This window comes from Mesoplodon mirus, assembly GCF_964341445.2.
Source record: "Mesoplodon mirus genome assembly, chromosome: 18".
Lineage (NCBI taxonomy): Eukaryota > Metazoa > Chordata > Mammalia > Artiodactyla > Ziphiidae > Mesoplodon > Mesoplodon mirus.
Genome location: NC_138994.1, coordinates 38,273,435 through 38,400,148, shown reverse-complemented (window position 1 = coordinate 38,400,148; position 126,714 = coordinate 38,273,435). Strand labels below are relative to the sequence as shown.

Below are 126,714 nucleotides of genomic sequence, written 5' to 3'. Positions count from 1 at the left end.
AGGCGGGGGCGGAGGCGAGGGCGGGGGCGGGGACGGCGGGCTGGCTCTGCAAACAGTTCCTGCAACCTCGCGGTCCCGCGCCCACGCGGAGACAATTAGTTTGACACCCACTATGCGCCGGCCCCGCGTGGCGGTCAGCAAGGCTACATACTGTTCCAAGTACTTGATATGCATGAGCTCAGTGAAGGCTCACAGCCTCCCCATCCCCATCTTATGAGGGCGGACACTGAAGCGCAGAGAAGTTAAGGAGAGAGACGTAGGGTTTTTTTTGGGGGGGGGGGTGACTTAGAGATGTAAGCCCGGAAGAGCTGTCAGTTCTATTGCAGACGATTAGTAAGGGCTGACGCGGTGCCAGGTACTGAGCCAGGCATTCCTGTCCCCACTACGTGCTTGAGGAAAATAAGGCTCCGATGTGTGCGTGTGCGGGGTCTACTAGGCGGGCCAACTGTCACTCCAATCGTCCACTGTCCAGTCTCCTGGCCAGAAGACCACTTGGAGAAGACTGTAAAGGGGGCGCAGGCAGAAGGCTCAGCAGCCAAGAGAGGGGGCTCCTTGGGGAAATTAGGGGCGGCTTCAGGGAGGAGGGGAAATTCAAGCAGAAGGTGAGAGGTCGAGAGGGACTGGGGTGGAGGTAGCAGAGGAAGGAGCAGGACGGATGAGGCTGAGGGATTCCCGAGGGCCGGGGCACCCCACGCCTCGGGTTCCAAGCTCGGGCGCGCGTAAAGGTCATCCTGCTGGCAGCCAGGAGTCTACCATGGGAGTTTCCAAACGGGGGGTGAGCCAACTCAGCCCTCACAGAGGAGGTGACACTGAAGCATGTGTTAGTGGCAGCGACAGCAGCTGTTGCTAAGGGAATGGAAGGTTTTAGGAGAAGCAGCAACTGCTTCCAGGGCTGTGTACTTTTCCATTGAGCATCCGGTGAACAGCCCGGGGAGGTGAATTTCAAGTCAGTGTAAGGAAATACTTTCCTCCCAAGAGAGCTGAAGAAAGGTGGATCAAAATCCTGTGGTCACCTAAGCGGGAAGGCCAGCTCCTGACCTTGGTTGAGTGCCTTCACCTACCTGCTGCCTCAGTTACCTCATCTACAAAATTGGCATGATTGTGTGCTTATTGTCAGCATTACATGATATAATGCCTATCAAATATTTAGCATAATATGCCAAAATGTTAATTGGTGAATCCAAGCAAAAGGTGATTATTGTCCTATCCTTGCAACTTTTCTGTTGGTTTAAATTTTTGCAAAATAAAAAAGTGTGTGTGTGGTGGGGAAGACAGACAATTGCACAGAATACTCAGAAACTGACACCAATGGTGGCCTCTGGGGAGGGAGCTGGGTGGTGACAGATGACCTACTTTTAATTTTCACTGTGAGCCCTTTTGTTTCTTTGGATTTGATATTGTGTGCATGTATAACTTGTTTTAAAATAACTTTTTAAAGTCCTACCCATGCCTCAAGGCCAACTCAAAGGCCCCTTCCCTTAAGAAAATCCTTGGGGGACTTCCCTGAAGGTCCACTGGTTAAGACTCTGTGCTTCCACTGCAGGGGCCATGGGTTCAATCCCTAGTCGGGGAACTAAGATCCCGCATGCCACATGGGGTGGCCAAATAAATAAATAATAAAAATAAAAAAGAAAATGCTTGGCAGGTTCCGCTCAAGTCAGCAGACACATCCAGTGCCTGCCTTGAACGGCAAGGGTCTGCAGCTGGGGGCATAAAGAGGCATTTGATTCGGGCCTGCCTGGGAGGAGCTCACACTTGAGCAAGTGGAGACAAATAAGAACAGAGGGCAGACGGACAAATTCAATCCGGGGTGTTGTGAGGGTCCAGACAAGGGCACCCAGCTCTGTCTGTGGCTTCAGGGAGGGCTCCCTGGTGGAGGCAGTGCCAGGCTGAGACCTGAGCTGAATAAGAACCAGCCAGGAGAAGGCAGAGGGAAGGCACTCCAGACAGAAGTAGCACAGAGAGGTGAGAGTGAGGGAGAATAGTAAACAGATGGTGCTCGCACAGGTTTAGCCCTCGCTGAACGAATACCTATTACGGTAGATTAAAGCTCAACCTCTTCAGGGAGATGGGCGGTGTTGGTGTTTATCATTATTATTGTTTTGTCTCCATCTTACAGAAAACACACATGAGGCTCAGGGCGTTTAAAGAACTTGCCTGTGGTCCCAACATGCACTCTCCAAGTGAGGATTCAAGCCCACACAGACTGACCCCAGAGCTACCTGGGCAGTAGGGAACCATTAAGTGAAATCTTTAGATTGAACACTTAAGAAGGGTTATTGGCCTGGAGAATGAAGCAGAGGTGGAGACTGGAAACATGGCTGACTGGGAAACTACTCCGACAGGCCACGGAGCAGCGAAGGTAGAGGCTTGAATTAGGACAGAGTCAGTGGGAGACTTCGGGAAATATTCAGGAGGGCCGGGTGTTCTTAACCCTTCCAAGCGCTGCTCTCCAGACATGACCAGACTGTGGCACTGTCCGAGCAGGGCTGGGTCGTGGTTCCGGCTGCATTTCCACGCCTGCTTCACCACCTGGCACGTGGTAGGCACTCACAAAGTGTGAACCCACGAAAACTGACCGTTCTGTCTCATATTGTTGTCTCTCCCCGACCAGAGTATAAAACCCACGCGAACAGGGCGTCTTACAGCCTTGGTTTCAGTTTCCGGGATCCTAGAACAGCACTTGGGACAAGGTCAAATACTGCATGTGAACACAGAAACACTCATCGGGCTGTACACTTATCATCTGTTCACTGCAGACATCTCTGTGGATAATGTAAAGCTCAAACAGGCAATAAGCAAACAGGCAAGCAAGCAAAGCACTCTCACCTGGGCCCCAAATGCAGGCAAGTCCTGCTCTGCGCACCTGACAGCATCCTGTAAGGAGCGGGACTTGTGCATGCACACGTGTGCATATCCACTCTTAGACCCAGCTATGGAACCCCCACGTGGACACACTCACAGAGGTAACTGCTCTAATCTCGGTCACCGTGGATCAGTCTACTCGGCCCTTGAACCGCGTGTGAGTGGAATGTACACTCTGTGTTTGGCTTTCTCACTCAACTGTGGGTCTGTGCACCCCGTGCCGTCACGTGTGTCAGTGCCTCATGCTTTCTCACTGCTGCCTCAGGGTCCACTGCCTGGGCGGCCCCGCGAATGTCCCCAGTCTGGGCCGTGGTAAGGCTTGGAGGGGCACCCTTTGGCCTGACTCTGGCCCACATAAGCACTTACTTCTGTTGGGACCACCCAAGAGGGCACAGCTGGGTATTTGGTGAGCGTGTGTTTCACAGAACAGGAAACGCCTGGACAGTCCTCCAGTCTGGGGGCTGGCCCTCCTCTCCCCCTTTGCTTCTTAACTAGGTAATAAGATTCACCTGGGGGATGTGTTGCTTCCCCAGCTCACGGGGCCTTCCCTGGAAATGCCGTACCAGGGCCTGTCGGCGCTCTGGAAGCCATGGGTTGCCAGGCCTGCCTGATCTTTAGGCGAGTTTTGGAAACAGTGACGGAGCTGTGGTTCTCCAGTCTTGAGCGATTTAAAAAATACCTACTCTGGGCCCCCATTCCCAGATATTCGATTTAATCGGCATGTGGAAAAACTCCTCGAGGGGGTTACTGTAGGGGCAGGGGCCCGGCCCACTGGTTCAGGGAGAGTGGGAGGGACAGGCCACGAGGTCGCCAGCCCAGGAGGGCCCAGGAGGTCACATGGCTGCACGAAAACCACCCACCGACCCAGCGTGACCGGCCACTGCTTTATTGCCTCTCTCGGTTGCGCGGGCTGACTGGGCCCCAGCAAGGTTCTGATGGCCTGGCCTGGGGGTCTAGTGTGAGCACAGTGAGACGGTGCCCAGGCTCTCCCCACAGCTCAGGGATCCCCAAAGTGCTCCAGGAGGGGGAGGCAGAAGCCAGCAGGCGTCTCAAAAGTCCCTCGCTTTCTGTGAGTCAGCACGGCTGCCCCAGCCCTGGGCACTGCCCCAGGGCCTGAGTCCCCGTGAGTTTCCGTGAGCTTCACCAGGGCCCCCTTGAGACTGGCTGCCACAAACAGTGTCTACTCATAGGTTACTGTGTGAGGACAAAATATATTAATACACGTGATGTGTCTAGTTTGATATCTGAAACAGTAACTGCTCCGAAACTTTCAGCTTTTATTCTGCCTAGAACCTCTATGTCGGGGTTGGTGAGCTTGTATTTTAGGCTTTGCAGGCTACATGGTCTCTGTCACAAGTAACCCCCTCTGTTGTCCCGTGGAGGCTTCATAGACAATACATAAGTATGTGGGTGAGGCTGTGTTCCAATAAAACTTTATTTACAATAACAAGCGGGGGGCCAGGTCGGCCCTCTTCCTTGGGTCCCCTCTTTTCCTGTCAGTCGGGCCTCACTGTCCTGGCCAGTCTCTCAGGAAGGTGGGTCTTCCTGGTCCTGGTCTAGCCCCTGTCAGCCATCACGTCGGCTCTTGGGGTTCCATGGTCATGGAGCGCTGTCAGTGTGCTCTATGCTGGGTACGAGGTTCCATCACATATAATCTCACTAAACCCAACTACCACCATTCGAAGGCAGTTCTGGCAGTGCCAAGTGGTGCCTGATGGGGGTCCTTATTAACCTTCCATCCTCCAGCAGTCCCCCAAAGCCACCCCAAATAGTTCAAATGCAGCTTACTAGCCCCTCCCTGATTGCCACCTGGGGTATTACTCCCAGCTTACAGGTGAGGAAACTGAGGCCCAGGAAGGTCGAGGACATCATTCAAGGTCGTACAACCAGTAAATGGTGAGGCCTAATTCAGACGTGGGCAGCATATCCATAACCACTGCTCTACCCGACCCCGGCCAAGGGCGCTGTGGGCAGGTGGGCCCCCGCCCTTCCCCGGGGCTCAGGTGCAGCTGCCCTGGAAGGAGATCAGAGGATCATGGAGGCCCCTTCCAGCTCTGACTCCTGCAGACACCGAATGACAATAGTCCTCAGAAATGCACTCGGAGAGAATGACAGGCACTGGACATACAAAGTCCAGCAGGAGGGAAATTTCACCATTCTATTAAAATTTTAAGCATGCACACCCTTTGACCTAGTGATCCCTCTTGAAAGATAGGTGTGGAGCTGCTCACGTGCACAAAGGTATGTTACACACAAGGGTGCTCAGGGTGTCACTGTTCTCAAGAGCAGAACCATGGAGACATGCCAGCTGGCCACCACCGGAGGATCCGATAAATAAATGATGGTTCTTTGATACAGGAGAGCACCACGAAGCTAGTAAAGAATGAGAGGGTTGAAGTGGCCAGCCGTCTGCAACGCAAGGTGAAGTTTAAAAGCTGGTAGGAAAATGGTGTGTGTCTTGGTAGCTCCCTCCCGTCTTAAGTAGATACAGAGACAATATACATAGTATTTGCACAGAGAAGTTCTAGAGGCGCAGACACCAAACTGTTGAAATTAACCCTGGGAGGAACAAGAACGTGGGCTCTCAGCTAAGCTATTGATTTATATCATGTGTGTAAATTTTTTAAAACAAACTTTTGGTTTTTATAGAGTCATGTGATGAAGGCTGGTGTCCCCACCCCCAGCTTCGACAGTCCAGCTCAGGAAGAGCCTCGTTTCAGGCACCCTCGTCCCCTCCCCTCCCATATTATATAAGAGCAGACCCCAAACTCATACCATTCTTCCGTAAGTACTTCAACGTGTGCAAAGATCATACACAGGCATACCTTGGAGATATTGTGGGTTTGGTTCCAGACCACTGCAATAAAATGAATATTGCAATAAAGTGAGTTGCGCACACACACAAAAAAATACTTCAATGTGTGTCTCTAAAAGATAAGGACTATTATTTTTTAAGAATTTTTTAACATTTATTTATTTATTTGGTTGCGCTGGGTCTTAGTTGCAGCACGCAGGCTCCTTAGTTGAGGCATGCGAACTCCCAGCAGCATGCATGTGGGATCTAATTCCCCGACCAGGGATCAAACCTGGGCCCCCTGCGTTGGGAGCACGGAGCCTTAACCACTGTGCCACCAGGCAAGTCCCAAGGACTATTTTTTTAGAGCAGCCACAAACCATGATCACACCTAAAAAATAATAATTCTTTAATATCTTATGTTCGGTAATTTCCAGTTATCTCATAAAAACGTGAGTTATTTTCATAATAATAATAATAATAATAAAGGTTGAAAAAGAAAAGAAAGCCAATCCAGAGGACAGACAGACTGGTACAACTCTCCTGCAGGTTTGTTTAGTGACACTTATCAAAAGCCTTAAAAATATGCTTATCTTTGACCCTGCAATCCCAACCCATGAATTTGTTCTAGGAAAACAAGATGAAAGAGAGAGGCGGACACTGTTGCTGGGTGTGCCGCGCCTGCCACAGAGAGGCTGCTTGGAAAATATTTGTTGAATGTGAGGTTGAGCTCCAGCGTTGTTCTTTGCTACTTTGTTTGTAAAAGGAAAAACCGAAAGCAACAGAAGTGTAAGACATTAGGGTCCCAGCTCAATAAACGACGGCCGATCCGTAAAATGGAATGTTGTCCCTGTCATTTGAAACCAGGTTGTGGTAACGCACAATACTCCCCCTTCCCTCGAGTGTGGCTTGACTTCACGATTGGCATCCAGAGCATGGAGCAGGAAAGCAGACAACAGTAGTTTACAGTGGAGAAGCCCAGCAGATGCTCTGCCCCTGGACACCAGCAGTGATAAATCATGTGGACGTCAGGTACCCGGATGGGATGCAGTGAGAAGGGTCTCCCCCAAAAACCGTGACCGCAGTCTCATCGTGAGAAAAACAACAGACAAACCCAGTGGACCCACATTCTACAAGATGCCTGAGCGGTGCCCTTCAAAATTGTCAAGGTCACAAAACAGGAGGAAAGGAAACAGCTTGGCCTGAATGCCATATGGGGTCCTGGACAGGGTCTTAGAACAGGAAAAGGACAGTCATGGAAGAACTTGCAAAATCCTAATAAAGCCCCTAGTTTAGTTAACAATAATTTACTAATGTTGGGACTTCCCTGGTGGTCCAGTGGTTAAGAATCTACCTTCCACTGCCAGGGACATGGGTTCGATCCCTGGTTGGGGGCCTAAGATCCCACATGCTGCAGGGCAACTAAGCCCGTGCACTCTAGAGCCAGCATGCCACAACTAGAGAGCCCACGTGCCACAACGAAGAGCCCATGTGCCGCAACTAAGACCCAACACAGCCAAATAAATAAGTAAATAAATATTTTTTAAAAAAATAATAATAACTCACTAGTTTCGGCAAATGTGCCATGGTTAAGTAAGACATTCACATTCAGGGAAGCTGGGTAAAGCGTGGAGAGGAGCCCTTTGTGCTCTCTTTGCTGCAAATCTAAATTGTTCCAAAATGTACTAGTATTTTAAAGAGCCAGAAGGTAGATATTTCCTTTTTTTTTTTTTTTTTTTAATGGCCCCACCCCTCGGCTTCCAGGATAGTTTCCCAACCAGGGATCAAACCCAGGCCCGGGCAGTGAAAGCTCGGAGTCCTAACCATTGGATGGCCAGGGAATTCCTGAAGGTAGATATTTTTTAGCATAAGAATGTACACATGATCTATTAAAGGGGAAATCTGTGTCTGGTCTCATACAATTTTTGCTGAATGAGCCCATTTTTGTAAAAAAATCACTGACAAGGTGTGTGCATATACATGAATGGATGTTCACACACACACACGCAGGAGAATAAGGTCTGGGTGCACAGACTCCAAATGCTGCAGCCCTGGGGCAAGGTGGGGAGGTGGGCTGGTGCCCACTGTCCTTCTGAAATGGGCAGCAGCCTCGCAGCTCCAGCCAGTTGTCCTACAGGACCTGGAACCAGTCCTGACGGATCTTCTCATTCTCCGAAAGAAATGGAAATCCAGGCTGCTACCCAAATTTCTAGGACCCACTCGGCCGTGGGGAGAAGGTCCCCAGGGTCACACAGCAAGGAGAAGAGGGCTTGGGTGCCAAGAGGCAGGCAACCCAGGTCAGCGGGGCCGCCCCGCCTTGGCCCCCTCTGCTCCTGGGCCTGGAGGGCTGCCAGCTCCCCGGGGTGGGGGCTGGGGGGGCTGCCACTTTCCCGGCCTCGGCCCTGCACGCGGCCAAGCTGGGACGGAAGTCTGCTCGGGGCCCATGTGGCCGGTGCTGCCCCTCTGTTGGGCAGGTCACTGTGCATGTGCGTGCACGCATGCGTGTGAGTGGTGGATCCGGCATCCCCTCGGGTGTCCGTGTCTGTGCACGTCTGGGTGGGCCATCTTTCAGAGTGTACACAGGCATGGCCATGCTATGTACCTACACGAGTATTGGTGCGTTCATCTGTGGGTCCACAACCGTGAGTGTGAGTGTGCGTCGTGCAGATGCGCACATCTGTGTCTCTGTTGTATGCGTGTGAGATGATCCTCTGTGTTTATGTGTCTGTGGGCAGGTGCCCTGGCTGGCTGGCCCGAATGCCTACATATCTGTGTTTCTGTGGGACTGCCTGTGTGTTTATACCATGTGTGCACACGTGCGCATGTGTGTGTGTGTCTGTCTCTGTTCAGTTGTGTTTGCTTGTATGTCTATTGTATGTATGGGCATCTCGGGTGTGTCTGTGCCTCTATGTGAGTGTATGTTAGTGTCTGTAACTGTGTGCATGTCCACTGAGTGTACATATGTGTGCATGTACGTGGGAGTGTTGGATACTGGAGGTCAGGGGTCAGGGTTTGGGGGTTATGGGTCACAATCAGCACCAGCTTCTCAATTCCCTGGTTCCTGCAAGTCCCCGTAAGAAGCACGTAGGTCCAAGCACCCCCTCCAGCTGCCGAGCCCCAGGCACAGGGTGAGAAGGCCAAGGGTGGGCCAGCTGCAGAGTCCAGGCTTGGAGGCCCCAGAGTCCACTCCTTTGCGTCCCCTCCACACATTGCAGCCACCAACCTGCCTTGGTGTGGCTCCTGGGGGCCCCTTGCCTTTGGCCTTCGAAGAGTCTTTGATCCAAGACACAGCCCCCACAGCCCACCAAGGTACTGCCTGAAGGCCATTTGTTTACAGGTGAGCTGGGGGGCTGGGGGAGGGGTGGGGGATTGAGGCAATGGGTGAATCGGGGGGCAGCTGGGGTCAGTAACAGACGCAGGAAGCCTCAGAGCCTTAGGCCAGAGGGACCCTTGGAGACCCTCTGGTCCAGTCCCCTGTTTTACAGATTAGGACACTGAGCCCAGAGAGGGCAAGATACGGACCTGAGGTCACACAGCAAGTCCCCAGCAGAACTGGCATTCCCTTCAGAGAGCTGGGTAGCACCAGGGTTCACAGCCCACAGGAGTCATTCATTCATTCAACAAACATGTACTGAGCACCTACTGGAGCCAGGCCCTGGGGATACAGGCATGGACCAGACAGACACAACCCTTGCCCTCATGGAGTTTGTACTCTAGTCACAGAGACAGACCATAAGCACAGCAAAGGTTCACTTGATCCCCAAGCTCCCTTCTCTCCTCTCGGTTACTGGGCACTCACTGGAACACCCTCACTAGCACCGTCCACCTGTTTCCCTTCCCCCACAGGCTGACTGAAGGCCCTCCAGTCCCTGTACGGAGCACTCAGACCGGTTCCCCAGCCTCCCCTCGCTGCCCTGGGTCCAGCTGCTCTTCCAGAGTTTGGCTCCTCTCACTGTGTCCGAGGCTGATAAAACAGGCCCATCTAGTTGTCTTGGGTTCATGGGAAGATGCTTTAGGTCACTGAGTGTTTCACCCACTTCCCCACCACGATGGTAACCTTGGAGCTGGTGAGGAGGCGGCCGCAGGAGCCAGTTTGCTCCGGGTCCAGGGGGCCTAGAGGAGAGGCTGAGGCTTCACGTCGAGAGGAGGGGTTTTGGTTCCATCTTAGGAAGAATGTCCTCTCTAAAAACAGCAGCCGGCATAGCCGTACATCACCAGTGGAGGGGCCCCCAAGGCCCTAAGGACGGTACAGGGAAGCCCTGTCCTCAGCGGTGGGCAGAGGCCTGCTGTCTGCACCCCAGACGCCTGACACTTCCTCCCCCAGGACCTTTGCCCCACCCCTGTCTCTGCCTGGAACGTGCTCCCGGGGACCTTCTCACCCTCATGGGTCGGCACCTCACTCTGAAATCTCACGCCTCCCATACCGGACGGTCTGCTCTGCGTGGACAGAGCCCTTGTGCGTCTTGCTTCCTTCTGTACAACACCCCCTCCCCAGGTTTCCTTCTAAAACTGCCTGGGCCGTGGGAGAGGCTCCGGAGGTTCCTGGAGTGACCGGATGGTCCAGGGGAGCAGGGCCCGCTGCCACCATGCCCCATGGCCTGGAGGGAGGGGTCCTGGCTCCGAGGGAGCGGGAGGGGTGGGAGGTCACCGGCCCAGGTGCCTAGGGTGTGCAGCGGGCCTGGCCTGGAGGGGCCCGGCTGGTCCCAGAGCCAGCAGCCGGCGAGGCTGCGGGCACACCTCCCATGTGACAGCTCTCCCCTCAGCCTCAGGCCTCCGCTTCCTGCCCTGCCCAACCTCGGGGCTGACCTCAGGTGTGGCCTCTCCAGGGGACTGGCCTGCGGTTCAGGATGGGGACCCTGAAGCTCAGAGTCACGCAGCCAAGGAAAGAGGCACAGCTGAGAGTCGTACCTACGGTGGCCTCAGCTGGGCCGCCTGGCAGCCCGAGCCCTGGGCATGCGTGTGGCTCCCTGGGTCACGGGGCTGCAGACCTGCCCCCTGCATGCGCTTGGCTGCGCCCCAGGCTTCCATCAGCGGGGTGGACTATGGATGGGGCAGCCTCTCCGGAGAATGGGACTCATTGTGAGCCACCTCCCAGGATTCCTTCCTGACCCCACCCGGAGGTGAAGGTGGAGGCCGTCGGACCATCCAGGCCGAGAGGGCAGCCAGGGAGATGCTGGGGAAAGGCCCCCCCAACCAAGACGGTCTGAGCAGCTCCAGGAATGAGGACCAGCACTATCTGATCTTTCCACCACACACTGAGACTTTATAATGAGAGTAAAAAACAATCCGTGGGGCTTCCCTGGTGGCCCAGTGGTTAAGAATCCGCCTGCCAATGCAGGGGACGGGGGTTCGGGCCCTGGTCCGGGAAGATCTCACATGCCGTGGAGCAACTAAGCCCGTGCGCCACAACTACTGAGCCCACGTGCCACAACTACTGAGCCCGTGTGCCACAACTACTGAAGCCCGTGTGCCTAGAGCCCGTGCTCTGCAACGAGAGGCCACTGCAATGAGAAGCCCGCGCACCGCAATGAAGAGTAGCCCCCACTCACTGCAACCAGAGAAAGCCCGCGCACAGCAACGAAGACCCAACACAGCCAAAAATAAAATACTAAATAAGATAAATAAATTTATTTAAAAAAATAAAAGACAACCCGTGTTATAAAATCATGTGTGTAACACTTCCCCAACGCAGGCATGTTCTAGCCCTTCCAACACCCCTGAGGAGGACATGCTGTCATCACGCCCCTTCTGCAGACAGGGAAGTGGAGGCCTGGGACACCTGCCCCCTTTCGCAGAGCTAGTGCACAGGGAGCCGGGACTCACAGCCAGCACAGCCTCCAGCAGACAGCTCTCGGCATCACGATGACCCCAGATCCTGCCCGGACGGAGTGCATGGTGGGCCCAGAGAACATGGGGCTTGAGTCCCAGCACTGTCCTGCTCTTGCTGTGACCTCAGGCAAGTGACGTCCCTACAGGTCTCACTTCCTCACCTGCAAAGGGAGGGGTCAGGATAAATGCTGATGAACCAACAGCAAGGACAGAGCTCAAAGAAGACGCTGGGTCCCCATCTGGGTGCCACGTGCATGTGAGCTACACGCCAGATCTATGCGCTTTACGGTGTGGAAGTTACGAGTTTTTAAAATGAGTAACTCTGACACTCTGGTTTCTTTTCAGAACGCATAAAATGAGTAACTCTGAAGAAAGGAGCACAGGCTCTGGAGGCTGGCTTGAATCTTGCTGCTCCTTTGAGCAGAGGCCTTGGGGAGGCACCACCCCTGCCAGGCTGGGCCGCCACCTCTGGGGGGAGGGGTGAGCCCACTCCTGGACAATAGGGTCCCGCAGGGCTGGCCGGGAGTAAAGCACTGAGCAGAGGGCCTGGCCTAGAGAACGGTCCAGTGACTGGTTGTCATCGATGAGGGAAGATTTATACCATGAGCCATGAGACGCTTATTCCACAGGTGTTCACTCGGCAATCCGCGGGCGGACACTGGGTTCGGCTGGGCTGGGCTGGGCTGGGCTGGGCTGGCCGGCTGGATGAAGCAGATGCTGCCAACTTGGCCTCTTGCCAGCGGCCAAAAGGCCGGCTCCTTCTTCTGTCAGGATGTGACTTCCCCAAGTTGCACAGTGCGTGAGGGCCTCGACCAGGACCCTGGGCCGGCTCCTCCAGGTGTCCCAGCCCTCAATCCTCCTGGACTCTGTGTCAATAACCACGTGCCAGGAAGGATGATAATGTCTCCTTACTTGGAGATGGGGTCTTTACAGGGATCATGAGGTTAAAACGAGGTCATTAAGGTGGCGCCTTAATCCAACATAACAGGTGCCCTTTCAAAAAGGGGAAATTTGGACACAGAGACAGACACGCGTCAGAGAAGACGGCCGTCTGCAGTCCTGGGGGCGAGACTGGGGAGGCTCCTCCCATCACGGCCACAGCAGGACCAGCCCTGCGACACCTGGATGGGCTCTGGCCTCCAGACGGGGGACAGGAGGTTGCAGTGTTGAAGCCACGCAGCGTGTGGGGCTTTGTTACAGCGGCCCCAGCAAACTAACACGTCTTCACTGAGGTATGTCACACGTCACAGAGTTCACTCATCTAATTCTGTTCACAGATTTGTGCACCTCTCACCCTGATCGAAATTTACAGCATTTTCTTCACCCCAAAAGGAAACCCTGGACCCATTAAGCAGTCATTCCTCATCCTCTCCACACACCCCCACACCCAGACACTACTCATCTGCTTTCTGTCTCTATGGATTTGCCTATTCCAGACACTTCGCACATGTGGAATCATGTGCTGTGTGGCCTTCTGTGACTGGCTTCTTTCACTTAGTATAATGTGTTCAACGTTCATCCACATTGTAGCATGTGTCAGTGCTTCCTTTCTTTTTAAGGCTGAAGGATTTTCCGTTACATGGATGGAATACATCTTACTTATCAACTCATCTCTGATGTGTAGTCTAATTTTGTTTTGGAAAGAAGACCATTTGTTAAGTCCAAGGGGTGAGAACATGGATATTTGTTATGGATGTCTGAAAGGTTTCATAATTTTTTAGGGCTAATCAATATATTTTTAAAATATAGGGCTTCCCCCGTCACATAAAGACACATACTGTATGATCCCACTCACATGCAGTTCCTAGAGGAGCCCAACCCAGAGAGACGGAAAGCAGAATGGTGGGTGCCAGGGGCTGAGGAGGAGTGGTGATGGGGGAGTTGTTTAATGGGTGCAGAGTTCCAGTTTCAGAGGATGAAAAAGTTCTGGAGGTGGATGGGGCTGACGGTTGCACGATGATGTGGACGTGTTTATTAAGGCCACTGAACTGTACACTTAAAAATGGCTAAGATGGGGCTTCCCTGGTGGTGCAGTGGTTGAAAGTTCGCCTGCCAATGCAGGGGACACGGGTTCGTGCCCCAGTCCGGGAGGATCCCACATGCCGCGGAGCGACTGGGCCCATGAGCCATGGCCGCTAAGCCTGCGTGTCCGGAGCCTGTGCTCCGCAACGGGAGAGGCCACAGCAGTAAGAGGCACACGTACCGCAAAAAAAAAAAAAAAAAAAAAAAAAAAAAAGGCTAAGATGGTAAATTTTATATTGTGTATATTTCAGCACAATAAAAAAAATGGGAAAAGATATATATATATAGGACTTCCCTGGTGGTGCAGTGGATAAGAACCTGCCTGCCAATTCAGGGGACACAGGGTCAACTCCTGGTCTGTGAAGATCCCACATGCCTCGGAGCAACCAAGCCCGTGCACCACAACTACTGAGCCTGCGCTCTAGAGCCCACGAGCCACAACTACTGCAGCCCGCGTGCCTAGAGCCTGTGCTCCGCAACAAGAGAAGCCACCACAATGAGAAACCCGCGCACTGCAACCAAGAGTAGCCCCCGCTCACTACAACTAGAGAAAGCCCACGAGCAGCAACGAAGACCCAATGCAGCCAAAAATAAATAAACAAAATTTAAAAAATTTTTAATTTTTTTGAAAATTAAAAAAATAAAAACTATTAAAAAAAATATATATGTATACTGGGGACTTCCCTGGTGGCTCACTGGGTAATACTCCACACTCCCAATGCAGGGGACCCGGGTTCGATCCCTGGTCAGGGAACTAGATCCCACATGCATGCCGCAACTAAGAGTTCGCCTGCCAAAACTAAGGAGCCCGCCTGCCACAACTAAGACGCAGTGCAACCAATTAAATAAATAAATAAATTACACACACACACACACACACACACACACACACACACGCACACACAAAGAGGCAGAGAATGAGTCTCCGGGCATTGAAGGGAGATAATGGTTGCTGACACACTAAAGAACAGATGGGTCTAACACTAAGGAAAAAGAAAAAGGATTCCTGAACGTCTCTCCCAAGTTCCTGCTTTCCTCCTGACCCCAGTGTCACAGCGACAGGGATGCTACTTAACAGCCCCGCCGTGAGCCCCGCCTGCCAGGTCTTTGGCTGCCTTCCCAGCAGGCCCAGACCAGGGACAGCTCTCAGAGGAGGTGTGGGTATTTTCTGAGTGTGGTGGGCTTGGGCCGTGTGGGAAGGGGCCCACCAGGCTCCCATGGCCCTGCCTGGGTCCCCAGCCACTGCAGCCTCCCCCTCTGCCACTGGAGGCCATTCCAGCCAGACCCTGGTTACCTGCCTCAACCACCGATGGGGAGTTCACCCTCTTCCAAGGGGGTCATCCCCCTGCCAAACACCACTGGGCGCGCCCCATGGAAAAGGGCTCGGGGGTCAAACGGGTTTGGGGACCACGTGCAACTTATGGCATCACCAGCGTTTACTGAGCACCAAGCGTGTGCCCGGGCCTGGCTCCGGCTTCGGCCCCCTCCTCCCAGCAGCTCTGAGAGGAGGACCACAATGAGCCCCTTGGAAAGACGGTGCTCAGTGGGGCAAAGATGGCTGAGGTCCCACAGGGGGCGGGGGCACTCAGGGCTTCCGTTTACCCCACACCCATATACCTCATGGCACCAGAAGCCGATGGAAGGCCCTGGGACAGCCCCCTAACTCATCTGGGGTCCCCACTCCCCTAACCCATGGGAGCACCCTTCAGGGCCCTCCTTGGACAAGGCAACCCTGGGCCTGGACCAACTCCATCTGTCAGGCTTGCTTGTTTGCAACAGCTTTTTCTGGGTGTTCGCAGCCAGGCGTCGGAGCAAAGCGGCCGGTTTCCTTGAGCCCGTTTGGATTCCATCCTGCTTGCATTTCACAGTAGGGAAACCTACATTTTTCACCCAAGGTGATGCCTTACCTGGCAAGAACTGTGCCTCGAGGGTGGAATTTTAGGTACGGAGGCTGAACTGCATCCCTAGGCCTAGGGGAGAGGCCGGGCTGGAGGTGGTGGGGAGGGAGTGGTCCTGCACCGCGCCCCCCACCCACTAGATAGGATGAGCCCAGAAACGATGCCAGCGGGTCCCATCCTCCAGGGAGAAGGTACAATACCGCTGCTCAGGAGCAAGCTTCAGAGGGACCCAGCTTGGGGGGGGGGGTGCCCAGGGCAGCCATGCCTCCCCTCCTACACCACTTGGCATTCTTTCCTGGAAACCTTGCAAAATAAGACTGTGGCCGCCCTCTGTGGCCGGCGTGTCGCGGCATCGCTGAAATGCCAGGAGGGTGGTGCCCTGGCGGCCCGGGGCCCAGGCCGCTGCCCCCCACCTCCGGGGCCCCGACAGCGCAGCTGAGCGGCCAGGCCCCTCCTCCCACCCACAGCCTCATCAGCCTGGCCTTTCTCAGGATCGAGGGACAAAGGGCGTGGGCGGTCCCGGGACTCCAAGGGATTCTGGGAATGCATCCCAGCCTCCCAGACCCCTCATCCACCCCTCACTGCAGGGGAAACTGAGGCCTGGAGGGGACAGGAGCCTCCTTAGTGAAAGAGACCCTTGCTCTCGGCCTTCTCCCTGGGGTAGGATGCACCAGCCCATGACAGGGGTCCCAGCCCCACGGAAGCCCAGCTGCCGGGGCAGGGGCCAGTGCAGATGGGGCCTCGGTGGGAGGCACCCTGTGGGGCTGACGGGCGAGGGGCCAGGAGCCACTGGCCAGGCTTCAGCCCCAGCTTCAGCCCCTGCTTGCTGGAAGGATCTCTAAGGATCCTCTCATTCCAGTTGGGAGCCTGGAGGCCAGAGGGGTCAGGAAGCCCCATACAAGACAGTAGCAGGAGGAGGTGAGGTCAGAGCCAAGGTCATGTCACCTGGCCTTGCGAGTGGGGTCGGGCCTTGACCAGCAGTGGAGGGTGCCTCCGAGTGCACTCCTCCATCTGCTGGTCGGCTCCGTGGCCCGGTCGGTCCCCTGTCCTCACGTGTTCTTGCTTCCTGGCCAGCACGGAGAGTGCACTGAACAAACCAAGCCATGAGAACACGGAACACAGTGGGGCAGGGCTGCAGGCCAGGGCTCGTGTGGGTAAACCCCTCCCTCCTTCGTCCCCGCCTTGGGGACACAGATGCCCTGGCCACACGAGGCCCGCATCAAGACGTTGGGGGGAGGCAGAGAACAGCCTGGCATCAGGGGGCTGCAGGGGGCTGCTGGGGGAACCGGGGAAATTCCCTCCCATCTCCAAGCCTCAGTCTCCTCGAGTGTGAAGTGGGCAGAGGGCAGCTGTGGGAGGCCTGTCATGCCCACACCCCTCCCAGGGCCTGCGTCTCAAGAATGGTCACAGCCTGGCTTCCCATCCCCTTCCGCTCACAGCACACCCAGAAGCACTCCTGGTGGGCCCCCAGGCTCCACCCCCCCACACTCCCCGCTTCCCCTCCTGCCTCACTTCTCTCCCCTCCGGTCTCCCTTTGGGGTCTCAAAATGCCTGCTCTTTCCTGCCTCAGGGCCTTGGCACTTGCCTCCACCGGGCCCAAACTAGTCTTTGCAGGCCGCCCTCTTTGAGCCACCTTCCCATCTGCCCCCACACCTGCCCCTCTGTCCTCGGCCCTCGGAGCTGCCCACTCATTCCCTGCCCAGCACTGGAGGCTTTGAGAACGGGACACACGATCCAGGCTGGGCTCCCCTAGGAGGCCAGAAACCCCATGACACCCTGCTACCCATCACTGTGTCCTCATCCCCAGCCTGGTGTCCAGCGAACTGGATGTGCTCAGTGACGACCAGCAAACTCTAGAGTCCATTTTGGGTTTGTAGAAGAACTAGATCGTCCCAGGGTATGGCCCCCAGGCAGATCTGGAGGGGGCTCTGTCCAGGGAGGGGCCCAGCAGTGGAAATGCCTCTGTGGGCCTTGTCTAACGCCACTGCCCCTGAGTGTGAGGACCGAGGTCCCAGGGGCCTTGCACCCAGCCAGACAGGTTCCAGCCGGTTTGGCAGGATTGATGCAGACAGAACTCAGCCCTGCAGAACGGCCGCCCCACTCCTGTGGCCAGCTCACCTGGGGAAAGGCCTCAGTCCCCCAGGGCCCCCCCCCAACCCCGCCGCCTTCTCTGCAGGAGCCCCAGCCCAACACCACCCACCAGGTACCTCCTACCAGGGCTGGGGGCCAGCAATGAGCAAGAAGGGGCTGATTCTGTGGAATTTACAGGTCAGGAGTATCGGATTACACCTCGTGGCTTGGGCGGGTAGGGGGAGCACGAGGGCTCTTGCCCGAGCTCCTTCGGCTCTGGGGTCCCCTAGCCTGAGACAGGTTCTGAGGGCAGGTGGCTTGGGTGGAGGGGATCCAGAAAACTGTAGGTGAGTGGAAGGGAAGGAGCCCCGGTGGGCTGCGCTGGTGGGCAGGCCACCGCCGAGAGCACCTGGGCTCCCCTGCCTGCAGGAGCCCCCAGTCACCAGCCCACCGGCCATCAGGATACTGACCCGCCAACTCCCACCAGGCCTTGGCTGCTGGCCGCCCCACACTGGGGCTGATGGGTGAGTTCTGCACTTCTCCAGGGGAGGGCTGTCACAGAGAAAGTGCTCAGGGGAGGCCTGGGTGGGCTACGCAGTGGCAATCCTTAGGGCCTTCCGAGGCCACGTAAGGTGGGGTGGTTCCCGCGAAGAGTCACGCCTCCTCCCAGCCAGCATCAAGCTCTCCCAAGAAGCCTTTAAGGGGTGGCCAGTCCTTCCCCGCGAAAGCCAACCTCTGGCCACTGCACCTCCTCCATCCACAGAGGCAGCCAGCCCCAGGCTCCCTGAGGCCCATGGGCTCTGACCTTGAGATTCTGGGGTACAGTCATCTAGGGGCACCCGCCATCCACATTCCCAGAGCCGGAAGCACAAACAATCTCCGAGCCCAGGCCCTGCCACCACCTCCTAAGTAAAGAGAGCAGCAGCCCCGGCCAGGACGAGGGGACGGGGCACAGGAAGCTGCAGACGCTTGGCAGGGTCTCCAGGCACCTGGGACCTGGGAATCAGGGGGCAGCAGAGGAAGCAGGGAGTCCAGGAGGGAGAACACCCCCTCAGACCCTTCCTGGGACCTCTACCTTGTGGGGGGGAGAAGGCAGACACATCACAGTTCATTAAATCACTGAACTCCACTCTGGTGAATTAAGCCAAAACAAAACAAGCAGGGGATGTACTTGGCTCACAGAAGCAAAAGAGTAAGTGGCAAGAACCTGTCTGGCCAGAGATTTAGGAAACAACTCACGGGCAGCCTCAGGGAAGAACGTTCCCCCTCTGCTGCCATCCTTGCGTCCTTCTGTTCGAGACTCACCTTTCCATAATAGTAAAGAGTTTCCACAAGCCAATAAGACAAACAAAAATTGCAACAGAAAAGTGAGCACAAATATGACCAGACAGCCCACAGAACAGGAAATACAACTGAGTCTTAAACTTTTGAAAAGATGTTTCGTCTTATTCAAACTAGAAGTGCAAATTGAAAGTACAGTCCAACCCCATTTCTCACCTATGGGTTGGCAGTGAAGACACCGTGCTGGTGCTGGTATGAGGCACAGGCCCTCACACATTGCTGCTGGGAGTGCACTTTTTTTTTTTTTTTTTTTCTTCTTTTTGCGGTATGCGGGCCTCTCACTGCTGTGGCCTCCCCCGTTGCGGAGCACAGGCTCCGGACGCGCAGGCCCAGCGGCCATGGCTCACGGGCCCAGCCGCTCCGCGGCATATGGGATCCTCCCAGACCGGGGCACGAACCCGTATCCCCTGCATCGGCAGGCGGACTCTCAACCACTGCGCCACCAGGGAGGCCCTTGGGAGTGCACTTTTGTTTTTGGCCGTGCCAGGTGGCATGTGGGATCTTAGTTCCCCAACCAGGGATCAAACACGTGCCCCCTGCAGTGGAAGTGCCAAATCCTAACCACTGGACAGCCAGGGAAGTCCCATTTTTTTCATGCACGTGCCTTTTGACCTAAAAACTCCCTGCTAGGAACTTATCCTGCAGGGACATTTGCACGTGTACAAATGACACTAGTACAAGGATTTTTATTGCAGGCAAGGACGCTCAGCTTCCTAGCTCAGGCTCACTCCCCTGCGGGGTCGCTGCTGCGATGTCCCCGAGACAAAGCTAATCACCAGAAAACACCAGACAGACCTGAAGACAGACTTTATACAAAGCAACTGTCTATAGTCATGGAAAACGAAGAAAGGCTGAGGACCGTTTCCAGGATTAAAGGAAGTGAAATAGATGTGACCCTGGTTTGGGTGGGAGATGGGGGTGGGGGGAAGGGCTTTAAAGGCCGGTATTGGGCCGGTGACAGAGTTTGAATATGGACTGTATACCAGGCCTATTTGTTGCTAACTTTGTGAATTCCATCACTGCGCTGTGGGGAAGAGAACGCCCCTGATCTCAGGACCCTAGGGGATCGCCCTGAAGTCATCAGGGTGAAGGACATGCGGTCTGCAGTTTACCAGCGAGTGGCTCACAAAAACACCTCGGTAAACGTGTACACGTGATACATCACCGCGTGTAATCATCACATATGACGCATATAACATAAAGCACAACGTGCAGCATCGTGTAACTCCACATCATCACAAAGTGTGAGTGAGAAAACAAACGTGATCAAACGATGACCATGGTGATCCAAGGTGAAGGGTGTCACAGAAGTTCTTTTTATTCTTTTTTTTTTCCTTTGGCTGCAATGGGTCTTCATTGCTGTGCACTGGCTTTCTCCAGTTGAGGCAAACAGGGGCTACTCTTCACTGCGGTGTGAGGGCTTCTCACTGCCGTAGCTTCTCTTGTTGCGGAGCACGGGCTCTAGGCGCACGGGCCTCAGTAGTTGTGGCACACAGGCTCAGTATTTGTGGTTTGCAGGCTCTAGAGCGCAGGCTCAGTAGTTGTGGCGCATGGGCTTAGTTGCTCCGTGGCATGTGGGATCTTCCCAGACCAGGGTTCGAACCTGTGTCCCCTGCATTGGCAGGTGGATTCTTAACCACTGCGCCACCAGGGAAGCCCCGGAAGTTCTTTGTTTTAACTCTTAATAATTTTCTGTAGGTTTGGAATTATTTCAGGACAGAAACTTTTAAAATAATTCATGTAGGGACTTCCCTGGTGGTCCAGTGGTTAAGACTCCGCGCTGCCACTGCAGGGGCCTGGGTTCCAGTCCTGGCTGGGGAACTAAGGTCGCACATGCCATGCAAAATAATAATAATAATAATAATAATAATAATAATAATAATACATGTACACAACAGAGATCTCAGCCGTTCACAAGGCAGGGAAGCGGGTCTCCTGGCCCTGGTACCTGGTCCCTTAGTCCTCAGGGAGGCGGCCCGTTGACCGGCTCAATGCCTGGCTCGCAAGCAATCACGTACCCTCTTTCCCTAAACATACACAGCTGTGTATCCTGGCCTTTTCGTGTAACATTATATGATGAGCATTTTCCTGTGTAACGAAAATTCCCTCCAAAACATCACTTTGAATGGCTCCCCAGCAGCCTGCCCACGATTTCCTTTTGTTGGAATTTGTGTATTTTTCACCTGCGTAAGCAGTGCTTTATCCGTCATCTCTGCCGCGCGCGCCTCTGAGCAGGCTCTTCGGGGAGATTCTAAGGCGGGAGGACTGGGGGGACACTGCTGGCGTTTAAAGGCATTTGGCGGGTCCTGCCTGGTGGCAGGCGTCTCGGCATTCCAGAAAGGTTATACCATCGCCACACCCACCACGCCCGCCACGCCCGCCATGCAGGGCACCTGCCCCAGGCTCCCTGGCCAGTCCGGCATGTCCCAACTGGGCCTCGCTGTTTCCCTTGAATACAGGGGTACCCATCTGGGGTTCTTTCCTTCTGTGCATCGTCTGTGTCCTTGGTCCGTTTTCCGCCATTTGTCACCGTCTGTCAGTCATGAGGAGTGATGTGAGGGCAGGCCCGGGAAGAGCAGGACAGCACAGGGAGGCCAGGGCACTGCTTCCCTCGGGGTCCAGCTCTGGCTCTGCTGCCCACGCGGCACCCCAGGCCTCCTCCTCCATGAGCACCCGGGGAGCCACCGCGAAGAAGGCTTGGGACCAGGCCCCCCGATCGAGCGCCCCGTGGCGAGACCGTTACTGGTGCAGGAGGGGAATCAGCCCTTTGTCCCGTGTGTTGGCAGTCGTTCCCTCCCCAGTGCGAAGGCTTTCGGAGAGGCTGAGCAGGCGGCCCCCCAGGAAGGGGTGAAGAACCCGGGAGTCTAGTGTTCATGAAGCCACGTCACGGAAGGAATGTCTACCACCGGGAACGTTCTCAGAGCCATAAAGAGAGGCCTGGTTGGCCCCGAACCAAAACCCAAATTAGTCCCAAGGAAGGTTTCGCAACTTCCTCTGAGAGCAGCCTCCCAGCAGGCAGTCAGGGGTCCTGCCTGAGGGCTCCCCCAGCCCCTCCCTGCCCACCCGCATGGCTCCCCCTCTTCTGGGGGATGCGGCAGGGGCTTTACCCCCAAAGAGAGCCCCCACCCAGGATCTGGCAGGTGGGACTCACCTGGGAGCCAGGTGAGGCCCCAGGAGGGAGACCGGGGCCTCTGGGCTCAGCCCGTGCCCTTCCCGTGACTCAGGAGGGGAGGCCTAGTGCCCTCGTTCCCGAGGAGTCCCCTGGTCCGCCTGAAGGTTTGTGGCGGCCACACTGGCCCTGACTGCCCGGCCTCTGGAGAGCTAGCGGCTGGAGCTGCATCTCGGCCCCGGGCCACCGACCCTCCCGGGTGGCCCTCCTGATGGCAGCTGCACCGTCATGGGGAAAAGTGTTTCTGAGGGGTCCTCATGCCAAGCCCTCCAGCCCTGGAGACGGGGCCGAAAGAATACCATCAGCCTCGGACCCCAGCCCAAGAAAGCCACACGCCTCGGGCCTCCTGGGCCACGGCACCCAGGGCTCTGGCCCGGCTCGGCCCCAGAGGACAGGACTGACCGAGGACAGGACTGACCACCTCCCGGCTGGTCTGGGAGGGCCCCGGCCCTGTTAGGACTCAGGCTCCAAGTAAGTTAAAAACGAGTTAAAAGGTCATGTGTAGAATTAACCTATTATATAGTGATTCCACTTACAGGTATAAATATACCCAAAAGAAATGAGAGCAGGGACTCTAAGAGCTATTTGTACACCCATGTTCACAGCAGCGTCTGTCAGTCGAAGATAGAAACCACCCAAGTGTCACTGACAAATGAATGGACGACCAAATATGGTCCATCCACACAGTGGAATATTACTCAGCCTTAAAAAGGAAGGAAACTGACACCTGATACAACATGGATGAACCTTGAGAACGTTAGTGAAATAAGCAAGACATGGAAGGACAAACACAGTATGATTCCAGTCATAGGAGGTCCCTAGAGTCCCAGTCCAGAGACAGGAAGTAGAAGGGTGGGTTAGGGGCTGGGGGAGGGGTGGGAGTGAGGGCTTATCGGGGGCAGAGTTTCAGCTTGGGAAGATGGAAAGTTCTGGAGATGATGGTGGTGATGGCTGCACGACAACGAATATACTTAATGCCACTGAACTAAACACAACGGTTCAAGTGGCAAATTTTACATTATGTATATTTTACCAATAGAAGACGGCATCGTGTGCCCCAAAGGAGTTCCACCCTTGTCCTCCCTCCCCCCAACTAAGCTTCCGTGCTAAGGGCTGGGGCTTGGGGGCTGGTGAGATCTTTTCCAGCCACTGTCTGTTGGACAGAGTCCTGTTGTGGACAAAAAGAATGGGATCCCTGGGACTTCCCTCGTGGCGCAGTGGTTGAGAATCTGCCTGCAAATGCAGGGGATGCGGGTTCGAGCCCTGGTCCGGGATGATCCCACATGCCGTGGAGCAACTGGGCCTGTGCGCCACAACTACTGAGCCTGTGCTCTAGAGCCCACGAGCCACAACTACTGAAGCCTGCATGCCTGGAGCCTGAGCTCTGCAACGGGAGAGGCCACCGCAGGGAGAAGCCCATGCACCACAACGGAGAGTGGCCCCTGCTCACCGCAAGTAGAGAAAGCCCACGTGCAGCAACGAAGACCCAATGCAGCCATAAATAAATAAATAAATAAATAAATAAATATTTTAAAAAAGAATGGGATCCCTATATTTAGGATATAGGGTCTGTCACCTGTAACACCAGTGGCTTAAACAGACAGCAGCCACCTCTCCTGCACCTGGTCTGGAGGGAGGCTGTGCAGGGCTGGCATAGAGACTCTGCTCGGCAGTCACTGGGCCCTGGCTCCCCTCCGGCCACCCCTAGGGCGTTTGTCTTGCCATGAGGCTCGAGATGGTTCACCACCACATCCCTGTCCGTAGCAGCAGGGAGCAAAGGAGGGAGGAGGGGTGCCTTCTTCCTTCCAGACACTGGCACCGGCCTCTATACCAGAAGGAGAATGCAGCTGGTATGCTGTCTGACCCCTGCATCCTGGGAGGATGTCAGCTGCACGCCATCTCGCCGTGGCAGCCAGGGGTGGGGGGTGTGTGTGTGCTGCTCAATGCCCCTTCCAGAGACGCTGCCACAAGAAGTGCCGTCAGCCGACAGCCTCCAGCTGCACCGCTGGCCTGGCCGAGGCCCCTGCTGGCCCTCCCACAGACTCCTCTGTGGGCTGGAGCCTCCCCCTGCTTGCTCAGGCCCCCTTCCCACTTACTGCAGGGGGATCCCCCAATGTTCCTTGCATTTCTAGCTTGTCTTGTTGCCGGCTTCCGGGAGGACACAAAGTGACATCTTTGCTCAAGGCTGCATCCCCAGCCCGTAGAAGAGAGCCTAGCATATAGCAGGCACTCGGCAAAACAGAAGCAAGGGTCAGGGGTCATAGAAGAAGTAAAAGCAGGCACTCCGCAAAATCTCCCAAGTGAACCAAGAAGATACAGTGGATGCTGCAGAAATGTGCGCTGACCTGAGCACACTACCAAGCATCTGGGAACCAGGCATCCGCCGGCGCACCTGAGGGCTCCCCACCACATCGGCTGGGGCCCTTTGCCAATGAAAACAGGAGGGGAAGGTGAGGACCAGACTGGCTATGGCTGCAGGGGCCTCCTTCCTGCCACCTGCAGGGCAGGGTCTTCCGGAGCCCACAGAGGGCATGGAGGGGAACAGCTGCTCCTGGCCACACAGGCCACCCTGGCACGGGCCCCAGGAGTGCCGGGCATGGTCCCGGGAGCCAGGAGCAATGAGGAGGCTGCCAGGTCCCGGCCTGGGAGCCAACCTGGCAGGATGTGGTTCATTGACAGTGACCTTTTTCCTACAGCTGCTCCATCCGTGGAGATATTTGCAAGGCCGACCGTGCTCCCTACGCCCCCTGCCGCTGGCCAGCAGGGGAGGAGAGGACCACAGAGCCCGCTGCAGGAGCTCACACGGCGTGCTTCTCTGGACTCCTGTCTGCAAGCTTGTGACAAGCCTGGTCTGTAGGTGAAGTGCTCCATCACGGGCAGCGGGACAGACACGGGGGAGTTCGGGCTGAGAAGGCAGGAAGGAGGCACCAGGAGGGCAGACCTGGGGCAAAGCCACAGGTGATTCTAGATCATTCCTGAATCATCTGGATGACCCGATGACTCCCTTCTGGAGAAACAATGACCTTGCATGCTGATCCCTGGCCCGGGCTGGGTAGTGCTGGTAAGCAGGTGTGTTGAGCGTTGCTGTCAGGTCAGGGAGGGGCGACCAGGCTGGGCTCTGAAGCTCCAGAGAAGAGGAAAGTGAGAGGTGGACCCCAAGGTGGGTCACAGAAGTGGACGGGAGGGTGGGGGGTCCTGGACGGGGTGCTTGGAGTTTGCTCTTGTGGATGGCCACCTGGCTTTCCATGAAGGGCCAGAGACAATGGGATGCAGGGGAGTCAACCTAGAGAGAACGGCAGGGCAGACTGAAGAGGAAAGCCAAGAATGTAGCCTAAGAGTGGGGGCTCCTAATACAGAAACCAGAAACGACAGAGGGAAAGAATGACAAATCTGATCACATGAGCGTGAAACGCTTCCAAAGGCCAAACACAGGACAAAACAAACATACAAACCCCCGTTAACAGGGCTGGAAGTGAGATGATCAACTGAGAAATTGTCAGTAACCAGTCAAACCAGGACAGAGGGTCAACATCCACTATGTAAAAAGGCTGTACAAATCAGCAAGAGAAGGGCAAACAAATAGCAATTCGGAAAAGGACACCAAGAGGTGACGTGCACAAGTGCCACCAGCTGTCACACACACACAAGAGCACACGTGACCCGGGAGCAAAGAAGCAGGAAACAAAAGGACAAGACGCCACGGGCCCACCAGGTTGGCACAGACTGAAAAGCCAACTCAGACATCACCAAGGATGTGGGGAGAGAGCCCTGAGGTGAAAGCGTCACGGTGCAGAGCTCCCAGTGGGCACTGGCACGCCCACCAAGTTACAGGATCCGCACGCGTGCTCCCCTTTGTCCAAGATGCCCCCTGTGAGAAGCAGCCCGGGAGGAGTATCTGCCCTGCTGTGCAAAGGTCCACACACGCGGCCTTTGGTCAAGTTGGTAACAATTCAGATTTCTATCAAAAGGAGAATAAATGATAGTATGTTCACAATATGGGAAACCGCATAGCAGCTACTAACTGTGGGGTGGATCTATGTGGATGCCTCCTTTCCCCCCTTTCTCCCCTCCCCCCTTTCCCCCTTCCCCTCCCCCCCTTCCTTCTCTCTCTTACTCTCTGGTTAAGCCAGTTTGAGTTGATTTTCTTCACTTGCAACCAAAAGAACCCTGATTAACACTCTGATTGCAATGGTAATAATTACCTTAGGCAATTATCGTAAAGAGACCTAAGGTGTATAGCAGAGCCGTGCACAGGATGCGTAGTACACAGGGTTTCCTGCCACTGCCCCAGCCCCATGACCCAGAGACAAGCTGGGCCTCTCAGGTGGGGGGGCTGGGAAGGACCGCCGGTGCTGTTTGTGGTGGGGGGGGTCTAGGCTACCTGCCCAGACACATACCATCCACCCCTGCCACCTTGCACTGGCCACGGCACCCCAAGTGCCACAGCGACAGCCACTCTCCTGAGCAAAGCCCCTTTTCAAAGCTGACCCACGTTGGGACTTCGCTGGCGGTCCAGTGGTGAAGACTCTGAGCTTCCACTGCAGGTGGTGCGGGTTCGATCCCTGGTCAGGGAACTAAGATCTGCATGCCACGTGGTGCAGCAGGAAAAAAAAAAAAAAAAAAAGCTGACCTACACGCTAGAGAGCACCCAGCCCTTTCCACCGAAAGTTCCACACGGGGCATAATGCCACTTATCAAGACCCCACCACGTGCTGAGCCTGCTTTGTGTTACACCTGCCAAACTAGGTCACCTCCCTCCTCTGGGTCCATCACCACCAATTCTCTGTAAGTTCAACCCACACGCAGGCATTTGCACAAATCGTAATTATACAGCTCACTGAATCTGAAAAGTGACCACACTTGTGGGACTACAGCCCAGAGTCCCCTTTGCCCCACTACTGCCTTTCCCAAGGGTAATGGCCGTCCTGATTTCCCACCCACAGATCGGTTTTGCCTGGTTTTGAACTTCATGTTCGGAATGAAATCACACAGCCGACGGTCATCCATATCCAGTGTCTTCTCTTGGACGTCACGCCTGCAAGAGGTATGTTTCCATTCAGTGACGTCGTGCCCACTGGGTGAAGACACACAATTGATCCATTTTACTGCTCGTGGACATTTGGCTGTTTCCAGGGTTTTTCCCACTATTATGAACAGTGCTGCTCTGGCACTTTGATTCTCTGTCACTGTCATTCATTAGATGGAGACGGTAAAGCCCTGGATTGTGTCCACTTGCGTTTCCCCCTTTTCTGTGCAGAACCAGGAAGTCCCCACTCTGGCCCTAGGCTAGAAGGTGGAATTCTCCATTGTCTTAAGCAGGCCTGGGCTGCAGGGTTGGTATAGTTTTCTCAGTGATATAAACGGTCACCTGCTCCTTCTAGTCAAGTCTCTGTGAGCAGGACCAGGTGGCCCTTGTGAAGGAGAGACTGGGAAGAGAGAACCCTGTTTCACTTCGGATCAAAACTGTAGACATGGGCTTCCCTGGTGGCGCAGTGGTTGAGAGTCCGCCTGCCGATGCAGGGGACACAGGTTCGTGCCCCAGTCCGGGAAGATCCCACATGCCGCGGAGCGGCTGGGCCTGTGAGCCATGGCCACTGAGCCTGCGCGTCCGGAGCCTGTGCTCCGCAACGGGAGAGGCCACAGCAGTGAGAGGCCCGCGTACCGCAAAAAAAACCCCAAAACTGTAGATGTGTGGTAACATCTATACTAGTTATAAACTGTATTTAGCTGCAAGTAGCAGAGACCTGGGAAATAGTAGCTTAGATAAAATAGAGGTTTATTCTCACAGGTCAAAGAAGTCAGGGACTCCCAGGACAGGTATGATAATTCTAGAGCATCATCGGGAACCCCCAATCCTCTTTCTGTTCTGCCATATTTAGAGTTTGGCTCCATCCTCAAGGTCACAAAATGGCCTCTGGAGTGCCAGCCATCATGTTCCAGGCAGGCAGAAAAAGGAAGAAAATAATAGGAGCACACACGAGTTCTTTAGGAGCTTTATTGGAAGTCCTGCCCAGCAACTTCTGCTTGTATGTCATTAGCCAACCTGTTTGCTAGGGAAGTGGGAAAGGTAGTCTTAGCTGCTCACCTGGTCACCTTGAGAGAAGGGGAGATTAGATATTGGGCAGGCAATGAGCAGGCTCTTGCTCAACATCCAAGCCCAGTTTCCTTCTGCCTTATTTGGGATATTGAGAGACAAGGGACTTTCCAATGCCAGCCATTGCTAGAAGCAAGTGAGTTTGATCCCTAAAACAAAGTGCTTTAAACGGGCTTTGCCGATGTTGCTGGTTCTCCTCCTTCATTAGAGCCACGCGGTGCCCCCTCGGGAAGGGGCATGGCCTCTCCTCAAGAACGGTAGGTAAACATCAGAGCCTATTAACCACAGGTGCTTTCCGAGATAAGCAATAAGGAAGGTTCTATTACAGGGTCACGTCAGGTGGGCTCAAGCTCTGTGGGGGGGAGATTTATGCCCTCGTCTTCGGCTGATTCTGGAAGGAGCCCATCGACAAGTATTGGTGTGAGTGGTTTATTCAGGAGAAGCCCCACCCCTGCTGGATGCTGCAGGTGGCTCAGCGCATAAATTCCATCTCGGGGAAGTAGGTGGGACCTGGGCTTTCAACTCCAGCCCTTGTCAGTCACTAGCTGAGGGCCCCGGGACAGAGGTGGATGAGGGGTCACCCACAGTTCAGCGGCTCCGCCCCAGGAGCCCAGGCCAGGGTGCAGGAGTGAGCCCTGCAGGTGAGCACACACGGTAGCTCGGGCGGTGCGTGGGTCTGACGAAAGGGACCTGGCGGGTGTGGGCGAGCATTAACAGCATCCACGGCACCCCTGAGAGGTCCGGTGGGGAAACTGAGGCCCAAGGAAGGAACGTGGACTGTTCAAGTGTCAGAGCTGGGAGGCTGCCCCTGACCTGAATGTCACTGAAGACCCAGGCTACTGCCAGAGCGTACACCCTTCACTTGCTTATACCTGATGTGTGCAAAGCCCGAGCTGGCCCTCCAGATGGGGGTGCCTGCCCCAGGTGCTCCTCCCAGGATGAGCCTCAGACTCACCTGGTCACTGTCCCCCACGATGTCGCCAGGAAGCAGGCAATCTAAGAAGTAACCATAGCGTCTGTGTGTGTAAACTCGGGGCCTCCCGAAGAGAGGGCTTGAGGAAAGGCGGGTGACAAGGACTGCCGAGGGGCTCCAGGAGGAGACAGGCTGGAGAGGTCTGCGGGCGGACCCCGGCGGTAACCAGGCCAGAACCAGCTCCTCCTTGGAATGAAGGAGGTGACTCATCACTGACGCAGCCTGTGGTCAAGAAGGTGTCGCTGGCGGAGGGCTCGAAGGGCTGTGGGTCCCATCAGAGCGGAGATGGGGGCTGCAGGCAGCCGGCTTGCGCACAGGCATGCAGAGCTGGAGCCCCCACAAATCCCAGCTTTACTGGATTTTACCACTGATCGTCTGTGTGACCTTAGGCAAGGTAATGAACCTCTCTGGGCCTCCATTTCCTTAGAATGGAGGGCTGGGGAGGATTCAGTGAGTTATGAAATAGTACTTGGCACACAGCAGACTCCCACAGGGATGACGACAGTGGTGGTGATGGTTCAAGTAGGACAGGACTGTCTGGAGTGGAGGCCCTTCCTTCCTGGCTGTGGGAAAGGCTCACTGTCACCTCCATCGAAACATCCTCCACCTGGGTCCTATCCTGCCTCACGAAGGGGTTGGACCCAGATTCCTGGGCTCCAGAATCCACGCTCTTTTTTTTTTTTTTTTAATTTATTTATTTTTGGCTGTGTTGGGTCTTCATCTCTGTGTGAGGGCTTTCTCTAGCAGCGGCAAGCAGGGGCCACTCTTCATTGTGGTGCGCGGGCCTTTTACTGTTGCAGCCTCTTCTTGTTGCAGGGCACAGGCTCCAGACGCGCAGACTCAGTAGTTGTGGCTCACGGGCCTAGTTGCTCCGCAGCATGTGGGATCCTCCCGGACCAGGGCTCGAACCCGTGTCTCCTGCATTGGCAGGCAGATTCTCAACCACTGCGCCACCAGGGAAGCCCCAGAATCCACGTTCTTAACACAGCTCTCCTGCCAGGAGCACACGTCTCGGACAGCCCTCCCTACAGGGCCCTCACGCAGCAGCTAGTGCCGTTATTTGCTCTGTTGTTGTCTGGGTGGATGCTGCCTCCTGAGGCTCTGTAGAGTCAAGGCAGTGTGGCGAACACCATTCCTTCAGGAGCATCAACACTGCTGGGCCACCAAGGTCCTCCAAGAACCACCCCCCATTCTCTGCCTGTCATAGTATCTCTCACCAATGGTCTTTTAGTCTCTACTTGCATACCTCTGGGGACACGGGGCTCACCACCTCTCAAGGTCACTTCTCTAGTCATTTGAAAGCTTGTCTCTGTCCTGAGCCAACATCTGCCTCTCCACTGGCTGGCTAACTAACAGAAACCTTCTCAGCTCATCCGGGCGCCTGCAGGATGAATCAGCTGCAAATCCGGGTATGCTCTCCCAGCTCGGGTGTGGGACGCACGTTGCAAACACAGGCCACACCTGATGCCAGAGCGTGTGCTCGTCCTACGATGGGGGCACCCACACTTCCGGGGGCCCTTCAGAGACAGGTGCCTCCCATATGTACCTGCCCACAGATGTTCAGAGCAGCACAATTCACAGCAGCCAAAAGGTGGAAGCAAGCAAATGTCTGTCCACAGATGAACCAAGGGTGGTCCACACATGCAACGGAATAATATTATTCAGCCTGGAAAGAAAGGAGATTCAGACACGGGCTCCAACACAGATGAAGCTGAAGACATTTTGCTGAGTGAAACAAGCCAGGCACAAAAGGACAAGCACTGCATGATTCCACTTATTAAGTAAGACACCTAGAGTCCCAGTCCACAGAGGCAGGAAGTGGAAGGGTGGTTGGTTCTCAGGGGCTGGGGGAGGGGTGGGGAGTGAGGGTTTAATGGGGACAGAGTTTCAGTTTGGGAAGATGAATAATTTCCGGAGTTGATGGCGGTGATGGCTGTACAACAATGTGAACATGAATGCCACCGAACTGTGCACTTTAAAATGGTAAATGTTACGTTAACGTATATTTTACCACAATAAAAATACTAAAACAACAAACCCCCAAAGTAAAAACCAAGACCCCCTGCAGAGGTTCCTCTGTTGTCGCCCGGGTCTGTGGGCAGAGCCGCGCACGTGCACAAGCTCCGTGGAGCGCAGCTCAGGCCAGTGTCGCCAGGGAGACTGAGGCTGGGTGGGGGGGCGCTGGGGTGTGCTGGGGGGTGGAGCTGGGCCTGGCTCCGCCCGACTTTAGACTCCGCGCGCTCCTTCCCGAGCCCCGGTGTCCTTTGGCGGCCGGCCCGGAGGTAGGACGGCGGACTGGTTCCCCCCGCAGGGGCGACCACCCCTCCTCACGCAGGTGGATGAGGTGGGGGGGGCCCTGACACGGGCCTCAGCATCAGGGTGGCCCGGACGGAGCCGGCACCGCGCACCCCAGCCCCGCGGACGCCACTCTCAGGCCACATCGGCCACACCCGGGCTGCGCGGCCGCCGAACGGGCGGGGCGCCACCTGCTGGCGGAGGCGGGGGGCGCGCGGGTGCGTTCGGGGCCGGGCTTCCTGCGGGTGCGGCGGGGTGTGTGCGGTTCCGCAACCCAACCCGGGGGTGACAGCTACAAAACTTTATCCCTCCCAGGGCCGAGCCCAGAGCCCCCCTTCCCCGAAAGCCGGGGCCAGGGAGTTCCCGGGCTCCCCAGCTCCCGGGAGTGGCGGCCCCCTGCCCCACCTCTGCTCAGTCCTCGCAGGACGACGCCTCCCCGTGCATCTGCGTCCACGCTCCCCTCTTCCCGTGAGGACACAAGTCATCGGATCCAGTACGCCTCATTCTTAACTCGATCACATCTACAAAGACCCCATTTCCAAATGAGATCACATCACAGGCCAGGGGTACGTGAATTGGGGTGCATTCTATTGAACTCAGCAGAGGCCCCTGATGCAGCCTTCCCTGACCACCACCGGGACCAGCCCCTGTCCTCCGCGCCCGGCAGAGCACGTGCGCCGCTGGGTGGGGTCTGCACCGCACTGCACTGAACCTGCTGGCTGGGAAGCATGTTCTCAACTACACTCGCCTCTACAACGATATCCCAGCACAAGTCTGGGGAATCAGGGCCCCTGCCCCGTCCTGCCCATCCTTATGCAGCAGGAATGGGCCATCCCCACTTTGGTATTAAAACTGCAGCAGGGGGACTTCCCTGGTGGCGCAGTGGTTAAGAATCTGCCTGCCAATGCAGGGGACATGGGTTCGAGCCCTGGTCCGGGAAGATCCCACATGCCCCAGAGCAACTAAGCCTGTGTGCCACAACTACTGAGCCTGCGCTCTAGAGCCCGCGAGCCACAACTACTGAGCCCAAGTGCCACAACTACTGAAGCCCACGCACCACAACTACTGAAGCCCGTGCACCCAGAGCCCGTGCTCCACAACAAGAGCAGCCACCACAGTGAGAAGCCCACACACCACTATGAAGACCCAACACAGCCAAAAATAAATAAATTAATTAATTAAAAAAAAAACAAAACTGCAGCAAGATTTTTTTTTCTTCTTATTAATACACCATCATGGATGCCTAGACCTGGAATACTCAAAATGGAATTCAGGATTTACAGGATGAACCCACAGAAAGAACTATCAGATCTCTGTGGTGTGGCACGTTTCATAAAGTAAATCTCAAGGCCAGCCTCTATCCAAGTCGCTTAGTGTAAGGCTACAGTTTAAATGGTCAAAATCAGCACAGAGGGGACACTGTTGTACTTGGTGTTTAATTCTTAAACAGGTGTGGGTCCCTGGCAGCCAGTTATGCCAAAAACCACATTCAAGATGGTTTTTGCTTCAAGTGCTTATAAAGGATAGGGGTGTTTGGGGCAGAGGGACAGATTTCTGCCCAAAGCAATTAATGTATAATGACCAACCAGCAAACGGAGGTGGACCACGTAAGCAGCAAAATGGAAATTGGTATATGGAAATGTGCTCCTGAGATTAAAATGTTTTCAAATGTGAATCAAATGCAGAAAGTGCCAAAAAGAAAAGTTACATCAGCACATTGTGCCACATTTGGGAAATTGTTGACCAACCAACCCAGCCAACAGGGAGGCCGTGGGCAAGCCCTCTGCCTCTTGTCATAAGAAAAAAAGTGTTTATTCAAAGCAGACGACAATTGTGGTCCCAGGGAACAACAGTCGTTAATATAATTCGCCTGGGTCTGTTGCTGGCCCTCCATCTTCATAAAAACCTCCCTAAAGTGGCGGTAAAACCCAGGTTCCCTGGCAAACACAGCACCCTCAGACCTCCACTGCTGGGTGTTCAGGAACTTTCCGACTTCAGGCTTTAAAAATGACACTCAAGGGCTTCCCTGGTGCCGCAGTGGTTGAGAGTCTGCCTGCTGATGCAGGGGACACGGGTTCGTGCCCCGGTCCGGGAAGATCCCACATGCCGCGGAGCGGCTAGGCCCGTGAGCCATGGCCGCTGAGCCTGCGTGTCCGGAGCCTGTGCTCCACAACGGGAGAGGCCACAACAGTGAGAGGCCCGCATACTGCAAAAAAATAAAAATTATAAAATTAAAATGACACTCAAGTGTAGGTTTAAAACTTTGCCTGTATTTTGGATTACTTCAGGATGGATCGCTGGAAGTGGAATTCCTAAGTCAAAGGGAAGAATAATGTTTAAGTTTCTTGATCAGATATTTCAAACTGGTGGCCCCAGAGCCAATTTGGCTCTCAGCTGAGTTTGACTTGGCCCATGCAATTTTTTTACGCATGTCAACGTTTCAAAGAAAGAAGATTTCCCATTGGAATTCAGATTTCCAGCTTATCTTGTAAAATCAGAGTTACCCAATCCATCAATGTAATATACCACATTAATAGAATGAAGGAAAAAAGCCACGCGATCATCTCAACTGACACAGAAAATGCATTTCACAAAAGCCAACACCCCTTATGATAAAACACTCACCAAATTGGGAATAGAGGAAAATTCCTAAGTGTGATAAAGGATATTTTCGAAGAGCCCAGAGCTGACATCATACTCAATGGTGAAAGACTGAAAGCTTTCCCCCTAAGACAGAAACAAGAAAAGTATGCCGGCTTTTACCACTGCTATTCAACATAGCGGTGGAATCCTTGCCAGAGCAATTAGGCAAAAAAAAAAAAAAAAAAAAGAAAAAAGAAAAGAAAAGAAACAAACAAAAGATATCCAAACTGGAAAGGAAGAAGTAAAACTATCTCTGTTCATAGATAACATGACCTTACATATAGAGAATTCAAAAGTTCCACTGAGTAACTATTAGTCCTAGTAAACAAATTTAGCAAAGTTGCCAGGTACAGGATCAACACACAAAAATCAGTTGTATTTCTATACACTATGAACAGTCCAAAAAGCAGTGAACAATCCAAAAAGGAAATTAAGAAAATAATTCCACTTACAATGGCATCAAGAAGAATAACGTACTTTGGAATAACTTTTACCAAGTAGGTGAAAGACTTGTACACTGAAACCTACAAAACATTGCTGAAAGAAATTAAAGAAGACCTAAATACATGGAAAGACATCTTGTGTTTATAGACTGGAAGATTTAATATTGTTAAGATGCAATACTGCCCAGAGCAATAAACAGATTCAATGCAATCTCCATCAAAATCCCAATGGCCTTTTTTTTAGAAATGGAAAAGCTGATCCTAAAATTTGTATGGAATTGCAAGGGACCCTTAACAGCCAAAACAATCCAGAGTGGGAAAAAATATTTGCAAAGGTCTAATATCAGAATACAAAAAGAACTCCTACAACTCAACAACAAAAAGGCAAATAACCCAATTTAAAAATGGGCAAAGGACCCAAATGGCTATTTCTCCAAAAATATACAAATGGCCAGCAAGCACATGAAAACGTGTAATGTCATTAAGGAAATGCAAACCAAAACCATAGTGAGGGACTTCCCTGGTGGTCCAGTGGTTAAGAATCCGCCTTCCAATGCAGGGGACGGGGGTTCAATCCCTGGTCGGGGAACTAAGATCCCACATGCCGCGGGGCAACTAAGCCTGCGCGCTGCAGCCACTGAGCCCGTGCGCCTCAACTAGAGAGCACACGTGCCGCAAACTACAGAGCCCACGCACTCTGAAACCCACACGCCACAACTAGAAAGAAGCCTGCTCTCAACGAAGATCCCGCGTGCCGCAGCTAAGACCCAACGCAGCCAAAACTAATAAATAAATAAAATAAATATTAAAAAAACACAGTGAAATACCACCTTACATCCACTAGGATGGCTATAGTTTTGGGTTTTTTTAAGGAAAACAGTAAGTGTTGGCAAGAATGTGGAGAAATCAGAACTCTTCCATCACTAGGAATGTAAAATGGTGCAGCCACTGTGGAAAAGAGTCTGACAATTCTCCAAAAAGTGAAACACAGAATTACCATATGATCCCCATTTCCACTCCTAGGTAAACACCCAAAAGGTCTGAAAACCAACACTCGTACACAAGCGTTCATCGCAGCATTGTTCACAGTGGCCCAAAGGTGGAAACATCCTCAGTGCCCATGGACTGATGAATGGGTGCACAAACATGGTCCATCCACACACTGGAATATTACTCAGCCATAAAAAGGAATGAAGTGCTGATTCCTGCTTCAACGTGAATGAACCTTAAAAACATTATGCTAAGGAAAGAAGCCAGATTCAATAACCATGTGTTGTAGGTTCCATTTATATGAAATATCCAGAAGAGCTAACAGAGATTCATGGTTGCTGGGGGCTTAGGGAAGAGGGGACAGGGAGGACAGCCTGAGGGTACAGGGTCCCCTCCTGAGCTGACGGAATGTTCTGGAACTAGACTGAGGGGACAGTAGCACAACACAGGGAGTGTGCTAAACGCCACTGAATCGCACACTTGAAAATGGTTAAAATGGTGGATTTTACCTTAACACAAAATTTTAAAAGATCAGAGCTGCCCTTGTATCAATGGCTAGTTCTGTTACATTATCAACCTGGCCTCTGGGCCCCCTGCAGTTTGAGACCCCGCCCTTCCTTCCATCACCACCGAGGACAGGAGAGAGAGACATCCTCATCCAACTGGGGAGCCCCCAACCCTTTGGGGGGGCCGCAGGGGAGCCGAGGATGTGAGAAGAGCTGGGAGGAGGCATGGGCGGCCCTGGGCACCGTCTGTCCGTAGGGACTCACAGTGGTTGGAGATCGTCTGTCTGTGCTGGTCTGGGAAAGGCCACTGGCCACATGGTGTTCAACACCTCATGGGACTGAGACACCGAATTTTTCACTTCACTTAATTAAAAAAATGTTTTTTGGATCCTAAAGTCAAGTGCAATTATTGAGAGATGCACACTTTTTCAAAATTTATTTATTTATTTATTTATTTGGCTGCACCAGGTCTTAGTTGCAGCATGTGGGATCCAGTTCCCTGACCAGGGATCGAACCTGGGCCGCCTGCGTTGGGAGTGTGGAGGCTCAACCACTGGACCGCCAGGGAAGTCCCACTTAATTTGAATTTAAATGTAAATCTCACAAGACTCTAGCAGCCGGTCTGGAGAGCGCCAGTTCCGCAGCTTCCGTTTGCTGCTCCACCTGGTGGCTCCCCTTCCCCAGCCTCGACCCAGCCCCAGCGGGAGCCAGACGGGCCGGTGCCCCGCCCAGCCCTGCGGTCCGAGATCCTCGGGGTCAGCACACCACCGCGCCCCGCCCTGATTGGGCAGCCAGCAGATCTTCCCATCCTACTAAATCATCACTCTGTTTGCCCCCGAGTCTTGCTCTCTGCGGCCGGCTAGGCATCTGGTCTCCCACACATCTGCTGCTCTCGTGGCCGGAGCCCGGGAAGCCGGTCAGAACGAAACCCGCAGCCTCCACAGATGTGCTCCTCTGACACGGGCACCCGCCCGTCTTTCCTGTCAGGAGCCAAGAATACTCAGGCTGCTAATTTGAAAGCAAACAGTGAAGTTCTCTCTCTCTCGCCTCTTTGGGCACTTATTCCGTAATTTCAGTTTTCAGAAACAAAACCCTCCCGTATGCAAAGTTCGTAGATGGCTGTGGCCTCCAGGATGTTCCTCGTAAAACAAATGCGTCTTGCCTGTGGTTTTACAGTTTCATAATCATCCCACATAGCAGAGGCACAGTTCCGACGGAAGGCTGGCACAGAGCCGCCGGTGAAGGGGCACGAATGCGGAGTGTTTAGACCAGCAGCGAGTATAGACCAGGGTGTCTCAACATCAGCACGACTCACATTTGGGCTGGATCATTCTTTCCTGTGAGGCTATCCTGTGCACTGTCGGATGTCCGCTAGCGTCCCTGGCCTCCACCCCCCACACCACCCTTGAGACAAGCAAAAATGTCTCCAGACGTTGTCACACGTCCCCTGGAGGGGGGCAGAATCACGTGGGTTGTAGACAAAACCTGGGGAAAGAGGAGCGGACCGAGTAAGACTCCGCAGTCACCCCTCTTGGGGAGGAAAGTGCAAAGCCTCTGGACCCCAGTGAGCAAGCTGAACCCCTAGACAGTGTTGCGTGTGGGTTCCTGGCCTTAAGCAGGAGAGACTCACGCCGACATTTGTCATGCATTGTTCTGCCTGTCCAGTGCTGGCAGTGTGGGGATGAACAAGCAGATAAGCTTATTATTTCATTCAACAAGTATTTATTGCCTACTATGTGCCAGGCACTGTTCTAAGCACTGGTTGTATTAGTCAAAGTTCTCCAGAGAAACAGAAACAATAGAATTTTTATATATTTATATATACACACATGTATCCTACTCATATGGAAATGCAAAGAAGCTAGAATATTCAAAACAACTCTGAAAAAAGAGCAAAGTTGGAGAACTGACACCAGCTTGCTTAAAGCTACGGTAATCAAGAGAGTGTGGTATTGGCGTAGAGCAGACAACTAGGTCAGTGGAACAGAACAGAGAGTCTAGAAATAGACCCACAGATCTGGACAAGTGAATTTCAACAAAGGTGCAAAGGAAATTCAGTGAAGAAAGGCTAGCCTTTCAACAAATGGAGCTGGAACAACTGAAGTCTGTATGCAAAAACAAAACAAAACAAAACAAAAAACTTGGATCCATATATAAAAATTAATAGGGGGAGGGATAGATTGGGAGTTTGGGATTGACATGTACACACTGCTATATTTAAAACAGACAACCAACAAGGACCTACTGTAAATAAATAAATAAATATTAATACAAAATATTGTTAATACACCATTACACAAAAATCAACATAATACACAAAAATCAACACAAAAGGGGTCATGGACCTAAATGTAAAGCCTAAAAGTATAAACTTCTAGAAAAATATATGAGAAAATCTTGTTTAGGCAAAGATTTCTTAGATACGACACCAAAAGCACGAACAATAAAAGAAAAAAAATGGTAAATCGATTTCATTCAAATAAAACACTTCTGCTCTTCGGTAGATGCTGTTCAAGAGAATGAAAAGACAAGCCACGGACAGGAGAAAATACTTGTAAATCAAATCTCTGATGAAAGACTTTTATGCAGAATACGTAAAGAACACTCATATCCAATAATAAGAAAATAAGCAACCCAATTTTTTTTTTTTTTTTTTTTTTTTTTTTGCGGTACGCGGGTCTCTCACTGTTGTGGCGTCTCCCGTTGCGGAGCACAGGCTCCGGACGCGCAGGCTCAGCGGCCATGGCTCATGGGCCCAGCCGCTCCGCGGCATGTGGAATACTTCCCAGACCGGGGCACGAACCCGCGTCCCCTGCATCGGCAGGCGGACTCTCAGCCACTGCGCCACCAGGGAAGCCCAACCCAATTTTTTAAAGTGGGCAAAAGCTTTGAACAGACACTTGATCAAAGAAGATAAACAACGGCCAGTAAGCACATGAGAACACGCTCAACATCATTCATCGTTAGGGAAACGTGACTTAGATCCGTATGGAGACACGTCTGCCCACCTATTAGAATGGCTGCCACGCCGAGTGCCGGTGAGGACACGTGGAAGAGCAGGACTCAAAACACAGACTGTGTGACCGTTTTGGTAAATAATATGGCAGATTCTGGAAATTTTAAACATGCGCCTACAGTGTGTGATCCAGCGATTCCACTCCTAGACATGCACCTGAGGGAAATGAAAGAACATGTCCGTGCAAATGCGAACGCCACGCAAATACGCAGCTCTCCTGGTAACCTCCCAAACCTGGAAATAGCTGAGGTGCCTCCAACTTGCCAGGCCGCTCCCTCTGCCTGGGATGTGCCTCCAAAGAGAACCATGCACCTCCCTTTCCTGCCCCTCAGACCTTCATCCAAACATCACATTGTCGTGAGGTCTCCCAGACAAACATGCTGACCCCAAAGACCTGCAGGGCCGGCCCCCTGAGCCTGCGAGCGTTCCCGGAGACGACAAAAGGACTTCGCAGACGCGATTACACTGAGGATCTCGAGATGGGGAGGTGGGCCCGGGTTACCCAGGTGGGCCCGAAATGTGATCTCAAGTGTCCTGTGAGAGGCAGGCAGAAGCATCAGGTTCTGTGGCCGAAGCAGGATGCCCGGCTGCTGGCTGGGAGACGCCCAACGGGCCGGGAGCCGAGGGCTGCGAGGAGTGCAGCTCAGGAGGCTGAAAAGGCAGGGAAGGGTCTCTGCCCGGGGGCTCCAGGAGGAGCCAGCCCTGCCCACGCCTTCTCCTGGGCCCAGGGGTGCAGAGCCGGGGCTTCTGGACTTCTGAACGGTGAGGGGATAAGTGCGCGTTGTCTGAGTTGCCAAGACAGTGGACCTCCCCACGGCAGCCACAGGGACAGACGCTCTTCCCATCTTGCTGCAGTCCCCAGGGCCCCGCTCCTGCCCTTCTCAGCACCCGACATGCTTCCCATGTTCCTTGTTCGTCTCGTTTACCGTGTCTCTCTCTAAGGGGGCCATGAACTTGGATGGGGGCGGGACACTTGCTCTGCTTTACCCACACTCTCTGCCCTGCACCCCGTATATAGTTGGGCTCAGCAAATTCTGTGCTGGAATTCAACAGTTGAACAACAGCCCAGAACACTTTTAATATTCATTGTACTGCAAGACATAATTTACCAAATTCCCAGATGGGCCTTGTTTACAACTGGTTGTGTCTGCTCCGTGTTTTTCTGACCCACTCCCTCTGACCAGGCCCACCGGTGCCATTTCGCCTCCCAGAGGTAACCATGCTTGTAGTTTGGTTTGTGCGCTTCTGGCCCATTTTTTACATTTTACACCTGTGTATGGATTACACCAGGTGCTACTTGGGGGTCTGTGTTTAAAGTTCACACAAATGGAGCAACTTTTCTTCAGACCGCAGGTGACACACAAGGGTCTCCTTCTTTTTCCTGCTGTGCAATGGAACATTGTCAGGACATGCAGCATCTTTTTTTTTTTTTTTGCGGTACGCGGCCCCCTCACTCTTGTGGCCTCTCCCATTGCGGAGCACAGGCTCCGGAAGCACAGGCTCAGCGGCCATGGCTCACGGGCCCAGCCGCCCCGCGGCATGTGGGATCCTCCCGGACCGGGGCACGAACCTGCGTCCCCTGCATCGGCAGGCGGACTCTCAACCACTGCGCCACCAGGGAAGCCCCAGACATGCAGCATCTTATTCATCCTGCAGCCTACTGCTGCACCGGGCAGAGTCTGGGCAAGAGAAGGATGGAGCACCCAAAACAAGGAGGAGCCGAATGAAGGTGGGCGGGGCCAGTGAGAGCCACACACTCACACCCTCCCCGTCGTCTCTGCTCCGATTGGCTCTGCAGGACCGTCGTTGTCCTTGTGTCCGGGGGCCATGTGTAGAAGCTCCTCCAAAGTCCCCACGAGGGGCCTGGCTGGCCAGGTGACTCTGCACTACCCCAGCTAGTTTAACCTAAGAAAGGCAGGGTGACTATTTTGACCTACAAGTGAAGGTACCTCACAAAGGAATTTACCCTGAGTCACCTGCTCCTGGAGGGTCACCAGGAGCACCCCCATGGGGCTTTTTTCCACAGTTTTGTCAGCACGACCCCCTTGAACTCCGGCGAGCCACAGAATGATGCAGGGCAGAGTCCTGGGTCCAGTCTCAGCCCCATCCCTTGTGAGTGTGACTGTACTTCTGTCTCTTCACCCGTCCGCTTGGGGGCATCACAGGTGGAGTCACACCCCCCCCCCCAGAGAACCGGCAGGGAGGGGCCAGGCCTGTGCCTGGCAGATACTTAGAAACAGCTCTTTTCTGTAGAAAGAACGAAAGTGCCCGCCTTTCTCTCACTTCCTTTTTGGGGCCTGGGCGGGTTGGCCTGTGAGTGGCCAGCTGCTATTTTTGGGTCTCGGCTGCTCCATGTGAAACCCCGGTCCCCCCAGAGAGGAAGGGGGGCACCAGGTGACCTTGCCCTTGGTCTGGGGTGCAGCCGGCCCAGGTGCAGCGGTTACCGCCTCAGAGTGAAACCCACACTGGTCAGGCTGGTTCTGCGGGCAGGTTTCCTAGCAGATAAGCACGGTGCGCGGTATTTACAGATGCTCAGGACGCAGAGGGGCTGCCGTCCGCTCCCCTGGTTTTGACAGAAGGGAAACGGGGGCCCAGCACATCAAGCGCCTGCTCTGAGGTCACACACGGAGCTTGGGACACCAACAGGACCAGAGTCCAGAGTCTGGACCCCTCCAAGGGGTGGCAGGCTTGCCTGTTTGGAGCAGGAACGGGCTGAGCTTTGAGGACCCTGCGCATCTTCTCCTCCGCCCACCCCATTGTTCCCAGGGTCCTGGGCCTTCTGGTGGGTGGGCAGGGCTGAGCCTCGGGGGGAGGCAGAGCCATGAGAGTGTGTACTGTCTGGGTCCCTAAGTCCGCGTCAGGGCAGATGAGGAGAGCCACCTCCATCCCTCTCACGCCCATTCATGGTGGCCTTTAGCAGTCTTTCCTTCTGCGCCATCTGGGTTGCTCTGTGGCGATCCCCGTGACCCGACTTCACTGCACTGAAAGTGGCTGTGTGGTGGCCCCGCACTGCCGCGCTTGTTGAGCTTGTGCCACAAGCCAGACGTGGTCAGGGCTGTCCTCACGGACAGGGTGAGCTGCCAACAAAGCTTTGCAGGAGCCGATAGGTCCCCCTAGCAGATATCTGGGCACAGAGCTCTCCAGGCCAAGGGACTGCACAGCAAGGCCCTGATGTGCTTGAGGTCCAGGGAGGGAGCCCGTGTGCGGGGTCGTGTGGCTCCTAGAGAGAAGGGCCCGGGTGCAGGGACCTGGCCTCAGGCTCCACTCAGAGGGCTCTGGGCAGAGGACGACGAAGCAGTGTCCTGGGCTACAGGTCGCACTGGTCCCGGGTGGGGATCACATGGACGAGGGTGCAGGCAGGAGAGAGGCCACCTGGCCCAGCCAGGTGAGGGGGGAAGTGGCTCGAAGCAGGCGGGGCAGAGGAAGGTGGGAGGTGGTGGTCTCAGAATCACCGTGAAGCGGACCCCTGAACCTTCCAACAGGTGGGGGTGGGCCGTGGAGGGAAGCGGGGCGTCCGAGCCGCTCGGGGCCGGGTGCCTGTACCGCCCTTCCCGCCGGCCTCCCAGAGTCCCGCCAGGCTGCGAGCGAACGAGGCCGCCCACAGCCCTGGCGCTCTGCTCGGCGAGGGCTTGGACGTGGTTCTGAGGGTGACGACACCAGAGTCACCGCTCACGGGGACCTGGGGCAAGTCTCCCATCTCCACATCCGTCTTCCTCGTGAGACAGGCATTGATAGGTCTCTCCTCTCCTCCCCAGATCCCTCCCGAGGAGACAGGGGGCTACACAGCAGGGGCTGAAACACGAGGCAAGCAGGGCTGGGCCCGGGGGGCTGAGGGGCTGCCCGGGGGCCATGGTGGCCGAGAGGGGGTTCCCTCCCGACGGCAGAGGCAGAGCCGAGGCGCAAGGAAGACGGAGCATCAGGCGGGCGGAGGGAGGGAAGAGTGTTTCAAGCAGAAGGAACAGCACGTGTGGGGGCCCTGAGCCAGCACAGGGGGTGGCAGCTGAGGAACAAAAAGGAGTTTATAGGCAGAGAAGAGCTGGCTGGTGGGCCAGTGGTGACACAGGTGTGCTTGTGACACAGGTGTGGGCGTGGTAGTGACACAGTTGTGGCGTGGTGGTGACACGGGTGGTGGTTTTCACACACGTGTGGGCGTGGTGGTGACACACGTGTGGCGTGGTGGTGACACGTGTGGGCGTGGTGGTGACACGTGTGGCTGTGGTGGTGACACAGGTGTGGCGTGGTGGTGACACAGGTGTGGGCGTGGTGGTGACACAGGTGTGGCCATCTCTGCTCCTCATCCCCAGCGTGGTTCCCAGCAGGGTCTCCCCAGCCCCCATCAACTCGGGCAGTGAGTGGTGTGGAGCGGCAGCTGGGAGGGGCCCTGGGCTGGGGTGGCAGGGACTCGGGGGGCAGGGCCCTGTGCCCTTCTGCTTTGGGCCCAGCGGCACTCCACGTCACGTGTGGGGATGGTGGTGTGGAGGCTGGCCCATGAAGCCCCTTCCCCCAGAGTGGAGTCAGAGCCATCCTGACCCCACAAGTGTTGTTTCTGCAAGAAGGATCCAGGGCTTACCCTGCTGGGACGGGTGAGACCCGCCCCTCGCACCGCCACCCAAGCCCACCAGGCCATGGAGGGCTTCCTGTGGGCTCTGAGGAGGGGGCGTGGGTCACTCCTGGGGAAGAGGTTGAGGCCTTCATCTCACCCCATCCTCGCCGCCCCACTCTACAGATGAAGAAACTGAGGCTAAGGGAAGGGAGGCGTGGGCCCAAAGCCGGGTCTGGCCAGTGTGTCTGACACCGTCCTCGCTGGGTGACGGGGCCAACGGCTTCGGCCTCCCCTGAGCTCGCGATTTCACTCCTGGGTAAACCTTCCGGTAGAAGCATGATCAAGGCAGCTGTTTGTAACGGCCCCAAACTGAACTTCCCAAGTGTCCATCAGCCTGAGGATGCAGCCCATCCGGGAACACAGTGGGTGACCTACCGACACACGCGACGCAGGTGGAGTGAGGGGCCCAGAGCACCGGCACAGACGCCCTGTGAGCGCCTCTGTGCGAAGTCCACGGTCAGGCAAAGCGAGTCTGGGGAGAGGTGACATGGCCGGAGGGGCTGGAAACCATCAGCCTGGGTGCCGGGGAGCAGGACACCGGGGACCGGCGCGCCCTGCACTCCAGTCACCCCCAGCACCAGAAGACGCCTGCACCCCGGCCGCCCCATCCTGCCGTCCACGGGGTCGCATAGGTCACGGGAAAGGGATCCCGGCTCCCCGGCACCTCACAGCACATGCCCGGGATGGCCGCGGGGGGCCCTGGGTGGTGACCGGGACCTCAGGGCAGACACGCAGCTGCTTGGGGCGGAGGGGGCGCTCAGACAAGGGATATCCATCGCTGGAGGTGTCTGGAACTTTCTGGAAAACCCGCCGCAGAGTGAAGAACCAGCCTGACGTGACCCTCCCCCCATCCCCCCCACCTCTGGATGAAGACTTGGGCCAAGTACAGCTCTTCTGGTCGCGAAAAGTCCTCTGGATACTTTAGCTAAGAAGAAATCTCCACTCAGTCCTTGACAGGCTCCAGGTCACGGCAGGGTGGGCCCTGTGCAGAATGTCTCTCTACATCATCTCCAGCAACCCCCAGCTCGGCCCCAGAGGCAGGTGCCACCAGTGACTCCACTTCATGGAGGAGAAAACCGAGGCTCTGAGGGGGAGTCCCGGTAGCGGGGGAACGGGGGATCGAGAACCCAAGCCCCCAGTCACTAACAAGGGCTCTCATCGTGTGCTCTGGGGACCCTGGTGGGACCCCAGGCCTTTCCGGGGGACCTGCCATCCAGCCTTGCCAGCCACAGATCCCAGTGAAGCCCAGTTTCTTCAATAGGTTCTTTCAATACACAGTTGATTTCTCATAACGGACCATGGAGCCGTCAAGACGAAGCCCTGGCCTTCTGGGGAGGAAGCATGTGACCAGCTCAGAGGGAAACACACCAGGTCCCTGGTGGGGGGGCAGGTCTGGCTGGGAGGCGGGGACAGGCCCTCTGAGAAGGTGCTGTCTGAGTGTTCCCGGCAGGAAGCGCACGGGTGGGAGGGTCTGGAAGGACAACAGGGAGGCCGGGGGGCCAGCCGGGTGGGGCCTCGTCCAGTCCCGTCCCCAGCTCTGCGCTCCTCCCTGCACAGGACGTCCGCCCACCCGGGGACCGCGATGCGTCCTCGCTGAGTCACCCGCCACCTCCCGCGGGGCCCGGCGCCATCTTCTCACGAAGGACTCGCTTCGTTGAGCCTCCCCCTCTCCCTCCACCCCGCAGAGCCCAGAGGGCCAAAAGCTTGAGAGTGTGTTTGCTTTTAACTTCCAACCTTCTCATCCATTCATTTATTCACTCGAGCAAAGTGTGTGCCGAGTGCTGAGTGCACAGCGGGGCTCTGAGGACAAGCAGCCCAGAGCCTCCCTTCCCACCTATAACCTGGGCCGGCTACACCTGAGCCCGCCTCGGACTCCGCTCTCCTAGAGCCCTGATGCTGGGGTGGGGGGGCCTGGAAGCATCTCCCCCAACATCAGTGTTCGTGACAGAGGGCTGGGGGGGAGGCGGGAGGGAGGGAGACGGGGAGAGGGGTTCCTCTTGATCTCAAACCTAAGATACAACCAGCTGTTGAGTCTGGAGCCTCACAGCTCCACTCCGCACCTACCCAGGCTACAAACAATCCAAACACTGCAAGAAATTAAGAGATCACCAACCCACCTCTCCCTCCTAAGCTGCCCTGCAGAGAAGCACTGGCTTGCCTTCTCTGTCTTCTGATCCACAAATCTGGGCCAGAGGGCTGGGAACTATTTGCAAGGTTGGACATTTTAGTTAACCAACAAGTTCTTTGCTCACAGCCAAGGGGAGGAGCAGCAAAACCTGAGCCTGACTCTTCTTTCAGTGAGAAGCCATTGTTTATTTATCCTCTCTGGGAACTTCCCCACGGGTGGGAGGGGCCACGGCGTGGAGGGAAGTGTTTGGGACTGGAGACACTGCGCTTACCAGCTCTGTGACCCCAGGCAGGTCAGTGCACCTCGCGGACCCTCCGTGTCCCCTTCAGCAAAGTAAGAATAATATTAAATGCATTCCCGAGGGAATTAAATGAGGTCTGATTAAGTAAAGTGCCTGGTGCATGGTGAGCCAGCCATGGGCAGCAAGTGTTTCTATTAATAGAAATATGGGAGCCTTAGGAGCTGAGAATAATCACACCCCCTCCACGACGCCCACCTGACAGTCGCTAATGCAGTATCTCCACTGGCCTCGGGGGCCCAGGTGCACTCCCCGGGCCTCTTCCTTCCCCCTGAGTGACCGCAGGCCTTCTCCCAATGGCCAATAAGCACGTGTGCACAACCTTGCCAGCAATCAGGAAATTAAAGCAGCAAGATACACTTCTCACCTGTGAGGTTGCCAAAAAATCTAAATGAAACAGCCTGACCCTGTCCTGTGCAGATAAAGTCAAGAAGGAACGAGGAAGGTCACCCCTTGCCACTGGGAGTGAGTAGGAGTGTGGCCAGTTTGGCGACAGCCACCGAAGGCGGGGCATGCGGACCCTGCAGGTCAGAGGTCCTGCTGGACAACATCCGCCCAGGAGAGACGCTTGTGTGTTTGCACAAAGAGGCTGCACATGTGCCCAGGATGGCGTTGCTCACACCACCAAGGAATCGGAACCTAGATGTTCCTCATTTGAGGAGGGATGGGAGTGGGTGTGGGGTTCCAGACAATGGTGAAAAAGAACACACCAGAACACACCAGGACCACAGCAGCACCACACCAGGAATGCACTAGCCGTGTGTGCGCTAACGCGAGTTGGTCACAATGCCGGGTGAAAACAGGAAGACGTATGATGATACACACCAGAGTACTATTTATACAAAAAATTTAAAAATAACATGCAAAATAGTGCTATGTACTATATGTTCATAGATAAACACATTCTTTTGAAGGTATAAAAATGAGCCTGGAGGACAGAGCTGTGTTCATGATGGTGGTTCCTTCTGGCGAGGGGACGGGTAGGGTTAGGGCAGGAGATTTCAGAGCTTTCACTGTCATCTTTTCCTTTTTAAAAGAAAAACTTGAAGGTGAATATGCCAACCTCATAACATGCGATTCTGGGTGGTGAAAATACAGGTTTTGTTATATTATTCATGGTTATTTTCTGTATTTTTTTTTCAAAAAGGGAAACAAAAAGGAAGTTCTCCTTCCTAGAGAACACAGGCTGGGGAACGTGGGAGGAGTGGCAGGTTTGGAAAGCCACCACCCTCAGTGAAAGCTGAAGCCATCTACCGAGGTGGCTGGGAACCAGGACACACAAGATGCCAAAGCATCAGCCACCAGTGACTAGTTGGGGGGACACCGGGGCCTATACGTGGGGACACCTGGTGTCACCACCGTAACAGGTGGTCCTGTCAGTGTCACTGCGGGGTGAGGGGAGGTGAGCTGACACCAGGCTCCACTTGATGAGATGCAACAGGAAGGACACCCATCACCTGGGGCTCTTCTCCCCAAAGTGTGTGATCCAGGGGAGCCGTCAGAGCCACCATTCAGCTTTCAGGACTCACAGAGGACGAGCACGGTGTTAAACCACACAGGGAGGAAGCAAGCAGAGAAGGGGCTGTAGGACACTCCACACGACAGGCCACGTCCATGTCAAACCAAGAGAAGACAGGAAAAGCACAGAGAAGAAAAGGAAAAAGAGCAAAAGGGAGGGGACGATTCTAGAAGAAAGATGGCTAGAGACAAACCAATGCCACGTGTGACCCTCGCTGGATCCTGAATCAAAGGAAGCAGCCACGGGCTTCCCTGGTGGCACAGTGGTTAAGAATCCGCCTGCCAATGCAGGGAACACGGGTTCGAACCCTGGTCCGGGAAGATCTCACATGCCGCGGAGCAATTAAGCCAGTGTGCCACAACTACCGAGCCTGCACTCTAGAGCCTGTGAGCCACAACTACTGAGCCCACATGCTGCAACTACTGAAGCCTGCGCACCTAGAGCCTGTGCTCCGCAACAAGAGAAGCCACCGCAATGAGAAGCACTCGCACCGCAACAAAGTGTAGCCCCTGCTCACTGCAACTAGAGAAAGCCCGCGCACAGCAACGAAGACCCAACACAGCCAAAAATAAATAAAATTTAAAATAAATTTAATAAGAAAAAAGGAAGCAGCCACAAAAGCTTCTTAGGACAACTGGGAAACTTAAATACAGACTTGATATTAGATGATGCCTTTGAATTATCACTGATTTTCTTAGGTGTGAAAATGACAGTCTATGTGAGAGACGGTCCATCTTCTTTGAAGATGCTCCAAAGCATCTAGAAGGGGTGTTCTAAGGTCTGCAGAAGGTATAGGCAGAGAGAGGGTGTGGATGACAGACACCAATGTGAACACTGGTCAACCCGCTAGAAGTCCTGGGGGTATTCATTTCACCTTACTTTTTTGTTTGTTTTCTTGGTACGCGGGCCTCTCACTGTTGTGGCCTCTCCCGTCGCAGAGCACAGGCTCTGGACGCGCAGGCCCAGTGGCCATGGCTCACGGGCCCAGCTGCTCCGTGGCATGTGGGATCTTCCCGGACCGGGGCACGAACCCGTGTACCCTGCATCGGCAGGCGGACTCTCAACCACTGCGCCACCAGGGAAGCCCCTCACCTTACTTTTAACTTTTCTCTGAGGTCTGAAGTTTTCATAATAAAAAGTTTTGAGGGGAAAAATTTTTTTAATGGGAAATAGGTCTTCCCACAAAAGGTTGGGAATTCACTGTGAAGAAACCGCTGTTTCCTTCTCTGAAGTGGGTTTTGCTAAAGTACCGGTCTCTAGCTAATTTCTGAGAAATTAGTACAAATCAAAGCAATGTAGGAAATTCAGCACATCTGAGTCGTATATGTAAATTGCCATCATGAAAATCAGGGCTTTCGCTGCATTTCTAAGAAATGTCCTTTTTTGGATACTCTTGCTTTTGTCTTGCCTGTGGAACTCTCTCAGAGAAGACTCAGCCACATGGCCTCATGGGGGCAGCGGACACCAGGCCCCAGGGAGGCCCACACAAGGTCTGGGGGCAGGGAGCTCCGGGCCCAAACCTCACAGGCGCATGCCGACAGTGGAGTGATCCCACCAGAACGTTCATTTGGCCAAGTAATTCCACTTAAGTAATTCAAGCCATTGCATGAGACATGGAGAAGGTAAATCATGTACGAAATGAAGGCAGGGAATGTTTAGAATAGCGTCTGCAATGCTGTTTTGTTTTTCCTGGTGACCACTGAAGAGCTCATTTAAAAAGATAAGGACTTGATTGATAGGATATATTAAGTGGAAAAAAGGAGACTGTTAACAGTGTGTTTAATCTGTAAGAAAAAAATGGGGGGGTGATAAGGCAAAACCCATCCTGTGGTGGCACGTACACACGTGTGCCCAGATCAGCTCATGGGTCTGCAGCCAAGCCTCCCGCTGGGAGGGAGGGGTCCTCTGTGCTGGATTTCCTCGCACAGCTTTTGAACTTCTCTTCACTGCGTGCTCATTCTACCTTTTTAAGGACACATGTAACGGAGCCGGCTCCCAACCTGGAGGTAACAAAGTCTTTGCTCCAGGTTCCCAAACCCTTCTGTCCCCTTGACTGTGGAGCTTAAAATTAGATCCCGAGCCTCCCCCGAGATGGCTGAGAAAGGGCTGGTTTCAGAATGAGGCTCAGAAACCTCGGCACCTGTTCTGAGGGAGGCCAGCACAGGGGGTCACACGGGACAATTCCTGCAGCACGGCGGGGGGAGAGGTCCCACGGGCTGCGGTTCTGTTTGAGCTTCACGTTCATCATTTGGGCAGGGGAAAACGAGGCCCCCAGAGACCCCCAAAGTTCCTCCAGCTTGTTCTGTCTGGTGTAATAAAATCTAACTTCGAGCAAAGAGGCCAGAAAAAAGAAGTGGACGATCTTGTTTGTATGTTCCCTGTTCAGGAACAGACAAAATGCATCTGTGGTGACAGACGTCAGAATACTGGTTATGCTGGGTGGGGTGGGGTGTGCTGCTTCTAGGGGCTGCAAATGCTCTAGGCCTTGACCTGGGGACTGCTGCCCGGGTTTGCACACACGTAAGCGTCACTGGCCTGCCCGCTGAGAATACTGCCTCTTACTGCGTGTACATTACACCTCTAATTAAAGAAAACAGAAAGTCAATACAATCCATCATTTGTAAACAGCGTTTAAGCAAAAGCATTAACAAGCTGTGATTAGCAGTGAGACGCTGGGGACCCCATCATTCCATTCTCGCCGCCCAAAGCCAGGCTGGATTTTGTTTTTCACTTCCTGGGTAACTGTGCCAGTGTTAAGACTCCAAAGGGCGGTCTCACCAGGCGAGACCGCGCGTGACTGTGGAAACTGAGGCCCAGTCGGCTCACCCCCTGGGAGCCAGCTGCTCTGTGAGGCGGTCAGAGCCCCAGCCCCAGGGCTGTGCAAGCAGAAGGTGCGGAGCACGCGGCGAGGTCATCCCACAGGGACGCTGGGCTTGCCCCACTCCAACAGGCAACAGCATCTGTGGTTGCCCCCGCTCACAAATCCCCCCACAGCCCAGCCGTGGGCTTGTTACTTTTCACTGACACAAGGAATATGTACCTCCGTGTAAAAATTAAAACGTTACAAACAGGGCTGAAGCCCCTCGGTCCCCATCCCCAACCTGGTCCCCTCCTGCCCTACCCAGCAGGACCACTGTCATCGTGCCCATCCTTTCCATAGCTCTGCCACGCCTGTGCGCACACAATCGTAGGCAAGGAGGCCTGTTCGTCTTTGTCTCGCGGAAAGGCCCCTTACTGCAAGAATCATGCCACAGACTACTTTTTTTCACTCAACCATTGGTCTTGACGATCTCTCCACGTCACTGCGTACAGACCTGTCTCGCTCTTTTTGACGGCTGCGTAGTATTCCTGGTTATGGCCCTTGAGCTTCACGTGCTCGGCCATCGCTGCCGGGTGGGCACTGGCTCTGTTTCCACTGCTCCACGTCAACGGTGCTCTGCCGGGCATCCTTGTGCGCCTGTGGCCCCTGGAGAAGAGCTTCCGGGTCATGGATCAGGCGTAGGTTCTCCATCTTACGGGACCCTGGCAGGTCCCCTTCCACACAGAGGCACCAACACGCTCCCTCCCGTGGGCCCAAGCTCAGGCTTCCCCAGATCTCCTCCTCTCGGTATTATCATGCTTTAAGACTTTGCCGACTGGGTAGATGAAAATTAGCTTTTCTGATTATTGATGAGACTGGGTGCTTTTTAGGTCATCCAGTCATTCGTATTTCCTCTGCCATGCGACCCACCACTCACACCAGCCCTGCCCTAAGTCTTCCTGGGCCGCCTTGTCTCTCCCTCCACCCTGATTCCTCCTCAAACTCCATGGGCTTCCTGTGACTTCTGCACCTGCCGCCCTCCAGCCCTGTCCCCGCGGAGGTTGGGAAGGCGGGAATAAAGTGACCACTGACAAGGGCAGCGGTGCTCACCTGGACACCAAGCCCTGAGAACTCACTGTGCCAGGAAAGTGCTCTGAGGCCTGAACTGGGCACACATCCCGTTCTCATCACCACCTGCACCTTTATACCCACTTCACAGAAGAGGAAACAGGGGCACCAAGAAGTTAAGTAAATTGCCACCAAGGCTTCCTGCTGGTACGTGGCTGAGCCGAGACTCAAGCCCAGTCTGTCTGACTCTAGTTCAGCCTCTCAAGTGCTCTGATGGGGGTAAGGCCAGGGCTCAGGAAGCACAGAGAACGGGCACCTCACCTGGCCTCGGGCAGTCAGGAATGGCTTCCCAGAGAAACTGACACCTCAGTGGAGCCTGAAGAAGGGAGAAGAGGAACTGATGGGGCAATGAAATAGGAAAGGGCTGTTGAGGAAGAGGGAAGGGCCCTGAGCAATGCCTGGCGGCTAGGCCACCCTGGCTGCAGCCTGACGTGTGTGATGGGGCAGGAGACCAGGCCCGGTGGGCAGTGCACCCTGGGGGCTCAGCAGACAGCGTGGGGGGTTGGCTCCTGGAGCATCAGGCTGGGCCCACACCCCTCAGCTCCTGAGACAGAGGGCGCAAGCGCGGAGGGAGGGGAGCCGCTGATTTACATCCTACAGGTGGGGGGGAAACCCAGGAAGTGCAGCCCGGGCACTAATCAAATCTAGGCTAATAATAAACGTCCTGAGTAATGAGTGGCCTGGGCCGGAGCAGGCGAGGTGGCCGGAGCCGGGTGGGCCAGGAGGAGCCATGTGAGTAGCCGGGGAGGTGGGGGTGGGCGCAAGGGGCTCCGCCTGGGGCTCTGTGTGGCATCGGGGACACAGGGCAAGCTCGGGCTGCCCCGGGGCCTCCCGTGCCCGTGCACGTGGAGAGCCCTGGGTCTGGGGCCCTGGGGGTCTGGCCTTGCTTTCCTATGAGCAGCCGCAAGGTTGGAGGGTCGGCCTCACAGGCAGGAAGTCCCTCTCCCTCCCTCCCACCCCAAGCTGGCCCCAGGACCCACAGCCAGATGGGCCAGGACGTTTTTTAAACATCAAGAGTCTTTAACAGGCCCTCCTGCAGACGTCGACCAGTGTCCACACTTCCAGGATTACCCATGCCCCGCTGGATCACTTTAGAGACAAGTCCAAACAGTGTGTTACTGATCTGTAAATACCTCTGTATTTCTCCCTTAAAAACAAAAACTCCTTAAAAAACACCCCCCCCAAAACTCTCATGCCATGACGACTTCTGCAAAGAATGATTCCTTAGTGTCACCAAAGCGCCCATGTTCAGACATCCCCAACTGTCTTGTCATTGTCTTTTCCAGATGATTTGTTCACATCAGGATCCAAACACCATCGTTTTGGTTATATGATTTAATCTAGAACATTCCCACTCTGTCTGTTTTCCCTTGCTGTTTTTTTTAAATTTTTTTATCAAAGAAACCAGATCATTTATCCTATAGAATTTTTATCAGGGCAGTTTTGAAGGTTTGTTCAAAGGCCCAAATCTGGAAGCGTGGGTGCTAAAGCAGGTGGAAGGGTCCAGGCCCCTCACTGTGCAGATAGGACCCACGGCCGGGTTGGAGGGGCCACGGCTGCTCTGTCCACCACACGCCGGGCAGGGGGTACATCTCCTCTGTGAATCCTTTGGATGGGAATCCTTTGTGTCAAGCAGCCACATCCCCAGATGTGTTCCCAGCTAAGGGCTCGGATGTATAAGATTTCTGAGCGAGTTGGACCAGGAAGGGACAAGAGGTTGCCTTGACACAGGATGGAACCGCCCAGGCCCAGGCCCACGAGTCGGGAACCTGTCAGAACTGGGACCGGGCGCTGACAGAGGCCGCCAGGAACAGCAGAGTCGGGCCTGCCTCCCCTTGTCCACCGACTCGCTGTGTGACCTTGGAGGAGCCCCTTCACCTCTCTGGGCTCCATTTCCTCGGTCGTAAAATGAAGGAGAGCCTCTCCCCCACCAGAAGTCCCTGAGAAAAACACGGAAAGGCTTTGAACCTGCCTGAGCTCCTCCTGAAGAGCCACAAGCAAAGGCGCTGAGAAGGGCTGCAGTTAAAAACAACAACAAAACTTTGGCTTTCTTTAGCCCAAGGTTTTTCAAACTAATTTGACCACAGAGGCCTTTCTTGGTCCAGCACCTACAAAGCCAGGCATGTGAGGGAGATGGGCAGACAGCTGGGGTGCAGGAGAGCCCGGGCCATGAGCCCAGTCCACAAACCCAGGCCTGCGAGAGCTCTCCCCTTCTTCCCGTGGTCAACACGGCTTCTGTTCTGCTGGCCAGTGTCAATTTGGGGCTTTTCCTGCCCTTCTTTGGGGCTGGATGATGGTTCTGGAACTTTATGTAGGTTCCGGTGGTGTTGGAGGAGGGGTGGGCAGGGACAGTGCAGACATCTGGTCAGCTGGGTGTCTGCCATCTGGCCAAGTGGGCTCTTGTGTCCCTGTCAGATCCAGTGGCTTGGTGCCCTCTGACCAGGAATGGGTCTTTGAAGCTTCCTAGGCTGCCCTCGTCCGATCCAACCTGCTGTCCACTGGCCATCGCTTCCCTGTGGGTGGGGTGGTGGCAGCTTCCACCCTCCTCTCCCCAAATGAGAGAAGGCTCAGGGGTCTCTTCAGTTTTGTGTGGTCCTCTGCTTATTTTCTTTTAATTGAAGTATAGTTGATTCACAATGTTGTGTTAGTTTCTGGTGTAAAGTGATTCAGTTATACACCTATATATTCTTTTCATATTCTTTTCCATTACGGTTTATCACAGGATATTGGATATAGATCCCTGTGCTCTACAGTAGGAGCTTGTTGTTTATTTTATATATAGTAGTGTGTATCTGCCAATCCCAAACTCCTAATTTAGGTCCTCTTGCTTTTATTTATTTATATTTTTTGGCTGTGCCGTGTGGCTTGTGAGATCTTAGTTTCATCACCAGGGATCGACTCGGGGCCCCGGCAGTGAAAGCACCAAGCCCTAACCACTGGACCGCCAGGGAATTCCCAAGCCTCTTGCTTTATAAGTTTGCTTTGTGAACAGATGGTAGTCACAGGCTGGAAGCCCACAAAGTATAAAAAGGTACATAACACAGCCTTCCTTTCCTCCTGGTCCTCTGTCTCCCCAGCTTTCCTGGCCCCTCTAGAATAAACAGCTCTGTTCAGATGCTTTACATGCCACAAAGTTCACCTGTTTAAGAGCTCTGTGCAACCATCACACTAATCTAATTTTAGAACATATCATCATCCCCAAAAAACCCCTGTCACTCCTCATACCTCCCCACCCCCAGCCCTAGGCTGGCACTGACCTACTTTCTGTCTCTATAGATTTGCCTACTTTGGACATTTTATAAAAATGGCATGTGCTGTCTGGTGACTGGCTTCTTCCATTAGCATGTTTTTGAGGTTCATCCATGTGGTAGGGTGTCAGTACTTCATACCTTTTTGTGGCCAAATAACATTCCGTTGTACGGATGGACCACATTTTACTAATCCATTCATCAGTTGATGGACATTTGGGTTGTTTCTACTTTTTGGCTATTATGAACAATGCTGCTGTGAATATTCAGGTACAAGTATTTGGGTGGACATGTTTTAATTTCTCTTAGGAGTGGAATTGCTGGGCCATATGGTAATTCTGTGTTTAATGTTCTGAGGAGCTGCCAGACTGTTTTCCAAAGCGGCTGCACTGTTTTTTGTTTGTTTGTTTTTTTGCGGTACGTGGGCCTCTCACCACTGTGGCCTCTCCCGTTGCGGAGCACAGGCTCCGGACGCACAGTCTCAGCGGCCATGGCTCATGGGCCCAGCCGCTCCGCAGCATGTGGGATCTTCCCGGACCGGGGCACGAACCCGTGTCCCCTGCATCAGCAGGAGGACTCTCAACCGCTGCGCCACCAGGGCAGCACCCTAACCCATTTTTAAACTGGGTTATTTGTCTTTTCATTATTCAGTTGTAAAGGTTCTTTATATATTCTGGATACAAATCCCTTATCAGATATATGATTTGGAAATATTTCCTCCAAGTCTGTGGAATATCATTTTATTCTCTTGATGGTGTTCTGTGAAACACAGAAGTTTAAAATTTTTATGAAGTCCAATCTCTCAAGCTTCTTTTTAATCATTTGTGCATTCCATCTCACTGCCTAACCCCAAATCATGAAGATTTACTCCTGTTTTCTTCTAAAAGTTGTCTAGTTACATTTAGGTCTATGACACACTGTGAGTTACTTTCTGTGTATGGTGTGAGTTAGGGGTCCACAGTTCATTCTTTTGAAGGTGGCTTACCCAGTGGTCTCAGCACCATTTGTTGAAAAGACTATCCTTTTTCCCGTTGGATCTTCTTGGTATCTTTGTTGAAAATCAATTGACCATAAATGTTAGGCTTTAGTTTTTGACTCTAAATTCTACTCTACTGACCCACGTCTGTCCTTATGCCAGTACTACACTGTCTTATTTACTGTTGGTTTGTAGTAAGTTTTGAAATTGGGAAGTGTGAGTCCTACAACCTTGTTCTCTTTCAAGAGTGTTTCAGCTCTTCTGGGTCTCTTGCATTTCCATATGATTTTAGGATCAGCTTTTCAAATTTTGCAGAAAAGCCAGCTGAGAATTTGATTGGGATTGCACTGAATCTGTAGAATTATTTGGGGAGCACTGCTAGCTTAACAATATTAAGTCTTTCCATCCATGAATATGGAATATCTTTCCATTTATTTAGGTCTTCTTTCAGGAATGTCTGGTAGTTTTCAATGTGCAAGTTTTGTACTTCTTTTGTTCAATTTATTCGGCAGTATTTTATTTAAAACACCGTTTTTGGTTTCTTATGTTTCCTTACAGTGTTTCTTTATGTATATACTAATACTTATAAATCTAGATTAGAACTTTCTCCCTTTTTGCAGAAAGAAAGAAAGGAAGGGAGACCATGAACCATGCTGTTATGGACCTTGTTTTTATTTTTTTATTATTTTAAAACAATTATTTATTTATTTGGTTGCGCCGGGTCTTAGTTGTGGCAGGCGGGCTCCTTAGTTGTGGCACGCAAACTCTTAGTTGTGGCATGCATGTTGGCTCTAGTTCCCTGACCAGGGATTGAACCTGGGCCCCCTGCATTGGGAGCACAGAGTCTTAACCACTGTGACACCAGGGAAGCTCCTTGTGTTTGTTTTTCCACTTAATATATCTTGGAGTTCTTTCTAAAGCAACATACAGAGAGCTTCCTCACCCCTTTTCTACAGCTGCATAATAGTCCAGTGTATATAATTTACTCAGTCAATCCCCTACTGATGGACATTTGTGCTACTTCCAATCTTCTGCTATTACAAACATTGCTGCAATGAATTTATCATTTTGCACTCTGAAATAAATCCCAGAGTTTAATCACTGTATCAGCAGGTAAAAACATCAGTCATTTTGACTAATGTTGCCAAATCTTCCCCCTTGAGGGTTATCCCTATTCCTCTCCTTCCAGAGTGAATGAGTGCCACTCTCCTTGTGACCTTGCCAACAGGAGGTGTTATTAAACTTCTGGATTTTTAGCAATCTATTAGGGGGAAGATGGTCTCAGTGTAGTTCAAATTTGCTTGTCTCTTAGGAATGAGACCAGACAAATTTATGCTGTTCGTCCCTGTCTGTGAACTGTCTGTTCATTACCTTTGCCCAATTTTGTCGGGTGGCTGGCCTTTTCCTTTCTGCTTAGTCTTTTTTTATATCTGTGTTTCTCCTTTTGTATTATTTTTTTATTTATGGCTGTGTTGGGTCTTTGTTGCTGCATGTGGGCTTTCACTAGTTGTGGCGAGCAGGGGCTACTCTTCATTGCAGGTGCGCAGGCTTCTCATTGCGGTGGCTCCTCTTGTTGCGGAGCACAGGCTCTAGGCTCATGGGCTTCAGTAGTTGTGGCACTTGGGCTCAGTAGTTGTGGCTCACGGGCTCTAGAGCACAGGCTCAGCAGTTGTGGCGCATGGGCTTAGTTGCTCCGCGGCATGTGGGATCTTCCCGGACCAGGGCTCGAACCCGTGTCCCCTGCACTGGCAGGCGGATTCTTAACCACTGCGCCACCAGGGAAGCCCATCTGCTTACTCTTTAGATACAAGTTGCAAATGTTTTGTTCCCGTTTTTCATTTGTCTTTGGACTTTCCTCCTTAAGCTGCTTTTTACCATGCAGAAGTTGTTTGTTTTGTGTAGTCTATTTTATCAATTTTTTATTTTATAGAGTTTGGATTTGGGGTCACAGAAAGGCCTTTCATACTCCAAGGTTACAAAGAAGTTATTGAATGGTTTCTTCTCTAGAAGTTTTAAAATTTTTATTCTTTTTCACACTTAAATCTTCGGGCTGTTTTTTCAATCTAGGGGAAATTATTTTCTGTGCTGTTTTCTGGCCCAATCATTTTGTGCCAAGAATCCTTTCCTCTAAGTTCTGAAAGCAAAAGCCAAGGTTTCTGCTCTTCCCACCCCACACTCCAACCTCAGGACAGCTCTGCCCTGAGTCCTACTTGAAGGGAGGAGATGCAGGCAGGGGAGGGGGCAGAACAAAACTCAGACATTACGCAATGTCAACACAGCGCAAGAACGAGGGTTGCTTTCTACTCCATATGTCTTCACTGAGGACAGCTCTGTATAAAGTATTTGGTTATTTGTGAGCACTGGCCGAGGACCTACTGTGTGTCTGGTATTACAGAAGCACTGGGCTCAGAGATGAATGAGACAGTGTAAGGAGGTAGATGGCTACACCCTCAGATGTCAAATTACAAAGTAAGAAACATCACCAGGTAGAAGGTGCTCAGGCCACATGGCCATCCAGGAAGGCACACCTGAGACATCTCAGAGGAGAGGTCAGGTGACACGGCAGCATACAGGGACAAGTGTCTTTGGGAAGTTATAGTGCTTCAGCCAGAGGCTGAGGTTCTGGGGGCAGTTCCCAGGCCTGGAGTGCGGATTTGCTGATTATGAAATGATTATAATTAATCCATTATATTTTAAACCACTTTATCCAAATAACTACCACTTGGCAACCGCACCTCAGGCCAGTTCCACGCGTGTCCTGTGCACGTCCTCGAGGAAACTTCCTCTGCAAAGGAGCACCCACAGTCCCCGTTTACAGAAAAGAAAACCCGAGGCTGTGCTGCCAGCCTTTCCCAAGCTGGCTGGCTGGTGACTCAGAGCTGTGCTGTCCTCCACAGGCACGGCTACGCTCACACACATTCTGTCACTGAACCATGGGAAATCGGTTTTCAGAATGAGTCAACAGGAGGCAGAAATTACAATGGGAAGAAACGGTCATCCCCACCTTTCTCTCTTCCTCTTTCTTCCTGATTCATAAAAGAGAGACTGTAAACGATCACTGTAATTCTCTCACCTGTCACCCAGAATGTGGAAACTGCTGAAACTCTTTTGGACCCCCTAGCCCACCACATGCTCAAGGAGAGACCACCCTCTTTGCTGCCAGCTAATCCATTTGCCCCAAATGCAAAACACTCTGCAGTTTTTCTCCCTCCTTCCTCCCTGTCTTATAAGTTCTGTCATTGCCCTGTTCACTGACAGTGGTCTAGGGGTGTCCCCTCTCACAAGTGAGTGACTACTGTAGACACAAAGTCAGAGGTCAGAGTTATTCTCTGATTGTTGTTCACTTCAACATGACGATGTAAATTTTGTTCACAGCTGAGCCATGTGACCTCCCTGGAGTTGAAACTCCTTGGTTTTCTCTGCATGTCTCAGTAACTCACCCCCAGCTCTGGGGCAGATCCAGCCTGTCAACTGGTCAAGCAGACTCGCTTATATACAGTTCCCTGGTTCCACTGGAGATGTTCCTCCTGCTTTTCTCCTATTTTAGTTGAGACAGGGCTCCCCCTTGGCCTCCAGGCCATGTCCCAGGGACTCCCTTCACCATCATTCTGAGAACTTCTATCTTTCCCTCTTGACTGAGATGGACCCTGCTTTCCCCCCTCCTCCATCAGTTGAAAATCAACTGACCATAGGTGGAGAGCTTATTTCTGGGTTCCTTTCTATTCCACTGCTCTGAGTATCTGTCTTTATTCCATTATCACACTGTTTACTTTAGCTTTGTAGTAAGTTTTGAAATCAGGAAGTGAGTTCTCCAACTTTGTTGTTCTTTTTCAAGATTGTTTTTTGACTAATCAGGGTCAAATGAATTTTTTTTTTTTTTCCGGTATGCGGGCCTCTCACTGTTGTGGCCTCTCCCGTTGCGGAGCACAGGCTCCGGACGCACAGGCCCAGCTGCCATGGCTCACGGGCCCAGCCGCTCCGCGGCATATGGGATCCTCCCAGACCGGGGCACGAACCCGTATCCCCTGCATCGGCAGGCGGACTCTCAACCACTGCGCCACCAGGGAGGCCCCAAATGAATTTTTAAGACGGGTTTTTCTTTTTTTGTGTAAAAAAGTCACTGGGATTTTGTTAGGGATTGTATTGAAACTGTAGATCACTTTCAGTAGTACTGACATCTTAACATTGTCTTTCAATCCATGAACATGGGATGTCTTTTATTTAGATCTTCTCTAATTTCAGCAATGTTTTGTAGTTTTCAGGGTATACTTCTTTCACCACCTTGGTTAAGTTCATTCCTAAGTATTTTATTCATTTTTATGTCTCTGAATATGGATTTGTTTTCTTAATTTCCTTTTAGGATTGTTCATTGCAAGTATATGAAAAATGCAACTGATTTTTTGTGTTGCTTTTGTATCTGCAACTTTGCTGAATTTTTAACAGTGTTTAGTGTGTGAAATTTTTAGAGATTTTACATATAAGATCATATCACCTATGAACAGATAATTTTACTTTCTCCTCTTCAATTTGAATACATTTATTTCTTTTTCTTGCCTAATTGCTCTTCCAGTACTATGCTGAATTGAAGTAGTAAGAGTGGGCATTCTTGTTTTGTTACTAGTCATAGGAGAGAGGTTTTCAGTCTTTCACCACTGAGTGTGATGTCAACTGTGGGTTTTTCATAAATGGCTGTTATCATGTAGAGGAGGTTGTCTTCTATTCCTACTTCACTGAATGTTTTTATCATGAAAAGGTGCTGAATTTTCTTTTCTTTTTTTTTTTTTTTTTTTACTTTTATTTGCATTTATTTTTTGCAGCATTTATTCCCGGGCCATAAGTTTTTGTTTCTTCAATTTCTTCTGGGATATCTTTTTCTTCTGGGCAACCTCCTCTTCTGGTTTAGGAACAATCTGTTCTTTTTCAGTAAGGATCATCTCAATGTGGCACGGAGAGCTCATGTATGGGTTGATCCGACCATGAGCTCTATAAGTCCTGCGTCGCATCTTGGGGGCTTTGTTCACCTGGATATGCTCAATGACCAGAGAATCTACATCCAAGCCCTTAAGTTCAGCATTACTCTCTGCATTTTTGAGCATGTGCAGTAAAAATTCAGCACTCTTTTTGGGCCACCGACCCTGCGTCCAGCCCCACTGTTTGGCCTGGGCACACCTACCAACTCCACCATTGTAACGACGGAATGGCACACACTGCTTCTTTAAAGTGACATCCTTCAGATACTTGGTGGCTTTTCGGATATGCATACCCTTAATGGCCTGGGCTGTTTCACGAGTGTTCTTAAAGTAAACACGAAGATTTGAACCTCTCGACTTGCATGATTTTGTGGGATTTTCTGGGTCAAGTGAATAGCGAACCATTTTTAGAGGTCACCTCAGGCCGCTGACCGGAAAAAAAAGCCTGAATTTTCTTAAATGCTTTTTCTGCCTCAAAATGATCATGTAGTTTTTTCCTTCATTCTTGTAGTGTATTACATCTATTGATTTTCATGTGTTGAACTATTATTGCATTCTGGAAATGAATCCCACTTGGTTTTAATGTATAATCCTTTTAATATGCTGTTGGATTTGATTGGCTAGTATTTTGTTGAGAATTTTTGCATCTATATTCACAGGGCATATTGGTCTGAAATTTTCTTTTCTTATGACATCTTTATTAGGCTTCAGCATCAGTGTTATGCTGACCTCACAGATTTAGGAAGTGCTCCCTTTTCAATGTTTTTGAAAGAGTCTGAGAAGGATTAGTTTTAATTCTTCTTTAAATGTTTGGTAGAATTCACCAGTGAAGCCATCTGGTCCTGAGTTGTTTTTTTTTTTTAAATGATCACATTTTTTCTTTTAAAAAAACTTTATTTTTGGCAGCGTTGGGTCTTCATTGCTGTGCACGGGCTTTCTCTAGTTGTGGAGAGTGGGGGCTACTCTTCATTGTGGTGTGCAGGCTTCTCATCACTGTGGCTTCTCATTGCGGAATGTGGGCTCTAGGCACACAAGCTTCAGTAGTTGTGGCACACAGGCTCAGTAGTTGTGGCTCACGGGCTCTAGAGCACAGGCTCAGTAGTTGTGGCGCATAGGCTTAGTTGCTCCACAGCATGTGGGATCTTCCCAGACCAGGGCTCAAACCCGTGTCCCCTGCATTGGCAGGTGGATTCGTAACCACTGTGCCTCCAGGGAAGCCCCAGTCCTGGGCTTTTTGTTGGGAGGTTTCTTATTACTGATTCAGTCTCCTTACCTGTTATAGGTCTATTCAGATATTCTTTCTTCATGTATCAGTTTTTGTAGATTGTATGTTTCCAGGAATTGTCCATTTATTTAGATTACCTGATTTGTTGGTGCACAATTGTTCACAGTACTCTCTTATAATCTATAAAATATGTACCAATGCCCCACTTTCATTTCTGATTTTAGTAATTTGAGTTTTGTCTCTTTTTCTTAATCAATCCAGCTAAGGGTCTGTTGGTTTTGTAAATCTATTCAAAAACCCAACTTTTGGCTTTGTTGATTTTCTCTACTATAGTTTTTCTTTTTAATTTATTATTATTATTTTAATCAATTCTTTCTATCTTTATTTATTTGGCTGCATCAGGTCTTAGTTGCAGCACGCAGGATCTTGGCCACGGCACGTGGGCTCTTTGTTGCGGTATGTGGGCTCCAGAGTGTGCGGGCTCAGTAGTTGTGGCATGCAGGCTTAGTTGTCCCACGGCATGTGGGATCATAGTTCCCCAACCAGGGATTGAACCTGTGCCCCCTGCATTGGAAGCCAGGCTCTTAACCACTGGACCACCAGGGAAGTCCCTATTACAGCTTTTCTATTCTCCTTTTTATCTCTGCTCTAATCTTTCTTTATGCTTGCTTTGGGTTTAGTTTGCTTTTTGTTTTCTAGTTCCTCATGGTATAGATAGGTTAAGATCTGAGAAATTCTTCTTTTTTAGTGTACCCATTTGTATCTATAAATTTCCCTCTTAGCATTACATTCAATCTATCCCATAACTTTTGGTACATTGTGTTTTCATATTCATTTATCTCAAGATATTTTCTAATATCTCTTGTGATTTCTTCTTTGACCCATTGGTTGTTTAAGAGTGTTTTGGGGGGAATTCCCTGGTGGTCCAGCAGTTAGGACTCTTTGCTCCCAATGCAAGGGGCCCGGGTTCAATCCCTGGTCTGGGAACTAGATCCTGCATGCTGCAACGAAGATCCAGCATGCTGCAACGAAGATCCGGCACAGCCAAATAAATTAAAAAAAAAAAGTGTGTTGTTGAAGTTCCACATATTTGTGAACTTTCCAATTTTCCTTCCGTTATTGGCTTTTAGTTTCATTCCACTTTGATCATAAAAGATTCTTTGAATTACTTTAATCTTTTAGAACCTATTAAGACTTGTTTTGTGACCTGATATATAGTCTGTCCAGGAGTATGTTCCAGTGACACTTTAGAAGAATGTGTAGTCTGCGTCGCTGAGTAGTGTTGTGTATATGTCTGTTATATGGTGGCTTTACAGAGTTGCTCAAGTCATCTTGTCCTCATTGATCTTTTGTCCAGTTCTCCTACCCACTACTGAAAGTGGGGAATCGAAATATCCAAATATTATCATAGAACTGTCTATTTCTCCCTTCAATTCCATCAACTTTTGTTTCATATGTTTGCACCCTGTTGTAACACACGTGTTTATAATTGTTAAATCTTCTTGCTGTATCAAACTTTTAATCAATATATCTTGTCTTTGTCACTTGTAACCTTTTTTTTTTTTTTTTTTTTTTTTTTTGCGGTACGTGGGCCTCTCACTGCTGTGGCCTCTCCCGTTGCAGAGCACAGGCTCTGGACGCGCAGGCTCAGCGGCCATGGCTCACGGGCCCAGCCGCTCCGCGGCATGTGGGATCTTCCTGGACTGGGGCACAAACCCACATCCCCTGCATCGACAGGCGGACTCTCAACCACTGCGCCACCAGGGAAGCCCTCTTGTAACCTCTTTTGATTAAACTACTTTGTCTTATAATAATATAGCCACCTCAGTTCTTTTTTGGTTATTATTTGCTTGGACGATATTTGCCCATTGTTTTACTTTCAAGCTCTTTTGTCCTTTTATCTAAAGTAAGTCTCTTATAAACAGGATATAGATGAATACCGTTTTTTTAATCCAATCTCTCAGTCTCTGCCTTTTGTAATAGCAGAGTTTACTCCATTTACATTAATATGATTACTGATAAAGGAGTTACTTCTGCCATTTATCTATGTGTTTTCTGTATGTCTTATGTTTTCTGTTCCTCAGTTCCTCCACTAGTGACTTTTCTTTTGTATTTAGTTGATTACTTGTAGTGTGCCATTTTTATTCCCTTTTTCTTTCAGTTTCTGTATGTTTTTAGTTATTTTTTTAAGTGATTACCCTGAGGATTACAATGTCTTAAACCTCTAACAACTTAGTTTCAATAATAATTAGTTTCAGTAGTGTACAAACACTGTTCTATATCTCTGTCCCTTCCTATTGATATTGATATTGTCATAGATTACCTTTACCAGTGCTCTTTATTTTTTCTTATGACTTCAAGTTACTGTCTAGTGCACTTTCATTTCAGCATGAAGGATGGCTCCCTTTAGCATTTCTTGTAGGACAGGTCTACTGGAAACAAACTCTCTCAGCTTTTTCTTATCTGGAAATGTCTTAACTTCTCCTTCATTCCTGATAGTTTTGCCAGATATGCAATTCTTGGTTGATAGTTCTTTTTTTCCTTTTTGCACTTTAAATGTAACAGCTCACTTCTAGCCTCCATGATTTCTAAGGAGAAACCAGCTACTAATTTTATTGAGGATCCCTTGTATATGACAATTGTTTCTTTGTTGCTGCTTTCACAATTCTCTCATCTTTGCATTTCCACAATTTTATTACAATGTGTCTCAATGTGGGCATCTTTGAGTTTATCCTGCTTATTCACTGACTCTCAAACATGTATATTCATGTCTTTCCTAAGATTTGGGAAGTCTCCAGCCATTATTTCTTCAAATATTTTCTCTCTCTCTTCTCTTTGAAATTCCTATGTGCATACGGTGTTACATCTGATGGGCTCCCACGAGTCCCTCAGGTTCTGTTTATTTTTTCTCATTCTTTTTAATTTCTGTTTCCTATTCTAAATAATTTCAATAGTCTTATCTCCAGGTTCACTGATCCTTTCCTCCTGGCTGCTCAGATCTGCTATTGAACCCCTCTAGGGAGTCTTTTCATTTCAGTTAATGGACTTCTCAATTCCAGAATTTCAGTTTGTTTCCATTTTTTAATAGATTATTTAGAGTGGTTTGAGGTTCACAGAAAAATGGAATGGAAATTACAGAGAATTCCCATATACCCCCTGTCCCCAAACATGCACAGCCTCCCTCACTATCCATAACCTGCACTAAAGTGGCACATCCACTACAATTGAGTAACTACATTAATACATCATTATTGTCCAAACTCCATAGTTTACACTGGGGTTCACTCTCAGTGTTGTACTTTCCATGGGATTTGACAAATGTATAATGACTTGCATCCACCATGACAGTATCATACATAACAGTTTCTCTGCTCTGTAGAATCCCGTGCTCCACCTTTCTCTCTCCTTCCCCCTCAACCCCTGACAACCACTGATCTTTCTTCTGTTTCCAGAATGTCACAGAGCTGGGATCATACACCGTGGAGCCTTTTTATCATGGCTGTTCTCAGTCACATGCATTTAAGATCCCTCCTTGTCTTTCCATGGTTTGAGAGCTCATTTCTTTTTAGTGCTGAATAAATTCCATTGTCTGGATGCCACAGTTTATCAGTTCACCTACTAAAGGGCATCTGGATTGCTTCCAAGTTTTGGTTCCTTTTTTACAACCTCTCTTTATTCATATCCTCATTTTGTTCTTACATCATTTTCCTGATCTCCTTTAGTTCTTTGTCTGTGGTTTCCTGTAGCTCATGGAACATATTTAAGACAGTTGATTTAACATCTTCGACTAATATTTCCAATGTCTAGGCTTCCTCAGGGATGTTTTCTGTCAAAGTCTTTTTTTCTGTGAATGTGCCATATTTTCCTGTTTCTCTGTATGTTTTGTAAGTTTTTTGAGAACTGAACATTTTGAGCATTACATTGTGGTAAGTCTGGAAATTTAACTCTCTCACTCCTCAGGGATTGCTGAATTTTTTGTTGCTGAGAGCTGGAGTCTGTGACTCTTCCAAACTGTTTTTGCAAAGTATGTATTCCTTGTGTGTAGTCACCAAAGTTTCTGTTCCTTCATCTCTGCAGTCAGCCAGTGACCTGACAAAGATTTTCCTAAATGTGTGACTCCCCAAATGGGGGGCAGTAGATCTCTTTCAATCCCCTGGGAGCCACTTCAGCCAGGGAGGCTGAAACAATGCCCACCACCCTCTGTGCTGGCTCCTCAGTGATCAAAAGTGGCAACCAGCGATTAGAACCCACAATCCCAACATTCAGAGGACAAGGTCCTTATTGCCCATCCAGGTCCCAGCAAGTTGCCCCAGGGACATGAACAGCCACCACCCCACGACAGGCTGAAAGGCACCAAAACTCCCCCAAATCTACCTGTCTCTTTGCCCAACTGTCCCATAGACAACCCCAGAGCTCCAATATCGTTACTTCAGCCAAGGCTGCCAGCTTGATGGCCACTAGGGGAGAAGCAGGTCGCTGGGGCTTCCTCCTGGCCATCTTCCCTGGCATCGCTCTCACGCCCCCACTTTGATTTGAAACATCCACAGAGTTCCTAACTCACAGAGCCCTCCCTGTAGGTGACCTGCTTGTTCTCAAGGAGGCTTTAGAATCTCCTCCAAGTCTCCATTGCTCCTGAATTTCAGGATGGTGGGTCTTGGTTTGAGATAATTTATTGTGCAGGACACCTGATTGGCTCTTTGAATCTGGAGGCTGTCTTTCAAATCTGTTTTCTCTAGAACTCCCATCAGTCAACCTCCGGACGTCCTGATATAATTCCATATTTTTCACATCTTTTCCAATTTTCTGGGATATTTCTTCAATTACATCTTATAACCCTTCAACAGATGTTTTTATTCTGGCTATTATATTTTAAAATTCCTAGTCATTCTTATGTTCTATGCATACAGTTCTTCAAAAGTAGCACATCACCGGGCTTCCCTGGTGGCGCAGTTGTTGAGAGTCCACCTGCTGATGCAGGGGATGTGGGTTCATGCCCCGGTCTGGGAAGATCCCACATGCCGCACAATGGCTAGGCCCGTGAGCCATGGCCGCTGAGCCTGTGCATCCGGAGCCTGTGCTCCACAACAGGAGAGGCCACAACAGTGAGAGGCCCGCGTACCGCAAAAAAAAAAAAAAAAAAAAAAAGGTAGCACATCACTGAGAATTCCCTGGCAGTCCAGTGACTGGGACTCCACACTTTCACTGCTGAGGGCCTGGGTTTGACCCCTGGTTGGGGAACTGAGGGCCCGGGTTTGACCCCTGGTTGGGGAACTAAGATCCCACAAGCCAGAAAAAAAAAACAGATTAGCACACCATTCCTTCTCGTGGATATAGAAGTTCTCTTCTCTTTCTAAGGATGTCTTGTTGTCATCTTGTAGTTTTCTTCTGTTCCCTGCATTGTCTCTATTGGCTCTGGATGGATTTCTTCTGCTTGCATCGTCCAAGGTCTCTTTCATGCAGAGGTGGTGCTCCAATATCAGGTGACCCTTGGCTGCGGTTCACAATTCACATTGAGGCAGTAATGGCTGATTGGAAATTGTGGGTAAATGGACGGGGTTTTCACATAGAAGCTTTGCTCTAGTGGTCAGGCAGCGGCATGGTCATTTTCTTGAAAGAATCTCCCAGTGAGTGCCTCCACAGCTTTTCCTTTGGGTCAGTTTTTCCAGAGCAGAATCTGCTGGTTTCCTGCCAGTTGGAGGATGGGGAAGGACACATCTTTTACAAACCTGGCCACAGCACTCCTGAGGTATGGCTGGGGGGATAGTGGACCTCACTGCCACCCCTCCTCAGTTGTGTCTGAGGAGACCCCAGCCTCCTGCTTGGGTGGGTGAGGGGCTGTCACCTGCCTGGGGTCAAGCCCTCTTTATGTAAGTCTCCATCCAACCCTATTTCACTGCTCTGCCCTCCTATCCCCCACGGTCAGAGGTCCTAGTGCCCCAGTTCCAGGAGGTTCCTAGCATTTGGCAACTCAATTCTGCTTCCTCCCCGTGAGCTTCAACCGAGAGAGATCTTCAGCTGAAGCCTGTCACCCCAGGCCCTCTGCCTTCCGTCTTCCAAAACGTTGCTGACACCTGTCCCCTGCTGCAGTCATTTCTTCCATTCCATCTTTGAGGACAACTATCTTTTCCTGCCCTTTCAGTTTGGTTTCAAGAGGGAAGGAGGATAAACCCAGGTGGTTAAGCTGCCGGGTCGAGTGGGAGCCACTGGTCTTTCCTCAGTGGACTTCCATTAAAGAATAAACAAGTGCCTCAAAAAATGTTTAAAAGAAGTTGTTGGGGAGGAAAATGCCATGAAATGAGGCAGAAAATTACAGAAGACTCAGCAACACACAACCATCTGGAATGAGTCCTAGATGCCTTGCAGAGCCAAAGAATCCAGACAATGAAAGTTCAAGAACAGGCAGTACCAGCAGCCTATGGCCCTGTGGCGTTCAAACTCAGAACAGAAGTTACCTCTGGGAGCGGATGTTGGGTGGGAAGGGCCCATGGGAGTCATCAGCGTGCAAGAAATGTTCACCACCTTGACGTGGTGGTCATGACACAGGTGTGTACACGTGGAAAGATTTGTCAAGCTGTACTCTTGAGATTTGTCATTGTGTGTGTCTCACAACTCAGCAAAAGAGCAAGGGAAGGAAACGGACATTTATTGAGTGCTTGCTGTTTGCTAGGCACTGGCTAGGTCTGCTTTTCTTTCTACTTCATTCATTTAATGAGCACCTACTATGTGCTCCCAGTTAATGGGGAGACAGTATCAAATAATTGCATCACAAAAGTCAAGTGACAACAGTGATAAGAGCGTATCAGAGTGCAGAAGAAGGGGCAAGTCCCAATCCAGGGTGGGAGGGTGTCAGAAAGGCTTCCCTGAAGAAACGAAGTTGCAACAGACATCTGAGGGGTCAGGAGGAAATGACCAGTCGTGAAGCATGAAGAGCATGGGGTGCAAAGGGACCAGCACGTGCAAAGACCCCGTGGCAGGAGGCGTGTGCACGTTCATGAGGGCAGAGAACAGGGCCGAGCAGGGCTGCACTGATGCCAGAGGGGCCTCAGAACTGCCGTGCCCCAGACGGGAAACTGAGGCTCAGGGTGTCAGCCCCAGGTTGCCCAGCAAGTACAACTGGGGCAGAAACCAACTCTGTCTGTTCCCCCTAGGGAACGTGAGCGGGAGAGGCCTCCTGGGCTCCGGCCTCCAGTGGTGCCAGCTGCCCTCACATTCCCTGCCTCTCAGCCCCACAGGGCCTGCGGCTGGGGGTGGCCATGGAGCCCTGCCCCGAAGAGCAGTACTGGGACCCACTGCTGAACACCTGTGTCTCCTGCAAAACCATCTGCAGCAATCAGAGTCCACGCACCTGTGCAGCCTTCTGCAGTGAGTTTTGGGGCCCGAGCCCGGGCTGGATGCCCCTCCTGCCCCCGGAGGTCCCCTTGGCCTGCACTTGGGGCCTGAGGAGGGGTGGAGGGAGACGGGAGATGGACAATGTGGCACCTTCTACCTTTCGACCCTCCTACCCTCCTTGCAGCTTCCCAAGCATGCTCTGTTCCTTCCTGCCTCAGGGCCTTTGCACAGGGATGCATTTCCCCACCTTCTCCCCTGGGCTCCCTCCTACCCGGCCTTCAGGTCTCAGCCCCAAATCAAGAAGTCCTCTCTGACTGCTGGATGGAAAGAGGGCCCCTCCTTCATCATTCTCTGCTCTTTCTTCTGAAACTTTTTATTACAGAAATTATGAGAGAGAGAGAGGACAGCATGATAAACCTGTCTACCCATCAGCAGCTTTAGAAATTCCACCTTTTCAGTCCCCAATTTTTTTACTTGTGTATTTTAAAGCCAATCCAAGAACTCGTATTATTTTACCTGTAAATACTGGATCACAAATCCCTAACACATAAGGGCCTTTAAAATATAACCTCAATATTTTATCACTCCCAGCAATAATTCCTTAATATCATCTGCACTCAGGCCGTATCCAGTTTTCTCTAATTGTCTGGAAAAGTGTCTTTTGCTTGCTTTTTCGTAACTTGTTCTTTCCCTGATGGAACTTATCACAGCTTGTACCACACGTTCTTTCCTGTGTGTTCATGTGTCTCAACCACCTGAGAGCTCAATTCCTTTCTTAAGCCTAGCACAGTGCCTGCCACATAGTAAGTGCTTGATAAATACTGGCTGAGTGGGACTCAGAGAGGCTGAGTGACTTGCCTAAGATCACACAGCACAATAATGGAAGAGTTAGGATTTGAACAACAACTCTCTGAGTCTGCAACACCATGGCTCTGAGCCACTATCCATTAATGAGGTGGACATTCACTGTGTTGACCCACAAACCCCTGGAAAGAGGAGTCTGACAGACCCTTCAAGGAGGTTATTATCTAGTGGGAGAAATGACTCCACTTCATGGTAAAAAGGTGAACTACCGTAAAACGTCACAGCTGGGAGAGACCACGTCCGGCTGATGGGTTGGGGAGCAAGGAAGTTTTCTGGCAAGAAGCCACACATGAGATGGATCGTTAAGAGTCCACAGATGCAGAAGTCAGATGAGGGGGAACGGCACCCCTGGAGGAGAGACCAGCGTGGACAAAGGCATGGAGGCGGGAAAATACAACAGGGAATATCGAGGCCCAGAGGGGAGGTTGTGAGGTCAGGCAGTGAGGGCTGGTGGTCTGTGGAGCTGTCACCTGCACAGCCACATGGGGGTTCCCAAGGAGGAGAGGAGGTCACGGCAAACCCGGGAACACTGCTGCCATCAGGCTAACTCCACCTTGTGAGTGTCGGGGTCAGGAGGGTCCAGGGCCACAGCAGGGTAAGGGCAAGGGGTGGTCATTGGTCCTGACAGGATCACCCGAGTCTTCCCTGAGGTCCCAAATGCATGCCTTCCTGGTTTTGTCTTCTACTCTGAAAAGGATGTAAGTGTTGGCGTGTTTGCAACACAAAGAGGCACAAGTGAATATTCTATTTAAACCTTGAGCGTTATTCATTATGTGTCAGGCACTGTGCTGGGGACTTCAAATCCTCGTGGCTTCAAGGTCTGGGCTCTTGGCCTCTGTCTTGTGCTGCCTCCAAAATGCGCCCTGAAAACCTGCACGCGAGTCACATTTTCATATGAATGAATCTTAGAGACAAGGGAAACCTACGCTGTGAAAGTATAGGTTTCTGTATGGCACTCAAAACTGCTCTCTCCAGCAAGTGTGAATGGGCTTCAGTTTGCTTGGCTTCTTCCCCTTGGCACTGATGCCCGGTTAAGCTCCTGAAATTCTCATTTATTATTAAGACAGAAAAAACACTATTAATTTGAGCTTTCTCACCTTCCTTCCAGTCCCCTTCCCCAACTTGCTAAGGCAGATTCTGGCTTTGTTCTCCATTCCTTATATTTATATGAAATATGTTTCTCCCTTATGAGGTTTGAAAAACCCAAGTAAAGAAGTTATGTGACAATGTAATAACTTAGATAACTAGAAAACCCTTATACAGTTAGTACTAAGAAATGTTCTTTTAAATAATATATAGGTCAAAGAAGAAACAATAGTGAAAAATAAGAACATTCTAAACTAGGTATAGAAAAAATACTACATGTCAAAATGTGTGTGATGCAGCTAAAACAGTACTTAGAGAACAACGTATAGTCTTAAATTTGCATACTGGAAGAGGGCTTGGATCACCCTGGAACTGCTTTTGGGGAACTGGACTAGGATTTTTTTTAACTTTGATACCCTTTGAGGCCAGACCCCCAGTTCCTGCCTGCGTCTGTCACCCAGCAGCATCACGCATCTCTGTCTCCCAGAGTCACTCAGCTGCCGCAAAGAGCAAGGCAGGTACTATGACCAGCTCCTGGGGGACTGTATCAGCTGTGCCTCCATCTGTGGACGTCACCCCAAGCAATGCACACACTTCTGTGAGAACAAGTTCAGGAGTCAAGTGAACCTCCCACCAGAGGTCAGGAGACAGCGGACCGGAGAGGCCTTGACCCGGACAGACAACCTAAGGAGGTACCAGGGATCAGAGCACAGAGGCTCGGATATGGGTCCAGGTAAGCCCCCTAAGGTTGGCCTGCGCGGTGTCCAAGGGTCAGAGTGGGTGGAAGGCAGGCACCAGGCCTCAATAAGGAGAGGCTGCAAAGCAGGAAGTCCAGTGCAGGCAAATGGCCAGAAACCAGGGGGGTGGGGGGATCATCACAGGATAGAAAAAAAAAATTAGGCAAAGTTTACAGAAGTCTGTGGGCAAGAAGGAAGCAAAAGAAGAAAAAAGACCTGACAGTTGGGAGTCTCATAATGGTGGCTGAATGAATTCTGAGAACACAGGGCAGCGAGTGGACAGCACAGCTAACCTGTGAGCAAGACCCCCACTCCATTTAGAGGCAATGGAGACTTCCCAAGAATGAGAAGGAAAAGTACTACCAAAAAAGCTCATGGTGGAGATGGGCCTCCTTAGATATGTGAGAGGGGTCCCTTGAACTGGGCACCTACTAAGCGCCGAGCACTGGAAATGACCTAATTAATCCTCCCAGAAAACACCTCTTGGCTCAGCAACTCTCCTCTGTGGTGTCAGAAAGGACGGGGCTTGGGTGGGGATGTGGACCCAAACACTTGATATTTATGGTGCTCTTGGTCTGCCAGGCGCTGGCTGGTTTTCCTCCTTTTCTGTGACTTTCCTCATGACATCACTTCCATGAGAACAGGCTTCATGTGTCCTGATAACAAAGTGCCCAGCCTGGTTCTTCTCAGTTAGACTGTTGTCTCTTACTCTGTTCTACTCTCCTGTCAGTAAGCTGCTGCCGTGTAACAAACAGCCCCCAGATTCCATGGAGTGTTATTCCTCATGGCGTAGGGCTTGGCTGGAGTCAGCTGGAGGGGCTCTGCTCCTGAGTCTCTCCTCCTCCCCTGGGACCAGCGGGTGGGCAGGAGCATCAGAGGTGACACACGGGCCTCTGAACCTCTTGGCCAAGAGCTGGCACCCATCATCTGCTGCATCCTATCCCTCCAGATGCAAAGCCAGCCCGATTCAAGGCGGGGGAGACAGACCCCACTCTCAGCTGGAGGAGAGGCGAAGGATTTGTAGCTGTGGGGGGTTTGTGGCCGGTTTTTATCCAGCACAGCCTCTTGTGAGAGGAAATGCAGATTCACACACAGAGGGCGTGGATATGGGGGGAGGGGGTGACGAACGGAACCACAGAGGGGGCTGCTCTCCAAGGTCTGGTGACCCCCACGCCTGCCCTGCAGTGACGTATTTGACTCTTCCAGCCAAACCCAAAACCCCGTCCACCTCCGATGCCACAGATTCCCCTTTACAGACAGAGAAATTGAGTCTCAAAACCTAGAGAGTCAGTGCACAGCTGAGCGGGGACTCGGGCCCGGCCTGAGGGTTCCAAAGTCTGTCCACTCTGCAAGAACCAAACCCCAGAACAGTGTTCTGTGGCACGTCGCCCACTTAGGGGGACCTCTTGCCAGTGTGACACCGTTAGACCTTCCTGTCTGTGACCACCAGCCAAGCCCACTCCCCAGAGGGCCTGGGGTGGACCCTCCAGGTACGAATCCCCCAGGAAGTGTGGACAGACATTCCAGGAGCTAGTGGGGTCAGTGTGACCACGTCTGACATGACCGCTGTCCCAGTCATTCCATGGTGCGGCCTCCTGAGCCTTGGGGGCTGGGTGACGCCTCGCCATACCTGCCCCTGCCCCGTGTCCCTCTGGAGGTCTGGGGCTTACGTGTGTCCCACTGTGTCCTGATAGCTGGGCGTGCAGGTGGGGCGAGAGCTGGGTTTGGTGGGGACTGTGAACAGGAAGTGCCGGGCCCACACCCTGGGTGTTAAGGGCAGGGCGTGCAGGACACTGCCCGTGGCAGCAGGGCTGACCTGTCCCCCCCTCTCACTCCCCGCCCTGCCAGCCCCCACCTTGGCCCCTCCACGTCTCTCGGAATGGCCGTTCCTTCATTTGACGGTAACTGTGGAGGGCTCAGCTGTGCCTGGGGGGCGGGTGCAAGAGACAGGCAGACCCTGTCGCTGACCCCACAGAAGTCACAGTCTGATGGGAGAGACAAGACAAATGATTGAGTAACCTCAGTGCGTGGCGACAACATCCCCCAGCCAGGGTGCGATGAGGCGAGGAAGGTCTCCCCGAGGAGAGGCTTTCAAGGTAGACTGGGGACCAGACCCCTGGTTCCAACTACCACCGTGTGACCTTGAGCAAGTCACTTAACCTCTCTGAGGTTAAGTGTTTCCGTAAGACTGAGATCATCTGCCTTCACAGGGTTGCTGCGCTGCGTGTCAGGATCAGCACGTAGTAACTGCTCATTTAAAAGGAAAGCATACATCTAAGAGACGAGGTGGAGAAAGGTGTTCCAGGCAGAGGGCACAGCATGTGCAGGTGCTGGGAGGGGCTGGGAGCGGAAACACACGGATTCTCTGTGGACAGGGTACAGCCACTGCTAGTACCACTGGGGCTGCGACTGCTACAAACAGTGGGAGCAAAGACTAAGTTTTAGTGAAAATTAAGGTCTGCTTTTCTTATCCGAGCCCACGGAGCCCCCAGGCCCTATTCAAGAGCCTCCTGGGTCCCGGGTTCAGAGCTCTGGGTGGTGTGAGCACGGGTGACCTGGGACGTCTCCAGACTCTCTATCTCCCTGTCCCCACCGGGGACAGTCAGCCCGGCACCCCCCTCACAGGGCTCTTGCGGGGCCTCAGCGACCCTGGGCCTTGATGCTCCAAATCCTTAACTTGATTACATCTGCATAGGCTTTTTCCCCAAATCAGGTCATGAGGTCCCACGTGCAGGTTACCAGGCCCCTTGTGGGAGGGTGATGCCCACCTTGGGAGCACATCCTGCATGGCGGCCTGGGGGTTGGTCTTGTCTCTGGCTTTTTATCTCAGGGTGTGGAGCGTTTTCTCCCCACACACGCACCCCCCCCATCCGCCCCCGACGGCTGCAAGAGATGTTACCGTGGTGGCTGCCCCAGGCCCCCCTTCATCCCCAGGGCTGAGGCTAGGGAAAGGGGGCAGAAAGCCTCGGGAGCCCACCTCACCCCTCCCCTGACCTGCCTGCTTGCTGGGCTGGGGCCATGGGGATGCTGGCGGAACGTTCCACTGGGTCAAGCTGCTACCAACAGCGCAGAAGCTGGAGCATCCATCCCATTTCACCAGGAGGTAGGCAGGCCTGACCGTGAGCAGGGGTGGCCGCAGGGCCCAGGCTCAAAACCTGCCCTGTCATGGCTACATCAAGGCCCCTCAAGACAGGGCACAGCACTGCCGCCTGGCCAGCTCGAGCTCCAGCCCAGCAGCAGCAGTCGGGGAAATCCTGTTTCTAGGTGAGACTGACTCTGAAAACAGTACAAGCACGGAACAAATCTAATGGAAAACCCGCTTGGAAATAAACCATCCGCGGTGCCCCCTGGTGGTGGTGCTCAGAACTGCGCCGCAGGCCTGGCTCTCAGGCGAGGACAGAGCTTACATCCTTCCAACTGAAGCCCCTCCACCCACCGGAGTCAGCAGACAGGGAGGCACTGGGCGAGGCCGCTCCGCTCCGGGGCTAGGTCACTGAGGGCCGACAGAGGGCAGCGACTGAGCTTGCAGACCTGAACAGCTGGCGACTGAACAGAGGAAGCACAGCAGTGGCTGGGGACCCCGTCCCCCCACCTGGACAGCCTCTGACTCGGCTTTAACAAGCGAGGCAGCCAGCATGCTCCTTGCCGTTCCCATTTGGAAAGGACGACACACAGGGAATGGGACGGAAGAAAGAAGGTATTAAAAAAGCGAGGTTTGGGGAAAGTCTCTCCCCAGGAGCAACACCTGCTGCAGCCTGGGTTTGTCGGTTCCCACATGGTCTCGTCTAAGCATATTTCACACCAGGCAGAATCCCGGGCGCCCACCTCTCTCTCCCTGTTCACTTCCTGCTCCTGAGGCTCAGCCCATCTCAGGACCCACCACGGAGCTGGTCTCCGGCTCTCACTGTAAACAAAGCCCCGCAAATGCCTGCATCCACGTGCCTAGAAGTGAAGGTGAGTCCACAAGCCTGGAAAGGGCGTGTCCGTGTTGGCAGGTGGTTGTACGTGGCCCTCAGAGGAGACCACCCCACCCAGATGTGCCTGTGTCGCCAGCCTGGGACAGAGGCGGAAGGTGACATCTTTCGTAGTTTTAACTGCACCTCTCCTCTGGATCCAGGGCCTTTGCGAAGCATGTTCTAGGAGCGGGTCACCAGGCAGGAACTGGTTCCATTTCCCTCAGGAAGCCCCAAATCACCCTCCTCACATGGTGGCTCAGGGCGCCCGGGAGAGCAGAGCAGAGGCTGCCAGGCCTCGTCATGGCACAGGCCAGGCCCTGCGTCCCCTGTACTGCATACTGCTGGGTGCAGGGGTGCCCAGCCCAGCCCGACTTGAAGGGCGGGAATCGAGGACCATCTCCGAATGCCAGCAGCCAGCCTCGAGGTAGTTTGAGTGTTAGAATTCAGCTGAAAACACCTGAAATATGCAGATGTTTGGTCTCAAATCCACCCAGCAGTTCACTGTGTACTTAGCAGCGTCTGGTAGCTGGGAATTCCACCTCCCATGTGAAGGCTGCCAGCCTCTCCCCCGCTAATCCGGGCAGGCCGACGGCTTTATTTTATCCCAGGGACGCACAGGAGCCGGTGGGCAGAAGGGGGCCCGGGAGCTGGGACACATGGACGTCGCTGGCCGGTGGGGGGTGGGCAACAGCCCACCCAGAGCTCTGTGAACGTCAGGGTGGTGCCAGCCAGCTGTCACTTCATAAAATTCTGCCTCTAAGGAGCGTGCATAATGAAGAGGAAGTGTCCACCTCGCCATCTGTGCGCGGCTGGCCTGGAACCCCGGCATGGAGCCCATCAGACCTGCCCCCAGGTGCAGCTCTGCAATTGTGACCAGATCTGAGGCTCAGTTTTGTCATTTGAAAAACAGAGCATAAGATGGTGTGGCCAGGGCTTCCCTGGTGGCGCAGTGGTTGAGAATCTGCCTGCCAATGCAGAGGCATGGGTTCAAGCCCTGGTCTGGGAGGATCCCACATGCCGCGGGGCGGCTGGCCCCGTGAGCCACAATTACTGAGCCTGTGCGCCTGGAGCCTGTGCTCCACAAGAGAGGCCACGATAGTGAGAGGCCCGCGCACCGCCATGAGGAGTGGCCCCCACTTGCCACAACTAGAGAAAGCCCTCTCACAGAAACGAAGAGCCGGCACAGCAATCAATCAATCAATCAATAAAAAGATCGTGTGGCCACAGCGGGAACAGCCTGCAGGATCCTCAAACAGCTCAGCAAGGAGGCGCCACCTCACCCAGCAACTACACTCGTAGGACGCGTCCATGAAAGCTGCACACACACGTGCACACGGAAACCTGCACACAAGCCTTCACAGCCGCCAAAGGGTGGAAACCGAAATGCTCATCGTGGACAAACACACACGATGTGGTGCATCCACACAGTGGAACGTTACTCAGACCCAACACACGTGGCCACACGCCTCAGCCTTGCAAACACGCGGAGGGGCTGGACGTGAAGGTCCCGTGCTGCACAATTCCATTGGTGTGAAGTGTCCAGAACAGGCTACAGAGATAGCATGGTGGTGCCCGGGGCCTGGGGCGGACGGGGGGCGTCATGCGGTGCCGGACACACCCCAGGAGCACAGGTAGCAGCTGCATAAGCCCGAGAACACACTAACCACTCCCCCTCATCTTCACGGCCGTGAGCCTGGCAGCATGTGGACTACACCCCAACCTCTAAAGGGGGCAAGCAACCCTCCTTCACAGAAGTGCGAAGGTCAGGGACACACTACACAAAGTGTTGTGTGCAGCAAGACCAGCAGGCGGCCAGCAGCCCCTCCTCCCGGGCTGGGGGTGCCCAATCCCAGGGCCCGGGACAGATTTCGAGGGCAGGGCTTTGGCTCAGGGCCCTGCACCCCATTTCCCCAGGCCCCCCTGGTTTACACCTGCCCCCCAGGCTCAAGAGCAACAACACCGTCTCTCTCCAAGCACGTGCTCCCTGGTCAGACAAAGATCCTCCCTGGACAACTGTCCACCTGCTCACCCGTCCACCTCTGGTACTGTCCCAAGCTACACCCCACAGCAAAAGAGAACGACAAAGGGCGTCCAGCTCCGGGGTCTCCTGGCCCTCCGAGGGGGTGTGGGGGTGACCGCATGGCTTGTTTGGGGCTCACGAGGAGGAAGCAAGCGAGCAGGACGAGGGGCTGCTGGCCGGAGGGGGTGCTTCAGGGAGGGGTCCCTCCTGACTCTGGGTCCCCCGCTGTCTTGCAGCACCCCCAGGGCTAAAGCTGAGCGCCGACCAGCTGGCCCTGGTCTACAGCACGCTGGGGCTCTGCCTCTGTGCCATCATCTGCTGCTTCCTGCTGGCCGTGGCCTGCTTCCTCAAGAGGAGGGGGGACCAGGTCTCCTGCCAGCCACCCCCCGGGCCATGTCGGATGCAGGACAAGTCCTCCAAGGGTGAGCACGCAGTGGGGTCCTGGACATCCCTCTGTCCTGGCTCTGCCCCCGCTTCTAAGTGGAGAGCGGTTGCCAGTTCTCCCGGGGAGCAGCCTGGCGCCAGTTCCTACAGTTTCCTATCTGTCTTGATGAAATTGGGTCAAACATCAAGGCAAGAAGAGACAGAGCCCTGAGAAAGGGTGGGTGTTGGGCCCCGGGGCTTGTCCCACTTGCCAGGAGAGGGCAACTAAAACCGGAGGTGGTCCCCTGGGGGTGCAGGGCGCAGGCAGGCTGTGAGGCCCGCTCCTGGGGGTGCAGGGCGGGGGAGGAGGGGTCTAGGCCGAGGCCAATGCCCTCTCCCCCTCAGCAGATCACTGGATGGAAGTGGGCAGCGCTGCAGGGGCAACGCCCGAGCCGACTGAGACGTGCAGCTTCTGCTTCGCGGAGTGCAGGGCGCCCGAGCGTGCTGGGAGGTGGGCGCGCCATGGCCAGAGCGCAGCCGGACAGCCCTGCGTGCGCGCCCCGAACGGCGGCCTCTGCGGCATTGAGGTCGTGTGCACGCCCGCCCAAGAAGGAGGCCTGGCCACATGAACCTGGGGGTGCTGAGGGGGAATGGTGATGGGAGAGAGAAATGTCGGTGGGGGGAGACTGGGGACAGAGGAAGAGAGCAAGGGGAAAGGACAGGGAAGGGGGAGGGGAGTGGAGGGATCAACTGGCAGAAGGGCCAGGGCCACCGTATTGACCCCAGGGCTCCACTGTAGGTCAGTGGCACCTAAACGCACCTGCAGTAAAAGCACCCACACCTGCCGGACCCAGCCCCGGGCACCCTTTGCAGAAATAAAACCCCCCACACTGCCCACTCCTCACTGCGGCTGGTTTGGGTTGCATCTCCCCGTGGTGACTGCCCCACCCCACCTCTCCCGCTGCCCCTGGGCTCCAGGCCTAGTTTCCAAGGATCTGAGCGAGTGTGTGGACTGAGAAGCAGGCTCTGCTGTCCCGTCACCTGGAGAAAGCAGCTGGCTGATGGTGGGGCCCTAGGGCTGGGCCCGCCTGTGTTGATCTCAGAAAACCAATTTCCTCCCGTGTCTCCTCAGGAAGGCGTGAAGCAGTCTGACTGTGTGTGCGCGTGTATAGTCACGTGTGTGCACGCATATGCTGCTCCCACGTGTGTCACGGGGTGTGGGGTGGACACAGGGCAGGCGGGCTGAGCCCAGGCGTCCAGCTGCTCTCAAAGCCCAGGACCACGTCCCTGCATCACCTCAGGAGTGCTCTCATTTGGACACCAACCTGCACTACTGTTTAATATTTTTCTTTACATCCACCTACCTTTTCTTCCAGACTTAATGCTAAATTTTTCGGATTCTGACTGGTAACACTGTATCTGAGCATTCACAATTTTTTTTTTTTTTTTGCCGTGCGCGGGCCTCTCACTGTTGTGGCCTTTCCCGTTGCGGAGCACAGGCTCCGGACGCACAGGCTCAATGGCCATGGCTCACGGGCCCAGCCGCTCCGCAGCATGTGCGATCTTCCTGGACTGGGGCACGAACCCGTGTCCCCTGCATCGGCAGGCGGACTCTCAACCACTGCGCCACCAGGGAAGCCCACACAATTTGTTTTTTTGGCCACACCACGTGGCTTGCGGGATCTTAGTTCCCTGACCAGGGACTGAACCCGCACCCCCTGCAATGGAAGCGCAGTCTTGGCCACTGGACCGCCAGGTATGTCCCACATTCACAGATTTTTGATACTACATATATTTTATATCTGTATTTGCAGCAAAGTCTATACTTTAGGAGCATTTAAACCTGAAAATACATAACTATTTTAAGCAGCAGCTACACAGATAAACACAAGATTATGCAAATCATTCATCCGGAAACCACCTGGCGTACCTATGTGCACCAAAGGTTCACACAACACACTGGGAGGTGTAGATAAGAAGCCTGATGCTCCATCCTTTCACCATCCACTGGCTAACGGGCCCTGCTACCTTCCCAGGCTGCTGGACAAAGCCCCACACGCTGTGTGGCTTCAACACCGCAATCTCCTGTCCCCCGTGTGGAGGCCGGAGCCCACCCAGGTGTCACAGGGCTGGTCCTGCTGCGGCAGTGATGGGAGAACTGCCCCGGCCTCGCCCCCAAGGCTGCAGAAGGCCGACTTCCCTTGATGCGTGTCTGTCTGTCCAAATCTTCCCTTTTTATAAGGACACTGGTCACCCTAATGACCTCATTTTCATTTGATCATATCTGTAAATCTCCAGATAGGGTCACGCTTAAAGGTTCTCGGGGTTAGGACCTCAACCCATGAATCTGGGGGCACACATTCAGCCCAGAACACAGGTCCTCCCAAGTCCAGTCTTGCTTCAACGCGGTCTGAAGCCAAGTTAGCTTCTAACAAACACCCGCCCAAGACAAGCGTCTGACCCAGTGTTCAGTGGGCCCAAGGTGGCAATGGGGACATCTTGGTGCAGTGTCCATCGGTCACCAAGCCCATGGCAGCATCTCTTGGCAGCACGGACCCTGTACGTGGTGTAGCTGCCTGCCAGATGCTGGCAAAGTCCCAGCACATCTCTGAGCTGCACAGACGCACTTGGGATGCAAAGCCTCATCCGAAATGTGTGCAAACTCCTCCAGCTGTTTTCAAATTCTGCTCATCTGAGCCCAAGGGGCCCTGGGGGATGCTTCTGGACTGTGGCGGGAGTGAAGGCTGCCGAAAACACAGGGAAATGTGTGCCTGACTACGGCTTTCCACAAAAATAACCTATTTTTTTTTTTTTTGTCAGTTTCTCAATTGGTCTTTAGTGTAAGTTGATGTGGCAGGTTTTTTTTTTTTTTTTTTTTAAAGACCAGGATCCTCTGCTGCAAAGAAAACCTGGAACTCTAAATACCATCAATTTTATCCACGTTCTGTGTTCTGCTGGTCCTACTTCCAAAATACACTCTGATTCCCGCCACCTGCCACAGCCCCAAGCCCAGCTCCCGCGACGCCAGCCCCGAATCCACTCTGTGCACCCTGCCCAGGGCTCAGCAAGCTCCTCTGAAAACGACCAGACGGCAGAGACTCTTGGCGACTACTCAGCGCTCACCCAGCCCTGCCGCGCTTGTGCCCAGGCAGCCAGAGCCAGGGGAGGCGGGTCAGACTGGGCTCTGCAGACGCAGCTCAGACCAGGCACCACAGCTCGCCCTCCCCGCCCTGCTGCACCGCAACTCGGGCCTTTACCTCCAGCTTTACTGAGACATAAATGACACGTAACTCTGTGAGTTGCCAGGTGATGCATCTGTACATTGTAACACACTCCCCACGTGGCATCAGGAACTCCTCCACTCCAGCCCCCAGTCACCCGTGTGGTGAGAATGTGTAAGATCTACTCTCTGCAACTCTCAAGCACGTGACACAGTATCAGGACGTGTCAGTCTCACCCCTGGGAGTCTGTGCCCTTTGGCCAGCATCTCCCCCTTTCCAACCCCCTGGCAACCACAACCTACTGTTTCTCTAGACACTGGCCTCTGTGTGTCTCTCTACGGTTTTCTGAAGAGCTGTCTGCAAGCAGCATCGCCTCACTCCCGCCCCATCTTCGGTGCTGCTGTCCTGGAAGCCCACGATCCGTCGCTACTGTTTTTGCTTTAGAAACTCAGTAGCGTACAGAATGATTAAAAATAACAAAAACAATGCTTTTTAGATCTACCTTCACGTCTAAAAATCTTCATTTTCTGTGTGTAGACCTAGGTCTGTCTGGTCTCTCTCACTTCTTCTGTCTGAAGAGCTTCCTTCAGCCCCTCTTGTGTGAGTCTGCAGATGATGAATTCTGTTTGCTTCAAAAGTCTATTTCTGAGAGATTTTTCTGGGAAGACTCTGGGATGCCAGTTTTTTCTTTCCAGCATCTCAGAGACATCGCCCCACTCTCTCCGGCTACCACAATTTCTGAAAAGACAGCTGCTATAATTCCTACCTTTGCTTCTTTGCAACGTATGCCTTCAAATTTTTCTCTTTAACTTTTTAGAGGTTTGAATGTGATGTGCCCCGGAGTTTTCTGTTATGGGTAGGTTTGTTATTTATCCTGCTTGGGGTTCTCTGAAATGTTCGGATCTGTGGCTTGACATTTTTCATTATAAAATTACTGGCCATTATCCCTTCAAACTGTCTGGTACTGCCCCACATCCCAGGTGCCCTATTCTTTCTGTGTTCCCCCCATTCTTCTCTTTGTTCCAGTCTGGGTGGCCCCAATGCCTCTTCCCTCAGCTGTGAGGTCACTGACGGGCCTGTCAGGGACATCCTTCCTGTCACCACGATCCTGGCTCCCAGCACCTCCATCCACGTGGCCCCTCCGCACACAACCCCCATCCCGCTGAAGGCCCCCGCCTGTTCCACACATTCTCCCAGAGAGCCGTCAACACACTAACCCTAATTATCCAGAATCTCCGCCTGACAGCTCCGACATTCAGATCATCTCTGAGTCTGGTTCTGTTGCTTTGTCTCTTGGCAGTGTTTCTACTTGCTGTTTTGTGTGTCTTGTGATTTTTTTTTTTTTTTTTTTTTTACCAAATTCCAGACCTGTGTGGGATGGCAGAGACTGACATACCAAGTTTTTATGCCTGGAATTGGCCGGCCTTTCTCCTCCAGGCCGTCAGTGAGGGGGCCAAGTCACAGGCTGAGCTGGTTGGGTTCTGTCGTCGCTGTGATCACTCCCGGGCCCCAATGGCTTCACCTGGCCCCGTGGGGGTCACACTCTCATGGGGGGGCTGCTCCCTGGCAGCTGCGTGCCTTCCTGCCCTTCCTCAGCGGTAGACGCCCCTGTCACTCAGTGTTTCCTCCCCTGGGGTCCCGTCCCGCTTGCCCTCCCCCCACCCCGCCCCGTGCCCTTCCAGTGCCCCTCCCTCCCCGGAGCAGGAGCCCACAGTACTCCTTCCGATGGAGCCTCAGGGCTACACTGACCCTGCTTCTGCTGTTGAGTCCAGACACGCAGACCATCTCATGCCGCACAGAGCATCACTCCCATCCACCACAGTGGTGACATTTTGCTGACTGGATCTGATGAGCAGACAATTTAATAACAGTTAACTAAATAAACCACAAGACTAAAAGTAAAAATGGCACAAATGAACTTATTTACAAAACAGAAATACAGTCACAGATGTAGAAGACAAACTTATGGTTACCAGGGGGAAAGGAGGGGGATAATAAACTGGGAGATTGGGATTGGCATGTACACACTACTGTATATAAAATAGATAACTAATAAGGACCTGCTATAGAGCACAGGGAACTCTACTCAATACTTTGTAATGACCTAGATAGGAAAAGAATCTAAACAAGAGTGGATACATGCACGTGTGTAACTGATCCACTTTGCTGTACACCTGAAACTAACACAACATTGTAAATTAACTGTACTCCAATGAAAGTTAAAAAATAAACAAAGATAATTTAAAAAAATTAAAATCAATCAATCCATCACAAGATATAAAGTGTCCCAAACTCAGGGGTCCCCAACTCAATGGCATTCCTGTGGATTCCGCGCTCTGAAGCAAGAAGACAGGGCACTGCATCTCCCACACCCTCCCGAGAACAGGCAGCCCTGCTGGGTTGAGAAGCAGCACAAACCATTTTGGGTGTGTTAATTCCATCCGTCTACACAGGCAGCATGTGGCTCCCAGTTAGAGGGACCCGAATGAGTTTGAAAATGCTACATGACCACTGAGCCTGAGGATGCAAGAGACCTAGTAACTCAACATCTGTGGCAAATGAGGATGCGTCACAGCCTCCAGCCGGGACCAAAGGACACCAGCACAGACCTTCCAGGCACGTCAAACCTGTCCTCCTCCGTGGGTGTTGATCCTCCGTAGAAAGAGCCTCCGCTACGCGGGCCGAGCGCCTAACCTCGGACATCAGTGACCGCATGGCCCGAGTGCCCTGGACACAGTGAGTGCTGTCAGCCGCTTGGCCCACCTCTGGGTGTGCAGCGACGGACACTCACGTGCAAAGGTACAGCGGGAGCCGGCGGCTGTGACATCCACAGACACACCTGCTGCACAATCGCAAGTACCCTTGTGACCAGGGACCCGAGGACCATCCTTGTTTACTGTAACTTTGTTTTCAAAGTTCAGCTCGGCTGGATGGTCAAAGATTCGGAAGCAACAGGATTTAAGGACTGGCGAAGACCTGGGTGGGGACACACCTCACCAAACGGGCACAGACTGTGCTCACCAAGGAGAAGCCCGACAGAGGACACTCACTGCCAGGTGGACAAAACGGCCAGCTGTGGGAGCAGACAGCTCGCTGAGAACCCCCGCCCCACTCCATGAGCAAAGGGGCCATCGAGATGGGGACGGGGCTGTCTGAACAGGCTCGATGTCAGGCCCTGGCCCTGGCTCACCAGCTAGCCCTGCCGGGCCCCCACTTGGCAACTGGACCGGCACCGAGGCCCAGGAGCAGCCGGCCACCTGCTGACAGGCCCACTACACGGAGGCCAGAGACGTGTCCTCATGGGATCGAACCTGTCTCCTGGACGCGGATCTGCCTGCCCTGCCTGTCGGCACCACCCCAGGCGACGACAGTCCACAAGCCCCACAGGACACAGAGCAGGGGCCTCGTGCCCACGCGGCTCCCTGCTGAGACGCAGGCACGAGTCTGTCTGCCAGGACAGCTTAACGCTTTTAACCAGAGCCTGCGACTGGAGCGTGCGGCTCCTGGGGTGCAGGGCTTAGGGCTGGGCTGGCGCTCCACAGCTTCACACCAACAGCCCCACCACGCGTCTTCCTTCCAGGCCTGGAAAACTCTGGTGGGAAGGTCTCGGAGCCCCGGGGTAGCTGCTTGCAGGCACGCAGCAACGGTCCTCCTGAATGTGGAGAGGCCCCCGGGGAGGACTGCCGCTCTGGAACCCAGGGGCACTCGCTGGAACTTCCTGATGTTTCCGCGTACGTGAAGCGAAGGAACGTGCGACAGAGGCATCCAAAAACAGCACACTTCAGAAATGAAGGGTGGACTGGGGGGGTGGGCAGAGTCAGAACAGCACTGACCAGGTCGGGGGCTGCCCTCCGACCACACCCTCCGCCTTCTCAGCGCCCGGGGAGCCGCACATCACCGCACCGCATCCCAGGTCCTGTAATCGAACTCCAGCAGGGGTTCCTGTGTTTAAAGAAGCCCCTCGGGTGACTTTTAAGTTCGTCAAAGTCTGACAGCCCACGGTGTCCTGAGTCCCAGATTTGTCACCATCCTGCCGCTGGGAGGACGGGCCACAGGGGGCGTGGACTTCCCGGCCCAGGGCAGGTCTGGGCTGGGACAAACCGAGAAGGGGCTGGTGTCACAGATGGGACTCGGGTGCTAGTAAGGGAAGACGGGCCAGTTTTCAGAATAAAATGTAGCTTTATTACGACACAGGAAAAGACTACAAGCCATTAGGGAGAAGAGCCAAACAGTCCCTCAAAACGACAGGTGAAAGGGACACGGAAACATCCCAGTAATAAAATCCACAGCACAATCATTGGAATCTTGTTCTTACGATTTCTGTTTTCAAAGTTATAGTAAACGAAACAGTCACTTGAATTGTCAAAAGAACAGCAATTTTATACGACGAAAGCATCCACACCAAGCAGAACTACAACAGCACGAGTGTACGTGATGCAGGAGGAGCGTCCTGGACATCCTGGCGCCGACAGGAGGCCCGAGGCGGCCTGGGGAGGGCCCGGGCCCAGCCCCCCGCTCAGGACACCCAGGAGGAGAGCCCACTGTCTCACTGTACAGCGCTGACACGGCCGCCAACGTCTCACAAACACAAGTCACTGTAAACACACCAGCCGGGGAGGAAGGGTCGCCCAGGGATTCTTAGTGGTCTGGACATCGACACGGGTGGTGGTTTGAAACAGGAAACCATTTTCCCGTATTTAGTAGCCGCATCGGGAGCTGAAAGAAAACAAATTCCCCAACCCATCACGCAGTTCTCTGTTCCTGCCGAGGTGACGTCAAAGCAGGACCGCAGTGCACGGGACGGGGGGTGGGTGCACGTGCAGGCAGCTGAAGCCTCACCGTCCCCCCCCAGGTAGTTCTTCCAGCCACAGGGGAATCTCAGCAGCAGACAGAGAGATAAGTGCTTAGAACACCAGGCCAGAGGGAACAGAGGGTTAACTTCGACATAAAAATTCAAAAAAACACCCAGAAAAGAGAAACGGCCTGTCTCCTGAATCTTCACATTCTTGGAGCAGGTGAGCCCTGGACATGAGCAGGCAGCAGGGGAGGGGTGCAGGGCTGACCAGACCATAGGCGACCTGCCAGAAACCCCGCAGCCAGTACATCTACTCTGTCCCCACTCTGCACGGAGGCCCAGGACTCCAGGGCCGCCTCCAGCCCAGGGTCCTCAGAGCAGCCACAGCGGACGGGCCACGCAGGGCAGGTGCCTGAGCTGCGTCGCTGAGGACTCTGCCGGATACGACACCCCTGCTGCAGGACCCCAGCACCTTCCACAGCGGGGCAGGAGCCACGCCGCGCCCAGACCCGAGCAGCTGATGAGCTGGACCTGGTTCACAGTCTGTCGCCTGAGAACCGGGCACACGTTTTTAAAGAGTGAAAACGGTTGAAATTTTGTGATGTGGTTAGAGTATATGAAATTCAACTTTCCGTGATCATGTAAAGTTCATTGGAACACAGCTACACTCATCCACGTTACCTGCAGCAGAGACCACAGGGCCCACAAAGCCAGAAACATCTACTACCTGGCCCTTTGCAGAGAGTTCGCTGACCCTGCCACAGGAAAGAAACCTCACAGTTCAGGGGACACTGGCTCACCCCCACCCCACCCCACCCCGTCTCTGGGCTGGAATCTCTCAGAGACGGACAATCTAAGTTTGGGTGTGAACAGACAGATGCATGCGAGACGGCTCACAAGGAACAACGATGCTGCACCTCCCCCATCAGCCCCTCCCACCAGCTCAGTCCCGGCCGTCTGTCCTGCGGCAACAGAAGCTACCGGAATGCACGGCAGAGGCCAGAGCCAGGATGCAGCCCCCCAGGAGGCCGCCCGCATCATCCGACATACCCGCCACCCAGCAGCGACCAGGAGAGTTCACGGGACAGGTGACCAGGAAGGAAACATGGGAGGGAAAACGGTGAAACCACTGGAAACGCTTCAGTTACTAAAAGATTAATACGACAGAGACCATTCCCAGCGCAGCCTGATTCTCCTCCATTGAGCCAGGCAGCTCTGACCAGGTCAAAGATGCCTGGCGGGGGCGGGGGCAACAAAAACAGCACCGATGAAAAAGCAAGATCCGCTCTCCAGAATAAAAGGAAAACGATCTAAATTTCAGCCTGAACTCAGTAATTCATTCACGTTACCATCATTACATTTAAGAAAAAGAAAAAGAGAGAGAAGGGGGACCATCATGGAAAAAGAGAGAAAGGGGGACCATACGCAAACGCCTATTTCTAGAAAACGGGGAGCTGCTTCCACATGCAGGATGACGCTGCTCGTCTGCAGGACAGACGTGCTCGGAGGCCCCACGGGGTCTTCAGCTCCACAGGCTCTGGGGCTCACGCCCGAGTCCATGCTGTGCACAGACACCAAACTCACCAAGAGGAAGACCTGCGAGGCCTGCATCTCCTCCACCTCCTGCTTTCGGGGCCACAGCGTGGAACGGCTGGCGCAGGGGCTGCGCCTGCCCCAGCTCGTGGGGGACACAGGAGACACTCCGGCGCACATCTCCTCTGCCCCCCAACCCCCAGCCCACCTCGTCAAGTGTCCACACAGCGCGACCCCGGGCACCCGGATGACTTCGGGGGACTTGCCGGTGCGCCGACGGCTACTCGTACTCCAGGAACTGTTTGTGATAGAAGAGCAGGTACCTGAGGAGAGAGGACAGAGCACGCTTACTTCCACCTCCCGGGGCGTCGGAGCAAAACCACCCTGACCAGGACAGCCGCGTTCAGCCTGTCACCACAGAGAAGAGACGGCAGGGAGGCGGCAGGGCCCCCAGTCCACGACCAGCCCGGCCTCCGTCCACCTGCTGGGCTCTGGCTGCGGCCGCCCCCCAGCCCTGTACACGGTCCCTCTCGGAAGGACGCCAGCCCCGGGTTCCAGCCCCAGTCCACCCGCCTGGCCTCCTCACAGCCACCGCAGAGCCTCTCAGGGCTGCCCCACTGCTCGCGGCTCCAAGCCCAGAGGCCTGCTGGAGCTCAGGGCAGCTGCGGGGGGTGGGGTGGGGGGTGGGGCAGGAGCCCCGCGGATGGCCTCGAGACCGAGGGAGGCAACGGTGAGCAGGAAGGAGCGAACGGGGCGCAGAGGGTGACACGGCCCCGGGGGCCCAAGGGACGCACCCCTCGCTGTCCAGCACGTCTGCAATGCTAGCCTTGGTGATGATGGCATCGTCACACTTGAACCACTGGTCCTTGTGCTGCCGGATGAAGCTGGTGTAGTGGCCACTCTCCAGGGTCCCCTGGTGGTTGACCACCGCAAACAAGGAGTACCTGGTTTGGGGACGGTGGCAGGAGACGGAGGTCACGACCCTGTTCCCACCAGGGACTACAGTCCCCACCGGGTGGCCACTCAGGAGCAAGCGCTGACAGGCGACAGCAGCGCGAGGGAAAGGGGAACAGGCCCGCCCGGGAGGCGCCGTTGCTGCTCCACCCTCCCCGCCGCCACCAACAGGAGGCACGGGCAGAGGGGCCTCACCACGACGCGGGGGGGAGGCCCCTCCCTGACAGAGGGTCGGTGCCAGCACGACAGGAAGCAGGCCAGCGGCCAAAAGCAAGCAGGCCCGGACGCTGCCCCTCACACGCAGCATCTCCCGGGAGACGCAGGTGGGCCTCCTGCGAAGCCCCCAGCCCCGCTCGCGCTCGAGACACTAGGAGGTGCATGAGGGGCCACTCACTTGTTATCGTTGCTGAGACTGTCCGCTGGCTGCTGGTACTGTCCGTTCATCCTGCTCTCTTTGCTGGAACAAACGGCGCAAACTCAGGCTCGATTAAAACAATTCACTAATGACCCGCAGTTCACACGGTATCGTGGGCACCGGGGATGCGCGACCCCGGACGCCGTGCTGGTGCGGCTTCCATGGGTCCGCTTCTCCCAACAGCTCCATCTCAGGCAGAGATGACCCCCGAGTTATGGTGGGGAAACCAAGGGCCAAGCTGGGAAGCGGACTGCCAAGATCGAGGCTCAGAGCCCACCCAGACCCACGTCTCCCCGCCACCCCCCAGGCAGGCAGGCAGCCTCCCCAGATCCTCCTGAGGCCCCGCCAACACTGGACTCAGGCCTCTGCTGCTTTTAAGCAGCCCCGCCTGTGGTTATTATTCACTACAGCAGCCCTCCTACCAGGAAGGGCCTCGTATTTTGCAAGGGTGAACTTCAAGCGGTCCCTGATACAAAGACTCCAAAACAAGATAAATGAAACCTACAACCACAAAACCACTGTGTTGATTTGTATCCAATCTCAGTGCCTGTGGCTGAAACGCCTGAAATGCTGCCCTGAACCAGCTGGTAGGACAGCCTCCCTCACACAGGGACAGTCCTGGGATGAGATCAGGACAGTGAGGGGTCACGGACGAAGTGACATCAGGGCCCACTGGGGCCTCATCAGGGACCTGGTGCCACGCCCACCCGACCACAGACACAGAGGACGAACCTGGAGGCCATGAAGGGGGTCATGTCCAGCTCGAGGGGGAAGGACACGTAGGTGGTGATCTTGCGCCGAAGTTTGGCGGAGTGTTCGAATCGCTGCAGAAGTGGGGGTGGGAAGGCTGTAGGGCTCCTCCGACAGCACAGCCTCTGTGGCTCCCTAAGTGGGCCTTTCCTGCATTTTCTGAACCGCCCTTGGCCACAGCTAGAGCTCAGAGTCCACAGGGCGACATAACCCACAGGGCTCAGCCCAGCCCTGAAATGATGGGCCCAAAAGCAGGTGTGGACCTAGCACAGTGCCCGGTAGGAGAAACAGGTAGGGCTGGGGATTTGGTTTCTGTCTTACATCTTTAAAGGGTCATGAAATAAAAGAATGAGCAACAGAGACTGTATGCTTTACATGTAAAATCAGATCGCAAATACCCAAGACCAGCACACACGCCATCTCTGCTGCCATATTCTTTTGTAATACATCATACACATGATTCATATTTGCTACTGGGCCTTCACAGGAAAGCCGTGCTGACCTCCAGACGAGACCTTAATGCTAAGGGTCCTTGCTTTTAAGTAAAAGAAAATCAGAAAACTTGGGCTGAGGACAGAAGAACTTGGAGGGGAGGAGCAGTAAATCCCTAACCACCACCCACCCAGAGTAACTCACCCTGTTTTCATTATGAAACAATTACTTTTTGATTCACGGGCAAACCCCCCGGCGACAGACACGAGCAGAGTAATTTATAGGCACCATCCTCTTTGCTCCACAAGCACAGATGGACGCTGAACACCCACCCACCCTCAGGCCTTGGACGTGCTCAGGGAACTCACTTTGAGATGGAAACAGGCCACAATGGGCAGCTTCTTCATGGTGAGCTGCTTTGTGGACTCCTGGTAGCTATGGCAACCGCTACACTTGATCTTCGCACTGCTTCCTAAGTGCTCTGGTCTGGTAAACCTGCAACGCATTGAAAACATGTATTTTTAGGAAAAAAGATGGCAGCAGTAAGAGAGGAAAAAGAAAAGTTATTTTATCACTTTCATGAGGTTCACTTCCTTCCTAAAAACACACACACAATTAGGGACGTTTATAACTTCACAATGAAAAAGCTATTCCTTCCTTTCTCTTCTCTATCACTTCAAAAAATATTTATCCTCAACTTTTTTGGAAGATGAAAGTCTGGTGAACTCAAAATAATTTTCTAACTACTGTTAAGACCCAGCAATCAAATTTGTCCCTGAAAAGTGAAAACCAGCATTCACCCAAAAACTGTACATGAGTGGCTACTGCAGCTTTATCTGTAAAGGCCAAAAAAAACCCTGGAAGCAATGCAGATGTCCTTCAGCGAATGAGTGGTTAAGCCTGGTTAAGCCGTGTACACCATGGAATACTAGTAAGCAATAAAAAGGAAACAACTGGTGATGCACACAACCTGGATCAATCTCCAAAGAATTAGGATGAGTGAAAACAGTCAACCCTTGAAAGGTTACATGATGTATGATTCCATGGACATAACATTCTTGAAATGTGGAATTTCTAGAAATGGAGAACAGATTTGCGGCTGCCAGGAGTTAAGGAGGCAACAGGGGTAGGAGGTGCAGGACGTGTGGTTGTGAGGGACCCTGCGGGGATGCAAGTGCCCTGCATCTTGACTGCAGGGATGTCGAGATCCTGCTGACCGTGACATTGTGCTATAATTTTACAAGATGTTACCACTGCGGGAAACTGAAGAAAGAGTACACAGGATCTCTCTGGATTGTATCTTACAACTGCACACAAAACTACAATTATCTCAAAATAAAAAGTTTAATTAAAAACGTTTTCATCACCTTCAGAAAAGACCACGAGCCACAGCAGGAGGGCGGCCCTGCTGGGTGTGACTCTGGCTGTTAGTCACTAAAGGCCGCGGACCTCCAGCCTCTGCTCAGGGTGGGGGGCACTCAGGGACAGAAACAGCTCGTCTGCTGGCCATCCCATCTCCCCTCAGCTTTCATGCGGGAACATGGGGCCCTGGGGGGGCTGGCTTTACCAGGACTTTCCCTGAGCAGCCACGAGGAAGGGCCCCCTCCCCACAAGGCGCGGACGCCTCACCTCCGCAGGCAGTCCGTGAGGGTCGTGGTTCCCGACGCGTGGCTCTCTCCGTTCACCACGCTGCCCTCGCTCCCAGGGCTCAGTGGCCAGAAGGGGGTGGAAGAGCCAGGCAGGTCCAGGCTGATGTCCCAGAAGGGGTCGATGGTGGTGGAGACCCCACTAGGAGCAAGCAGGGGGGACAGGTGAGCACCATGGCCCCGGGGCAGCACAGTGACAAGGCCTCGCGACGCTCGGCCAGCAGCACCGGGGCTGCAGAGGCCGCACTTACTGGCACACTTGGCAGGTGACGTCGGACTGCAGCCCCCCCGTGAAGATCTGGTCTATGATGCAGCTGCAGTGGTTCGGGTTGTTGGCCTTCTTCCCATTGTCATCGCCTGGCAAGAGACGGCGGCTCTGTGACCCTGGGCCCCCAAGGCAGCCCACTGCCAGGCCGCTGGCCCAAGGGGCAGGGCTGGTGCAGCAGGAGGGTCCAGGTTTCCACAGGGGTGTGGGAGGGACACGCCGTGTGCTTTCAGTTTTTCCCCCTTGTTCCTCCCTGTGAAGAGCTCCCTGCCATCCACCTGGCAGGCCCAGTAACAGGCCCTGAGAAACAGCCCCCGCCCTCACCTCTGCAGCACCCACCTGTATAATGCTCACCTGTACACTGCTCACCTTTGCAGTGCTCACCTCTGCAGCGCCCACCTGTACAACGCTCATCTGCACAGTGCTCACCTATGCAGTGCTCACCTCTGCAGCACCCATCTGTACAACGCTCACCTGTACAGTGCTCACCTCTGCAGTGCCCACCTGTACAATGCTCACCTATACAGTGTCCACCTATGCAGTGCTCATCACCTCTGCAGCGCTCACCTGTGCAGTGCTCACCTCTGCAGCGCCCATCTGTACAGTGCTCACCTATGCAATGCTCACCAATGCAGTGCTCACCTCTGCAGCACCCACCTGTACAACGCTCACCGGTACAGTGCTCACCTATACAGTGCCCACCTATGCAGTGCTCACCTGTGCAGTTGCTCATCTCTGCAGCACCCACCTGTACAATTCACCTGTACAGTGCTCACCTATGCAGTGCTCACCTCTTCAGCACCCACCTCTGCAGCACCCACCTATACAACGCTCACCTGTACAGTGCTCACCTATACAGTGCCCACCTATGCAGTGCTCACCCGTGCAGCGCTCACCTCTGCAGTGCCCACCTATGCAGTGCTCACCTCTGCAGCACCCACCTATGCAACGCTCACCTGTACAGCGCTCACGTATGCAGTGCTCACCTGTGCAGCGCTCACCTCTGCAGTGCCCACCTGTACAGCGCTCACCTGTGCAGTGCTCACCTTTGCAGTGCCGGTGCAGGACGTCCAGGGCCGCGATGAGGAACTCGTGCGCGTCCTGCTGCTCGTAGCCCGCCAGGTGCCGGGCGTGCGTCCACACCAGGTGCAGCAGCTTGTACGGGATGTGGGGGGACCGGTGCCCCGAGTAGAACTGCTTAGAGAGAAGGAAAAGCACCCTCGTCAGGAGCACGTGCCTCCCTCGAACACAGACGCACACACACACGTCTGACAGCTGCCCAGAACCTCCGCTGGCGAGTGCGACCCAGACAAGTCATTTCCTTTCCTTTTCAGGCAAACTGTGTTTTCACGTGGACTTTGAGTCTGCTCTTAGTTTTCTCCATTCCCACCATCTGTTTTCTAGAAATAAGCCAAAACGATGAATGGCGACAAACTTTTATCAAACACACACACATACACCAAAAGGTGACTTGTGCCATGTGAAACGCGTACCCCCATAAACCTGAACCTAAAAACCAACCTGACAGAGATGAACTCACCACCAACAGTGCCCTAGTGAGGCCCCCCCATCAGCCCGTTCTCCACGGCACCAGTGTCCCCGTTTTGGCCCAACGATATCATTCAGCTTGCTCACTCCTGTGACCCCAGGAGCCGCTGTCAGGCTAGGCTGTAGGTATGTGGGGACTGGCTAAGCCAGGCCAGGAGTCGGGAAACTTCTGAAAAGGGCCAGACCATGAATCATTCCAGCTCCGCAGCCAGATGGGCTCAGGCGGCCGGGGCCCAACAGGGAAAACGAGAGGATGTGATCAAAGGCTGACAAAACCAGACCCAGCCGAGTCTGCTGGCCCGGGGCCGACACCTGAAGAACCCCTGGCTCCCCGCAGCACCCGAGGGAGCAGCTGGGCTGCAGTCCCAGCCTACGAGCCCATCAGGACAGAACGTGATGTCCACGGCAGGGGCCCAAAGAGAGAGGTCTCTGGTGACACACAGTCAGCAGGGCCGGCAATAGGAGACCCGCCCGTCCTGTGGACAAAGCCAGAAAGCGGCAGGTGACGGGGAGGGGCTGGCATCTGTCACGTGCACCCGTGAGGCAGCCACGAGCCTCTGCTGATGACGCAAGTCCCTCACCCAACGATCCCTCTTGGGAAGGACGTGCGATTCCACAGTCGGCACGTCTGTGGATGTTCAGAGCCCACCCCGGGACGGCCCGGCCCCCTCCCAGCCCAGGCGCACCTCCTGGAAGAGGGAGGACATCTCGCAGACCAGGCAGGAGCCAGGGCTCTGCATCTCGCAGCGGTGCCGGTCTGACAGGAAGAAGTCGCGCAGCAGCGGCGTGTGTGTCAGCGCCTGCACGATGCAGTTCATGAAGCACGTGTTCCCGAGGTTGATGAGGCCGCGAAGACCTGGCAGGCAGAGCGCAGGGTGGGGCTGTCAGGGCCCCGGCTGGGCCTGCCGCTCCCTCGAGAAGCAAGGATGCTCCCTCGAGAAGCAAGAGGACGGAAGGAACCTACTGCTAACGTCTGTGCCCCACCCGTAGGAAACGTCCCGAGGTGTGCTCACACCCACGCCCACCAGCCCTCACTGCCCAAAGGCTCCCAGTAACAACAGGGCAGGTCAGGGAGGAGCCTCTGTAACAAGCTGACAGCCACGCTGCAACTCCGAGGCTTTGCAGGAGAACGGGCCTGCAAAGAGAACGGGCCTCCACCCGGCCGCGCCCACCCACCTATGGTGCAGTTGGACGTGATCTTCCGTCGCTTGGGGTTGTGTTTCAGCAGCTCGAGCTCCCGTTTGGTCGGCTCCCACGTTGAAAACTTCTCCCCAACGCCTAAACGGATAGAAGGTGCCGTTAGCTACACTCTGGTCGTGTGTCTACGAACCAGCATGGTGGCAGCACAGGGTTTATCAGATTGTATTTCAAAGGTGGGCAACGTAGGGTCCTTCTAAGACCCTGTTCCAGACAATGGAAGGAGCTTCTTTCAGAGAGCGTGCCGTGAATGAACCACATTCCCAGAGGAGGAGAGGAGAGCAGGACCTTTGGTGACAGCTGCCCCGGCACCAGCGGTCTCCTCAGCCTTAATTACGCCCCAGGCAGAGGGACCACTGCACCAGTGCCCACAGAGAGCGCTGGGTGGCGATGGGGATGAAGGGACGGCCGTACCCACCAGAGACTTAAACCAAGGACGGTAGCAGGGCCACCTGCACCCCAGTGCACAGCCTACTCCTCAGAGGCTACTGGCTCCACGGACCTAAACTCAACACACTCTGAAAGACGCACCATCCTGCTGACAGATGGAATTGTGGAATGATTTTAGAAGAACCCTACTTTTTCCTGGGACGTGCATTTCTTAGCCCTGTGGTTTAACTGTTCTGCACAAAGAAATAACATCCTCAGCCTCAGCCTCACCTGCAACATTACTAAAGTTTGGAGGTGGAAGAGAACAGGAAGTGGACTAAAGAGACTGTTCTCCAGCAAAGATGGGCTCAGCGGCTCTGATGACTGACAGCCCTGGCTTGTGCTCCATCCTCTAACATGGCACGTTTATAAAGGGGCACAATTAAGGCAAAAAATTGTAAACCACATGCTGGGTTGTATGTTCTCTGTGGAGAGATGGTCACAGGCCAGTGGGGCTTTCTACACCTCTTACTGTTGTGACCCATGACCGTGTGCTGGAAATGAGAACAAAAAAGAAAAAAATATCAGGGAAACCAAAAACAGGTAGCTGAACAAAAAAGAAAAGAGCTGCATAATGTTCACATGTGCCGCTATGTGCCAGTGCAGGGACGGGAGTGATGGCACGGCTCCACGGCCACCGCAGAGCCAGTGGGACACACGTGCCGCCCCTGCCCCGTCACTCGCACGAGCCCTGCGCCCTGATAATAAGGGCGCCTTAGCGGGAAGGGCACTAGAGGAACCTCTTGTCCTGATGAGATGACTCCGGGTGGGCTCCTGGATGGGGACTGGTCACCAGAAAGACCAGGGAAGCTTGGAATTTGCAGCACTCGCAAGACCAGCCCCAACTCCTCCAAAGAGGGGAGGGGGCTGGAAATGGGGTTAATGAACCATCAGGCCTCCAGGAAGAAGCCCCCATAACATCCCAGTAGCACGGGGTTCGGGGAGCGAACCAGGTGGGTGAACATTCCACACCGAGTGGGTGATGCACCCCAACTCCACGGGGACCCTCCCCGGCCTTGCCCCGTGCCTCTCTCTCTCCAGCTGGCTGCTCATCTGTGTCCTCTGTCACATCCTTTAACGACCTGGTGAACCTAAGTGTCTCTATGAGTTCTGTGAGCTGCTCTAGCAAATGCTCCAGTCCAGGGGGGTCCTGGGAGCCTCCCATCTACAGCTGGATGGTCAGGAGCACAGATGAGAACCTGGACTTGAGACTCCGGCATCTAAAGTTGGGGGGGGGTCTCGTGGGGCCTGACACCTCCAGGCCGACTGTGTCAGAACTGAGTTGATCCGTAGGATACGCAGCCGGCGCCACAGTGAATTTCTTGGCAGGGAACTGACCCCCCCCCCCCAAAAACACCTGGTGACCAGAAGTGCCAGGTGTGAAGGGTTCTGTGCAAGTAAAGGAGACTCACGGGAGAGAAACACTCATCAGGGAAGAGCTGGGTTGTTCCTACACAAGAAGGAAAGCCTGGAGTTCTCGCTTTATGGCTACAAAGGCACCGCATGGGAAGGAGAGCACACTCCTGAACTAAGGTGCTTCAGTGGTAGATTGTTGTATTTTTCATCTGGAAAGTTTAATTCTGTGCTGACACAGATTTAGCATAACCTAACCAGTTAAGAGGTTTTTTTTTTTTTCCAGTTAAGAGTTTTAAAAGAGATTCCACAGTAATTTAATGAGAAAATAGTCTACCCTCCTGGAAGGAATCAGCGTACACATCCTGCAGTTACTGAGGAGATGCTTTCTGGGCAGCTACGAGGGACGTGGAAGCACAAAATCCCTCGTCCACCAGACGGGCCAGGGCCCTGAGGACACTGTGCCTGGTTCAGCCCCGTGTCTGTAAAAACACCCGTTGACCAGAGAGGGTAGGTTGGGGGTGTCTCTCTCAAGCCCGGCTAAGCCCTCACAGCAGTCACAGGCCTGTGGGCACCCGGGCAGGAGGACGGATCCAGGAAGCTGTGGGCACCGCACCTGCCTCCCCTGGCCCCCCATGAGCCTGCAGGAGGGAACAGGCAGGTGCAGGGGCTCCTCCTCCTCAACAGAGCCACCCCCCTCCCTCCCCACTCCCCCACCATGCCCTGACAGACAAGGGGGCCGGGAATGCAGGGCTAAGACACAGGCAGGCATACAGATCTCAGGAAAACCAAACCTTGCATTTTCCAAGCTTTCCGCTGTTCCTCTTTGGCAATGATTTCTATGTCTTTGTCATAAATGTAGTCCTGACACAAAAAGCAGTAGATACCTCCATACATAAGCTCTATGGCTGAAAAGAGAAAAGAGGGAAGAGACAAAATTTAATTAAAAGTCGAAAGGTAAAAAAAAAAAAAAAAAGTCGAAAGGTAATGCTTCAAGACACAAATTACACAAGCACGTTTTTTAGGCCTTTCACTGCACCATTTCTCAAAGCAGAGAATCCCATTATTACAAAAGGTTGCCCCCCCACTTCCGATGCTGTATCCTAAGCAGATGAGGCACGTGAACTTTTTTTGGAAGCTCCCGCCATGGGCTGAGGAACCTGAGGGAGAAAGAAGTGCCTCGACCATATTTTACGAAGGACCCAACCCCCAGGTACCAGGACCTGCCGCCCATACTCTGAAACAAGGGAAACTCGCATTCCTATCAGCCCACGAGGACTCGTGGCGTCCAGATGGGCAGCACGGCCCCAAGCAGACAGCCTGGAGGGCGTGCCCAGAGCCCCCAGCGAGCGGATCCTGCGCTTTCTAAACTGCATCCTCCACAAGAGAAAAGTCCTTAAAGCACCTGGAAGGAACTCGCTCAATTCAACAATTAAAAAGAATTCTCCTTAACCTCAGAATGGGCGAAAATATTTGCAAACGAATCAACGGACAAAGGATTAACCTCCAAAATACATAAACAGCTCATGCAGCTCAATACTGAAAAAACAAACAACCCAATCCAAAAATGGGCAGAAGACCTAAATAGACATTTCTTCCAAGAAGACATACAGATGGCCAAGAAGCACATGAAAAGCTGCTCAACATCACTAATTATTAGAGAAATGCAAATCAAAACTACAATGAGGTATCACCTCACACCAGTTAGAATGGGCATCATCAGAAAATCTACAAACAACAAATGCTGGAGAGGGTGTGGAGAAAAGGGAACCCTCTTGCACTGTTGGTGGGAATGTAAATTGATACAGCCACTATGGAGAACAGTATGGAGGTGCCTTAAAAAACTAAAAATAGAATTACCACATGACCCAGCAATACCACTACTGGGCATATACCCTGAGAAAAACATAGTTCAAAATGGTTGAACTAGGGGACTTCCCTGCTGGCGCAGTGGTGAAAAATCCTCCTGCCAACACAGGGGACACGGGTTCGAGCCCTGGTCCGGGAAGATCCCACATGCCACAGAGCAACTAAGCCAGTGCGCCACAACCACTAAGCCCACGTGCCACAACTACTGAAGCCCTCACGCCTGAGCCTGTGCTCCGCAACGAGAAGCCACCGCAATGAGAAATGAGAAGCCTGCACACCACAACGAAGGGTAGCCCCCACTTGCAACAACTAGAGAAAACCGGCATGCAGCAACAAAGACCCAATGCAGCCAAAAATAAATAAATAAATGTATTTTTTTTTTTAAAAAGGTTGAACTATATGGACAAATGCACCCCAATGTTCACTGCAGCACTGTTTACAACAGCCAGGACATGGAAGCAACCTAAAGGCCCATCAACAGACAAAACGGATAAAGAAGATGTGGTACATATATACAAATGGAATATTACTCAGCCATAAAAAGGAACAAGACTGGGTCATTTGTAGAGACATGAGTGGACCCAGAGACTGTCATACAGAGTGAAGTCTGAAAGGGAAAAACAAGTACTGTATATTAACACGTATATGTGTGGACTCTAGAAAAATGGTTCAGATGAACCAGTTTGCAAGGCAGAAATAGAGACACAGATGTAGAGAACAAACGTATGGACACCAAGGGGGAAAAGTGGCAGGGGGCGGGGGGATGAACTGGGAGATTGGGATTGACGTATATACACTAGTACGTACGAAATAGGTAACTACTAAGAACCTGCTATACAAAAAATAAACAAAATAAAATTCCGAAAAAAAAGAGAGAATCCCCTCGACTCAGACTCACCAAGTGACAGCAGACGTCTGCCAGGCGACGGGACGCAGACGTCTGCCAGGCGACAAGACGCAGCTCAGAGCACAAACCCGGCCCCGCCACCTGCCGGCTGCGCACCTCTGAGCACCTGTGAGCTCACCCACATCCCCTGTGGTATAACAGGGACAGCAACAGCACTGACACAGGTCTGCATGGTCACTAAGTTCATACAAACAACTAAGCAGCACACACCTCCTGGTAAATGGTAATGTCTTAACAAGTCACGATTTTTATCATATTTCATGTCTTTTTTTTAATTATTATTTTTTGGGGGGCTGTGTTGGGTCTTTGTTGCTGTGCACAGGCTTCCTCTAGTTGCGGTGAGTGGGGGCTACTCTTCGTTGCGGCGCACAGGCTTCTCGTTGCGGTGGCTTCTCTTGTTGCGAAGCACGGGCTCTACACGCTTGGGCTTCATTAGTTGCAGCATGCGGGCTCAGTAGTTGTGGCTCACGGGCTCTAGAGCACAGGCTCAGTAGTTGTGGCGCACGGGCTTAGGTGCTTTGTGGCATCTGGGATCTTCCCAGACCAGGGCTCGAACCCGTGTCCCCTGCATTGGCAGGCGGATTCTTAACCACTGTGCCACCAGGGAAACCCCCATATTTCATGTCTTAAGGTACAAAAATGCAGATCAATGATACTGTGGTGGATAGAAAGCAGATCTATCAAGACTCAAAGTAGCAATTTTAGAGAATCCCAGGCCTACTCCTGCCCCTCCCTAAAAACCTACAAAATTCCGACCAAGTCTCTGCAAGTCCACATCGAGGCTGTTCTGGAGGCCGGGGCCAGCTGCCCTGCGTTCTGCCCGCTCCTGAGCAGTGTCACTCCTGCCCCGGGGACCAGAGCAAGCTGGCAGAGGCGGGCTTACGGTGGGGAGGAGAGACATTTTCAGGGAAGCAGCGGGGTTCAGTGAGAAACAGGCCAGGTGCACAGCAAGGGCAGAGGGAGGCCCCATGTCCCCAGACGAGCCTGCCTCCCACCCACTGCATGGGGCTGGGACCACCAGGAGGGGCGGGGGCCGACAGCGGGCGCTGGGGCCCCGGGATGAAACAAGGAGGCGGCTTGCCTCACCCCAGCCCCACACAGAACTTCACTCCACATGGTCAGTGACCTAAATCACAGCTAAAAGTATAAAAAATTAGACACAAACGGGTAAGCGTCACGACCTCAGGTTTCGCAATGGATTCTTAGTCTGACACCAAAAAAGCACGAACAACCAAAGAGAAATGCTGTTATTGCACAATTACATTATTTTTATATTCAGTGAGAAACCAAAACATTTGTGTGCCTTGCTTTATTGAGATATCTGCTTTATTGAGGTGGTCTGGAACCAAACCCACAGTATCTCCAAGGTCTGCTGGTATCCAAGAGAAATGAAAACATATGTCCACAAAGAAACTCACACATGGGGGCTTCCCTGGTGGTGCAGTGGTTGAGAGTCCGCCTGCCAATGCAGGGGACACGGGTTCATGCCCCAGTCCGGGAAGATCCCACGTGCCGTGGAGTGGCTGAGCCCGTGAGCCATGGCCGCTGAGCCTGCGCTCTGCAACGGGAGAGGCCCGCGTACCGCAAAAAAAAAAAAAAAAAAAAAAGAAACTCACACATTCATGTTTATAGCAGCATTATTAATAAAAGCCAAAGGTGGGAACCCAAATGTCTATCAGTGGATGACTGGATAAACAAACTCTGGGATATCAACACAAAGGAATGCTATTCAACCACAAAGAAATGCTATTCAACCACAAAGAAATGAACTGACACTTCATGAACCTTGAAAACCTGCCGAGAGATAGAAACAGACACAAAAGGCCGTGTGTTGTATGATTCCTTTTATATTAAATATTCAAGACAGGCAAATCCACAACTGAAGGCAGATCAGCGGATGCCAGGGCCCGGAGAGGATTATGTAACAGAGACATGTATTCTTCGAGTAGACAAAAAAGTTTTGAAAATAAAGAGAGATGGTATTTCCACACACCACATGGCAAGTGACTGAATGCACTGAACTGTACTGGTTGAAATGGTTAATTGTGTGTTCTCTGAATTTCGTCTCAATATGGAATTCAAAAACCCAATGCAACACCTACAGTCAAGGTAGTTCCTCCAGAAAATTATTTCACAGTCAAGATAACCAAGGACAAAGGCTTGACTGCATCAGGACAAAAGGCTGAGTAGACAGTCAGTGGTCCCGTGGTACCCAAGGTGGGGCCGGTTCCAGGACCCCCGCGGACACCAGGATCCAAGGATGCTCAAGCCCCTTGTAGAAAATGGTGTGGTATCTGCATATAACCTACATCCTCCTACACACTTTAAATCACCTCCAGGTTGCTTTACCTAATACAACGTGAATGCCATGTAACTAGCTGCCTGGACCAGACAAATTCAAGTTTTGCTTTTTGGAACTTTCTGGAATTTGTTTTTCGATCTGAGGTTGGCTGGATCTGCAGGTGCAGAACCCATGGAAACAAAGGGCCAGCTGCCCAGGAACCCAGCTGCCTGGATGCGGGCGAGACGCTCCCAGTAAGAGAGGAGGCCGTCAACCCACTCACCCGGGAGCCCCCAGCCGACGGGCACCAGGCAGGTGCGTGTCCCCCTCCCTCCAGCCACAGGAGGATCTTGAGATGGAGGGAAACGTCACCCAGAGAGGAGCTGATATCCCCTCTCATGCCCACATACATCCTCACACCCTCTGGGAAAACTAAAATAACTCTTCCTAGAGGCAGACACAAAGCTAAAAGCACTCCTTTTACAGCCTCTGTGGCTCACACAGGCAACATCCACGGGCCCCTGTGACTCGACATCAAACAAAAACCTGTATGAAACTAAGACGCACGAAACCAAATCTTACTCAATGACCTGGATCCCAACACCGTCCTGCAGAGCAAACCTGCCAGCAGTGGGTCAGGACGGGCCCTTCCTCCTGGGGGCCACTTCTGCCACGTTACACCAGGCAGGGTCACAGGGCAGGTTGGACAGAGGAGCAGAAGCTTCGTCCTCCCACAGGCCGCCAGCAAAGACCCCATAGCTACCGACGTCCTGGTTTTAACTGAACACTCACAAAAAAGCAAATACTCAGACAAGACTCCCCGTGGGCCTCTCGTGCTCCTCCGCTGAGAAGCCGCAAGCCCTGGGAGAAACCCTTCTAGGAATCCACGTCAGGCCCCCGTGTTATTCTGTCTGTGGGGCTCCCGGAGGCAGGACTCGGCCCAGGAATCATGGCTCCTTGGCCCTCAAACATCAAGCCACCACTCTGACGGGGCTCTAGAGCAGCTCGAGATGCAGGGCCGGTGGTGGGCAATCCGCTTGCCCGCCAGGGCTCCTCTCCCGCGCCCTCCCCTGCCACCTGGACACAGAAAGCTAAGCTTTAGCGTTGTTAACACACACGCACACACATGCTCACACACACAACCTGCAATAAACTCCTGGGCTCTCCCATTTTGTGGTTTTGTCTCTTGAAGAAAACCTTCTAAAACTTATTCATTCTGACCAAAGTAGAGGCAGAGTTTATCAATCAGGTTGATAAAATTAATAAACACACCAATTTCTCGACTTTTGTGGGGGGGGGGGGGAGACGGGATTGCTGACCCCCGCCCTGCCAGGCAGCCGCTCACTCACAGCCTGTGAAGCACCACCAGGGCCGCCAGCTCTCCTTCCAAAAAGGCCACTTAGCTCCTGGTAACAGGCTGACCCCCAGCACTGGCTGCAAGTTCTCACCTACAAGTGAACTGAGGCACGACCTCTGGAGACGACCAAGTTTGGATGAGCCCATTCCTACTACTTAAAAGGCCTGAGAACATCTTTCACCGGAAGGCTAGGTCACACCAAGCTATGTTCTAGAAAAGGGTCTGTGGTATGGACCTTCTGAAAGTGATTTTCTTACAGATATCCTAACAACCTCAGCATCGTTTGACAGAAAACACAATTCTCAACGAGGGAAACACATTCAGTGACGACAGTCAGAAAATCAAGCCAAGAGCAAAACTTAGCCTCACGTCGTCACCTCTGGAAGGCACTACTGTCTGACTAGGAAACGTGAGCTCACCTCAACGCCAGCCTCTCCGCAGACACTGAAAACACTGCAAACCCGTTACAGAAACCACTAAATTCACCCAGTACCCCCCACCCCCACGCTGACACCGACAACCTGAAGCTGCATTTAAGACCTGTGCAAATTTCTGCCTGACCTAATACCTAACCGTGCTTTTCAGAGAAAGATGGGTCTCTGATGTCCCGTTAAAGAAAGTCATCGCTCAGGGTTACACGACTTTATGTGACCTCAGGCACGCTGGGCACATGCCCCTCGTGGGCTCAGTTTCTCTCTTTCCCTCCCCCTGGAGTCCCACGAGGAGAGCACAAGCTACTTCAGACAAAGGTGGACTCCCAAGAGAGTAGAAGGTTAAATTCACAGAAGGAGAGTCAGGGAGGTGACCCCAAAGCCCAGGAGGCGTCGTGGGGTCTTACCCAGGTTGTGCCTTTTCGACTTGGCGTGCTCGTGAATGTGCTTCTTCGTGAAACAGCCAAAGAAGACGCAGTGGAGGCACGAGTGCAGCCGGTTCAGGTGGACGCCGCACACGTGACACACGCACGACTTCGCCTGAAATTCAAAAGAGAGAGTTAGAAACCAGGGGTTCTCAGAAACACCAGGGCAAGGTAGATCCCAACGGACATAGCTCGGGAGGAAGGGAAAGCCCGGGTTTCCTCTCAAGGTCTCACTGCCTAAAGGGTCATTTCGTTAATCCTGTCCGTTGCCCCCCAAAAGGCACGTAGGTCATCTAGCTCAGAAGTGGCTCCGTGTAAGAGACCTCGGCCCTTCTCCAACTCAAAGCCGCTCAGACAAAGCGCCTGGAGCTCCAGGAGCAGTAGAGGTTCTTCCGTATCCAACAGGGCCCCCAACCCCAGGTCACCTTTAACCTGCACTTCACTTCCAGTTTGGTATTCCAGGTTCCAAGACCACAGTAAGCCTATAATCAATCAATCCAGATGAATATGAATCAAAGCAATACACAGAAACAAGAAAAAGAACGGTTTGTGTCCGAGAACCAGACCACAGAAACCTAAAGTTTTAACCTCAGCGATTATGAGCACCATGGTTAACAGTTCTCGTCCCCCCAAGACCACCCAGGAACGCCCGGCACGACAATTACACCAGTGCCAACTGTGAACCCTTGCAGGTCACCAACTTGAACTCCCAGCCTCTGCGAGGACACCACACGACATAACCCTCTTGCTCAGATGGGGTGCAGAGAGCTTGGGGTGAAGGGAGGTGGAAGATGAACAGGGCCTGGGAGATAATTAAAACAGAAAAGGCCCAGAAACAAAGGATAGCAGCACAAACGTGACACAGACACTGGCGCCGGGTACTGGAGCGATTACGCCGTTTGATCCTCACCGCCAGCCCCGAGGAAGGCCACGAGCCCTTCTGACGTGCGTCTGCTGGTGTCCACACAGCCGGCACGTGCACTAGGACCTCCTGACCCCACAGGCCCATGCTCCCCAACTGGGTCCAGAAGCAGCCCCTCCGAGCCTCAATCTGCACACACGAGACCAAGGCAGGAGCCGCCCGGGGGCCAGGCTGACTGTCCACCCTCGATGGAAGGCGTGGAGGGCATGGCCTGAGGACCAGTCACAAACCTCTCTTCACATGAAACTCGAGTCACAGTTTTTCCACCAGGAAAAGCTGCACAGAGACTTAGTAACTCCTCCAGCCTCCAGAAGAGCAGGAGGTGGTGCAGGGGAGTTGGGGGAGGGTGTGTGGATGCTCCCCCAAGACAAGAGCCCCGAGGCTGGAGCACGGGTCTGAGGACAGAGCAGACTGTCTGGCAACAGGCACACAGGGCGGCCAGACCACCAAGTTCCTCGACGCCAGGGATTCAGCTTGAGAAACACAAATCCTCAAGGGCAGCCACAGGCCAACAGGCCCTGTCCTGGAAGCACAGCCTCAGGAAAACCTCACGCCCAGGCTGATCTTTCACCTCCACGTACACTTTATCTCTGGACCCAAATGCAACTCTGATCATTACCACCGTATTTCTTCTTGACTAAGAGTTGCTCTCGGGACTCCCCTGGTGGTGCAGTAGTTAAGAATCCACCTGCCAATGCAAAGGACACGCGTTCGAGCCCTGGTCCGGGAAGATCCCCCATGCCGCGGAATAGCTAAGTCGGTGCGCCACAACTACTGAGCCTGCGCTCTAGAGCCCACGAGCCACAACTACTGAGCCCACATGCTACAACTACTGAAGCCCACATGCCTAGAGCCCGTGCTCCGCAACCAGAGAAGCCACTGCAATGATAAGCCCGCACACCGAAACGTAGAGTAGCCCCCGCTTGCCGCAACCAGAGAAAGCCCACGCGCAGCAACAAAGACCCAACACAGCCAAAAATTAATTAATTAAATAAATAATAATAATAAAAAAAAAGAGTCGCTCTCAATGGCTAGTTACTTACCTTTTTTTGACACTAGGAAGAGGTTACCTCTGCAAACCCTGTATGGTCAAGCCCCAACGCAGGCCTCAGCAGAGGGGACCCGTGTGTCTGCTCCGGTGGCGCACGGTGTTCCCATGGATGGCAGGATGTCCAGCGACATCCCTGGTCTCCACCCTGGGTCTCAGGGGGCGCGTGCCCCCTCCCAGCAGGAACCCCTGCTCTGGGACAATTCCACAGGAGTGCGAGGTTCACTGGAAAGACTTGTCTAAAATGCTAGAAACAGTAGTTGTATCACCTATTTACTCTTCCAACGATCAATCTAAGGAATTAACTAACTCATCCTCAGTAACACAGGACATTTTTATTTACTTATTTTTTAACACAAGGAAATTTCTAAATTACATAATAGTTACTTGATGTGTAATAAATAATGCTTCCCAGTACCCTTGAAATTTTTCTTTATATAAATACTGTTAGGAACAGATTCCTGGAATCTGTTTACTGCTCACTACAGCTACAGATGTAAAGAAAAGATTAAGAGATATTCCTTATTTTTATCACTCAGGATATATTAAATGTGTGATCATAATTTTATTAAAATTCCTCTATGAACTTAACAAGAAATCCAATTCTGTTTATATAATTCGAGAAAGAATTCAAGACTAGCATTACCCTGAAAATATAGACGTATCAGGCTTAGTATATGATTTTAACACATCATTTTTTCCCCTTAAAACACACAAAAGCTTTAACAGATCAAAATTAAGCCCTGAATTTTAAATGTAAATCTGTATCACCTGTTCTTTTGCAGAACTTCACAAAAGAATAAAGGCTTCAAAAATTTTAGCTGCACAAAAAAAGAACTACAGAAATTAAACAGAGGCAGATGGCCTACAACCAGAAACAAAGAAACTGGTCACATCCTGAAACAGGTCCTGGAAAAGAAAGCCCCAGGTTAAACACACACATACAATTTGACTAAACCTTTTTCACATAAATAAAGCCCATGCTCAGGACTCATTTTAAGGCCGTGAATCAGATTTTATAACTAGGGCTCCACTGACAGGCAGTCCCAAGCACTAAACCTATTTTCCATAAACACCAAAGACCCGCCACCTGCCCCAGGCAGAAACGCTTGGCTTAGCTGGTGCTTCCGTGAACGGCAGCTCCCACAAGCCAGTGACTCCAGCATGACGGGCATGAGGAGGGAGGGGAGACAGCTTGGGAATTCCCGCTGGGCAATTCTGGCCCTATCTGAGCACAAAAATGAGTAACAGAAAGAATGGGTTATATACACTGTACAAAAAAAGAATCCCCCAAGTCCACTCTGAAACTGACACTGTACGCACACGCTGCGCAGTCTTCTTCATAGGAGGATTCCACCTACCGTAGTAGAAAAGACAAGACTACAAAGCCTTCATTTTATAATCATCATAGTAACAACTGATTCAGGCAAAAAAAAATGGGGGTGAAAAAATATTAGGTCATTGACAATAGTTAAAAGGTGGAAACAGCCCAAATCTCCATTAATGGATCAATGGATACACAAAATATGGTGTATCCACACAACGGAGTACTACCCTGCCATAAAAAAAAAACAAAGTACTAATTCATGCTACAATGTGGATGAACCTTCACAACATGCTAAGTGAGAAATGTCAGACACCAAAAGTCACATACTGTGTGATTCCGTTTATATGAAATGTCCAGAATAGGCAAAACTAGAGAGAGAACAGAGATCAGAGGTTGCCGGGGGCTGGAGGGAGCGTGGATAGCAGGTGACACGGTCTGAAGCTTAACAAAGGCAGTTGGTGATCGTACAATGCTGGGAACTCACTGGGAGTTTAAAGTGGTTAATTTTTGTGTGAATTTCACCTCAATAAAGAAAAAAAATACATCAAAGTATTCACGTGTGTATACATATGCAGGTATGTATGTATACTGGGGTGCTGGATATTTTCAAAGTATCACCCCAGAGACTACTTCTGTTAATTAAACGGGAAAGGGTTATGTTTTGCAAAAGAGAACTCTGGCCAAGACGGCCTTCACCAAACTTAACATCCCCAAAAGGAAAAACTTATGAATCCATATAAATGTGCAGCTGACCCTTGAACAACACAAGCTTGAACTGCACGGGTCCACTTATATGTGGATTTTCAATAAATATACAAAATATATGCGTGTAGAACATTATATGCAAGACTTGTGAAGTGGACAGCCTATCCTCACATAGGCATAAGGTAAGGGATGTTTAATATTAAATAAAGTATTCATTTCTTACTGTTTTAAAACTTTGCTTTCAAAGAATTACCATACAGTATGCGCCCCTTGCTCCCCCTCTCCTCGCAATCGGAGATACTGTGTATCAGTCTATCATCACGGGTAACTTTTTAATTTAACAATGTTTCCAATACTGTATTATGAACATGACTGCGATGCTGTGTACCACAGACATTTTACAATTATTCAATCATTACTGTACAAGCTACTGTACTGATGTGATTACACTCAGCTACCATAAAGCAATCACACTGCTACTTCTTTGTTACCAATACAGAATTGCTCTACCTATAAACTAATATGAATTTCTTTTTCACATTATCTTTTCATTTCTGACGTTAGCTCCATCCCCCAACCTCCATCAACAACCTATGATTTAATCAATCACACCTGTGTAATGATTTAATCACTGCCTATTTTTAAAATAAATACATCTATTTACTTTGGCTGCATTGGGTCTTCACTGCTGTGCGTGGACTTTCTCTAGTTGCGGTGAGCGGGGGCTACTCTTCACTGCGGTGCGCGGGCTTCTCATTGCGGTGGCTTCTCTTGTTGCGGAGCACGGGCCCTAGGCATGCAGGTTTCAGTAGTTGCAGCACACGGGCTCAGTACTCGTGGCTCGCGGGCTCTAGAGCGCAGGCTCAATAGTTGTGGCGCATGGGCTTAGTTGCTCTGCGGCACGTGGGATCTTCCCGGACCAGGGCTTGAACCCGTGTCTCCTGCATTGGCAGGCGAATTCTTAACCACTGCACCACCATTAATCGTGACTATATAATGAAGCCTCCATAAAAACCCTAAATGATGGTTCAGAGAGCTTCTCGGTAGGTGAATGCATCACTGTGCTGGGGGGTGATGCACCCTAACTTCACTGGGACAGAAGCTCCTTTGCTCAGCACCCCCCAGACCTCAGCCTACGGATCTCTTCATCTAGCTGCTCACCTGTATTCTTCACAATAACTTTTATAAAAAATGGGTAAACATATGTAAATGTTTCCCTGAGCCTTGTGAGCCCAAGGAGGGGAGCACAGCCTTGCGACTGGTGTCTGAAGTGGGCGCATCCTGTGGGGCTGAGCCCTCAACCTACAGGATTGGCCGCCAACCCCAGGTCGACGAGTCAGACAGTCAGATTTGTGTGACGCCCAGCTGGTGTCAGCTGAGACTGGAGAATTACTCGGTCGCACTGGAAAACATGCCCAAATAACTTAGCTGGAGCATGCACTTCAGAGTCAGACTGACCTAATTTCAAGGCCCAGAACTGGCATTTAATCAGTGACCTTGTACAGGGCAGGAGACTTAACTGCCAAGGCCACCTAAAGTGCACCGTGAGTTCCAAAACAAAATTACGTGAGATGCTTTACAAAACGCAAAATGCTATGTAAATACAAAGTAGGATAATCATAAATGAAAAACAGGTGAGCCCAAGAGACATGGAGCCGTCCAAGGTCGAAGGGCACACACCTGGCAGAAGCAACCCCAACCCTGCCCCAATCACCTCCCAACTGTCCATCACAAGTGCCCACGAGAAGCCATCAGATTATCCTAGAACCTCATTTAACCTCCTGCTCCCGCTGTCCTCCCCAGAACTGCTAACAGGTGATGAAAGTGACGGCCACACCCTCCTCTACAGGTGCTGCCAGGTTAAGATGAGGACAGGCATCTGTGAGGCAGGTCACCTCAGTCTCTGGAAACCTCAGCTTCTCAACATGTGCTTGATACCTGCCTCCTCAGGTCTGGGCACTCAAGGCAGCAGGACCTTCAGGAAAGACACAGCACTGCTTCAGATCTCGCCCGAGCGCTCAACTCAGGTCTGATGCAGCCTCTGAATCGGCTGCCAATTTGCAGGAAATAGAACGAAAGATGAATTCGTGCCCCAAGCCTGCAACCAGCAAATCCAGACCCGGCAAAGCCGCAAGCTCTTCAGCATCTGATGCCACGTGCGGACCAGGGGTGAGGCGACCGAGACACATCGGTACAACCACGAGGGGACCCCACCCAGGGACGAAAGGCTGGGAGAGAGCTGAGCGGGTAAAGCGCGGGGTCGAGGGTGGGGTGTTCTGTGAAGCTCGCGGTGGCAGACGCTGCTCACCTGCACCTGCCGCACCAAGTGCAGACCTTAATAAATAAAGGCTTGGGCTTCCTCTTCAAACCTGGAACCACAGCCGTGAACCATGAGGGAAACATGAGACAAACCCAAATCGAGGGACGTCCTACAAAATACCTGAGCAATACTCCTCAAACACTCCTCAAAACCCCTAAGGGCATCAAAAACAAGGCAAGTCTGAGAAACTGTCACACACACACAGGAGCCTGAAGAGACTCAGACCAAACCTCAGGTGGGATCCCAGAGGGGGTTCTGGGATGGATCAGGGAAAAACTAATCAAATCTGAATAAAGTATGACCTTAGTTAATAATAATGTATCAAGCTTGGCCATTAGCTGTGACAAAACGTACCAGAGAAATGTAAAAAGTTAACAATTGAGGAGATGGGGGTTGATACAGGACCTCTCTGTATTTTTTTTTTTTTTTTGGGTTGCGTGAGGTTTTAGTTCTGGCAGCAGGCTGCTTAGTTGCGGCATGCGAACTCTCAGTTGCAGCATACATGTGGGATCTAGTTCCCTGACCAGGGATCAAACCCAGGCTCCCTGCATTGGGAGCGCAGAGACTTATCCACTGCGCCACCAGGGAAGTCCCTCTGTGTTATTTGTGATAACTTTTCTGTAACTCTAAAACTACTCTGTTATTAATTTGCATAGAACTAAATACACAGATGTGCACAAGTAAAAACTGGGGAAATAGGAATAAATGGGCTGATTGTATCGATACTGACTCGTGGTTGTAACAGTGTATTAGTTTCGCTAGATGTTACCATCAGGGGAAACCAGATAAAGTTTCTCTGCTATATATATATTTTTTAAATATTTATTTATTTATTTATTTTTGGCTGTGTTGGGTCTTCGTTTCTGTGCGAGGGCTTTCTCTAGTTGCGGCGAGCGGGGGCCACTCTTTTTTTTTTTTTTTTTTTTTTTGAGGTACGCGGGCCTCTCACTGTCGTGGCCTCTCCCATTGCGGAGCACAGGCTCCGGACGCGCAGGCTCAGGCCATGACTCACGGGCCCAGCCGCTCCGCGGCACGTGGGATCCTCCCGGTCCGGGGCACGAACCCGCGTTCCCTGCATCGGCAGGCAGGCTCTCAACCACTGCGCCACCAGGGAAGCCCGGGGGCCACTCTTCATCGCGGTGTGTGGGCCTCTCACTGTCGCGGCCTCTCTTGTTGCGGAGCACGAGCTCCAGACGCGCAGGCTCAGTAGTTGTGGCACACAGGCTTAGCTGCTCCGCGGCACGTGGGATCTTCCCAGACCAGGGCTCAAAGCCATGCCCCCTGCATTGGCAGGCAGATTCTCAACCACTTTGCCAACAGGGAAGCCCGGTTCTCTGCTATTTTTCACAACAGCTGGTCAATCTACAATTACCTCAGAAGAAAAACTGTTTTCATTTTAGATCTTTTACTTGGAATGGCCTGTCCCCTGCTTAGTATGAATGCTGCAAAGCTTTGTTGTGATGACTGAGAAGATCCAATTCATCAATAAATAAAGCAAAGGTCAATTCTGCAAAGCAAGTTGTTTTGAAAAGGAAAAGAGTTTACTTTAAAAAATGGACATATCTAAAAAATGAACCAAAAAAAAAATGACGGACAGGAGACAGCTCTCTGCAGCATTCTCATCACCATCACGTAAGTGCCTGGCAGAGTCAAAAAATACTAATTTAGTCACTGGTGGAGCCAGTAACGCTGGACTTTTCACAGCTCTCGGTCTACCACCTACCAGACGCTGTGTCCTGTCACTTCAGGTATTTTTTCTAAGCCAGTGACAGCTGAACTGTTACTCTCCAAAGATCATTTCTACTAAAAAGTTCAAACACAAGGGATTCATTCAGATCTCAGGAGACAGATCTCAGACTCTAGAACTGAAGGAACACTGATAAAAAGAGATGACCAGTAAGAACCCTAGAATAAATCTTCTAAAACACATAGTAGGGACTTCCCTGGTGGTGCAGTGGTTAGGAATCTGCCTGCCAGTGCAGGGGACACAGGTTCGATCCCTGGTCCGGGAAGATCCCACATGCCACAGAACAGCTAAGCCCGTGTCCCACAACTACTGAGCCTGCGCTCGAGAGCCTGCGGGCAACAACTACTGAAGCCCGTGTGCCTAGGAGCCCGTGCTCCGCAACAAGAGAAGCCACCACCATGAGAAGTTCGTGCACTGCAATGAAGAGTAGCCCCCGCTCACCACAACTAGAGAAAGCCCGCGCACAGCAACGAAGACCCAACACAGCCAAACTAAATAAATTACTTAAAAATAAACACATATAGTAAAGTAACACTGACTCAAGATAAGTAAGACCATTTTCCACCTGAAATAACCTCCCTTTCCACACCGCAACCAAAGGCTTGAACCGTGCTTCTAAAATACTGACTACCCAGAAACAGAAAAACAAATATATGATATCACTTATATATGGAATCTAAAAGACAACACAATGAACTTATCTACAATAGACTCACAGACATAGAGAGCAGACTTGTGGTTGCCAAGGGGGAGGGAGGGATGAAGTGGGAGTTTGGGATTAGCAGATCCAAGCTAGCATATATAGGATAGATAAAAAAGGTCCTACTGTGTATCACAGGGAAATATATTCAATATCCTGTGATAAACCAGAATGAAAAAAATATGAAGAATGTATATATGTGTGAATGTAACTTTGTTCCACAGCAGAAATTAACACACTGTAAATCAACTAGACTTCAGTAAAATAAATTGAAAATAAAATGAAATACTGACTACAAAAGCTTCCCTCCTCTTAGGCAAGTGTTCATAGGCTGACAAGCTATACTGTCCCTTTGTAAAGATAAGAAATGGAAGTTAGGGCATTCCACTTGTACTCTATGAAAGTATGTTATCTTAGACTTTTACATTTTACACTTTTTAAAAATTTCTCTACTCTGTTTCCCTTACATAAAACTGCACTTTTTAAATGCATCTCAGGTTTATATCAAGTAAACAAATCACATTTCAATCCCTCAGCAAACCAAAACTCATGCAGCTAAAAGGGTCTTGACCAAGATTATTCCTTCTTAAAACTGATTACCAGGGGGCCTCCCTGGTGGCGCAGTGGTTGAGAGTCCGCCTGCCGATGCAGGGGATACGGGTTCGTGCCCCGGTCTGGGAGGATCCCATATGCCGCGGAGCGGCTGGGCCCGTGAGCCATGGCATGGCCGCTGGGCCTGCGCGTCCGGAGCCTGTGCTCCGCAACGGGAGAGGCCACAACAGTGAGAGGCCCGCATACCGCAAAAAAAAAAAAAACAAAAACAAAAACAAAAAAAAAAAACTGATTACCAGGCTTAAATTTTACAAATTCTTAGTAAATCCTCCAAACTGAAAGCCTGGGGGGTGGGGGGAGAGCAAAATACACAATGCCATTTCCATCCAATGGAATATTAATTGCACAGTTCAACAGTGATATCTGTATGCATTAGGAACAAATGAAAAAAGGAAACAGTATACACAGCATGTATATTTACAAAAACAAAAATGTGTAACTTTGCTGTATACGGCTTTGGCTTTGAAGTGTTCTCTGTTTTTTTTTGTTTTTTTTTTGGCCATACCACACAGCATGCAGGATCTTCCCCAACCAGGAATGGAACACGTGCCCCCTGCGCTGGCAGTGTGGAGTCTTAACCACTGGACCACCAAGGAAGTCCTGAACTGTTCTCTTTTTAAACACTGAGAACATATTCATATTACTTCTGCAATTACTTTTTAAAACTATGAAGATTCACGAATTTTAATCTTTCTCAGTAAAATCAACATCTTCAGCATCTAGAATTATTTACACATTCCTTCACGTATGTTTAGGCTACAATTATCTTATGTGTAGGAACTGCCATTGGACATCTACAAATACTGTAACTTTTAAGGCAGGTATTTAGTATCTTGCTATTTGATACCTATTATTTAAATGGCCTTTAAAAATTATGATTTCAATTCCTCAAGACAGAAACCTGGGGTTAAGAGTTAGTTGGCTCTGACTCAACAACAAAAAAACAACCAACCCAATCAAAAGCTGGGCAGAAGACCTTAATAGACGTCTCTCCAAAGAAGACATACAGATGGCCAGGAGGCACATGAAAAGACGCTCAAAATCACTAATTGTTAGAGAAACACAAATCAAAACTACAGTGATGTACCACCTCAAACCAGTCAGAACGGCCATCATTAAAAACTCTACAAGGGGACTCCCTGGTGGTCCAGTGGTAAAGAATCCATGCAGGGGACGCGGGTTCGATCCCTGGTCAGGGAACTAAGATCCCATGTGCCGTGGGACAACTAAGCCCGTGCCACAACTACTGAGCTCACGCTCCTCAACGAGAGAGCCTGTGGGCTGCAAACTACAGAGCCTACGTACCCTGGAGCCCCCGCCACAACTCAACTAGAGAGAGAAGCCCGCGTGCCGCAATGAAGACCCGACACAGCCAAAAAAATAAATTAAATAAATATTTTTTTAAAAACCTCTACAAATAATAAATGCTGACGACTTCCCTGGTGGCACAGTGTATAAGACTCCACGCTCCCAGTGCAGGGGGCCGAGTTCGATCCCTGGTCAGGGAACTAGATCCCACATACCGCAACTAAGACTTCACGTGCCACAACTAAGATCCAGTGCAGCCAAATGAATAAAAAACAAGTAAATGCTGGAAAGGATGTGGAGCACAGGGAACCCTCTTACACTGCTGATGGGAATGTAAGTTGGTGCAGCCGCTATGGAAAATAGTACGATGGTTCCTTAGAAAATTAAAAATACAATTACCATACCATCTAGCAATCCCACTCCTGGGCTATACCCGGACAAAACTATAATTTAAAAAGATACTATACATAAAGAATCCTCAAGATGCTACCAGAAAACTACTAGAGCTAATCAATGAATTTGGTAAAGTAGCAGGATACAAAATTAATGCACAGAAATCTCTTGCATTCCTATACACTAATGACGAAAAATCTGAAAGTGAAATTAAGAAAACACTCCCATTGGGCCTCCCTGGTGGCACAGTGGTTGAGAGTCCGCCTGCCGATGCAGGGGACGCGGGTTCGTGCCCCGGTCTAGGAAGATCCCACATGCCGCGGAGCGGCTAGGCCCGTGAGCCATGACCGCTGAGCCTGCGCGTCCGGAGCCTGTGCTCCGCAACGGGAGAGGCCACAACAGTGAGAGCCCCGCGTACTGCCAAAAAAAAAAAAAAAAAAAAAAAAAAAAAAAAAGTCACGTACCAAAATGTTCATTGTAGCTCTATTTACAATAACCAGGACATGGAATCAACCTACGTGTCCATCAACAGATGAATGGATAAAGAAGATGTGGCACATATACACAATGGAATATTACTCAGCCATAAAAAGAAACGAAATTGAGTTATTTGTAGTGAGGTGGATGGACCTAGAGTCTGTCATACAGAGTGAAGTAAGTCAGAAAGAGAAAAACAAATACCATATGCTAACACATATATATGGAATCTAAGGCAAAAAAAAAAAAAAGGTCATGAAGAACCTAGGGTTAAGACGGGAATAAAGAGACAGATCTACTAGAGAATGGACTTGAGGATATGGGGAGGGGGAAGGGTAAGCTGAGACAGAGTGAGAGAGTGGCATGGACATATATACACTACCAAACGTAAAATAGATAGCTAGTGGGAAGCAGCCGCATAGCACAGGGAGATCAGCTCTGTGCCTTGTGACCACCTAGAGGGGTGGGATAGGGAGGGTGGGAGGGAGGGAGACCCAAGAGGGAAGAGATATGGGAACATATGTATATGAATAACTGATTCACTCTGTTATAAAGCAGAAATTAACACACCATTGTAAAGCAATTATACTCCAATAAAGATGTTTAAAAAAAAAAAAAAGATACATGCACCCGTATGTTTATAGCAGCAGCACTATTCACAATAGCCAAGGCATGGAAACAACCTAAATGTTCATCAACGGATGAACTGATAAAGAAAATGCGGTACATATATACAATGGAATACTACTCAGCCACAAAAAAGAACGAAATATCATTTGCAGCAACATGGATGACCTAGAGATTATCATACTAAGTGAAGTCCGAAAAAGAAAAATACCATATAAAACCACTTATATGTGGAATCTAAAATATGGCACAAATGAACCTATATACAAAACAGAAATAGACTCACAGACATAGAGAACAGACTTGTGGTTACCGAGGGGGGGAGGGAGAGGGATGGACTGGGAGTTTGGGGTCGGTAGATGCAAACTGTTACATTTAGGAATGGATAAACAAGGTCCTACTGTAGAGCACAGGGAACTATATCCAGTCTCCTGGGATAAACCATAATGGAAAAAAAATGTTTAAAAAAAGAAAGTCTATATGTGTAAAACTGAGTCACTTTGCTGTACAGCAGAGATTGGCACAGCGTTGTAAATCAACTATACTTTAATAAAAAAGAAAAAAAGAGTTAGTTGACTCTGGACTGAAGAGAAAATGGGAGATCTAAAAAAATATGGAATGAGCCCACTTTCTTCCAAAGGGTGCCCGGTCCATGGTTCTTTAAATAGTAGCATTAAGCCCACAAATGCAGAAACAGAAAAAATGCTGGAGCAGGCAAGGTCTGACTTCTGTGCCTGAGAGCATCTAGAAACAGTCCCTTCTCTCCAGCCCCTTTTCTCACACAAAAAACCTTTCATAGATTTTCTACCCAAAGGGTTGCCTTAGTCCCTAAATTTTGTGCTAAGAAAGCTTCAAGATGGTTTCCTGTCCTCCAGATTACTGTCCAAATTAAACCAAAATCAGTAATGGTCCAGAAGTGCCAATGCTTCTCCACTTTTGGTGACGTACTTTGGTAAAAATATTTACCACAGATACAAGTGCTCCGTATTTTTGAGGACAAGCTGCTGAAAAATTTTAGAATCACAGAAACGTTCAGAAGACAGAAGGGATTATTTAAAACAACATTACCTGCCCCTCAAAGTGTCTTTATATTCAAAATAGAACACAGGCTGGGTTAAGTTATAAAAACCAGAAGAACTGAAAATTCCTGATGTCTTCATTTCCCGTTTTCATTTTCACACACAAACCCTCAAGTGGTAAGACACATGCCAGAGACATCCAGTAGCTCTTGAGTTCTCAATCGGGGAACATTTTTCCATTCAGAAAATTATCAAATCTGATCACGCTCTTCTCTGTCCACCAAAAGAAAAATCAAAGTTTGGATATAAAAATCATAAACCACCTCTACTTAGAGGAGACAGAGTTTTAACCCCTGTAATTTCACTGTAGCTGAGACCTCACTGCAGCTTCTTTGAGCAACCTCAAAGAAGTTTAACTTAGGTTGAAATATTTTTATAGACAACTTCCTGGTGTTAAAACCAAACTACTAAGCCTGCACACCTGCTGAGAAACCTCTGCAAACTGCCAAACGTGCATTACTCACTGTTCACCATTCCTCAAACCAAATCCTCTTTGGCTGGGCCACCAGGGTTGTAGAAATGCACGTTCAGGGAATGACAGATGGAGGACATAAGGGTTCACTGCTGGGATACGACCATAAAGCACTGCAGCATGACAGACCCGAGTTCTGAAACAGGTTCTCACACCACTTCTTGTCTGTCTATAGCTCAAGTTCTTACTAGTAAGTAATACAGACGTGGTTCAACAGATTTTAAACTAAGCAACTGACATTTAAAGATTAATCCAAGCCACATATGAGCAAAAAAGAAAAAGAAAAAGTGATCCTTTCCTCAGGAAATTCGGCAAAGTTAATGATGGGTTAAACTTGACTCAAGTTAAAAATTACAGGGGTGGGGGGTGACAAGGAGGGAAAAAGTAAAAGGGCAGGGGCTCCCTCCTCAACCCAATGTGGAGATGCGTCACATGCATATTGACCAACAAACAATGTGGAGCAGTAACACGATTATCACCTGAAAAACAGTATCAACCAGGCGATTTCATTTTAAGGGCACACAATTCCACCAGCAAGAATCTCACTCCCATCCTCGTAGAAATCTGTTTCATCTCCGATTTTAGTTCATTCTAACAGGCAGTGCTTACCAACACCAATACTGATAAAAATAGAGAAAACTGGTGCTTAACATTCTCTACATGCTCAGCTGATGTTAGTTTTCGCATAAAAAATGCTACTCAAGGTGGACACTGCCTAACACAGCGCCTGCCCTCAGGCTGAGAACTGCAAAATCGCGTTACACGGTAAAAAGTTTCTTCAGGTAAGATAAAGAAATGTCATTTTCTGATTTCCAAGTCACTAATAAACCTAATCGCTTAGACGGTACCTACGCCCGAAAAACAGGACACTGTGTACCGTTCCCTCAGTACCTCAGGGAGGCGCCCCAGTCCCACCTGCCTGTAGACAGTCCTTCCTTTAAACCCGCTCCTGCGCAGCCAAAGGGGACACCTCCAATGCCCGTCGTGCCGGGAAACATGCGACTCTAAGCGGCAGAGCCGGCTGGTTTCTAGGACTCGCGGCGCTCTGCACCTGCGCCCGTGCACACCTGCGGGGAGCTGGCGCGTCCCGGATCGTCCCTGCGGACCCTGGGCTCGGGGGTGCCCCGCGCTGAAATGGGTGGCGCGTGTCCCTGCGGACCCTGGGCCCGGGGGCGCCCCGCACTCAGAGGGCGGGGCGGGCGTCCCTGCGAACTCTGGGCGCTCGGCGGCTGTATCCGCTTCCCGGTGACCACGCGCCTCCGACCCAGCAACCCTCAGGCACCAGCCAGGGCAGCGGAGGCTTTGCACAGCGTGGGCGGCACAGGCCGCGTCCTCGGCAGCTGCGTCCTCTCCCTCTCAGCGTCTCAGTCCCCAGCCCCACCCCGCCCGGAGGGTCCCTAAGACACGCCCCGCGCTGCAGCGTCGGGGACCCTCCCCCTCCTACCCAGCAGCCCCGGGAGAGACCGCCCCCCGCACGCACAGCCGCGCCCACCCCGCCCCCGCCCCCGCCCCCGCCCGGCGTGCAGGAGGTGGGGGATGGGACAGCGAAGCGCGAGTTCCCCCCCCAACGCAGGGCCGCGCAGCAGGGGGTGCACCTTGCGCTTGCGGGCCTCCGCCGAGCCGCTCCACACGAAGCACTGGTAAATGGCGCGCAGGTTCTGCTTCCAGTTGTCCACCTTGAAGCTGCCCAGGTGCGCACAGCCCGGAGGCGTCACCACCAGCTCCGCGTCCATGGCCTCGCCGTCCGGCTCGCGCCGGGGCGCCGGCGGAGACGAGGACGACGCCAGCGCGACGCGGGGCTGCGGGCAGCAGGGCCAAGAGACAGGCCCGGGACAAAGCGGAGCCGCGTAACCGGGGTGGTGGGCGCCGCCCGCGCTGTGCTCGCGGGTAGCCGAGGCCGCAAGAGGGCTACGTCATCGCCGCCGGGGCGCACGGCGCATGCGCCAGCCGCCAGCGGCTCGCCCGCCGCCCCCTTCCCCATGGGCTTGGGCGGGCGATGGGTGGGGCTAGCGAGGCCCCGCCCCTTCGCCCCCGCCATTGGTCGGCTGCGGCCGCGTGACGTCCCGCCCTCCGAGGAGGCGAGGCGGGACTGGACCTGTTTGCGCCGGCGGGCGCTGCCGCAGGGGCGGAGCTGGCGGGGTTGGGGGGCGGCGGTCGCTGGGCCCCACCAGGTCGCAGTCCGGTGAATCCAGTCAGGCCGCCCGCGCGTGGAATCTGGTCTTCACGATGGGAAGCAGGAACCACGGAAGCAGGGAACCACGGACTCGCGCGCTCGATCAGGTTTCGCCGAGGCGTCGCCGTCCAGCTCGCGAGCCGCACATTCACGGCTCCGGGAGCTCGAGTCCCGCGTCCTTCGGGCGGGCTGTGCTCCTGCCGGCGGACCCCGCACAGGTGCGGGAGGTCCGTGAAGACAGGTGCCAGCTTCTCGGGGGCTGCTCACTGCGCCCCGCTCCGGCCCACCTCCGCAGCGAAAAGACGCAGAAACAAATATGCTGTCGCGGCAGTTAGAGCTCAGGTCCCGGCGGGAGGGATATGGGGTGAAGCTTCTCTGGTCGGGACACTGGCCGGCACGCTGGCCTAGGGCCTTGGTGCCTGCAGCCCCTCCTCCTGGAGCCGGCCCGCCCCCAGCCCGTGGCTTTATCAGACGCCGCCTGCCCAGCGAGGCCTTTTTCTCCACCCTACTGGACCTCACGAGCCCCCTAAATTTTTCATCTCCTTACCCAAAGAATTTATTTACTTGTTCTTTTAATATTTGTTTATTTATTTGGCTACACCGGGTCTTAGTTGTGGCACGTGGGATCTTCTTGCCCTATGCGTGATCTTTAGTTGGCATGCGGACTCAGTTGTGGCATGCATGTGGGCTCCAGTCCCCTGACGAGGGATGGAACCCGGCCCCCTGCATAGGGAGGGAGGAGTCTTAAGCACTGGACCACCAGGGACTTCCCTGCCCTGTTTTTAAATTAACTATTCCCAACGTAGCTTGGAAACTCCATGACGATAATGATGTTTGTGTTTTATTAACGTCAGTATCGCCCAGTGACCCGAGTAGTACTAGTTATATGCAGGTTCTCAAAAATAAATGTTTAATTAGCTAATTAATTAACCCAAACAAACTTTTATAGGAGAATCTAATAAGATAATTCTCAGAATAAAGCACAGGTGAAGTAAGGCACGTTATGGATATGTTAAAGAAAGATGTATCCGTTTAATAAAAAGTAAACTCAAAAATGGGAATTACAAATTATATGTGATTCACCTCTATTAATATTCAATGTCATGAGTATTTTAGTTTTACTGTCCTTGCAAATATGATTCGGTTTCAAGAATGTGCGCTTAGGGCCTTACCTGGTGGCGCAGTGGATAAGACTGCACTCCCAATGCAGGGGGCCCTGGTTCCATCCTTGGTCAGGGAACTAGATCCCACTTGTATGCCGCAACCAAGAGTTCGCATGGGCAGCCCGCCTGCTGCAACTAAGACCCGGTGCAACCAAATAAATAAATAAATATTAAGAAAAAAAAAGAATGTGCCCTTAGAATTCAGGCCCCTAATATCTATTGATCACATTTTTTATCAGTATGGTCATCCAACCTTGGGAGAATTTCTATGCTCTCTACTTGGATTATAAATAATGATTTGAAATGCCCTGTAATCAGCCTCATACATAAATAAGATTAAAACATGATATATCCTTGAGAAGCAGTTCCGAGAAGAGTCATGGATGAAACTGTTTACCGCGGCATTTTTTTCCTAATGGGAAAAAAGCTGAAAACACCCTAAATGACCATTAATAGGCAAATGATTGAGTAAACTATTAACTAGACATTCTAGGGAATGCTATGCTGCTGTAAAAAGAATGACCTAGGTTTCTAAGTACTAATATGGAGAGTCTATAAAACATACATGAATAAAACAAGTTGCAGAAAAATACAGATAGTATGGTGACATTTACCGAAAAATAATACTGTACGTGAGTATCTATTAAAGGGCTGGGAGAAACAAACAAATCAATCATAGTTAATGTCTGGTGAGGGAGAACTTCATCTATGGCATTTGAATTATTTTATAATAATTAATCGTAGTATTTCATACTTAAAAAATCACTAAAACTTGAAATGACAAAATGTTCTAAGGCGGGGAAAGGGGACTTGCTCAAGTTCCACAGCATCTAGAAAACAGGTCCAGAAGTTCCATTCATCCATCTACCCAGAAAACAAGTCAGACTCTTAACCTTGAGTTCTGGCTCCACCACTTTCTGCCTGTGTAACATGAAGCAGATTGCTTATCTGTTAAAATTGGGGTGACACCAACTCAGTGCTTACATTAAAGGGTTACAGCACAGAATAAATGGTAATCCATGCCAAGCTCTTAGTACGTGCCTGTTGTTTATTAAGGGCTTGAGAAACAGGGACTTCCCTGACAGTCCAGTGGTTAAAACTCCACGCTTCCACTGCAGGGGACTTGGGTTCAATCACTAGTTGGGGAACTAAGATCCCACATGCCGCAGAGCAGCGCAGCAAAAGAAAAGAAAAGAAACATTAGCAATTGATCTGGAAGTTGCTGGGCATTGAAACGATGGACAATATCCTACTTTAAGAATTCCACAGTGTAGTGGGATAAATAGGAACACTAGCAGGCAATTTCAGTACAGCCATTACTGTGTATCCATAGGTACCACATCCAAGGATTGAAGAAACCTCGGATGGAAAATATTTGAAAAAAAATGCCAGAAATTTCCAAAAAGCAAACCGTGCACTGGCCACAACTTACATAGCTTTTACATTGTACTTACAACTATTTACACAGCATTTACATTGTATCAGGTATTATAAGTAATCTAGAGATGATTTAAGGTATACAGGAGGATGTGGGTAGGTTATATACCACTTTATATAAGGGACTCGAGTATCTGCAGGTTTGGGTATCTACAGAGCGTCCTGGAACCAGTCCCTTGAGGATACTGAGGGATGACTGAAGGATGAAATTGCAGAGATAGAGGAAAGTCCAGGTAAAATGAAAACACTCCAAGACACCTCTCACCCTAACCCTGCCCAGGCGGTTGCAGTGGAGGGGATCCGGAAATGTTTCCTATGCCTGACCTAAGAGTAGAAGGATGGGCAAGAGCTGGCCAGTTTAAAAATAAGTGATAATGGGGCTTCCCTGGTGGCGCAGTGGTTGAGAGTCCGCCTGCCAATGCAGGGGACACGGGTTCATACCCCAGTCCGGGAGGATCCCACATGCCACGGAGCGGCTGGGCCCATGGGCCATGGCCGCTGAGCCTGCGCGTCCGGAGCCTGTGCTCCACGGCGGGAGAGGCCACAGCAGTGAGAGGCCCGCGTACAGCCAAAAAAAAAAAAAAAAAAAGTGATATGGTCAGGTATTTGCCTCAAAAGGCATTTCCCACATGTTAGTCCCATGGGACTAACATGGCCTAAAATGTTATTCTCTATATCTGTTTTTTGTTTGTTTTGTTTAGTTTTCAATTTTTTTTCATGTAAACATCTATGGAATTATGCTTTCAACATGGTCAAATATATCCTATAATCCTCTCTCAGATAACAACTATGAACTCTTGACAGAATACAAACACAAACACCTGAAGGCATTGGAGAATGAGCGAAATTGTAAGGAAGTAGACGCTTGGAAGAAGGGACCTGCCCAGACGAAGAGACCTGTTTTTTATGGTTTATAGACTGAGGACAGGGCACGCTAGCAGGAGCCCAAACAGGGAGGCTGAAGCTCTGATAGAAAACGCAGTCTTTCTGGACTGAAGAATTAGAGAACAGAGCACAGGACAGCTAAAGCCACTGAAAAGCGAGGACAGAGTCAGGGAAGGGGAGCCCCAGAGTCTGTGGATAAACCACGTCCAAGCTGACCACTGAATCACTCGTGGGTGGGGCAAATTCCAGCAGCCCAATTGGAACGAAAAGAAATGAGTGGAGATTTAAGCTGCTGCCCAAGAAATGGTTAAATTAAAAAAAAAAAACAAGTTTCTGTTTTTTAAAATATCCAATAGTTTACCCACGTTGCTTGATATGGAAATGGTGTGGTTTAGCTGAAACGTGATTTCAGCTCTTAAGTTCAAGTCTTTTTGTGTGTGACGTAAGAAAGTAGTCCAGTTTCATTCTTTTGCATAGAGCTGTCCAGTTTTCCCCACCCTGTTTTTTTTTTTTTTTGGCCGCGCCATGTGGCACGCGGGATCTTAGTTCCCCGACCAGGGACTGAACCCACGCCCCTTGCAGTGGAAGCTCGGAGCCCTAACCACTGGACCTCCAGGGATTGCCCCCAGCACCACTTTTGGAAGAGACCGTCCTTTCCCCATCGTATATTCTTGGCTCCTCTGTCGTAGGTTAATTGACCATGTCTGAGAGAGTTTACTTCTGGGCTCTTAATTCTGTCCCACTGATCTAGGTGTCTGTTTATATACCAATACCACACTGTTAATCGTCCTAGCTCTGGGATACAGTTTGGAGTCAGGGTGTGCTGCCTCCAGTTTCCAGCTTTGTTCTTCTTTCTCAAGGTTTTTTTTTTGTTGTTGTTTTTCTTTTTTTGGCTATTCAGGATCTTTCGTAGTTCCATACAAATTTTAGAATTATTTGTTCTAGCCTATAAATTTTTGTGAGGCTGTTTTCAGTTCTCTTGGGAATATACCTAGGGATGGAATTGTTGGGTCCATGGTAACTTTATGTTTAACCTTTTGAGGAACCTCCAGACTGTTTTCCACAGCAGCTGTACCATCTTACTTTCCCACCAGCAGTGTATGAGTGTTCCAATTTCTCCACATTCTCACCAGCATGTTATTTTCCTTATTATTTTTTAAAATATTTATTTATTTATTTGGCTGTGCTGGGTCTTAGTTGTGGCACACAGGATCTTTGTTGCAGCACGCGGGCTCTTAGCTGCGGCATGTGGGATCTAGTTCCCTGACCAGGGATCGAACCCAGGCCCCCTGCACTGGGAGCGCGGAGTCTTAACCGCTGGACCACCAGGGAAGTCCCTCCTTATTATTTTGTTTGTTTATTATTTATTTATTTATGGCTGCGTTGGGTCTTTGTTGCTGCACACAGGCTTTCTCCAGTTGTGGCGAGCGGGGGCTACTCTTCATTGTGGTGCACAGGCTTCTCGTTGCAGTGGCTTCTCTTGTTGCGGAGCACGGACTCTAGGCATGCAGGCTCAGTAATTGTGGCGTGCGGGCTCAGTAACTGTGGCGCATGGGCTCAATAATTGTGGCGCACGAGCTTAGTTGCTCCGTGGCATGTGGGATATTCCCGGACCAGGGATCAAACCCGTGTCCCCTGCAAGGGCAGGCAGATTCGTAAGTGCTGTGCCACCAGGGAAGTCCCTCCCTGGCTATTTTAGATAAGTGTGGTGATTAATATCCTGAAATGTTAAAATTTCACCAAATCATGTTACAACTTTCCAACCAGAATTGTTAATAAAGTAATTCCAAGAGTATTATTTATTTTCAGTTTGAAATTAGTAATGCCCACTACATAAAACACTAAAACTGTTATGTCTTAGGGAAAAAGTTTTTCTAGATGCAACAAGTGTTAACTTCTGTCCTGAGCAGGTTGAATGATCACAATTTCTTAATCAGCAGAGTTCACACTCTTCATTTAAACTCTCAAACTCATTGTTAAATAATAAACCCAGGAGAGTTGGACATTTTCCATCATGCATTTGGGAAAAGTGAAAGAGGCCAGTGATCCTTGTGGTCAGATGTAACAGATAAATCTTGGAAGTATCTAGGAAGAATACAGAGACTCAGTTACAAGACTCCCTCCAGAGCAACAAACTATCAACCAAGATAACCCTCTAGAAATAATGTCCTTCCTGTAGGTTGTTTTGTTTTGTTTTTGCAGAATGTGAAAACAATTTCTAAAGCTTCTGTGTTCGAGTAACACATGCAAGAAAAAATTTATTTTAATCACGGACAGAAGTTGGAAACTGTTATATTCACACCAGTCCCAATTTTGCATCAGAAGATAGGATCTTGTGACCACTCTTAACTTACCATCCTATCAAATTGGATTATTTTAAATTGTTTGTGATTATAACAGATTGTTTAAATAGTTTAGATTATTTAAGATAGGTTATTTAAAATATTTTATGATGCACAACATTCTCTCTAACCCTTAGATCCTCAATTCTTTCTGAAACTCCCTTTGTTCTTTTTTTTTTTTTCACTGCGTCAGGTCTTAGTTGCGGTATGTGGGATCTTCGTTGAGGCATGCTGGGTCTTTCATCACTGCGCGGGCTCTTCATTGCAGCACGTGGGCTTCTCTCTAGTTGTGGCATGCAGGTTTTCTCTCTCTAGTTGTGGCACTCAGTCTCCAGGGCACCCAAGCTCAGTAGTTGTGGCGTGTGGGCTGAGTTGCCCCCGAGGCATGTGGGATCTTAGTTCCCTGACCAGGAATCAAACCCGCGTCCCCTGCATTGTAAGGCGGATTCTTTACCACTGGACCACCAGGGAAGTCCCTGTTAGTTTTTTTTTTTTTTTTTTGCGGTACGCGAGCCTCTCACTGCTGTGGCCTCTCCCGTTGCGGAGCACAGGCTCCGGACGCGCAGGCTCAGCGGCCATGGCTCACGGGCCCAGCCGCTCCATGACATGTGGGATCTTCCCGGACCGGGGCACGAACCCGTGTCCCCTGCATCGGCAGGCGGACTCTCAACCACTGCGCCACCAGGGAAGCCCCCCGTTAGTTTTTAAGACTTGTAGTTTTTAAGGCCTGGTTGTGAAATGGCCTCTTATTCAGCATCTCGTGCAAAGAACATACCTGCAAAGTGCCTTTTTGCTGGCAGAAATGGAGCAAAGACTGAATATGGATCTTACTTAATAATGAAAAGAACCTGCTATATAAAAAAATAAATAAAATAAAAAATTTAAAAAAGTATTACAGACGTGTGTCAGGCAGTTACAGATTTTGTGATGTTGGTCAGCTTTTAAAATTCGTAACTTGTGATTTCTTTCCT

General features: G+C 51.9%; 3 protein-coding genes across 3 annotated transcripts; 1 reads left to right on the top strand and 2 right to left on the bottom strand.

Annotated features, from left to right (window-relative positions):
- Positions 1-52,095: 52,095 nt before the first annotated feature.
- On the top strand, positions 52,096-78,827 carry TNFRSF13B (TNF receptor superfamily member 13B; the record flags this gene model as incomplete). Its single annotated transcript, XM_082604235.1, has 5 exons — positions 52,096-52,156; positions 69,068-69,205; positions 71,610-71,855; positions 78,072-78,257; positions 78,607-78,827. 5 exons carry the CDS (start codon positions 52,096-52,098, stop codon positions 78,825-78,827), a joined length of 852 nt encoding a protein of 283 aa, XP_082460361.1.
- Positions 60,427-61,057, bottom strand: LOC309794139 (large ribosomal subunit protein uL22-like). The gene has a single exon (XM_082605258.1). The coding sequence runs from the start codon at positions 61,021-61,023 to the stop codon at positions 60,469-60,471; it is 555 nt and encodes a 184-aa protein (XP_082461384.1). The 5' UTR covers positions 61,024-61,057; the 3' UTR covers positions 60,427-60,468.
- Positions 78,828-85,578: 6,751 nt separating the features above from the next.
- USP22 (ubiquitin specific peptidase 22) lies at positions 85,579-119,677 on the bottom strand. Its single transcript, XM_082602780.1, has 13 exons — positions 119,339-119,677; positions 103,989-104,121; positions 97,531-97,644; positions 94,934-95,035; positions 94,444-94,613; positions 93,256-93,403; positions 92,196-92,301; positions 91,928-92,086; positions 90,667-90,793; positions 89,849-89,940; positions 89,096-89,158; positions 88,542-88,691; positions 85,579-88,070 (listed from the first exon to the last, which is right to left on the bottom strand). Exons 1-13 carry the CDS (start codon positions 119,474-119,476, stop codon positions 88,028-88,030), a joined length of 1,545 nt encoding a protein of 514 aa, XP_082458906.1. The 5' UTR covers positions 119,477-119,677; the 3' UTR covers positions 85,579-88,027.
- Between the last annotated feature and the right edge of the window lie 7,037 nt (positions 119,678-126,714).

What these genes read in the sequence shown, in the direction of transcription:
- USP22 (XM_082602780.1), bottom strand. Translation starts at nt 119,476, where the DNA reads ATGGACGCGGAGCTGGTGGTGACGCCTCCGGGCTGTGCGCACCTGGGC. An exon ending in CGGAGGCCCGCAAGCGCAAG is followed by an intron (nt 104,122 to 119,338) that starts GTGCACCCCCTG and finishes TTTGAATTTCAG; the next exon opens with GCGAAGTCGTGCGTGTGTCA. An exon ending in AGTCTCAGCAACGATAACAA is followed by an intron (nt 88,692 to 89,095) that starts GTGAGTGGCCCC and finishes TCCCCAAACCAG; the next exon opens with GTACTCCTTGTTTGCGGTGG.
- LOC309794139 (XM_082605258.1), bottom strand. Translation starts at nt 61,023, where the DNA reads ATGGTTCGCTATTCACTTGACCCAGAAAATCCCACAAAATCATGCAAG.